The following is a 115664-nucleotide window of genomic DNA, read 5'->3' on the forward strand; positions in this document are numbered from 1 at the left end:
AGGATGAGCCTGGTGACACCGACGGAGAGCACAGCTGCCAAAGCTGTTCAGAGAGCAGCCAAACGTGTCCCCAGCATTTTGTGTCACTTGGGCAATTGATGGTTGGGGAAAGCAAAATTTTACCAGGTGATTTTGAAACTCTTCCCTTCCATGGAATAGAGAGTCTGATATTGCAAGTCATGGAATTGCTGAGGTTGGAAAAGCCCCCCAGGATCATCGACTCCAACCTGTGATCAATCCTCACCTTGTCAACCTGATAAGTTTTGCCACTATAATAATATAATAAAATATCAAAATATAATATAATAAATATAATATAATGTAATATAATGTAATATAATGTAATATATGATATAATATAATGTAATATAATATAATGTAATATAATATATATAATATAATATCATACTATATGATATATGATATGATGTAATATATGTAGTATAATAATATATTTACTTTGAGTAATCTATAGTACAGATTATATAAAATGTAAGAGAATAATGATAAATTTTCATTCTATTTGATTATAAATGTCATTATTTATGACTTTAATTTAAATTTATTATTTTACCACGATTAATTATAATTCTAGAATTATATCATGATAGTACTAGATGAGCTATTATTCATGTTATTAATGTCATATATTACACAACATATATTACATATAGAGCTCACTGACAGCAGGCAATGCTGCTCACGTGTGCATGTATTCACCCCGCTCTCTCTGACAGACGCCTGCTGTTGCATACATTATAGCACACATTTGCATATGCAAATTGCCCAGTAGCCGCCCGTCCCGGCTCAGTGGCGCCGTCCCGTGGCCAGCCCGTGGCTCCGCCCTCCGAGCCGGCCCCGCCCCACCCGTTTCCGCCCGCACCGGAAGCACCACCCCCGCGCTGCCGCTCGTGGCCGCCGGGCGGCGCCACTTCCCGGAAGCGGCGTCCCGGAAGCGGCGGCGGCAGGGGCGGGGCGGGCGGAAGTGACGCGCATGCGGAGCCGCGGCGGGGCCGCCCCGCCATGTCGCGGAGCCCGGGGCGGCGGCCGCAGTTGTGAGTACGGGCGGGCCCGGGGCTCCGCCTCGCAGGGACGCCCCGCCAGGTACGGTCCCGCCCCTCCCCGCCCGCCGGGACCCGTGGGCGGAGAGGGGAGGGCGGGGGCGGCGGCGGCCCCGGCGGGACTGGCGGGAGGCGGCGGGGAGCGCGTCGTCCTGTTCGTTCCGTTCCCCTCCATTCCTTTATTATCCTTCTTTTCCCGTCTCTTTCTTATCCCGGTCTAGCCCGTCCTTTTCTTGTCCTTTTCCCTCTTCCCTTCCTTTCTCCTTTCGTTTTCCCGTTCCCGTTCCAGGCGGAGCGGAGCGGCCGGGGGCAGTTCCAGCTCCTCCCGCGTGCGGTGTCGTCTCCGGCTTGACGCCACTTGAGTTTTGGTTGAGTTTTGGTTGAGTTTTGGTTGTGTTTTGGGTGTGTTTTGGTTGTGTTTTGGTTGAGTTTTGGTTGAGTTTTGTTCTGGTTGTGTTTTGCTCTCGGGGGCTCTTGGTATTTGTTGTCACTGCTGCCACATCGCGGTGAGGGTGGGGTGTGCTGGAGGTAGCCGGGAAAGGGGGAGTGGGGATGGGAGAGGAACTGAACCTTTCACAGTCACGGAATTATTTCCGTTGGAAAAGCTCTTAAAGGTCAATGAGTCCAACTATCCCCCCAGCAATGCCGCATTCACCACAAACCCATGTCCCCAAGTCCTTCATCTATGCATTTTTTTAAACACTTCCACGGATGGTGACTCCACCTCTGCCTTGAGAAGCCTTTTATGATGCTTGGCCACCCTTTCCTTGAAGAAATTTTCTCCAGTATCCAACCTGAACCTCCCCTAGCAAAACTTGCGGCTCCCAGGGAACACAGCCCAACATCATCCGGCTGCCCTCTCCTGTCAGGAGTTGTGCAGAGCCAGAAGGTCGCCCCTGAGCCTCCTTCTCTCCAGGCTGAGCCCCTTTCCCAGCTCCCTCAGCCGCTCCTGGTGCTGCAGCCCCTTCCCGGCCCTGTTCTCTTCCCTGGACTCTCTGGGTTAGTTTCACTGATCCCTCACTGTGATCAAACCCCGAAGAGGTGGCTGTGCTGGGCTGTCCTGGCTGGAGTTGTGCCCAGGGAGTCTCGGGCTGCCCAGCTCTCTGTGCCTCCGTTCTTGCTGCGGAGCTCCACCGGCCCAGCCGTGCTTTGGCTCTGCTACCTTCCCTTGTCTCTCAGGGTTCTCAGGATGCTTTGTGTGTTCTGGGATGAGTTCTGGGTGGTTTGTGAATCCCGGGGCTGCCGTGGGATCCACGCTGGGTGTTGGTGATGGTCACAGATTCTTCCCGAGCTTTTGTGGTGGAGGAGGATTTGGTCATGGATGCAGAGAGCTGTGGTTGATAGTAGAGCTCAGGGGCTGTTTCCTGGCAGTTTGCACATCCACAGTTGTCTCTACTCCAGGGAATATTACACAGTGGATGAAAAGAGTTCCAAGAAACAATTACTGTCAAACAGAAAGTGTTTTCTCTGCCATTATGGAAAGCTTCTGGTTTAGGATAAAACCTCAGATCATGAGATAGCTTGCGCTGAAATTCTGGTCAGGATTCCTCCAAATTCAACATCAATTTTTTGATTTCCTTTAGATGATGATGGTAATGATGGTTATTGTATATTATCTAGATTATATGTTACTATGTATTTATTATTATCATTACTATTCTTTTATTACAATTTTAAAATAATCCATGGAATGAATGCAGCTGTGTAAAATAAATATGTATCAACTACAATCAATTAATTTTACTTTGTCCCTGGGTGCACATTTCCAATTGACAATAAACAGTTACTTTGCCACTTCCTGGATCCAACTGAACCCATTAAAAGAAATTCTTTTGGTTCTCTGGAATGGCCGATAGTCCCTGGTTATTTATTCACATTTGTAGATTAAAGTTGTGCCTAAAGGAACAGTTGGGAGTGAAGGCAGATGGAAAAGTAGCTCATTGTTCCTTCTGAGACTTTGCAGGAAAATTGAGCCAGTCTCTGGTCTCTGCTGATGCATTTTTTAGTGGCACTGTCAGGATATCTGTGGGAATCATGTGCTGGTGTTTGCACTGGATTTGGTGAATGAATTTATTTGGCAGAAATAAATATTCCTATTTCTTGAAAATATTCCGTGGGTGTTTTTGTTAATGGAAGCATAAAGGGTAGAAAGCAAATGTTTGAATACTCAATATTTTGTGTTATGTGCTGCTTACTGAGAGTAATGAACAGAAAGAGAAGTTTGGACAGTAAAACTGGTGTGTCTGGTCAAGAAAACAGGAATTCTGGTGAACTGGAGGAAATGTAGATTTTTTTTTAAATTTTTGTTTTGAAATAAGTAAAGAAATAAATCTCCCAGTTTCTTTCTGTTCTCTCGGCTTTCCTGCCTTCCTTAATGCCACATCCATAGGGAGGTGTCAGTGTTGCCACACACAGACTGTTCACCAAAAGAAATCTCCTTTTTGGGTCAAAAAAAATTAATCTGGTTGACAGATTCCTCTGTGAATGTCACAGAATTTTATTCTATTGTTTTTATTGAATTTGGTAATTTCTTTGGTGATGTTAAATAAGATTTCTTCCAGTCCACCATTTTTTTGGTCTTCCATGAGCTTATTTCCCTCAAGGTTTGTTTATCGATCTGCCTTAGGCCTTTCTAAAGTATCATGACAACACAATTATTTCTGAGTGTTTGTGTATGAGACTTGAGGAGGTTTATTCTTACGGGGTTGGAAGCGAAGGAGGATGAAGAGGAGAAAGAAAACTCTACTTCAGTAACTATGGGAGAAGTCCCCATGGACAACCTGGCATGATACAGATTTCCTTTTTTTTTTCTTCTCTTTTTGGTTAGGAAAAGAAATTAACCTGTTCTTTAACCAAATTAATCTGACACCCTAAAAAGGGAATACTGAGGGAGTTTTTTTCATTCTGCTTAAGACATTTGTAAAGATTCATTAATTCAAGGAAGCAGTAACCTTGAAGACTGAAGCAAAACAATTTCTAACTCTTCATCACTCATAAATGTATGGGCACAGTGCGACAGTGCTTTATTTTATTCTGGTAACATGAAACTTCCTTGTGGTTGTTTTTATGTATCACCTGGGAAAAGCTTTATGATGTGAAATTATTGCAATGAAGCCTTTTCAACTTAAGAGAGCTAAAAAGATTTGCTGGGATTCTTTCCTCTGTTGTTGGAGTAAATATGTGTGAATTCCACTTCTTGGTATCTTGTTGGACTTTTCATTCTCTCCTGCCTATCCTTGAGCCTTTTGTCATTCTCCAAACATGTAATTACCTGATATTTGTTTCAAATTAAAGAATGCTATTGCCCAGACAATTATGATTTTGGAGCGTCTTGCTCTTCTTCATGGAGATAAAAAGCTACAGTTGCGTTCTGTAACCATTAAAAGTAGAATGATCTGAAATTCAGGCAAATGAGATTTTTTTTACTGGTGCTTTTCCCCCCAGCCTACTTTTAAAGTTCCTGTTTGTAGCAAGTCAAAACCAGTTTTTGAGTTCGTTGAGCTGGAGGTGAGTGGTGATTCCAGGTGGAATGAGGAGGTGAGCACTGCAAACTGGCAGAGGAACATATTGATGCAAATATATCATCAGCTCATCTCTCCCTGTTTTTCTTGCTTCCTCTCCCTCTGGTCTGTTCCCCCTCCTCTTGCCCAAAAGTTAGAAATGTCCCCTTGCTTTGACAGGTGGAGGAACAAGCCTCTTTGGAGGTTTCTTCTTGGTGCCAGTTTGCAGCCCTAGTTAGTTGGGGGCGCAGGTAAGTGCCTGTTTCACTGTTCAGCACTTCCACATTTGTGTGACTTGCTGAAAAAATCCTTCTGAATTTGCCTTTACTTCTTATATATAGAAGCACAGTTGAGGTTGTAGATCATGAAGTTGTGGAAGAAGTGTTGAGAGATTCAAAGCACAGAACAAAGTGTTGTCCAGGAGCTGGTGCTGTGCCTCATTTGCATTGTCAGTAGTGCTAGAAGATTTAAAGTTCTTCAAAAGTCTTTTTTCTCTGCTTTAATTATGTTCAAACACACAAATTTTTCTACTTCCTCTTCATTTAAGTAAAACTGTTTTCTGTCAGATTGTTGCCTGTCAGTGCTAGTCCATCTCAACTTTCATTTCTGATTCCAAAGCATCCAATGCCATTTTGCTCCTAAGCCCTTTAATGACAGCTTCCATTAGGAACTGTGTGATATATTGCCCATATTTTAATTTTCAGTACCTTAAAAACAAAAGTACTGCAGAATTTCCTGCCCGCTGCTCTGTTACCTTATGTAAAAATCTCGGTGTTCACACATTGTGACAGGAAATGAGGCATTGTACTAACATACTAGGTATGGGAGTTAATTCCAAGGTCACAGCAAGGAAAGCTCTGTGTCCTTGATGCCTCTGTGTGTTGGGCAGTCAGCAGTGGGGTGTTTGTGTCAGTCCCCAGGGGAATGGGACCCATAGCAGCAACTGCCCAGCTTTGGGAGTGAAGAGCATTCCTGTGACTTCTCACTTGATGGGAAAAGGCAAAAAGGTGAAGATTGGTTGACTCCTGAGCAGACACAGTGGTAGGAGGCAGGACTGAGCTCTCCCAGACACTACTCCAAGCTGAGTCAGAAGCCCAAAAAAACAGAAAAAATGCTGGTTTCAAAACTACGTGACAGAAAGCAGAACACAGCACTGATGTCTTTGGGATGGGACTGGGAACATTCCCATGTTTGTCTTCCCAAGGCATTTACTGATGTATGAGGTCGATGGGATGGAGCTGGTGCTCTTGGTGACTCCAGGTGGAGTTGGCAGCTCTGCCTGTTAATCACTCTGGATCTGCTGTCAGGAAACAACTTCCAGAGATTTGGTCTCTTCATTCCAGTGAGGGCAGCTCTGTTTACCCACACATGTCTCTGCAGTGCTTTGGCCAGTAGATTGTTCTGCTCAGAGTCCAGGAGCTCTTTGCAGAAGAGCTTGCTTTGGGCAAACTCCACCAGAGTGGAAAAGGTTCTTTGTCTTGCCATGGACTCAGAAAATCTTGGCATTTGGAAGAGTCACAACTAACTTGTGTTTTGACAAGATCTGTTGGTCTCTTGATGAGTTCTTACCTTCACCTACAAGAAATCTTTGTTTTCTCTTTGAGATGTCCCTAGTGTTTCCATGTGTTCTTCCTTGGTTTTGAAGCCTTTTCCTTCCCAGACTTAGACTTCTGTTCTCAAAAATGTTTATAACCCAGTAGTATTTGAGGGTTTTCCATCTCTTTGAGGACAAACCACCTCTGTGGTCTGTATCTGCCTCAAGAATGGCCAGGCAGGTGCAATGGAGGGACAGGAGCCACCTGTTCCACAAGATAAACACATCCTGCTTCCAAATTCCTTTGTTGTGTCTGAAGTAATTTCTGCTTCCATCTTGCCTTGCAACTACTCTGCCTGTATTTTCCTGAAGTGTTCCTGAAATTCATGGTTCATAGCACTCAGGAAGGATATAAGTAGTAACAGGGAGGTGGGAAAGGGAAGAATATGGCTTCTCTGGGAAATCGGGAGGTAGTGGTTTCATTTTCAAAATGAAAGGCCCCGTGAGGGGAGGCGGAGGTAATGTGAGGTGTTTCCTGGCATCTTTTAACTTATTTTTAATCTGAAAAAGATGCCATTTCTTGTTACTCTGGGGTGTTGAAGTTGGACACTATTTTCAGTCTGAGGTGGTCTGAAATGAAAACCCGGGTAGGTCAGTAGGAAGCTCCTGAAGATTAGCTCAGTCATTTTCCGGAGTTAATATGCTTCAGCCCTGGGTGTAGAGTTCACTGATGCTCATGAATTAAAGTACCTATGCTTATTCACTTACACTGCCTTTCATTTTTCTCTCTTTTCCCTTTTCTTTGTTAAGCATTGCAGGCTGTATGTACCGAGTCATTCAGACAACGGGACCAGATGGAAAAAACCTTCTGAAATTGCTTCCCATTTCTAAAACTTCCAGAAGCTTTGTGCCAATAGTTCAGTCTCCAGCCATGCCAAATAATTCTAACGCAAATGTTTCTAGCCCAGTCCATCTTACTTTTAAGACACAGATTGGCAATACTGCTGCACCTTCATCTGTTAAGATACCGGTTTTTCAGCCACCTAATCCTGGAAAGATTATTCTTACGAGGACGTTAGACAAGCAGGAAAGTGCTAGGGCAGGTTCTGAAAAGGAAAGCTTGATTCCAAACGCAGCTGCCAATGCCCAGAGCAGCTCTGTGCCCATGGATGGAGTGTCCTTGCAGAACATGGCCATCACGAGCTCCTCTCACCAGAGCAGCCCAACCTACACGGTGGTGAGCACCAAACCCCTCCCAGTGACTGTTAAGTCTCCAATGCTGCCCTCCGGACACCACCTCCAGATTCCAGCTGATGCAGAAGTGAAATCTGTCCCAGCGTCTCTTTTGCCACCTGCAATACAGCAAAAAATCCTGGCAGCTGCAGCCACCAATGTGTCTGGAGGGGCTGACAGTACAAAAGCACCAACAGTGATTTACGTGTCACCCGTAAACACAGTGAAAACCTCCCAAGTCCTGCCCAAGCACTTGCAGAGCTTTTGCCCTCAACCTGCCACAGAAGTTTCAAAGACACTGATAGTGACAGCTGCCCAGAAGGGATCTGGTTCTTCTCCTGAGCCAGTCACATCCGAGGGGCAGCAGTGCCAGCAAACTCCCATGAAATGGATTGTGCAAGAAACTGCCCCATTCTCAGCAGCTTGTCGTATCCCTGTAAAGTCTTCAAGTAATGTGGCTTCCAAGATCCTGAAAACTTTGTCAGACACGAAGAATGTAGAAGTTAACCCTGCAAATATTTTGCCACTCTGTTCTAATGGTCCTGGTGGAAGCCAAACCAAAATCACACGTTTAAAAGATAATGCTCTGGTCATGTACAATGGGAAAGTCTATTTATTGACCAAAAAAGGCTCTGATGTTCTGTCAGCCCAGGCTGACAAACAGACATCTCCCTCTTCTGATGCTTTACTTAAAAAGGAGACACCCGAGCAAATTGATTCTACTGAAGTCAATAAAATAACCAGTAAAGTGGTGAATCTGGTATTGTCAAAAAGCAAAGGAGTGGTGCTGTCTCAGAAAGACCCAAAACCATGTACAGTTTCCAAAAATTCATCCCACATTAGCTTAAGAAATGACTTAAAATCCACATCTGCAGCTCTGCTGACACCAAGTGCTAACCAGCAGGATCCCACTGTAATCCAGAGACAGAGTTTGCCCTTCACCAAGAGCATTTCTTGCAGTGAAGTGATCCCAGTTCCAGCAGTAGGGATGCAGGAGAGTGTGTGGCAAAATGGCAAAGACATGAGTCATTCCACAAGAGCAGCAGGGGCTGTGTTACCTCAGGCTAAGCAGGAATGTGCTGTCAGTGAAGACTGGCCAAAGGTAATAAATCATAAACATGCTGCTCAGTGGTTCTGTGGTCCTGGTTTTAGGTGGATGAAATTACTCTTGATGAGTTCACACATTTTTGTGACCAGGTATCCTGGAAATGCTGCTCTAAGATTGGTTCTAGTCAATAAATGGCCTTTTTCCCAATAATTTTGCATTGTGTGAGTGAGAAATGCATAGAAAAGAAAGGGACAGAGGAAAGATGGCTATTGATTTCCTCCCAAGATAAATGGTCAGCAATAACTGGACTCCAGGGAGGCAGTTCATGGTTTGAGCTCTTAGATGTTGATGCCACATGCTTACAGCACAACCTTAGGGCTGTAGGGGTGATGTAGGGTAGAGAAGGACAAGTTTGTGGCTTCACAAGAGGAAAATAAGTTGGAAGAGCAGAGTTTGTCCTCCAGAGGCAAGCTCTGGGGTAGCACTGTCAGCTCCAGGCTCTGACAGCCATGGGCAGGAGCTGTGTTTCCTTCCTCCCCTGCCCTGGTGAGGAGGGTCCACCTCCTTCGCTCCTGGGTCCATGCCAGGCAGAAGGAACTCTTGAGATCCTTAATGGCTGAATTGACATATTCTTTTAAGGTCATAATGTTGAAAATATGTTAAAAGTTGTAAGCCTCCATTCCTCAAACTCCCCACACAGGATTGGGGATCATGTTTTTAGTAGCTCCAGAGGCCAGAATGAATTTGTCTCCAAAGAAAAAAAAATCTGAAATTTGTTTATGTTGTCCAGGAAGAACAGAAATGTCAGCTGAGTGTTTTTTTGCAGATTGTAGACATTTAATTGTTGCAACAGACTGTAATACCTAGTTTTTGATTGTTTGTCAACTGAAAAATGGTTGAAATACCGTTTATTTTCTTCAGTGCTGTGTGATGCTGAGTCTCAGCATTTGCTTTAACCTTGGTGAGAAATAGCTCAGCAAATTTGGTGTTCTTGTCCCTAAATTTGCAAAGCCCTGGATTGCAGAGTAAAGACACTACTTGCTCTTCCCTCCTCTTTCTTTGGTACTTTGAAAGGGTAGAACAAGTGATTCTCTTGTTGCTTCTTTTATTTCTGTGGGTTTTGGTTGGCCTGGACATTTTTGGGATGTTCCACAATGTACTAAAGGTATTAAATAACGAGTGTTAGACCTATAATAATTTGCATATAATTTATGAAAATCAGTTTATCTGTGTCAAATGTTACCTGTGTTAAATGTAGCTCTTGGGGAATGGCAGAGAAAATAAACGTTCACCTGTCTTTCTAGTACTTACTTTTTGTATATTAATATATGTTATCTATTTATAGATATATATAGTGAGAGAGTGATTGATGGCTCTCTCACCGTTTCTGTATTTCAGATGCAATGTGTAAAGATGGATTCACCGGGAAAGGTTATTCAAATCAATCACCAAGAGCACTCACACTGGAGACAATATTTGGAATTAAGGAAAAAATTTGGTCTCTTTAAGGAGGAAAGAGTTTACCTTACGAGAATACCATTAAGGGCCTTCTGTGAGAATCCAGAAGAAGGGGTTTGTTCCAGTGACAGCTTGGAAAGGAAAAATGAGTCTTGCAGTTCATCCTCATTGGATGTGGAAGTAATGAGTCATCATCAGGAATGTGTTAAAGAAAAGGTACCTGAGATTTTTCAGTGCTAAACACACTCAGAAAGCAGTGTATGTTTAGTCAGTAAGAGATGGGGGTGTTTGGAGCCTCCCACCTCTGGAATCACCAGGAGAGTTGGAGTTGTGGGGATCTTTATGAGAATTGTTCCTAGAACTTGTTTGAAATTTCTGCATGACTCAAGCACCCTCTAGGAATTTTTATTCTCAATTTTGGGTTCTGCTGGAGGAAACTTGAGCAACAAATGCTTTTGAGAAGACTGTCTCTACTACTATGGTAATGGTCCTTGTTGGAATAGGGACCTGACCTCAGGATCCTGATTTATATTTAAGCCTCTGCAGATAGTTATGTTTGTCTAGCAGTCCAGTGGGTACAGGAAGAGGAATGGGTTTACTTGAAATTAAAAGAAATTTACTTGTGGATCTATCCAGCCTCTAGAATTACAAATGTTGTTACAAACTTTGTCATTGTTTGGGTACTTCTGGATGGAAGAACTTCCATGTTAATGCATGGAAAGGATTTTATCCATCTAAGTATTTCTGTTCAGCTACGTTTTCTTCTGTGTGATTCTACTCAACTCAAAGACTTTCTCAGGTTTACTAATTTTGTGCTAATAGTTGAGCAGATCCATGGCTGCTCTTAACATTAGCATTAACCCATCCCTTAGAAGTGTGCAAGACCAGGTTGGATGGAGCTTGGAGCGGCCTGGTATCATGGAAGGTGTCCTTGCCCATGGCAAGGGGTAGGATGGAATGGGATTTAAGGTCTCTTCCCACTCAAACCAGGATGTGATTCCATGATTCAAATAATAAAACATCTGTGAGGAATTTAGTCTGATAATGGACATTACTCCTCAGATTGAGGTTTTGGAAATGTAGACATGAAGAATTTATCTACACTGAACTTTCCCATCAAATTAGAAAGTTTTTGTTTTGCAGTACTGTTAACTTAAACAGCAACAGGAGATGATGGATGAGGCCAGGAAAGGCAGACATGCAGCATTGACTAAAGAAGGAATTGTTAACTGGAAATCTTTGCTAGAAAACCATCAAACACAAAAATATGTTTGTTCCTTTGCTGAAAGAAACTTCTTCCAGGCAGTAATTTTAAAAAGCTTGCAACAAATAACTTATAATTTGCGCTTAGAGAACTTGGTGTTATAATGTAACTGATACCAACTTTAACAGAAGTGCATTTTGTCTGTTTCTAACTGCAGATAATTGTGGGTCTGGAAGAAGATTTGATTAGGAAAAGGAAAATAAAATCCTCACCTTTGTCAGACAGTGGCAAGAGGAGGAGAACTTCAATCAAATCAGCCACAAGTCCCAGTTTAGAAATCACCAGCTCAAGTTCCAGTGCACATAACAGGAGTGTTTCACCTGCACCAGCCCCAGCACAGCCAAGTGTTCCCACTGGCTTTGTTGGAGTGTCCCAAGAGAGGGACTTGGAGCAGGACGCGTTCCCCTGGTACAGTGGCACTACCCACCCAGGGATTTCAGTTTTAGTGACTTCTGAAGAGGATACTTCCATTCTGGAAGGTTCTTTCCGAGATGATGCTTTCCCTATGGCTCCCCCGGACCTGGAGGAGACGATACGGGAAGAAAGAATCAAGCGACTGAAGCAGACCCTGCGGCAGCAGAACGCGGCGCTGGAGGAACTGCGCCGGGAAAGGCAGCAGAGCTGAGACCCCTGCCTGGGGATCCCAACCTTGTGCATCACCTCTTCAGTGACTTCAAGAGGAAGTCCCTTGCTTAAATGAATATTTCTGGTAGACGGAAGAACTAGATGAATTTTAAGTATGTGTGTATTTAGAGAACTGTAGGTTTTTGTTAAATGCCAGAAATAAGAGAGTTGACCATTAAATTCTACTTCTAGGACATGATCCAAGAGCACAGACAAAGGGCATTTTTACCAGCATATTCCCCATATTTTGAATAGTGGGGGTTCTGTATTAGCCTCAGCAAATAAACTTTCCCCTTTTGAATTCCATGACCTGGCTTTTAGAACCCCAATGAAAATTGCAAACCCTAGTTGTAGATACTTTTTTGTTTGTTTTTCTTATGTGCATGAGAACTTTGATAACTCTTGAGAACTGTTAATTTTCAGAAGAGGTCAAAAGTCAGTGGTTAATAAATGCTATTTAAATTATCTGGGAATTGGACTTTAGACAGTAACAGTGCAGATATCTATACAAAACCTCTTGCAGATGTGAAGACAGAGGCAGGAGGAACCCTGTGACAGTTGTTTGGATTCATGGTTCTCTCTGTCATTATTGTGAGCCTTTATAAGGCCATGGCCAGCTGTGCAATGTGGAAATTTGGTTGTGGGGTTGTTTTGGAAGAGTGGGATGTATTTTTTTTAATCAGAATTCTGTTAATAATAATTTCTTGAAGCTAAAAGACTTCTTTATCCCTGGGTGGTATCTTTAACAATCCTCAATGAGTGTCTTTTAATTTGTTGTTGTTTGAACATGTCTCTTGCCACCTTCAGTTGTGGTACCTTAGTTTACCTTGTAGGAGGGGATGTGCCCTCAGACTGTCTTTACATCCTAATTTTTGGAGAACTTTGTGTGTAATTCACCACCGTGCTCTGTTGTATGTGTAGGGACACCTTTCCTTGTCCTCTGTTGTCCATGTCCTTGATCATTGCAGGTTTCTTCTGCAGTTTTTCAGTTTCCCTTTCACCAAATAATAACTTTTTTTGCCAGCAGAGTTTGTTATTGCTTTGTTCCTGTCTGTTTATATTTATGTTAAACATCACCAATCCTGGCAAAGCTCTGCTGCAGATTTGTGTTCATGGAAGGCTTTTTTTTTACTGTCCTTACTTTTGTTTTTATTCTTATTTTGTTTAATTTTAATCAGATTCTCATCTGCAGGGTTTTCATTTATTATCCCATGAATGCTCAGTTTATCTATAGGGTTTTGGTGGAGGATGGATGTTTCTTGGAGAGCTTAGTCCTGTATTCCTTATTTATTTAAGTTTTCACAGTGGGAAAAATTCCAATGGATTGGAGAGGCAGAAGTGGTTTTTACAAGGGAAGAAAAATGAAGTTCCTGCTCTGAAGAATCACAGAATCAGAGAAGGGTTTGGTGTGTAATGGTTCTTAAAGCTCATCTCAGTCTACCCCCTGCCATGGGCAGGGACACCTTCCACTATCCCGGGTTGCTCCAAGCCCCGTCCAGCCTGGCCTTGGACACTTCCAGGAATGGGAAGATCTTAAGCTAGACCAAGGTGATGAACCAAATGCACAGTGGTGGGTGAATAAGGATGGTGAATAATGGAAATAAACTCTGCAGTGATTGAGATTACTTGATAGGAGGGAAGTGTGGTGGAACAAGCAAGTCAGGATGGTAGTGTGGTATCCATGGGCTCACTGTGTATGGAATGGGTGTTTTGGGACAGAATTTACTTTGGCCAACCCCAAACACTCACCTGCTCCACTTGCTCCGTTGCTGCGGGATGTGGGAAAATGGAAGAATGGAATTGTGGGTGGAGATAAAGGGGTTTAACGGGTCAAGCAAAAGCCGCTTGCACAAAAAGTAATATCAGGAATTCAGTCACCACATCCTGTCAGCAGGCAGAAGATCAGCCATTTCTGGGGTCTCCGTCTGCACAGTATTCACTTGGAAGACAAATACTGTGACCAGAAATGTCCTTCCATCCTCCTGCTTTCATAAAGCTTTTATTTGCTGTGCATGGCCTCCTGTGGTATGGAATATCCCTTTGATCAGTCTGGGAAGACTGTCCAGAGTCTTGTCCATCCCCAAATTCCCGTCCATCCTAAGCCTGCTGGGGGTGCACAGCAAGAGAAGGAAAAAATCTGGATGTCATGGGAGCTCTCCTCAAAACATGGGTGTGTGATCAGCAGTCTCCTCAAAATCCCAAACATGGCATGATGTGGGGCTACCGCAAAGGACATCGACTCCAACCCACCTGAAAGGATGAAATGGGACTTGGGAAGGAGATGGAGGCAGCCTTGTGTCGTGTGTCTGGTGCTGCAGTCACCTGGTAGATGCTCTTCCAACAGACTTTGCTCACTGTTCTCTGACAAATGTCTTTATTTTCCAATGATCTCAAAAAAAAATTAATGAAGCCGAGTTCTCTTATTCTCTTGTTTCACTTGAGGATTCCAGCATTGACATTCTACAATGCACCATGTTTCTCCCAGAGCCTCTTTTACCCTAACAAAGTAGTCCATTTGCTTGAGTTTTCTGTAGAGACAATAAAGTACTCAAAGTTTGGAGAAGAATCCTCACTGCAAAATTTTGAAGAAATGTGACCAGGATTTGATGGAAGAAAATGAATGGGCTATGTCCAGTATAGTGATGGAAAACACCTGGTGGAGTTCAGAAACCGAGTATGGAAGAGAGAGATCTTCCTTGGAACAGCACCAGTGCAAGTTTGCAGGGATCACTGAGAGCCAAGAGAAGCCTCTTGATGTGTCAATGGGGGAAAGTTGTGCCAAGAGGAGCAAAAGGGCTTCTGACAACCAAGGACCTTGAGGCTGTTGGAGCTGCTCCTCATCCAGACTCACCATCTGCAGCATGGATTGGATTTTGCTGCCCCGTTAATCCATGAACTCCCGCGATTTATGAAGACTCTGTGACAAGAACAAGAGTTCTGGAAATGCTGGCTGTCACCCCAGGAGTGAAGGTGACTGGTGGCCATCCCTGAGTGCAGCCCAGCCTGGCAGGAAAGTGTTACACAGTGTGATTGCTGTGCTAAGTACATACAAAATCTATGGATTTAGGATATAAATTACAACTCCAAGCAAATTCCTGGCAAGAATCAGTGGAAGACCGTTTAGGAATTTCAGAGTCCAAAGAGCAGAAGTGGCAGTGAGTGCTGGACAGAACTGATCAGGAAGTGAAGATGGTGCTAGGCAAGTTGCCAAGATCAGCCAAACCTGGTGCCTTGGAGTCCCTGGACAGAACTGTCCTTGTGCCTGTCTCCTGTACTGGCGACCCACCACAGCCCCAGAATTTCTGTGTGAGGCACAAACCTTCACGGAGGTCTGTCCTAGACATAGAATCATTGGATCATTTAGATTGGAAAAGGCCCTCAAGATCATCAAGTCCGACCATAAATGTGAGGTAGCAAAGCCCAGCACTGACCCAGATCTGGGCATTGCCAGGTGCAGCCCAGGAAGCCAACTGGGGGTGGCTTTTAGGGGGCTGTACCAGGAACACCCAGCAGATGAAGCTCTGGACAGACAATAGCAGTGTCACATTCACAACACAGCAGAGCATAATTGATCCAGGAGGTTCAGGAATGCTGAGGATAAACTCCAGGTGAGAGAGGAGCCAGCACGGAGAGGAGCTGTGCTGGACCTTATGCTCACCACCAAGGACGACCTGGTAGGGAATGAGAAGCTCAAGGGCAGCCTGGGCTGAGCGAACATGGAATGGTGGATTCAGGATCCTCAGGGCAACAAGGAGGGCACAGTGAGCCCTGGGACTCAGGATGCCTCTTCAGGGACCTCCTTCATTGAGTCTTATGGGATAAAGCCCTGGAGGGAAGAGGGGCCCAGGAGAGCTTGTTCGTATTTAAGGATCATGTCCAAGCTCAGGAGTGACACATCCCAAGCACGAGGAATTTGGACAAAAACTCCAGGAGGCCTGTGAGGATGAACAAGGAGCTCCTGGACAAACTCAAAGAGTCTGGAAGCAAAGACAGGCAGTCTAGGAAGAATACAGAGGGATTGTCTGAGCAGCCAGGATCAGGTTAGGAAATCTGAAGCCCTGGTAGAGTTAAGTCTGGCCAGGGACATCAAGGGCAACAGAAAAGCTTCTATAGGTACATTGGTGATAAAAGGAAGACTGGGGAAAATGTGGGCCCTCTCCAGAAGGAAACAGGACACCTGCTTTCCCAGGACATGGAGAAGTCTGAGGTTCTCAGTGTTTGTGCCCCAGTCTTCACTGGGAAGTGACTCAGTCACGCCGCCAGAGTTGCAGGGGCAAAGGCAGGGACTGGGAGAAGGAAGAACCACCCACACTAGGAGAACCACAGAATTCCAGAACCTTTAAGGTTGGAAAAGCCCTCCAAGGTCATCAAGTCCAACCTGTGACCAATACCTACCTTGCCACTCAGCCCACAGCACTGAGTGCCACGTTCAGGCATTCCTTGGACACCTCCAGGCGTGGCAACTGCTTCATCTCCCTGGGAAAACCCTTCAATGCTTGATCACCCCTTCCAGGAAGAAATTGCTCCTGATGTCCAACCTGAGACTTTCCTGGTACAACTTGAAGCCGTTTCTTCTTGTCCTGTCCTTTGTTCCCTGGGAGCAGAGCCTGACCTCCTCTGGCTGCCCCCTCCTGTCAGGAGTTGTGCAGAGCCACAAGGTCCCCCCTGAGCCTCCTTTTCTCCAGGCTGAGCCCCCCAGCTCCCTCATCCATTCCTAAGAGGACTTATGCTCCATACTCTTCACCAGCTCTGTTCCTTTCTCTGGGCTTGAGAAGATAAAGTATCTTCTACTGGAGTATCTAAAATACTCCAGTAAAGGAATATTTAAGGAATATGAAGGTGCACAGGTCTGTGGGACCTAAAGAGATGCATCTATGGATCTTGGGGGAACTGGCAGAGGAAGTTCCTAAGCCACTCTCCATCACAGTTGAGAAGTTGTGGCAGTTGAGTGAAGTTCCCACTGACTGGAAAATGGAAAATTTGACCCTGTTTTTCAAAAGAGAAGGCAGATGCAATATGCTACAGGCCAGTCAGTCACACTGGTGTCCAGCAAGATCATGGAGAAGATCCATCTGGAAACTGTGCTAAGGCATATGGAAAATAAAAGGTGATTGGTGACAACCAACATGGCTTCTCTGAAGACAAATTGTGCCTGACAAATTTGGTGGCCTTCTATGACAAGGTGACAGTGCTGATAGGTGAGGGCAGAGCAACAGACATCAACTACCTGGAGTGTGCAAAGCATTTGACACTGTCCTGTAGGACAGCCTTGTCTCAAAACTGGAGAGACATGGATCTGATGGGTGGAACACTCACTGGATAAGGAATTGGCTGGATGGTGGCACTCAAAGCATTGTGGTCTGCAGCTGTAGACAAGTATGTCTGAGTGGAGACCAGTGACAAGTGGTGTCCCAAGGGTCTGTGTTGGGACCAGTGCTGTCTTTGTCAGTGACATGGACAAGTGGGATTGAGATACCCTCAGCATGATGCTGACAGTGAGATGTTTGGTGGGGTCACACACTGGAGGAAAGGGATGGGGCATCCAGAGGGAGCTGGATGGTTGGAGAGGTGGGATTGTGTGAACCTCATGAAATTCAGCAAGGCCAAGGATGAGATCCTGCCCCTGGGTTGGGGTGACCCCCAGCACAACTCCAGGCTGGGGGATGAATGGACCAGCCCTGAACAGAAGGACCTGGGGTATTGGTGGATGAGAAGCTCAACAGCAGTGACTCCATCAGTGATGAGGGAAAGCTGACAGATGTCATTTATCTAGACTTCTGTAATCATTTGATGTGGTTCTCCCCCAGTATCCTCTATATTGGAGAGATGGATTTAACAGGTGGATTACCAGGTGGATAAGGAACTGGTTGATGGTCACATCCAGGTGGTTTTGGTCAATGGCTCAGAGTCCCAGTGGACATTAGTGACAGTGGTGTCCTTAATGGATCTGTGCTGGGATCAGTAGTGTCCCTCAGGGGTCTGTACTGGGACCAGCATTATGTAATATCTTCATTAATGACAAATAAAGGGACCTAGGGCACCCCGAGCAGGTTTGTAGGTGACACTGAGCTGAGGGGGCAGGGACACCCCTGAGGGAGAGAGTCATTGTGAGGGACCTGGACAAGCTCAGAAGTGGCCCATGGGAAGCTCAAGAGGTTTAATACGGCCAAATTCCAGATGCTGCGGCTGGATCAGGGTGACCCTGGGATGGGTCCAGGCTGGGGGTGAGCAGATGGAGCAGCCCTGGGAGAATGACTTGGGGGTGTCGGTGGGTGAGACCTGGATATGCCTCAGCCCAGAAACTCCCCAAGCCCTGGGCTGATCCCCTAGTGTGGGCAGCAGGCGAGGGGGGTTCTGCCCCTCTGCCCTGCCATGTGAGACCCCACTGCAGAGCTGCCTCCAGCCCTGGGACCCAACAGCAGCAGAAGGATGTGGAGCTTCTGGAGCAAGTTCAGAGGAGGCCATGGAGATGCTCAGAGGGCTGGAGTTCCTCTGCTCTGGAGCCAGGCTGGGAGAGCTGGGGTGTTCACCTGGAGAGGGATGCTCCAGGGGAAGAGAAGGTTCCAGGGAGACCTTAGAGCCCCTTCCAGGGCCTAAAGGGGCTCCAGGAGAGCTGGAGAGGGACTTGGGACAAGGCATGGAGGGAGAGGACAAGGGGAATGGCTTCCCACTGCCAGAGGGCAGGGTTAGTTGGGATATTGGGAAGGAATTTTTCCCTGTGAAGGTGGGGAGGCCCTGACCCAGGCTGCTCTGAGACGCTGTGGCTGCCCCATGCCTGAAAGCATCCAAGGCCAGGTTGGACAGGGCTTGGAGCAACCTGGAATAGTGGAAGGTGCCCTGCCCATGACACAGTGGTGGAATGAGATGATCTTTAATGTCCCTTCTCACCCAAACCATCTTGGGCTTCTATTAATAAAGATCTGAGGACTGTCCACAGAATGAATCCCTGGGCAGAGCTGAACCAGGGCCACCCACAACAGCCCAGGCCAGGGCTGGATGCTCAGGCTTGGGCTCATGTGGAGCTCATGGGCCATGAGTGTGTGAGGAGGTCCCAGGGGGCTGGTCAGGGCAATTCAAGTGTACTAATGGACCCTATCAGTCTGTTCAGTGCTGGGCTGGTCAGGCACTGGAAGGGACTGCCCAGGGAGTTGGTGGAGGCACCATCCCTGGAGTTGTTTAAAGGGTGTCTGGATCTTGCTGGGTGATGTGATTTAGGTGTTATGGGGCTACAGTGGCAGTATGGGATGGACTTGGATGGATGATCTTGAAGGTCTTTTTCAACCATGATGATTCTCTGGGAGGTGGGACCCAACCTAGACCCTGGGTCATGACTGTGTTGCTGGGACTGCAGAGAAAGGGAAAAAGGCAGGGATTCACTGGGAGTGTGTAACTCTGGAGCAGCTGGGAGCAGGGAGCCTGCTCCTCGTTGCTGCTCATTCGTCTCTTGGCAAAGGGTGAGACAGCAGGAAAAGGGTTTTGCTGGCATTGAGGAGGCCCCTCAATGTTGTTGTTGTTAAACAGAGAGGAGTTGGATGCTCTGAGGCTGAATTTCTGTGAGTCTGCAGCTGAGCAGGAATCCCAGCACGTAGTGCTGGGCTGATATGGGAGCAGTGAGGGAGGTTTGGGGGCTTTAGCTGTAAACCCAGGAATGTACTGGTTTGGGCAGTAAAATCATAATCTTTGAGGTTGAAAAAGCCCTCTGAGATAATGGAGTCAAATTTTCCCCAGCACTGCCAAGGCCACCATTAATCAAGTGCCACATGCACATGGTTTTTTTAAATCCCTCCAGGACTGGTGACTCCACCACTGTCATGGGCAGCTGTGCCAGGACTGGACAACCATTTTGGGGATGAAATTTTTTGTATTGTCCAACCTAAACCTCAGTTTGCCCTGGCTGGAGAAATTCCTGCTCTCTGGGGCAGGAATTGCTGCTGGGATGTCTGTTGTCAGGATCGACCTCTCCGCGTTTCACAGGGATCCATGGAGAAAGCAGTAAAGGGAAGGTGAGGAAAGCCCTGTGAGCAGGCAGATGCCTTCTAGAGCCTCCTTGAGAGCTACATGAATGCATCAATTGGGGTTTTTTTCTTCTCTTCCCATCATATCAGGCAAAGAGCTCTCTCTCTCCTTCTCCACAGGGATCCCATCACTGTTGGCACCATCTCTTGCTTAAACCATTTGTCTAATGAGCCTTGGCGGAGGCAAAGGATTCTCTCAGCTGAAACATCACATTTCTACATTGGAGCAGTTAATCAGGAACTGGGCTTTGCCTATTCCCTGCTTAGGAAGTGTGTGGCCAAGTGTGCAGCTCTCCAGGGTGGCTGGGATCCCTAAGGATTCATCAGCAGGTAAAATGTAATACTTGAGAAACCTTCCCAGGCCATTGAGCCCAGGGTTCTCTGTGACTCCATGAGAATCACATCCCCCTGTCCTCTTACCCCACTTCCCTCAGTAGTATGGCATCTTTTGGCCCCAAATGTTTCCACTCTGTGGATTTTCTGAACTCTGGTTGAACCAGGCTGGAGGTACAGTAACAGGGATGGAGACATCCCATTTAAATCTGGAAGAAAAAAGCTACTCAGGGAAAACTGGGGTTTCCAGGAGGCCTCCAGCTTAGATTAATTTCTCTCCATGTGCCTTGTCTGCTTCTCCAGGAAGGGATGATGCTAAAGTAAGGGATTCTGGAGTGGGAGGGAATGTCCTGGAACTCATGTACAAGCCTTGAGCAGTAACTCGGGAAGGGAACTGAGCTATTCCTGCCAAGCAGGGCTCAGAGGCAGCTGTGGAGGTACTTGGTAGGTCGGTGTGCAATCAAATATCCCCTCAATCTGCTGTACTTTGGTAGAATTAGAGATATTTGTTTTTAAGGCTTCTGACTTGGCCCTGGACATGAATGTGGGAGGTTGTCCCTATGGATTGACCCTAGAAGCAGCTGGTGTGTCTGGCACTTAGAGGCTCATGGAGCTCAACCTCTGGAGCACACAGACACTCCACAGGGCTGGGATAAGGACTGTCAGCACCCTGGGAGCTGCTGGAAGCAGCTGGAGGAAGGAGCAGCTGGCTTAGGTTGGAGGCTCTCAGGGAGCACCAGGGATGTCGAGAACATGAGGACAGGGGTCGCACTCTGGGGTGTTTAAGGGACAGCTCTTGGCTCAGTGGGAACAGGACATGGGCTGCCTTGGCCAACTCTTCCACCTGTGTAACAGGGATGCTTGGCATGAGAATTCCTGGGTCAACCTGCCTGTAAGCTCCAACAGCTGCCAGGAAGAGGGAGGGAAGGAAGGCCAGGTTGGACAGGACCTGGAACAAGCTGGTCCAGTAGAAGGTGTCCTTGCGTGTGGCAGGGGATGGAATGGGATGGGCTTTAAAGTCCCTTCTGAGCCAAACCCTTCTGGGATTCCATGGCTGTGTGGTTCCTGCTGCTCCCTGTCACTCCTCTTCAGAGCCAGCACAGGGCTGCCCTTCCAGCAGGAGGGAGCTGCTCAGCTGCCTCTTGACCTCCAGAGCAGGCTGTGCTGTGAAGAGGTTTTTCCCTATGGGCTGCTCAAAGGATGGGGTGGCTTTGGGGTCCATTCTATCTGGCCCAAACTACAGGGCATGGATCAGTCCCCTGGCCCCAAGGGGAGCAAAGGTGAGGGTGGAGGCATCCAAAAGGATTTGGCCTGAGGAGCACTGGAGACAGGAGGGTGAGGGAGGTCAAACTGGGTGTGGAGGAAGAGACGAAGAGACACAACTCATTAATAACCTTCATTTAATCCTTCATGACATTGGAAAATGTAGAAATGTCACAGACTCATTCACAGTACTGGTAACATTTGCAAAGCTGTGCAAAGCCCTTGATGTCAAGTACAAGACAATCGCTTCATACATTTTTTTATATAAAATAAATGTTTAGAAATAACAGCTGTTATTGCTATTAAATTCCTGAGTTCTCTCCATCCATCAGATACTCCCTGCTATGAGCAGTGCCTGCTCTTCTGCCCTGAAGCTCCCTGGGCTCTCGTGCAGGGTCTGGCCCTGCAGGCTGACCACGCCTCGCAGAGAGATTTTCTGTGGAGGAAAAGCAAAGGGGGTCCCTGTGAGTGGCTCCCTCACTTCCTTGGCACAGGGAAGTTCAGTGGCCAGAGGAAACACCAAAGATTTTTGTAAACACCAACAGATCAGCTCAGAACTGTGTGCCTGGCTCCTAGCTGTGCTCTGGACTGGCTCCATCATTTGCCTTGTCCTGGAGGAAAAGGCCCCTGTGGCTGTGACAGGCCTGGAAGTGAAGTCAAGCAGGGCCAGTTAAAGCCAGCCTGATGCTGGAGCTGTGGTAACACAGCAGGGACAGACTCTATGGGGGTCACTTAGAGCTGCTCATGGGTCTCCAGCCCTGGTGACTGATCCATGCCAGGTTAATGGCTGGACTCCATCACCTAAAAGGTCTTCTCCGTGATCCCATAAAATCTAAGGTTGCCCTGCAGCACCACACTGGGTTATTCAGAAACAGAGAATGTTAACTTCATTTTACCTGGAAGTCACGGATGTAGGTGAGGAAGAAGCTGAGGAAGGAGAATGCCAGTGACCACTCGGAGACGGTGCTGATGATGTGGGGGGTGTAGCCCTACGTTACAGAGGGGAAAAAATCCATGTGAAAACTGCTCTGGAACCTGCAGTGGCACAAGGATGGCTTGTGACTTGTGACATCCCACGTGAGATCCTGCATCCAGAACTATTCCCACTGGACACCAAAATCCCTTATTGTATCTGGAATCTCCAAGAATTAAGTACTGAAGAATGAAAATGACCAGGAAAACACCTGCTCCAACTGGGATGATGCGCACTTTTAATACGCACCTGCAAAACCTGAAGGCTCAATCCAGAGCTCAACTAACAAAGAGCAGGGAGGTTCAAGGCCCTCCTCAAGATGCAGGAGGGATTAATTTAGAGTTATACTTGAAGATCCAACAGTTTTGTGCAATCAGAACTTCAACAAGTGCTGGCACAGGTTGCCCAGAGCAGCTGGGGATGCTCCATCCTTGGAAGTCCAAGGCCAGGTGGGACAGGGCTTGGAGCAACCTGGGATAGTGGGAGATGTCCCTGCCTATGGCAGGGGGTGGAACTGGATGGGCTGTAAAGTCCCTCCCAACCCACCCCAGTCTGGGATCCCACAATTCCAAGGAGCTGCTGGCTGGCTCTGCTGGCACAGCTCTCTCCTCTCCCACCCCAGTCTGTGTTGTGAACTGCAGGAAGTTCCCATCTGTCCCTCCAAATCCAGCTGGATTTGGTCTCCATTTCCCCCCCAATCACTTACTCTTTCCTGGGGGTCCCAGTGCAGCTTCTGCACCAGGTTCTGTCCATACAAGCCACTGTACAACACAACCGAGGACACAAACACTGAGGGAAGAGGTTAAGGAAGATTCAAGGCCAAGAATGAGGAACATGGGACTTGCAGACTGTGTTGAGCTGAGGTTATGAGATCTCAGCCTGAGGAGCAGTAATGGTGCCAAGGACTGTTCATATTGTGCCCTTCAACCTGTAGCTTGTCCCAACCCACTGGTTATTGTCACGTGAAAAGGTTAATTTGACCCTAAACCCATTATTTCTGTTCTCTGTGTGCTGCCTCTCATTATTCCTCTGATCAAACACAGCACTCTCACGGAAGTGTTTAAGCTATGATCAGATGTGCACACTTACTGAGCATTTTACTGGTATTTCCCACTCTAACAAGAGTCTAGATCTCTTCCTCTGATGGCTTGTCAACATCTCAACTACCTTGCATTCTTGCTGTGGGCCACAGGTCGGAATTCTGTGCTGTATCACCTGCAGCAAAGAGGATTTTTGGCTTTTCTGTTTCCCTCTTAGTCAAGGATTGAGAAGTGCTTTGGATTTCACCCCATGTGACAATGATTCCCCATTTAATCCAAGATCTGGATCTTTCTGGAGTGTTTGATGTCACTTCTTCAACATCTTAGAGAGGGAAGGTATCCAAAAAAGTGCTCTTGCTACACAACAAATAAAACTCAGATCATTAATTTATAGACAACCTGATTTTCATAGGATTAAGATATTAAATTCTTCAGTGGTTAATGAGATTAAACATGAAGAGCCTCCTGATGTTAAAAATTCATTTTGGTGGTGAACAAGGCTGGACTTCCTAGCACAAACATGGCTTTAAGAACACAGACTTCCAAAGCTTGTTTAAAAATGGATGTGAGTGGTTTAGGAGCTCTGGTTACTGATTGGACCAAAGACACACAATTTTCTGCTTAATTGAACTGGGCAGCTCTAGGAGCTGTTTGTTATCTGCCTGAGTTCCTGCTGCAGTGGGAAGAATTTAATCACTGTGATATAAAAATAACTGGTTCCCATTCCCCCCCTGCCCCCCAGTACAGTGGGTCATCAACTGCCTTACTCTGGGCTGGAAGTTCTGCTGTTACACTCCACCACAGGACCAGGAGTATTTTCATAGGTTCAGAAAATTGTTTAGGTTGGAAAACACGTCTGAGGTTGAATCCAATTGTTCCCCAAGGCCAAGGCCACCACAAACCCATGTCCCCAAGTGCCACATCCACATGCCTTTTAAATCCCTGCAGGGATGGTGACTCCACCTCTGCCTTGGACAGCCTGTGCCAGTGCTGGACAACACATTCCAGGAAGAAATTTTTCCCAGTATCCAACCTGAACTTCCCTGGCCCAGCTTGAAGCCATTTCCTCTTGTCCTTGCCCTTGTTGCCTGGCAGCAGAGCCCGACCTCCCCTGGCTGCACCCTCCTGTCAGGGAGTTGTGCAGAGCCAGAACTTTCCTCCAGGCTGAGCCCCCCAGCTCCCTCAGCTGCTGCCAGTGCTCCAGACCCTTCCCCAGCTCAGCTCCCTTCCCTGGACACACCCCAGCACCTCAGTGTCTCTCCTGTCAGGAGGGGCCCAGAGCTGCCCCAGGGCTGGAGCTGCCCCAGCAGTGCCAGCACAGGGGATGGGCACTGCTGTGACCCCAGAGCTGACACAAAATACATTTCCTTCTGTCTTCCAGTACCTGATACAATCATTTAATCCAAGGCTGCAGACTCCTCCCTTTCCCTGTCTTTCCCTTATTACATTATGAGCTGTTAATTTAAAACCATAATTTCCCTTTTCTTCCTCTTTCATTGTTATCTATGTAAACATTATTACTTCTACAACTTCCCTATAATTTTGGTTAGACTACATTGGCACAAAAACCTCTATAAATCTGAGGTTTGTGGGCTTTTGGCATCTGTAAGAGGAACATAACTTGCAGCAGATCATATTGTTCATAGAACATACTTTAGTTTCACCCATTTGGTTCCTCCTTATTCAAAGCTGAAAATCTTGTTTGCTAATACCAAAAATTTCTGTTAAATACAACAATTCTCAAAGTTTCTTGAATGATTTCCTTGCTGTCTGCCAAGGCCCCTCAGCACATGAAGGTTCATCATGATGGATAACAAGCCTGTGCCCCACTGTCCCTGCTCCTCTGACTCCTACAGATTCTATAATCCTGCAGCAGCAGGGATGGGAGCCCAGTGAGATGCTCCAACCTTGGGAAATGGGACACAGGGTTTAGTGTTGGTATTGGCCGCCAGCCTGGAAATACGTGGGATTGGTGGGGATTAAATCAGTGGCCTGGCTACAGCTGCAGAGAGACAGTGTCTAAGCAATGGGTTTTGCAACTTGTCTCTGGAACTCAGGAAGTTTGGTGTTGTTGTCCTGTTTGACACAAAAACTGAGTTTAATTTTTAAATCCCATTTCCAAGTCCATTGTGGTGAGCAGGAGAACTGTTCTGGTGGAGTTTCCTGACTGTTTCAATGATTGGGGAGAGGAAAAGGCCTCTATTTCTGAGTGAGTTTGCTCATATTTGTTATATAAATATATGGCTAAATGGGAATGGATCCCCACTGAGAGAGGGTAGCCTTAGAAGGTCCCTTCAACACAGACCATTCTGTGTTTCTCTCTTTGTCTAAACCCCACAGCTGCTTCCAGCACTTGGAATTCAGAGCTAAAGGGGGTGATGGAGTCTGATGCTGAGGGAAGGTGGTAGGGAATGCCAGTCAGAAATATCTTGTCTTTTGAACTACAGGACGGGCAAGGAGGAGATCAGAGGTCAAAGTCCCTCCCTGACTCATCCTTGAAATGTGCTCCAGACTTGTCTCCCTGGCAAGTGCCAGCACATCATCCCTGTTCCAGAGCCAGCTGGCACAGCCAGCCCTGCTCCACATGGTCTGTTTTCCTCTTGTGCTACATTCTGGGCTTCTTTTTCAGTTGTATCCAACTCTAACACTCTGCACCATTTTTGTCCTCAGGAACACACTTTTATTTCTTACCTGTTTTTTCCCCCCATTGAAACCACCCATCCTTTAAGCACACTTCCCTTTGGCCCCATATTTCTTAATTTAGTCAGACCTCTTGGGGATAAACTCCTATTTTTCCTGTTTTCAGTCTCTGGTGTGCAGTAGGAAAGGGAAGGAGAAAGGGTAGTAACTGTCCCTCTTACCTTTTTTTTTTTTTAACATCCAGGGGGGAATATTAAAAGTATTAAAGGGATTAAGCATTTTCCCTGAAATTCCCAGGCTGGAATACAGAACAGGGCACACTATGGAGTGTACAATCAAGGACTCTTGTGGCATGTGGTGGTGGTTCAGCTCAAGTCGGTGTAAATCCTGTGGAGACTACTGGGTTTTCGTGCCAGTGCCCAGGCAAAGGATACTGCTCAGGATGCTGGAACAGCTCCACAGGAATACGGCCAGGCGGGCCCAGAAGATGTCTTTACTGTGAAGTTCTGGCTGCATCAGGTAGGACAGGATGGTCTGAACCAGCATGTAAATGGACCCCACCCCGAAGGTCAGGCAGGCTCCCAGCACATGGATGTAGTACAGGATGCATTTCTACGGAAAGAAAGTGCTGCCTGTGAAAACCTGGTTTCATCTTCTTTTGTAAACCTCTGGCATGCACCCCTCAGCGACCTCCTCCCATTCTGAGCTAAGCAGTTCTGCACTGTGCCAGTCCTCAGGAGACTTTTTTTGGAAGCACCATTGTAAGATGTCTGGAAGCCAGAACCTGCCAGCCTTTGGAATTTCTGCTTTTGTTACGTTTTTGTGGTGAAGTTACAGGTCACAGCTCTACCTTCAGTACAGGAATTTGTGAGGGCTCTTCTCATAAATGGACAATATCACAGGAATTGGGTGAGAGAATCCCTGCAGGTGGGTAGGGAGTGGGATTGACAACGTTTCTACCCCAGGAACCTGTGCATCTATGAAAGATTATATAATACAGGACAGACACAACACGATTCTAGCACCCAATTTTGGATTAAAAATAATGAGGTTTTGCATTTCTCTGAATGAACTCTGGTTTAAATAAAGATTGATTGTCAATTTAGTACCTTGGAATACTCTGAAGGAACAAGGTTCAATCAAGCAGCAATACTTAAAAACACCACCAGGAGGACCAAATGTCAAATAGCAAAAATAACTAAAACCAGAAGATATTCTAAAAAATCCAACCCAACTAAAAATTTATTATTAAAATATATGTGTGTGAAAACCCAGGTGTGCTCATCCCTTTACTCTCATGCCCAGCTCAGCACACGAGCCAGAGACAGGGAACAAAAAGTGTCATCTGACTTGTTGCACAAGGCAAGGCCTGGTAGCCTCCTGCACCCCAATCATGCAGATGTTTCCTGCCCTAAAACATGAGGTTCTCTGTGTATCTTACTGAGTAACTCTTAAGATCAAGCTTTTCCTTGCGCACTTTCTGTGCACAAATGAATTTTAAGTGCTGCATCTACAGTGAGAATTTCTATTTAAGAAATAAGCAGGTTGCAAAGGTGTGTGCTCCAAAATCATGTACTGTGTAGGAAAGTGTCAGCAGAGAGAAATTCTCTATTTTCACACTTTGGGGTCTTCAATCACCAGTGGATTTCAGGGCAATATGCAAGTGCATCACTTCCAACTTTTGTTTTGCTCAAGATTAAACAAGACACGAACTGTTACCAGATTAACATGCACCTACTGGGTTTTGACTGTTGTGAAATACAAATAAAGTAGAAAAACCCTTTCTTGAGGGCAGTGGAGGGAAATAATGGAGTTGAGCAGACCCTGGAGGATTCTTCTTGTGTGGAAGTGTGGAATGGGAGGCTGGGACCTCTGAGGGCTCTAGGAAATAGTAAATACATTAAGAAAGAAAAAGAAAAAATGCCTAAATGAGAGTGCTGAGGTTTCTAAGATAGGGGGTGCTAAAGCACTTGAGGAGCTGTGTTAGGGAAAAGGTGGAGCTTCCCAAGAGCTTTTCCTCTTTTGTTTTCCCTGTCCCTAATCCAGCAGGAGCCTGAGGTGACACTATAGCCTGTGGTGGCTACAGGCACCACAACAGAGCCCTAAAATCCATCAGGTAATTAATGTGATAAGGCTGGCAACTATACAATCACCTGGCAAATAAAGCCAACAAAGGGGAGCTGCTCATGGTGTGATGAGTGAGAATATCAGATTTGGTTTTTTTTGGAGTGGAAAGTATTGGGTAGAAAAAAAAATAGAGACCTGGGATGGAGAAAATCAGAAAAATTAGTGTTGCAGAATTTTCAAGAATTTGAGAAGGTTTGAAGGAAGATCTACCCAAGAGGGCAGTTTTTCCAGAGCTGGGCTTGTGGGGTTGGGTGGTTTTGTTGGCTTTACTTCTAGTTGTAACAAGTTTTTGATACCTTTTATACTATTTGATACCTGATTTTCCTGAGCCACAGTTGTGGGCTTTCAATCTGGATCTCAGGCTTTCAACCTGCCTGGAAGGAGATCCAAGTGTGGCTTCTGCAATGCTTGGTGGTTATGAATGTTTTGAAATGTCATGAACAGCTGCTCACAAGTCCCAAAGCAAATAAGGAATAAATAACAAATTAAAAGTCAAACCTTATATTTTTTAACTGTTCTCTGTCGAGAATGTCACAAAGAAGCAGTTTGCCACGGAAAGTTGCTTTCTGTAACTTTGCAGTTTATCAGGTGTGACATTGGGTATTTCAGAACTCTGGCAGGGGCAGAGCAGTGCAGGCAGAGCACAAACCTGGAAATTTGCAATAATGCAGAGTCCAAAGCAGCTCATCCATCCCAGTGTGAGGCCCAGCTTATTCAGCCTGAGGATCTTGGGTTTTTCTGGGCTCAGGGCAGACACTTGTTTGTACCGGACGTACATGGTGGCCATCCCTGCCAAAGACAGCCACAGGCAGTAAGATTCCTGCAGGGGACCAGTGTCCCTGTTTACCTGGGAAGATGCTGAGTGTCAGAGGCAACTTTTAAAATACAGGAATTTTTTTAGGGCACAGTGAAATAGGAAAGGTGAAAGGCTGGAAATGAAAATTGAAATAATGGCAAACTAGTTAAATTAATAGATTTTTTTGCTCTATTTCATTTAAAAGCCATATTAAGTTATTTTCCCTACCTCCATTGTTGCAGCACAGGTAAGGTGACTGCCTTGAATTTGCATTTTTATTGCTTTACTTTTCTGTTTGTTTTTTTGAATGCATTTTTTGTCCTTCCGGAATCTGCAATTGCCATACCGGCAATTCATGGATAACATCCCTGATACACACTTTGAATTGCTTCAGAGAAGTGAGATTTATTGCTCAGTATTTAGTTTTTGAGTGAGAATTCTGGGCTGTTTAATGATCTTGCGAAGGAAGTGAACTTTTTTAAAGCTGATGCATTCCAGAACTGCCTGCAGCTCACCAAGGACAGTTTTCTGTACTCACCCAAGAAGGTTGAAACATTTAACATGATCCCAAATAAGCATCTTTCAGGTGGTATTGTCCCTGTATCACTGGAAAAGATAAATGGAGTGATAACATATCCTATACTATTTATATTAGAAATACTTCCAACACAACTTTACTTATTTCACTCTACAAAGGACATGTAAAAAAAGTGCCTCCCAGATGATTTTCACTGAATTTTTCATTACTCAAACTATGCTGCGCTGGTTTTAGAGCTGTAGAAATCACCATGGTAAAGACAAGCTCTCCCTGGTGCAGGGAATGATCATGCTCAGAGTAACTGTTCCTTTCATATTGATCTTGATAAAAGGTGAATAAAAAGGATTAAAACTGGAAAAATGAAGAACATGGAAAACTGAAAGAGCAAAGCTTGAGTTATATATATCAGCCTTGACAGAATAAATTTGGCAATGTAGATTTTAGTATGGATTTTCTGGTGCAACAAACCTGGTGGCAGCAAGTGGCTTCACTCTGAGCAGGGATGTGGTGAGGTACCCCCAGTTCATCATCATTATTTTAAGGGTATGCTCACAGAGCCAAAGCTTAAGAGTTTTGCACTAAAACAGACACCTTTAAGTAGAGTAACATATAAATCCCAGAATGGGTTGGGTTGGGTTGGGAAGGACCTTAAAGCTCATCTCAACCACCTCATTCCAACCAGGGACATCTTCCACTATCCCAGGTTGCTCCAAGCCCCGTCCAACCTGGCCTTGGACACTTCCAGGCATGGGACAGCAACAGTATCTCTGGGCAAAGTGTGCCAGGGTTCACCACCCACACAGGGAAGGAATTTCTTCCTAACATTTAACCTGAATTTCCCCTCTGTCAGTTTAATATCACCTGTAACTATATCTATAATGGCTCTAAAGAGTAACTTTAGAACTGGAGCTGCTGGGTAAAAACTGCTATTTAAGTCTGGAGTTGGGAAGAATTCACAGGAGTGGGGTCATTTCAGTGCTCTGTCACAGGGGGGACATCACTGACCTGATGTAGGGCACCAAAGGGTCAACATGGTGCAGGACAATTGCAGTAATGTAGGAAAACACAAACGATGCTGCTGACCACACAACCAGTGCCACGGGCAGGAACGAGAGGCCTTGCTGGAACCACCACATTTCAGGGCTGACTTCTGCCTCCAGACACTGGGAAGAACCAAACGCAAAGTTTTACTAAGAGTTCTCAAACATTTACTGAGATTCTCAAATTTACTGAGTTCTCAAGGGTTTACTGAGAGTTCTCAAAGGTTTACTGAGATTCTCAAAGGTTATCTAGGATTTTACTATGAGGACTCTGAAGTTTTGCTTTCCTTGAGGCAGGCTGCTTCCCATACAGCAGTTTGATATATCTCAGTCCTCTCCTGCAAACCCAAAGTGAACACTGACTTCACAGAAGAAATCAAAAAAAAACAGAATTAAATCTGGAAATGTTAATTCTGAAATTCTTAAGAGTATCATTAGAAACCAGTACTGTCATTTTACTATGTGGCTTGGATTTTTTACTGCCAGAAAAGGGTCAAGTGGGTCACTGTGAATAAGTGACTCCATTTTCTTAGCCTTGTGTCACAACACCAGGTCAATAGAGTGAGCTGACAGAGAACGGGTGTCTGCATTGACACTGCAACTGATGGTGGCCATGGTGGAGCCTCCAGATTCTATTAATACTTAGCTGGGTAGATGTGGAGGAAATGACCCACAATTACTTTAATACCTGCCCTCAATTATTCCCTGTCAGACTCTGTGACTCGACATCTGTTATAGAGTCCTAGGACTGGAAGGGATTTTAAACTCCATCTTGTTCAACCCTCTGCCATGGCAAGGACACCTTCCACTATCCCAGGTTGCTCCAAGCCCTGCCCAACCTGGCCTTGGACCCTTCCAAGGATGGGGCAGCCCCAGCTTCTCTGGGGAACCTGTGCTAGAGCCTCACCACCCTCACAGGGAGGAAAATCCCAAAATCCCACTAACCCTGCCATTAGTTGCACACACATATGTTTTATTTTCTACTCTGAGTCCTCTTTGTTTCACAGTCTTATTTTGTTGTCCCTCCACAATATGCTGATGGGCTCTCTCAAAGCACTGGGGGAGTTTCCTGGGCTCACTGTGTTAATGTTGAGCAAACAGCTCAATTACCCCACATCTCCCATCCTGTATAGATTTGGGTATTGCCAAGGAGAAGACTGTACTGAGGTACCTGTACTGAGGTACCTCATAGAGTGGGACAGAAAATGACTTTGCCATTCAGCAACAATTTTTCAAAATTAGTTTGCTTTTTAAATTTCTCAATGTTTAGGATGAAATATCAGTGAAAATATAAAAACCCTTCATAGTTTAGATTAGAAAAATCAAGAAATGTTTAGATCTATTTATTCTATGCTGTGAAGTTAACTTTTGAAAGATATCACTGACGGAGGTTTGAGAACATAAACCCAATTCTTTTGTGGAGAGTGAATCAGAACTTTCCCATGGATTGTAATATCAATGATAACAAGATGATATTAACAGGGCAGGGGCACCTTTCACTAGAGCAGGTTGCTGAGCTCCATCGAGCCTGGGTTCACCGACTCTCAGCTATCTGAGTTCACTGCTACCAACCACAACCCTCACACTCAAGGGTTGCCCACAGCAGTTGCTATTTTACAGGTGAGAGGAAAAGATCCACGTGCAGTGCAGTGAAATTATGACTCTGTACTCACTCTGTCCAGTTCCCTAAATCTCAGCCTGAGAGCAAATCTGTGTCTCAACCCAGTTCTCTTAAGAGCAAGAAGGGTATCTTAGGTTGGAAATGGGGGGGTGTATTCTATTTCTATCTGATGGGGGAGTTATCTTCTGTTAATTGGGCAGTTTTTCTTCATCTCTTCCACAACCCGTCCTCCCTCAAGGAGGTATCTGCTGTTAACGAGCCCATTGAGTGCCCCAGCATGACTGATAAAATTCCATCATCCCACTGGGAGAAGCTCTGCCCAGAGGGAGGAGCCAAGCATTCCTACCTGGATAGAATCAGAGATCTGGAAGGCCACAGGCAGCCTTTTCCACTGCATTCCCAGAGGAGCAGCCTTTTCCCCACTGCATTCCCAGAGGAAGACCAGGCCCATCTACACTACCCCTGGATCTTCAGAGGAAGACTTACACCCTTCTACAGGATCCCTGCTTCAACAGAACCACAGCTAGCACTGCAGGAGGGCTGAGCCACCAATGAATGGGGCTGCTGCCACCTCCCTGACCCACGGGGTGTCAGCTCCTGTTCTGACTCTGTCCGTGTTGTTTTGTATTACTGCATTGTTAATTCTATTTTTATTTTCTTCCCTAATAAAGAACTGTTATTCCTGCTCCCATATCTTTGCCTGAGAGCCCCCTTAATTTCAAAATTATAATTTGGAGGGAGGGGGTTTACATTTTCCATTCAGGGGAGGCTTCTGCCTTCCTTAGCAGACACCTGTCTTTTCAAACCAAGACAAAGGGCCACCCTAGTGTGCTCACACAGAGAGAACTGTGACTCGTCCCTACTCTCGCTGCAAAAGCAAAGTAATTTGCTACTAGCTTCAAACACAACCAGAGCTATTTCAGCCTCCCAGAATGGCTGAGGCGGGGAAGGAGCTCTGGGAGTCACCTGGGCCATCCCCCTGCTCAAGCAGGGCCACCAGAGCCAGTAGTGCAGGATGACACCCCAAGGATGGAGATATCACAACCTTTCTGGGGAGCCTGGGATGACCAGTGCCAGTCACCCTCACAGGGAAAAAGTGTTTCCTGATGGTCACTGGAGAGAAGAGGAGAAAAAGTGTTTCAACATGGTTAAAACTGGAGACTGTAAATGGAAAGATGAAAAAGGATAAAGGTGAAGGGCAAATAATGGAGAGTGCACATCCAGGGGCATCCAGGCAAAGATCTGTATGCGAGAAAAGCAAAATAATGTTAAAAGAAATTAGAAGGAAGTATTGAGAGATTTTAGAAGGGCGTGGCCTGGGGTGGAGAGGCTGAAAAAAAAGAGGAAGAGAAAGGAAGAAAGAGGAAGCACCAAGACTAGAAAGTCTCATGGCCAGAAAAAAGTTGAAACAAAAGTGGGTGAATCTTGCAAGAGATCAGAGCTGGTCAACCTTCACAACCCTTGCATAGAATAGACAACTACAGCCTTGTAAAGGTGAAGGTTCAGCTGCTTGTGAGAAAGCTGGTTGGTGACAGGTAAAGGTGTCTAACAGGATATGTAGTGAATAAGAACAGATTGACAGAATTCAAGTTGTCTGATCTCTTGCCCATTTTTAAGCTAAATATAAAGTTTGCCATCTGATCATGATTTTAAGACTGTAAGCAGTAATGACTGTAACCTCACAATCCCACCTCTAGTATGAGTAAATTGGGAATTTGAAAGAGAAATGAGGATTTTGCATGACATTCTCTGTTATAAATGTTATGTTCCTGGGTATGTAATTCCCAGTTCCAACCAGTCAGTCTGAATATACTTTTCATTTCACATTTAAATATTCATAGTGCCAACCAACCAACCAACCAACCAACCAACCAACCAACCAACCAACCACATTCCACATACCTGAGAAAAAGGGCATCAGAGGACATGTCACTTAAGGGGAATCCAAGGTCATTTTTCTGCTGAAGCTCAACGTTCATGTCATTTTTCTCACTCTGAGATATAAAGGGAGAAAAGCAAGTTGTGAGGTTCTTCTGTACCTCTTGCCATGTTTATTCTTCTTAGCACATCCTGTTAGTCCCTGCTGCTGACTGGACACAGGTTAGACTGTTGGCTTGCCCCACGGTGTTTTTCCTGCATTCCAAGCAGGTTAAGGAGTGAAGCTTGTGTGTGGTGGGGAGGTAGAAATGAAGAAAAACTGGTGTTTAAGGCTCTTTGATTTTAGGAGTTGTCTACACAACCATTTAATTTGAACTGAAGAGCTTTCAAGAGATGAAGTGAATGCAACTAAAACCAGTGCCTAAAGACCATGGTTTTCACCTAAGAAAGGGAACAGAACGTGGAGACTTCCCATTTCATTGTGGACACACATCCCAATGTCCTGCTGGTGCAACGCTAAATACATGGCTGGAGAGGGGCTGAAGCAACCTGAGTATCATTGGACCATTTAAGCTGGAAAAGGCCTCTAAGATCATCAAGTCTAACTATTCCTCTGGCACTGCCAAGGCCACCACTAAAGTACATCCTCAGGTGCCACATCCACAGCTTTTTAAATCCCTGCAGGGATGGTGACTCCACCTCTGCCTTGGACAGCCTGTGCCAGTGCTGGACAACACATTCCAGGAAGAAATTTTTCCCAGTATCCAACCTGAACTTCCCCTGGCCCAGCTTGAAGCCATTTCCTCTTGTCCTTGCCCTTGTTGCCTGGCAGCAGAGCCCGACCTCCCCTGGCTGCACCCTCCTGTCAGGGAGTTGTGCAGAGACAGAAGGTCTTCCCCGAGCCTCCTTTCCTCCAGGCTGAGCCCCCCAGCTCCCTCAGCTGCTGCCAGTGCTCCAGACCCTTCCCCAGCCCAGCTCCCTTCCCTGGACACACCCCAGCACCTCAGTGTCTCTCCTGTCAGGAGGGGCCCAGAGCTGCCCCAGGGCTGGAGCTGCTCCAGCAGTGCCAGCACAGGGAACCACGCTGGGCCCCCTGGACACATAATGGCTGTGACAGCCCAGATTCCAATGGCCAACTTGCCCACCTGGGCTCATGTCCAGCTACTGTTAGCAGCATTCCCAGATCATTTCCCAGCTTTCCAGCCACTCCTTCCCCAGCTTGGAGCATTCCATGGGATTGCTGTGACCCAAGGGCAGAACATGGCATTGGTCTTGTTGACTCTCCCACTGCTGGCCTCAGCCATGGATCCAGCCTGTCCATTTAATCAGACATTCCATAACTCCTGACTTCTCCTCCCAAAGGTTTGAGGCACTGCCTTGGGGATGCAGAGGGGCTGAAGCTCTGTGGGGATGAAGCTCACAGACAATACAGATTCTCTACCTGCTGATGGTATTTATGTGCTTGTACAGACTGATTTACGGGGGCTAGGACAAGCTTAGTAAAGCAGAACAGCTATTCCCAACTTCTCCCTGCATACTGCCCTTCATACAAAATAAAGGCAGCTCATCAGCACTGTCTGCTCCAAAGCAAGCTGGGCAGCAGAGAAGCCCTCACTCTGTTAGGACTGGGAATCTCTGTGCCCTGAGCTGTCACTGAGCCCAGAGCTGAGCCCTGCACATGACTTATCACCATTTTCATGTGATCTGGCACAAAGAGCACCTTCAATCACATCACAGAGCACTGCTGAGGCACAGCTTCTTACTGAGAGTGTGCAGGCTGGTGGAATCGTGGAATGTCCTGAGCTGGAAGGGACCCACAAAGATCATCCAGTCTGTCACAGACATCTTTTATGAAAAATCTTTTCATTTGGATATTTCCTCTTGAAAAGCTGAGAGGCCTCAGGAACAAAATGTAAACAATGATTATCTGATGCTGTGGAATGCAACAGGTGCATCTGTGATTGGTCTCATGCAGTTGTTTCTAATTAATGGCCAATCACAGTCCAGCTGGCTCGGACTCTGTGTCCGAGACACAAGCCTTTGTTATTCATTCCTTCTTTTTCAATTCTTAGCTAGCCTTCTGTTGAAATCCTTTCTTCTATTCTTTTAGTGTAGTTTTAATATAATATATATCATAAAATAATAAATCAAGCCTTCTGAAACATGGAGTCAAAATCTTCGTCTCTTCCCTCATCCTCAGACCCCTGTGAACACGGTCACACCAGTCCAAGCCCTGCCCTACACAGACACCCCAACAATCCCACCCTGGGCATCCCTGGCAGTGCTGCCCAAACACTCCTGGAGCTCTGGCAGCCTCAGGGCTGTGGCCATTCCCTGGGGAGCCTGGGCAGTGCCAGCACCCTCTGGGGGAAGAGCCTGTTCTCATCTCCAGTCTGACCCTCCCCTGGCACAGCTCCAGCCCGTCCCTGAGGTCCTGTCCCTGCTCACAGAGAGCGGAGGTCAGAGCTGTCCCTCAGGAGGAAGCTGCAGCCCCTCAGAAGGATCATCCTGATGGCACCAATTGGGCTCTGTCCCTCTTGCCTTCCCCAGCAGAAACCCTCTCACTAACTCTCCTTACACTAAAAAGAGTTTTATAATTTTCTCCTCCTTTAAATTCTCTTATGTCAGTCAAGATCTACCCTGAGTTCTTTTCTCCCTTCATCTCTCTCCTCATTAAATATTTTACAGTGGAATCAAGTCAGTTTTCCCACTGTTCTGGTGGCAGACTGCACATCTCCAACACAGGCTTCACTCTGCAAATCCCTGGGCACAGTCAGGGCAGGGTGTACTCAGGCTGTCCCAGCTTCCTGCTGTGCAGCTGCCCTGCATCCCTGCCAGCTCCCAAGCTCCGTCTGGGCACAGAAAGAGGCACCTCCAAACACCAGGAGGCAGAAAGGAATTGCCATGTGCCAGATGCAAGGTCCTGAGATAAATTATTATCAACACCTTGTCCTATCCCATTGTTTTCAACAGGGAGAAGGAAAACACACACTCAAACTCATTTTTTCATTAGCTCCTTTGCAAGCAGATTACACAACAGCAATGGCCAGCCTCAATTTTCCATATAACTATGATTTTCTTAAACATCTATCCTGATCCTCAGGCACTTTAAGGTTCTAAGCGTTTTTTTTTTTAAGCTCCAGTTTGAGTATCACAGATTGTTTCCAATATCAAGGGCAAGTGAAGAAAGTGTTTCAAAAGCAAAGGAGATTTTAACCCTCTCGAAGGGTTACACACCCTACCCAGGCTGGAGCATGTGGAACAGAATCTCCAAAGGAAAATGAAAGGTGGGCAAGACCATCAAGGGCAGGAAGTTCATGTTACCTGGAATGACAAAGCTGCAAAGATGGTTGAATTACATGGGGAAAAGGGAAATTCCTGAATTATGGATGATCCCTGGGTTGTCAACCTGCCTCTTCTCTGCTCTGCAGCCAGACAGGCAGAGATAAAGCACTGCCTAGGGACACTTCCTTTTGTCTCCAGCAAATTGTCCAGTGGACAGTGCTGAGGGGAGGACAGAGGAATTTGTCTATGCCTTCCTAAACAAACAGAGGCTGGATGGGGCTGTGTCTGAACAGCCTGCACAGGTTAGGTTCTACTGATAAGCCACAGGTAAAGGTCACTGATCCTCAAAGCACTGACGTCAGGAAGTAGGAAATGTGTCACCTCTGCTGTCCCTGCTGCAGGGTAATGACAGGTGACTCATTTTGGGTGTTTTCTCAGTACAGACACCAAAAAAGTTGCCATGAAATCTTTCAGTCCTGGAGGGCAGCTTCCAGGGAGTCTCCCATGTTCTGGCCCTGCTCCTGTTCCCTGGCTGGGAAGACACAGCAAGGTCTGGAGCCAACCCAAACAGTGCCAGGACACTGTGACACAAGATGTCCCCAAGCCTGCTTGGGACACCTGGCACTCGGTGACAGTGGCTGGGTGCCCCGGCTGATCCAGGAGCTCTGTGTCAACACCGGCCAATCCCACTTGCCTGAGCTGAGTCCTCGGGGCAGAGCCACCGGGAGATTCCCAGGGGACAGCTGGGACTGGAGTCACTGCAAGGTCACACCGGGAGTGGGGGTGCTGGGGGCAGTCAGAGGGGAAAGGGAAAAGGAACCAGGATGGAGGGAGGTTTAGGAAAGGAGGAAAAGGGACTGAAGGGGAGAAATGGGAGGCTGAAGGAAGAGAGATGAAGGGGCAGAGGGGCTCAGTGGGGTCCTCAGGGCCCAGGAGTTACTGGAAGTGATGGGAGATCACTGGGGATGTGGTGGTGGTGGTGGGGGGGGGCACTGGGGCTGACAGGGTGGCACAAAGGGGATGAGGGGGATTTGTCAGGAGAGGGAGAGAGGACAGCCGAGGTTTCTGGGGATCCCGAAGGGCAGTGGGGACTGTAGGGCACCCGGTGGGGGCTGCAGTGGGGTGGAGGTGACATGGAGGGGGTCAGCGGACACCGGGGAGTCACTGAGGCGGTGATGACAGAGAGGCCATGGCGTCACTGAGGATGGGGGATCTCTGAGGGGATGACAAGGGGTTGCCAAGAGGGTTTCTGACGTGGTGACAGCGACATGGGAAGGTCGCTGAGGGGGATGAAGAGGGGTCCCTGAGGGGGTGACAGAGGATCTCGGAGGGGGTAACAGGGAGTGACAGGAACATCGGGCGATCGCTAAGAGGTGTGACAGGAAGACCGGGGGATGGTCGCTGGGGGGGAGTCAAAGGTGGCTGAGGAGGGTGAAGGGAGGTTGCGGGTTCTCTGGGGGGTGGCAGGGGTGACAGCGACGCGCGTTCGATGTTTGGGTCCCTCCGCCCCCCCCCTCACCTCAGCCGCTCCCGCGCCGTCCTCGCACTGCCCCGGCCCCGCCCCCGGCGCGCGCTGCCACCGCCTCCTTTCCGGCCGTCGCAAAAGGGGCGTAAAAGCAGCGCCGCCCGGTGCGGGGAGCGGAGGTAGCGCTGGGGGTGCCCCGGTGGCAGCAGCGGGGTCTGCGCGGGCCCCGGCCGGGTGGGGAATGAGGGCGTGTGGGGGAGCGGGGAGGGCCCCAATGTGGGGCTAGGCCCAGGCTGGGCTGGACCGGGGCCCGGGGGGAGCCGGGGCTGCGCCGTGGGCGGGGGCGAAGAGCCGGCGAGGCCGGGGGTGCCCTGGGCCCCTCCCCGGCCGGGTGTGTGCCAGGCCCGGGGGGAGTCCCGCGGCAGCCGGGCCGGGCGTTTGTTCTGGAGAACGAGGCGGTCCTGGGTTGTTTTTCCCCCGCTCGTCCCCTCAGGATGAGGGAAAAGCCCAGTTTAATGCACTGGGAGTAATTTTTCTGGTCATCCAGGGCAACGCCCACAGGGACCTCCGCGGTGACTAATTCTGGTCTCCTGGCATTGGAGAGGTGCAGCTCGGCTTCCTCCCGAGCTTATCGAACACAGCGAAGGCCCTGCCACTTTCTCTTCTCCTCCCTCTGACGGGGCTGCCTGAGGTGGCTTTTCACTGCTGGAATTTGCCTTGCTGAGGGAGTGTGGAGTGGAGCTCAGATCACTTGTTCTTAGGCCAGTGATGACCTTTGATTTGCACAGTTTTCTCTACCCGTGCAGTGCAGATGGCTTTGGAGCTCTCTGTCTTCTTCCTTTCTCGGCTTTATTTGCTGGCCTTCAACTGGGTTTTCTTTTTTTTTTTTTTCCCCATGGTTGTCTCCTACAGATAAACAGCAAACTCTTATTTTGAGTCTCCTTTCTGTACTGCTTCTCTACTTCTTGTGGAGAGTTACATGTCCCTGGTCATCTGCTTTCAAGGGAGATGGAACATTGTGAGGGTTCTTGTTTGTACTAGAAAAGTTGCTCCTGACCCTGTATTTTCTTTTCACAGCTGCTTCATGCTGTCTCTGGCCAGCTAAAGCTCTCCAGCTCCTGCATGTTTTGTATCTCTTGAAAGTTGAACAGACAGTGAGCTGGGTTAAATTTAGAGAAGAAAAAAGCTATAGCAAAACTGAAATAAGGAACAGAAATCTGAAAAAAATATGCATAACTGTTTTTAAGTGGTTGTCCAGCATCACTGCAGAGACAAAGCTGCTCCAAACCAATTTAACTTAAGACTTTTCAGTCTTAGTACAGTTTTTGGTGCTGTCAGTTGATAACCTGAATGGTGTCACCTGCTCTCCTGGGAGAGGTATGAGGGGTCTGGCTGTGCCCCAGTCTGTAACACAACTCACTGCTGGGGTTAGGAGTTTCTGCTGCTGCTGGAATTTCAACTGGTGGCTGCAGGGTTTTCCTGCTGCATTTGGAGCACTTGTTTCTTGTCGTTCTGTCAGCAATTTTCCAAATAACTTTCTCTTTCAAAGGACTAGTCCTATGAAATCATCTTGCTTTGCTGATGGCAATTGAAATGCTCTTTAGGGCAGCAACTGGGAACTTTTGATGTCCTAAAATCTCATTTGTGTACTCAGGCGTGTCTTGCCCCTCTGTGTTGCAGGATCTTATGGTTCTCCAGCCCAGCTGCTGCCTGCCCAAGACAATTCCTCGGCCACCCAACCCATGAGTGGGCACCGGAGCCTCAAGAGACGATGTGGGGAGTCGCACCTGGAGGGCCCCGCGGGCTGCGGCCATGGCCCCAGCGCTGCCTGCGTGCTCAGCAAGCTGGTGCAGCTGCCCACGCCGCCGCTGTCCAAGCACCAGCTCAAACGGTTAGAGGAGCACAAGTACCAGAGTGCCGGACGCTCCCTGCTTGAGCCCCTCATGCAGGGCTACTGGGAATGGTTAGTTGGAAGAGTTCCAGCCTGGATTGCCCCCAACCTGATCACCATCATCGGACTGTTAATAAATATATTTACAACTTTGCTATTAGTATGTTACTGCCCAACAGCTACAGAACAGGTGAGTTATGGACTCCTCGCACTCTTTTGTTTTGGTTGCTGTCACTGGTTTTGGATGGGTTGTTGCTTTGGGGAGAGCTGGTTCTTGCTGTTCAGCCCACAGTCCTCGTCCTTGTAACCTGTTCTCTGTAAATGTTTGTGCCCCTCTGTGATGCTGACATGCAGGAGAGAGCATGTGTGGATGCTGGAGTGAGCCAGCAGTTCCTAGGGCCAGCACACCCATATGGAGCAGGATCTGACACTGAAGCAGCCATGAGGGACCTGCTGCACAAAGCTCAGCCCTGCCAGGAGTTGGAGCAGTGGCTCTGCAGCTGCCTGGCCTGTGTGGCAGGAGGAGTTTAGTTGGTACCTGTTTACTTTCTGTGACCAGAGCAGGGCAACTCCCCCTCAGCTCAGGGATCAGAGTTGCCACATGAGCTGGGTGGGTTGGACATGCTGAGGCTGCACCAGAACCAAGGCACTGAGCTTTAGAGTAGTGCCGCTTAAGATATCAAAGCTGGTGTGACCAAACCCAGCTTAGTGAGCCGCAGGGACACCTTCCTGGGCCCCACAGGTTCTGTGTCCTGGCAGCTCAGTTAGGACTTTGGCACAGCGTGGTGGAGTTGTGTTCCTGAGCTGTGGCTGTGCTGTGAGAAGGTCAGATAAAAGTCAGTGGTTTTATTCTTTGTTCTGAATGCTCTAAAAGCTCCTCACCTGCCCTGAGCAGAACTGTCTTAACCTGATTTCAGGGGTACAAAAGTCTTTTTGAGGCATTTCAACTTCTCTCTGTCACCACTTACCTCATAAGGCACTTGAAGACTCATTTTTGTGCACGGGAAGAGTTTTCACTTGAATGTTGAATCTTGAAAGCTGCTTTTATGTGTATGTACTGAGAAAGGGAGTTAGTTGGTATAGAAATGTGTTACCACATGGCTGGGAATGTCTAAAGAGTTCCAGCTTTTAAAACATCTGAACTCCTTCCTAACCAAGTCTCCTAGCTGAGGTTGGGAATCCAGCGGGGCACAGTTTGTTCCCCACCAGTCTCCAAATCTCACGTAGGTTGGCACAGTCAGCATGGCATCCCTGCTCCACGTATGACTTGGGAAAGAGATGTTTGCCTCTCCTAGAAATCTGTTGAAATAGATTGTTTCACAATAATCTGTGGAATTTGGCAGGTGTAAAATAAACAGTGACTATTCAGTTTGAGCAGGGAATACTTGGAGCAGCTCCTTCCTTTTCCAGGCTGTGGCATTGTGGTGGGTGTTGGTTTAACTTGTGTTTACTTCTGAGCAGGGTTACGTGGGGGCTCAGACTCTGAAATCTGGTCTGATAGAGAGACTTCAGCTCTCAGGAACCCAGAGCTGGTTTGGGTCACTAAACCAGAGCAGAATTTAGAATTTGGAGAACAGTTGTATCTTGTTTGGTAACTAAACTTCTGAAGTGCCCAGGAAGCTGCACTCAGTGCATCAGAAATTCAGTGTTAGCTGAAGGCTGCTGTATGAAAGCACTGTTTGGTGTTTTAACAGTTTGAGAAGTACTTTGTGTGAGGTGAATGAGATTTTTTTTCCTCACTTGAACTGAAAAATAACTTAGTGCTGAGGCAGCTTTGGCCTGATCTGATTTGTGACATGGCACATCAGCATGACCAGGGAGGTGCTTTTTAAGTGTCAGGGAGCTCTGTGGGGAAGAAAATGGGGCTCTGAAACTCCAGGAGCAGAATTTCTCCTCCTCCCCCCAAACCACTCTTGATTTCTGATGTAAATTTTCTCCTCCGTGTAGCTCAGCCTTAGTTCTGCTTTTTTTTCAAGAGTGACTCCTCCCTTCCTGTTGCTGAAAGGTGCCGCCAGGGCAGTTGGCTGTCACGCAGGGCCTCGTGCAACCAGAGAATAAAGGAGATGCAAATACTTCCTGCTTAGCTGGGAGGACCCAGCTGGAAAAGTGCTGACTGATGGAATGGTACCTGAGTTTAAAAAAAGAAAAAAAAGGAAAAAATACCTGGATAAGGAGAGAGCTGTGAAATCTTACTTGGATATAAATAGGTCTAAGTGGAAACACCTACACTGCTCATGAAAGGAGCTTTTAAGAAAGGAGAGCCAGCAGATTGATTTTTAAGTTTATAGAGAAACCTTCAGGGTGATGCCATTTAACTTAAATGTGGCAGATAAGATCTGTACATGAGGGATAAAAATGAGAGGGAGTTGTGTGGCATCAGAACCTTGGCTAAATGTGGTGCTCTGCTCTTGGGTGACACATTTCCCCTTTCTCACCTTGTGCTGTTTGTACAGACAGTACTGAAAGCACATCACAGTGGCAGCTTTTGGGGCAGAACAAACTGTTTTGGTAAATGGCAGGAGCAATGCAAATTGTAGAAGGAAATACATTTAAGTTGATGTGCTACAAATTGGTCATGGTTGTGTTGGCCAAAACCAGCTGGACTTCAGGGCTTTGTGAGAGGCAGGTCAGCTTGATTAAGCTGTATTTGTTTTTTCTTGGTGTGGTCTGTAAAATAAAGGTGCTTGTAAATGCTCACTTCTGTAAAGTGTGTCAAATGTGAAGACTGCAAAATAGCCAATAATATCTGATTTATGGATGTGTAAATGAAGTTGGAGTAATGGCAACTCCCTGGCTTTTGTGTTCTTAATAGTTTATGCTTCAGAATGCATCAAAAAGCCTGGATTGTAATCTTTGCTCCAGCAGGGTTTGGCATTGTTGTTGTTTCTGTCAGAGTAGAAATCATTTTCATGGATGTGACCATTAAAGGTTCTTAATGTAGATTTGGCAAAGCTGCTGGTGCCTCGTACTGGAGGGGACACTTGGTGGTGGAGGGGCTGTGCTGCAGAGCTCCAGAAATGTTCTTGGACTCAAAGTCTGGGCACTGGCAGTGACACAGCTCTCAACTGGTGGTGGACTGGTGAAGATGAACACTGTTGAAGTGTTTGTGACAAAGCTGGGGACTAAAAGTTCCCAAGTTTCTGAAATCACAGCGACAACTTGCATATATTTAACAAGAACTTTGTTATGCACCACTTTGCAAATGTAATATTACAATTTTTCCAGCTGTACAGTGCAACTTCCTACTTCAGACCAGGGGCGGTAGCTATTAATCTGTCACTACTTTATTTACATTCCACATGTAACAACCATTCTGTCTGACCTTGCAAGGACCAGATGCTGAAAGGCCTCTGGGTGAGGAGGATGTATGTGCAAAGGGAAAACTGTTTTGTCAGGCTGTGGGACAGCTGCAGGCTTTCTCTTTCTTAAAGGGAATTTTATCTATTTTAAAACTTATTGTGATTGCCTTTCTCTCTTAGGCACCTCCCTGGGCATACATTGCTTGTGCTTGTGGCCTTTTCATCTACCAGTCCCTGGATGCTATAGATGGAAAACAAGCAAGAAGGACAAATAGCAGCACTCCGTTAGGAGAGCTTTTTGATCATGGCTGTGATTCATTGTCCACAGGTATTGTTGTCATTTTTAATTGAAGTAGGAGGATTAAATTGCTCTGTTTCAGGGATCAAATCTGCAATTCAATAAAAAAAGCTTCTTTACTGAAGAAAGGACAACTGATAGTGTTGAGTGTATCAATTTCAACCAAGAAAGTCACCTTTCTTTCCATAGAACAGTGCTCTGGATCAGCTGAATGTCTTCTCTTGTATTACATTGAAAACAAAACTAAGCACGTGACTAATTCAACCTGAGTCAGCAGTTCTGTATGATGCTTTAGCAGAGTTTTGGTTCTGAAGTATTTTCTGTAAGAAATTGTCATAATACTCTGCTATATTATTTCATATTAACTTGATACAGAGTGATACCATGACAGGTCTAAGCCTAAGCAGTGGGACTCTACAAGTCAGAGTTTAGGATTTGAATTGTCTAGGTAATTTCCTGGGTAGGTGGAGTTCATTGAGCCTGTCTGAAGTTTAACCCCATTGCAAAAAAATTGTAAAATCATAGAATATCTTGAGTTGGAAGGATCCCACAAGATTGAGTCCAACTCCTGATCAGATGTTTTGGGTTCCTTAAATTCTAAAGGTCTTAGGCTTTAAATTTTATGAATTCTTTATCAGAGTTGTATATGGAAAGGGTGGAGGGGAAAGCTTAGATATGTTACTCATCCTGAATGTATCTAGACCTTTGATTTTCTTAATGCCATCAGAGAAATTCAGAAGACAGGGAAAAATGTCGGGCAAACACAGGAGAAAACCCCAAAACTTGTTGCAGGCTGCAGCTGCAAAAATTACTCAAGTCTCTTAATGACATTAGGCATCATGGGGAAGAAAAATGTAGGAGGCTTAGAAACCCTTAATATTGATGACTTCTGATAACTGATATGGATTGAAATCTGTGTTGTGCAGCCTGTATCTTTTTAAGTGGAAGCATTAATCTCTTATGCCTGTGAGATAACCGTGCCAGGATAACCTTCCCTCTGTCCCTCCTCTGGGCCCTGTTGTTAGCTTTGCTTCTGGTGAGGATGCTTACACACATCCACCCTTTTCACTCTGTGACTGATTTTCTCCTGCAGTCTTTGTGGTTTTGGGAACTTGTATTGCTGTGCAGCTGGGCACCAACCCTGACTGGATGTTCTTTTGTTGTTTTGCTGGGACGTTCATGTTTTACTGCGCGCACTGGCAGACGTACGTCTCGGGGACGCTACGCTTTGGCATGTAAGTACCTGGCTGAGAGAAAGGGAAAGGCACCCTGTTCTCCTGAATTGCACCTTGTGTGGCCATAGTGCAGCTTCTCAGAGCAGTAGCAAATTGTTTTTATCCATAGTGACACCCTTAGATCTTCTGGCAGGTGTTGGATCTGTAATTAATAGTAAATGTCCCTTAGCTTGTGTTAGGAGTGGTAGAAATATAATTTTGGCCTGTTAGTTAATTAGAGCTTTTGTTGAGATGTAAAGCTAAATAAGTAATGGAAAGTACCTGCTCTTTTATCCTAAGACTGGAATGCTTTGGTCAGATGGTGGCAGTCTGGCTTTAGCATTCATTAAACTCTGTCTTGATACTGCTTGATTGTGATGTGCAGTTATCCGTTAATATTAACCATAAGCCTTAAAATATACTGTATTAATTGCCCTTGTGCCTCCAATTTAGAGTTCAGAATCCCTTTTAGTTAGTGCAGATCATGGTTCTGTCAATAAATGGAACCAAAATTGCAATGCCAAGAAGGTCAGGAGCAGAAATCCTGTTTTCTACTGGATGAGGCTGGGTGGGAGGTGCAACACAAGGGCTTGGTGAGCTGTGGGATTCTTTAACCTTAATGAGGAAATAAATGTATTCTATGTTGAGAATTTATTCAGTGTTTGCATTCACAGAGTAAACACATTTCAAATAAATGTACTGGAGAATTTTTTGTTTTGCATCTGGAAACGGAAGTTTGCCCTTCGTTTGTGGGATTCTGAAACAATTCTAGAACAACTACATAGAGATGTCTACTAGACTGTTATTTATGGCCTATAATTGCTAGTCTATATGCTAAAACAGTACAAATGCGAGTCTCTTGTATATGACAGCTTTTATTGGCAGGATACTGTTTCAATAATGCAGATGCTCTTGAGAAACTTGTGTTTCTGCTCAAAATTAAGATGTTGGATCAGTTTTAAATGTCTGTTAGAGAAAGAAAAGAAGAATATCTAGGCTTCTGTTCCAACTCTGGCTACGCTAAAGCACATTGACTGAAACTATCCCACTTAAATCTTTAAAATAAGACATGTGGCTCAAATAGTTTCCTGTTTCAGGAGTCTCACTTTCATGCTGTACCAGAAGTCTGAATGCTTTTAGTTCCCTTCAAACTTTACAGGGCCCTGATAATCAAAGATTTCTGGATATTGATCAAAGAACACAAAAGCCTGACCTTGACATCTGCTCCACTTTACAGATAGAAGTATCAGCCTCCCCAAACTGCTGCTGTGCTGCAGAGAAGTGTTTGGGTCAGTGCTGGTGTTGACTGGGACAATCCTTTGTGAGGAGTCTGTATTTTGGAGGCATTTTTCAGCAAATTTGGTTTTTCTGCCTGGCCTTTTAATAATATAAGAATGTGGTGACCATTAATATGTAGCTAATTCATATAAGGCAATAAGCACCTAAATGTGTGTATCATTAATTTAGATAACACAGCACTGTGTAGTAAACATATTTGTTCCTTCTTTTGCCCTCTGTCACAAGGTTAATAGACTGTCATAAGCTGATGTTCATTTTAATGCCTAAACCATGAGACTGTTTATCCAGTTAACAGATTCTCACTGTTTGACACTTTTTTTAATGAAGCTTTCATTTCACTAATCTAAAACTGAAAAAAAAGGTATTTTATCGACCCTTTCAGATTCACTGCAGTGCACACACTTAGGTATCCTTAATCCTGAATGAGTGGGCTCAGAGACAGCTGTTGAATGGAGCCAAAAAGATCCTTGTGCTCAGGAGCTTTTTCCTGTCTGTATCCCATGTTGTGACTCTCAGAGAGAGGGTCTGGTAGTGATGTTTTAGGGAATGTGACAGTGTTTTTGACTTGCCTGAATTCCAAAGCAGCAGGAAAGAGCAGACACTTGGTTATCACTTACTCTACTTGTGATATGTCCAAGAAATTGTATTTCAGTGCAGAGAAAGCTCAATAATGAAATGGCTTGGAGAAGAGCAGATGGTACTAAAGGGAGAGATTGTATTTCCCTCCTTCCACAAAGGCCTAAACTGTTGAGTTATAGAATCAGCCTGTCTTGCTGGAAAAGTCCATCTTAACAAAACCAGGGAAATTAGCGTGTCAAACAAAAATTGTGTGCTTGTGGAACAGTGTGTGGTTGGTGTATAGGGAAGAGACTGCAGCTCCAGGAGCAGCTGAGGGAGCTGGGAAAGGGGCTCAGCCTGGAGAAAAGGAGGCTCAGGGGGAATCTTCTGGCTCTGCACAACTCTGACACGGAGGGGGCAGCCTGGACAGGGTCAGGCTCTGCTCCCAGAAAACAAAGGACAGGATGAGAGAAAACAGCCTCAAGCTGCACCAGGAAAGGGTCAGGTTGGACATCAGGAGGAATTTCTTCCTAGGGAGGGGTGGTCAGGCATTGGAGGGGGCTGCCCAGGGAGGTCTGGAGTCCCCATCCCTGACCAAGAACAACTGGATGTGATGCTCAGTGCTGGTGACAAGGTGCGGATCAGTCAGGCTGGGCTTGTTGATCCTGGAGGGCTTTTCCAACCTTAACAATTCCATGATTCTCTTTGGTGTCACTGCACCAACCTTGGCAAGTCCCTGAAGCTGAGCAGAGCCTGTCAGATTGCAGGGCAGGATCAGTTCCCCTGAGGGAGGAGGAAATAGGATCCATTCTGTGAGGTTCCTACAGATTCTGCAGGTGGAGGAGGAAAACTTCGTTCACTTGGGCCCAATTACTGAATCCATCAGCTGTGCAGTTTCTTTGTCTTCTGCCTGACAGCTGTGGGGGATGTCCCTGTGCTACTCCAGGGTTTAGAATAATCAGTTGAGTCAGTAAAGTTCTATGATCTGTCTCGATCTTCAATTGATCACATAATTCCATTAATTATGATCCTGGCAACCACCACTCTTCAAAAAGCAATTGGTGTTGATTGAACAGCTCAAATAGCTAGAGGTCAGTATTGCTTAAAAATTCCCCAGCAGGAAGCCGGAAGTGTCTCAAGGCAAGTAGGGCAAGCTCCAGGAAAGTCTCTGTAACAATATCAGCAGTGCAAAGGCAGCAGGGAACAGCAGGGATAGAGTTAAATGCAGAAGTTTTAATTAAAACACCTGATCTGGGAATGATCTTACAGAAAAACAGGAATACTCAGCACATTTGAAAAAGAAAAAGGTGATTTTGAATGGCAGAGAGACTTAGTATTGAAGCAGCCCAAATAATGACTTTGTTCTCCTGACCTGCTTTCCAGCACAGGAACTGGTTTGTCTGGGTTGTGGATTTGCTGTGCTGCAGCATAGGATGAGCTGAGTCATGTATTGGGGCAGCTGTGCCATCACTGGGACTCCTCTGCTTTGGAAACAGAGAATTTTTTCCTGCATATCCCAAAAATCAAACTGACAAGCTGCAATGGACTTCCATGTGTCCTTGTAGAAGCAGATGTGAGGTGCTTCAGGAACACACTGCAGAAAACATCATTAGGGAGTACAAATCCTGAAAGGATTTTTCTGCTGTTATCTGGAGCCCAGGTGTGATCACCTGGTTCATCCCCAATCCAGAGTTATCTCACTTGGATTCAGTAGTGGTCCTGGTCCCTGCAGGAAGTGCAGGAGGAGAAGCAAGTGTGTGCAGGCTCAAGATGTTCCAGCTGCTCAAGGTCAGAGCACAGCCTGACTGCAGGGGCTGTCCCACATGCAGAGGCTATCTATCCCTGTCAGAGCTGGATTCTGCAGCACAGCTCAGAATCACAGAACCATGGAATTGGTTTGAATGGGAAGGGACATTAAATTCATCCAGTTCCGTCCCCTGCCATGGGCAGGGACACCTTCCACTATCCTAGGTTGCTCTAAGCCTTGTCCATCCTGGCCTCAGACACTTCCAGGGATGGAGCAGCTGCAGCTTCTCTGGGCATTCTGTGCCAGGGCCTCACCACCCTCACAGGGAAGAATTTCTTCTCAATATCCCATCTAACCCTGCCCTTTGGCAGTGGGAAGCCATTCCCCCTTGTCCAGCCTGGATGTACTCTTGAGAGACATGAGACACAAACTGCTTAGGTAAAGTCCTGGTGCATTTGTTCATGATGGAAGTGCTGGAGGTGCTGAATCATATTGGAAAAACCCAGTGGGCACTGAGCACTCAAGTGTCCATCCAGAGACATGAGGGCTGTACCATGGTCTCCAGCATTTCTCCTACAAGTTACTGCATTTTCTGGTTTATTACAACCTTTTTTAATGAAAATACCATAAGTTTTGATGGTAGGAATTATAGCTGTGTATATATGTGGGTAAATATAGACACAATGAGATGGAAATTAGTTTCCAAGGAGGCTTCGCAAAGGAATATCATAAATATGAGAGGAAGAAGCAGTTTTTACCACCTTTCATATAACTGAAAAGTTAAACATGGTTACACTGCTGTTTGAATAATAATCCCCAGAGAAAGCAGAGTAATTCAGGCTGCGGAACAAAACAGCCTTTCTTGATGAGAGTTGGAGAATTTGGGGAGACATTCCTGTTCAGTGACTCTGGAGCAGCCGTCTAGGCCCAAGAGCCTATGGGATAATGGGTTGGTTCACCTGAGTCCTATCACCACTGCTGCCACTAAGGTCCAAAGGAGGGGTGAGGAAATGGGGGATTTCAGAAAGCTAAGCCAACCTTCCTCTTCAGCCTCAGCAGAGGAGGAGTTGATGTTCTATCTTGCATAGACAACACACACCAAATACTGACATACAGGGATGGAAGCCTTCCAAGTCAGACTGTAGCACATTGAGTTCTTGCTCCTGGGAACAGCTTCAGCATCTCCACTCTGAGATAAGGCAGTCATTCCTATGATTGTAGAGCTTAAAACTTTCCAACACTTCTTGGAGAACTTTTACAGCCAGGTTGTTTACAGAGGAGAGTCTGAGGCTAAGTAGAGCCTCTGTTGATGTCAGGGGATGTTGGGTTCTCTGTACTTGCAAGCAGGATGTGTTGAAGTGTCTTTGTGGTGGGTGTGAAGTTTGGTCTTGGTAACCTGCACCTCCTGCTCCCTCAGTCACACTGGCAGCGTCACAGAAACTTGTGCAGCTGGTGAGGGCTCACAGAAAAGGTGGGGGTGGTTTCCACATCCTCCTCCTCTTCCTCCCACAAGTCCTTCAACAGCATTTTCAGTCACAATCCCATTGGTCATGTGTGGAGATGCTGCTCCTGATTGTTCTGATAAATCCTTGGAGTTCTCACTGCTCTGTGAAATAATGAATTGCAACATAACAACCATATGGCTATTGCCTACCCGTGCAACTTCTATGTACCTCTGTGAGCAGCAGATGGAAAAACTTACATACTGGATGTGCATAATAACAAGGAAGGGGGCTTATTTTAAATTATTTTTCCCTTAATTTTTAATATTATTTTCCCCTTAACATGAATTTCCTGGTGCTGGAAATAATTCTAATTCATGTTCTCATTTTTTCTATACAGTTTGCTTTATTCACACTGTTGTATTTCATGGCATCAAGTGAAACTGCTGGATTGGAATGAGTTAGGATAAAACTCTAATGACTTTATAACCAAGTGTTTGCACTTCTGGCATGTGACTCTCAGCCTTTCTTTCTCTTGTGTTCTGATGTTGAACATTCTTTTCTTGCTGCTGTGGTTCCCCTGAGAAAACAGTCCTTTGTCTCCTGCTCAGATTCCCAGTTCATTGCTCAGCCTTAGTAATCCCACTTGCACGCTCAGTTGATAGGACAAGACAGATGGAAGAATCATCATATTTTTCCAGACCAGAGCATTAACTGGTAGATGGATCTCTGTAAGTTTTCCAGCCCCATAACCTCTGTTTTCTGTTGAGGCAGGAGTGTTTTTCTTCTCTGCTGTGATCTGGGACTTTTTCATGGAGTTTTGTGTGTTGGGAGAGGAAGAGGAGGATGATGCATAAACCTCCACTGTAGTTTTACACAGCCTTAAAAAGCTGTATTAGATCAGCTGTGTTGCTAGAGATTGACTTGATTTCAGGGCCATCTCCAGTATAAGTGTCTGTTTCCTGTTGTCATTGGCTCATTTTCTCAGGGCATTTCTCCATTTGAATTCAGTTTGGGTTCCCTGTTAGCACAAGGAAGGGACTGACTGCAGCTGTCTCTGAGCCCTGAGCCTGTGGTGGCTCTTGAATTGTCTAATGATTTGTTTAGTCAAACAGAGCATTTTAAGAATTGCCCATGGAATATACTCAATAAATTAGCACTGACAAGGGAATATTCTGGATGCAGCACTAATCCCCTGTGTGTTAATTGGCTCCAGACTCAGGAGCCTGACAGGGTTCCCAGCAGAGCAGGCCCAGGGATTGTCAGTGCCAGTATCATCGTGGAGTGAAGCACATGCCAAGGTCAATGCCCCTTCTTAAACTTGCCAGATGATGTTTGAAAAATGGATCCGTGTCTGAATTACAAATATCACCTAAAATAACATAGGAAAAAAGGAATAGAAACTGCAGCTGTTGTGAAGCACCGAAGTAGCTGTGGGGTTTGGGCATGGGGCTTTCCCTTCCTGTATTCCCTAAAATACCAACTATTACCTCTCCTAGCTATTTATGTGTTATGTGCTGTGATAATTAAACTGAAAATGCTTATCAGGCTGGACTTCAGTGGCCCCTCTCCTCAGGCCTGCTGTCTGCATATCATCACTGCACCTGAGCCCTGCAATGGGGCCACAATGACCTTTCTGTGCTGCCCATTTGAAATCCCTTGGCATGGTAGGTGTCTGTTCCAGCACACTCTGATAAGCACAGCCATAAACAGGAGCTGTGTTCTGGCTGACCCTGCTGCTGCTGAGTTATTTTCTTTTTAAACTAGATGGTTTGATTTTTTTAATTTGATCCCATTTAAAAATGTTTTTGTTATGGTAAAATGTAGATTTATGGCACTGTATTAGGAGAAAGGGTGGTTTCTGTGGTTCTGTTGGCTCCAGTATATTTTTTCATCCCTTTCTGTCAGGAGTGAGAAATAAATAGATAAAGAATGGAGTGTGATTACCCCTGAACAGGGGTCCAGAGCTCACTTCTTGGAGCATTATTTGTCAAGAAGCTACATGAGGAGGGAGGTGAAACTTCTTCCGTTCCCTCAGAGGTGTCAAACTGAAATACAATCTGCATTTCTGCTCCACTGAAACATGCAGGAACCTCTTCAGCTAAAGAATTCATATATTCAGTGTTGTTTGCAGACATGAGCATGGGGTCAGGAGATGAGAGTTGTGGATTGTGCTTGGTTATGGCTTTTATTCACCATGACTCAGAGCAAGGAATTTCATTTACTCCCTCATGCACACACAGAATGATTGTTTTTTCTCATGTGTTGGAGTGATATGGTAAAACTGTAAACTGCAGAAGTTCTGAATGAAGATTTAAATGTGTAAAATACTATGTGGATTAGAATGGTTTTGTTAATTCATTAATACTCCTGGGTTTTGTGATTGTTAATCCCTACCCTGAATTGCCCTTTGAATCATCCCGATCCTGGATTCTGTCCTTTAGCCTGACTGAAGATGTTTAATGGTTCCTTCCCCTTCAGAGGAGTGCTCTGAACTGTTTCTCTCCCTCACATGTAGATTTGATGTGACAGAGTCCATGCTCTGCACAGTGGCCATCCAGCTCCTCACGGGCACGCTGGGGCCCTCGTTCTGGAATTACACGGTAAAGCCCTCGCTGGGCAGCGCCTGCACTGGGCAGGGCAGCACCTTTGTCATGCACTGCTCTGTGCAATGCAGCTTCTACAGTGTGTTCATGTTTCACACAAGGAGGAAAAATATTTGAATGAGTAGGAAAAATTTGATTTAACTGGAAACAAATTTTTTTGAAAGCATCTCATTGTTTTTAAAACCAAAGCAAAACCTGCCTGTTCAACAAAAGTTTAAATCTAGCTTTTCTTTTTATCATGGTTTTGGCTTCACCTAAAAGCCAAGCAGGGCTGTGGAAGCAGCTCTAAGTGTGGGTGTAGAATGTTGTTGGAACTACTTTTTAAAAAAGCTTATTTTGTTGCTGCCATTTCAATACCTTTCCACCAAAAAAAAGGAGAATTTCTTGGCTCTTTCAGGGAACTGTGTCTTGTGTAATAACTTAAAAAGTCTGGTTAAAAATGTCTGGTTTAAGCTGTGCAGCTTGATCCCTGTGCTTGTAGCTTCGTGAAGAAGTAACTTCCTTTCCAGCTTGTCTTTATTTTTAAAATGCTTTTCCGTATGTCTGTGCTAAGTAGGTCCTTCTCCCCTCTAGTTTGCTAGCCTTAAAAAAGACTTTCTCTTCCTTATTTCACCTCTTTTTCTCTTTTTTTTTTGCTAATACATTGTATGTGGTGAGGTCCCCTCTCAATAAAATGTTATTAAAAGTGAATTCCTTGAAATATATCATAGATTATGATTATTGTTGATACATTTTTATTCTAGACTTTTCCTTGAAATATTTGAGGATATAAGAATAGGTTTTTGATCTCTTTCTTAGAACTGCATCAGATGTTAAACAAAAGTGAGGTTATTTTTTTGATGGTTGGTTTGCACAGCCTTTGTTAAACCTGTGTGGATGCTAATTATTTTCTAATAGTTCTTTTGTTGTTTCATGTAGTAGCTCAGCAAAATCTCTGCTTCCAGGAGGTTATTTAGGAAGATGAATTACTGGCTCTGCTTTAAATGCAGCACCATCAGCAATCTGGTAAATCCTGATGTGTCTCCAGCTGACCTTGAGAGCTGGGTGGCTCTAAAGGGAGTCAGGTGACAGCAGCGACTTAATTTTTAAAATACTTTGTTCATTATCTATGAAAGGCTGGAAATAGTGTCAGGAAATGGTAATTTAGCAAGCAGTAATGCAAAGGAAGGGAGAACTTAAATCAAGATTTTAGCCTGTAATATCAACTGACCAAGGAGTCACTTAGGGCAGAAAAAATCATAAAATCACATAGTTCTGAAACACTCAGAGAATCTGAGTGTCTGAAATCATTCCCTGGTGTGATGGTTGTGGGGTGGAAATAACTCAGATTGGGTGATGAAAGGAAATTGTTTGAACTGGAGTAGGACAATTTACCATGGGGTGGAAGAGAGAGGAAGGGCAGGTGCAGAGGACTTGGAGGTGCTGAAGATGTCCATCTGCAGCCCCCCTGCAAAGGAGGCCTTTGTCATTCCAGGAGATGCTGGTGATACTGGTTTTACAGCCAGCTGGGGAGTAGGCTGTGAGGGGATGGGCCAGGCAGGGCTTTTTCACTGAATCCCAGACTGGTTTGGTTTAGAGGGTCCTTAAAGCTCATCCCTTCCCACCCCTGCCATGGGCAGGGACACCTTCCACTAGCCCAGGTGGCTCCAAGCCCTGTCCAGCCTGGCCTTGGACACTTCCAGGCATGGGGCAGCCACAGCTGCTCTGGGCAACCTGGGCCAGAGCCTCACCACCTGCCCAAGGAGGAACTTCTTCCCAATGTCTCATCTGTCCCTGCCCTCTGGAACTGGGAAAGCACTTCCCCCTTTTCCTGTCCCTCAGGCTCCTGTCACTGGCTCCTGAGACAGAACCCCAGGTGTTGCCTGTGACAGGTCTCCTCATGCACTTATTTTAACCCAGTTTTAGGCCCTGAGTTGCAGGATAGACTTTTAAATTTATTTAAATTATTTTATGAGTAATTTCAGATGCCTTCTGGCATCTTTAGTTTTAGTCGTAACTCATAACTAAAGATGCTGCTGCTTCCAAGTGGTTTACTCAGACACACCAAGCTTCACTGACTTATTTACACACTCAGATGTCAGGCAAAACAGATTTTTAAGTCAGTATTGTGCATCTCAGATGGGTAAGCTACAGAAAATGTGTATTCATACTCTGGCTGTTTCATGTGACAAACATTTGTACTGAGAAAATATAAGAATATAACTTTGTCTTGAAAATTATACAGGAGCTGGGACAGGATGAAGTGAGTAGCTTCAAATTCTTGCAGCACAGCTAAACCTTGTACTAGGCTGGGCAGGAAAGTTTTCACCAAGGAGGGGAAAATATCATAAATTGTTAATGAAGCTTACTTATCCCTGTAACCAATGGGAAATTAATTAGAATAACCTGAAGGCTTAAAAAGCTGGAAAATAAAAATATTTTGGGAATCAAAATAGGTTTAGTCCATTATTCCCCGCATTCACAATTGAAGTGCCAGAGTTTCAGCCCTGCCTCCCCTCTCCCTGCAGCTCTGCAGTGTCACCCAGCAGTTGTTGTACTGATGGAATGTGACTTTGGAACATTTTGCCTTGGTGATTTTTCAAAGACCAGAACTGGGCTGTTTTAATACAGTTTAGCACAACAACATAGAGGAAATTAGAGGAAACAATATAGAGGAATTGCAAATAAAGGTCTTGAGGATGATTCAATCTGGAGACTGCTCATCATTTTGTAGAAAACAAAATGTTAAAATAATAATGTTCCTAACAATATTTGGTCACAGAAGTGATTAGAGGGATGGAAACCTCCTAAGAGGAAAGGATGGGGGAGCTGGGGATGTTCAACCTGTAAAAGGGAAGAATCCAGGGAGACCTTTGAGCCTCTTCTTGTGCCTGAAGAGCTGGAAAGGGACTTTGGACAGGGGATGGAGTGCCAGGACAAGGCAGAATGGCTTCAAACTGCCAGAGAGCAAGGATAAATGGGATAGTGGGAAGGAATTCCTCCCTGTGAGGCCCTGGCCCAGGCTGCCATGCATTTAAAAACTCACAACTTCTATGTTTCTCTGACTTATTTGAATTAAATCATTGGGTGTTCTAGTTTTCAGGCTGTTGTTACCCCAGTGCAGTGCTAACATTGTCTGACCCTGTCCCTGCCTTCTACAGTGCTGCTGGCTATTATTCTTCCCTAACATCACTTTACTGCAGAATCAGTACTTCTCAGCATTATTGTGAGTGTTCTCCCCAGCCTTGCCACTGGATGTTCTGTCTGGGCATTTTAGTTTGTCAAATATTGAGTCTGGGCTCTTTGCTCTGTTTTCAGCATTGGCTCTTTGTTCTTGTTCTTTGCCTGGATGTTCCTGCTGATCTTAAACCTCAATACAGGGTCTTCTGTTTATTTTATAGAAGATGAAAAAGCCCCTGGTTTATTTGAAGAAGAGATTTTTGGAACGTGATTCTTTGTGTCCTCTGAACTTGTACAATAACTTTCCGTCCATCTGTTGTAGTGTGGGAATGTCTTGGGAAAAGGATTTGTTTCATTTTCTTCATTTTGTGGGCCTTAATGACCTTCCACACAATGTGCACAGTGTCAGGGCAGTGCTGACATGACTCAGTTGTCAGGAAACATCAGGCAGCAAAGCTGTCAGGTTGGGGGGAAGTGTGGCTCCAGTGATGCCTGAAAATAACCCACATAATAAAAATATCCCAGTTCAGAGGCTTTAAGAACCTCTTGCAGAATTCATGCTGCTTGCTCTTCCCATTTGTTTTTTCTTAGGATTTCCACTGTAATATTTAAATGAGTAAATAAATACAAACACAAGTTGAAAATAGAATCTTTGAACTGGCTGATTTTCTTCTTGCTTTGAAATGGTTTTGCTTTCTTACAGCTCTGTGTGTGGTACCTGCTTCTATGTAATTAAATATGATTATAGTAATTAAATGAGGCAGTCTGCAGGAACAAAGGCCTTTCCCTATTTTCTGCCTTTTTTCCCTTATTTTTTTACTATAATTTGACACATGATCCATTGTTCCAAAATTATGTTTTCTCTAATGTTTACCATGGGAGAGTCACTTGAATATGCAATGGAACTTGATGCAGAATAAAATACAGTGCTGATGATATCATACCTAAGCAGGAACATTATCACCCTGCTTTGTGAATAAATTCCCCATCCACTAAAGCAAGTTGGATGTGTTTTCCCTCAAAAAGAAGGGCATTGGTCAGTCTCCCTCTGTAGAAACCTCCCTTGTGGGGCCCCCTGATGGGGAGACCCCTAAAAAGTTCTGTGCTAGCAGTGAGACACAGATGGAACTCTTGGTTTTTTGGTCTTCAGGTTGTTGTTTATTTTTCTCTTATCAGAAGTTCTGCATGCTGTCTACATCTCAGACTTAGCATACAAAGAGAAGGCACCAAAAGGCACAAGACACACAGATTCAAGGCCTTTTAACGCTATTTTGTCCAATTAACTCTTAGAATGTACTTTATTTCTACCTTTCTACCAATAAGTAATTATTTTTCTGTCTACACAACATCTGCGTTGTGGGTTTTTTTTAACCAATCACTCTGTGCTCCCAACACTGTAGAAAATGGAGTAGATGAAGAACAAGAAGGAGATCAGACAGTGCCCAAAATCTTCTATCTTGTCTCCTATCTACCTCCGTACTAAAAGCCTAAAACTCTTTAAGTTTTTCTCCCTGTGATAAACTCTACTACTGTCTGTTTCACACACTCATAGATTCCAATTAATCCCAAAGTCTTGGAAGCTTTCTCCAAGGTTAAAAGGACAAAGGTTAAAAGCAGTGTTTTCCTGAGGATCAGGACATCTCAGGACAGGCAGAGAAATATTCCCTGATATTCCCTGTGCCCTGGGTTCCAACGTCCCTGCAAGTGGAGCAAGTGCTTTCCTGCAGCCCTGCTTTTGCCTTCCCATTTATTGGGTAACTTCCCAGCTCTACCAGAGTTTAAAAGCACCATGGTCACCTAGGCAATTTATGGGTTTCTCTGATTGCTGGCTCATTTTACCTGGATACACTGCATAAATTGAAGTTAACAATTTAGGTGTAAGAATGTCCCCTGGATCACCTGATGTGTTAATGTTTTCCAGGCAGTGCAGATATTGCTTTGCTCACGTCTGTCTTGACAAAACCATTGTTGCTTTGGTTTATAATGGTATTTTTTCACTTCTTTTTGATTTTAGGGGGTTGTTTAGGACTTTTATGAAGGCTGGTAGAAATTCACTTGTCTGTCTTTTCCATTTATTCCTCCCCTCTGGAGCTGCCAAGTCCCACTGGCTCCGTGCTGGGTTGGGTGGCTGAACAGACCTTCCCTGCTGCCTCCTCAGGACTCCCAGCATTCCCAAGGTCACAAAAAAACACCAGGAAAGCTGATGGGCTGGGAATTGGGACAGGAATTTCTTCTTTTTTGGTTGGACTGTTTTAGCCAAGCCAATGTCCTGACCCTACTGATGGCAGGAGATGGTGCTGGCACCGCGGAGAAAATGGGGCTGAGCAGGTGTTTTGGGGGGAAGAAAGTGGTCAGATTTTAAGGAACTTGGGATGACTGCTGCATGTAGCAGCATCATAGATGTATCTGGTTCATGCTGTGGTTGCACAGTTATCTTGAATTCAAGTTAAACCCAGAGAGTAACAATGTGCCCCTTTCACACTTTGTGCTTCCAGATGTTGTTGCCTTCTGTGTTCCAGCTTTGAGGAGCTGCCTGTGAATGTCTGGATTCTTAGATTTCTGTCCAGAGGCTACTTGACATCCTGCAAAAAAAAAATTCACTGAATAATTCCAACATCAGGCATGTGCTTTACTGATATCAAGCTTATCATTTTAAGTCATCTGACAGTGGTTTTAATGAGCATGGGATGTTCCCAGGCCGTTTTCCTCCTTGGGATTAAGAATTTGTGCTTTCTTTAGGGGATAGTTTGGTGTTTAGTTTCTCCTCAGTAGGTCTTAATGCTTTTGTCTTCTGTTTTAAGGAGCCATTTGGTATTAAAAATATAGAATATTAAGGTGGAACTGAAGTTAAGACTCATATTTGTTCTACAGTAGGAGATTCTTACTATAAGTCAGGGTTAAGTTTTTAACAAATACCCTTGGCTGCCTGATACTGTTTCTGTTTGAGTTGGAAGGGCAGAGCCCTGGGCAGGGGAGTAAAGGTTGTGCCATGGCTGTGTAAAGATAGAACTGTTTCCCTAACCTCAATCCAGGCACTGCTCCCTGTGTATTTTTTGGGCTCTCAGTCTTGTGCAAAGGTTTGTCTGGCAGAATAACTTGGTTTTCCATACATGACTTTTACTTTATTGTGCATAAGATTTCTGCCAAAAGGAACCTGGTTTCCTATCCCAGGAAAGCTGTAAGTTACCTCCATGACTTATTAGTCACTGTTTCTGTGAACTATCTCAGTTTCTTTCTGTTCTTTAGGAGATAGACAGAAGTAGTGAAACGGGTTAAAACACATTCCTGCACTCCTGGAATGGAGTTGCTCCAGTCCTTCTTTGGCTGGACACACTGAGAACACGTTTCCATGCTGACTCCAAGGGCTGGGAGGAAGTAATTTGCATTAAATCAGTTGGTTTGTGTATCTCTGCTGAGCATTTTTATTTTTTTCTTGCAAGGTATCTCAATGGCTCTATTTGTTTGTATCAGGACTGAAAACTGAGATATTTTAGAACATTCTTTCCTCAGTGGAAGTCAGTTTTTCCCCCAGCCAGTTGTGATCGCCTTGCAGGATTGTTATTGAGCAAATTGAATATAGGAGGACTCCAAAAGTTGCTTCCTGGATGTTCTATCTCCAGGCTTGTGTAGTGGAAAGCAAATTGGCAAAGCAATCATGGAATGGAGTGGTGTGGGAAGGACCTTAAAACTCATCTCATTCCAACCCTGCCATGGAGATATCCACCATGGGATTTAGGTGCAGCCTTGGAATGATTCCTTGTGCATGTGGCTCTGCTGCTGACCAGACTGGAGATCCTCAAATGAGAGGATCCACTCCCAAACTAAAACAAAGTCTATGGAGAAACCCTGAGCTGATACTAAAATCAATTCCATGGTCTTGTAGCTCATTTAAGGCAGACAGAGGAAATCCCACCCCATAATGCTTCTTCCTTGTGCAGGTGATATCAGCAGGGTTTTGTCACAGCAAAGCTTGTGTGTGCAGGAAGGGATTTGGAGTCTTTTAGGTAGAGCTATCTAATTGGAAATATGGATAAGCCAGAAATGTTTCAAACTGACTTGAAGGATTATTTTGATGTAGCACTTCAGGGCAAGATACTATTATGTGGCTATAATATATATGTTATATATAACATACATCTATATGCATATATATAGATGTATAGAATGTGTGTCCCTATTTATATCATCTATAGTGTATATACACCCCAATATATATATATATATATATATATATATATATATATATATATATATATATATATCACACCAGCAAGTCCATCCTCTTCATTTCACTTGTATTTTTATATACTCCTATTTCTGGCATTCATTTGTACATCCATTTTCCCCTCTTTCTGCTCCTTAAAACAAAGCCATACATTTTCTGTTTTCTCCCATTCTTCCTGCAGCACATCCTGGCTCTGCTGGAACCAGAAGTGGTTTCTCTTCTTGCTGCCTCTGCACCATTTCCATCAACCCTTTAGGGATTAAAGCTTGATGCTATTTAGAGGATATTCATGTTAAGATAGGATAGGGAATATAATAGGGGTTAAAAATACATTTTTAGAATTTATCATCTGTACTAAATTCTTTTTTTTTTTGGTGGACAAGGTTAAAACTATTTATTTCTGCAGCTGCCACTGGGCAGTGAAGAGTTCCAATGTTTCTGGTTGATAAAATGGATTTCTGTTATTGCACTGTGAAGTAAAACAAAATTATAGTACAACATTGCTCTTAGTTTGAACAATAAAGCTAAATACATTTTTGCCTTCTAAATTATTGGTGAGTTTTTCCTCTTTTCCTCAGCCTTTATACTGTGCATGACAGAGCTGTGCTGCTGAGCTTGCAAATAACTGACTTGAAATTGCTTTGAATAATTTTGCTTTTTTTTTGGCTTTTTATACCTAATCAGAATTGATGTGACTGAAGTACAAATCTTCATAATAATCATGCATTTACTGGCAGTGATTGGAGGACCACCTTTTTGGCAATCTCTGGTAATTTTGCTTGTGTTCTTATTTTATCCTTTTTAATAATCCAGTGATCACTGAAGGACTCCTGCACATCTTGAGACAGTTTCCCTTCTGCAGGAAGGTTTCACTTTTCCTTATAAATGGAAACAGATTTTTGAATTCAGATCCCATGAAATTAACTGTGGGTTCTGTCTGTACCAGAGTCATTAAAGCAAGGTTATTTTATACCCTGTGCATGCTGGTAAAAAGCTATCAAACATTTCATGAACTTAAACCTTTGGTGAAATCCTGGCCAAAACCTGAATGAATTTCATGCAATAAACAGTGGAGGAATATTAAACTGGGATGAGGATTTGGGGGAACTCTTGGAGAGCAGTTGGGAGCCATCAGTAGATAATTAGGCCTGAATGTGGCTGATGACTCTTGATTTGTGTAGGGGGACAACCCCCACTTGTCAGGTTTTTCCTTTTAAACTAAGATGATCCTGATAAAATGAGCTGTTAGCACAGCCTGGCTGCAGAACTTTTATTTATATCTATGTCTATGTATTTTTCTACAATATAGACATGTTGATATAGGCTTGCCAGGCCATGTCAGCTGACAGTTTAACAATAATGATAATTATAATAATAGTAATACAATAGTAAGTATTACTGAAGCCACATTGAGCTATCAAAATGGCATTGTCCACAGAAAAGCATGTATGTGCATACATAAATTAAATAAGTTTACTGGAAATAAAATCCAAAGCATTGATTTCCTGAAAGGTTTTCCTAGTTTTCCTTCCTGGTTATTGATCTTCTCTCTGTATTTGATAAATGCAATTCTTAAGGAGAAAGAAATCTTGATTTCAGTAACACCAAGAGATGGTCAAAAGTCCCTGAAAAGCTTCACCCCAAATGGATGAATTTCTAATGTGCTCTGTGTAATGGGAGTAGTGAACCCACAGTATGTGGAGAGGATCCCAAATGAACTAATCGTGGCCATCCTGATTTTGCTGCTTATGCTTTCAGGCTTAAAACCCTAAAGCCCTTAATTAATTCTATAAACTGCAAAGTAAATACTATCTATAGGGAATGAGGGTGGGAAGGAATGATTACAGAATAAAATTAGGCTACATGTAACCTTATTGGTGACATTAATATCTAGAAATATTAATGTGGCCAACATCCCGATGCAGCTATAATTTAATATTCTGTGTTATCAAGAGAATTTATCAATTCCTGTTCTCAGTTTCCTTTAAAAAAAAAGTGTGTGGGGGAGAATGCTGCTACAGCAACCTCTGGCATAGTTCAGTAATATTTGTGTGAGCTTAGAAATGGATCTCTTGTTATTAAATAGCTTAAATAACTCCAAAATGGCCTTTTAAATAACCCTTTTCAGCAAAATCTTGAAATCTATCAGAAGTTCTGGGTTGGAGCAGCATTTACCTAAGGCAGCTCCCAAAAATATTAAATTATTTTGGTTAGTTTAACGGCGCATTTCTCCAGAGAACAACATTAATCAGGTCTCCCACGACAATCCTGTTTAATTCAATGAGTGATATTTTGTGTTCATTTAGAGATAAATCTTACTTACTGCTTGCAGAGCAAAATAAATCACACAACCCCTTCTCACCCAGCCCTCTCTAATCCTTTAATACTTGATGTGACTGCAAAGTTGGTGGTTTGGTATTTTCTGTTTGCTTCTGTTTGGGGGAAATGGGGAGTAGATGTGTTTGTGTACTCAAACATTCCACTTTTCATGGGAAAAGCAAAACACTCTGAACAGGCAAAATGCAGAGTTGTGAATTTTGGAAATTGTTGCTTTCATTACCTTTCTTTTAATTCCATGAAACTGTGTGTGCCTGTCTTGGCTCCCTCCTTTCTGGTGGTGTAAATTCTCTTCAAAGCCTGTTAAATGCTGCTCCCCATGCTCCTGGAGCTGGGTAATTCCTGTGGGATGCTGAGTGTGGCTCAGCTTGGATCATTTGGGACATGTGAGTAAAGCAAGGAAGCTTAGGGTAATTTGTTTAATAGATTGTATATTTGGAGTTGATTTTCCTGCTTGAAGCAAGAAAAGTGATGCAATTGTTGGAGTTTTCTCCCATAGGGTCTGGAATATGAAAAAGCACAAACACTTTGGGAATATGAAGCTGGAATTCAGCCGTCTGGAAGTTGTTCCTTGGGCAGATGTGACTGCAGTTTATCTGGACAGCTCCAAACTCCAGCTGGGACCCAGCCCTGTGAGAAGGACTCCTGGGTCTGAGTTGCCCAGCTGGCTGTGGTATTTGTGGGATTGCTGACAGGAGGAGTTCCTGGAGGAAGCGGAACTCTTACATGCTCCCTCCCTGCTGCTTCCATGAGCCCTTAGCTGGGCTCTGCTCTGGCCTATTCCCTCATAATTTTATTTTTTAAATCCCAATTCATTCTGCACAAAACTGATGAAATGTACTCTGGAATCCTGGGAGTAATTTTCTGGCAAAATGTTCCAGACTTGATTTAATGCTGGCTGTGGCAGCCGCTCCCAACTCCGTCCGTTGCCTGCTGCCACTTGGTTACTGCCATGCCTAGGCTCTTCCCAAACCAAATCTGGAATCATGGAATGGTTTGGTTTGGAATGGACTTTAAAGCTCATTCAGTCCCACCCCCTGCCGTGGGCAGAGACACCTTCCACTAGACCAGGTTGCTCCAAGCCCTGCCCAACCTGGAATGCTTCTTTCCCAGGGTTTACCTGGATTCTGCAGCTCTCTGGGCAATGCAGCTTTCCGTCTGTGATCAGTCTCAGAGGGTTTAAAAGAGAAAAATCTTTTACATTTGCCTGTAAAAGATGTGACTAGTCATGCTTCCCTGCATTGCTGCCATGGTTTTGGGAAGTTTCTCCTGCATGTGGCTTTGGATGAAGCCCCTGGAATCACCAGGAAGGGCAGAAAAATTGCAGGAACTATAGTGATACATGGAATACCAGGCAGGGAAGCCTTGCAGCTGTCTTCCAGTGTCCTCTGAGTTAAAATTCAGGGGCTGCGATGCCACTTCGTTGGAACATTTCCCTCTCTCCCTCCAGTCAGAGGGAAGAAATAAAAGTAACCTGATATTTACGTGATTTTGCTGTTTCCCACTTTTGGCTTTGTTGATCCCATTTTGTACACAGAGAAATTCAGCAGGTGCTGACTTTTTAATCCACTCCTGGCTTTCCTCTGCCAAATTTCTCTATGTGGCTGTTTCTCAATATTTTTTTCTTCAGACATGTTTTGCACTGATGCAGCTGCTGTGGAGGCCAAAGGGAGGGTGTTAAGAACCTAAAATTGGTCAAACTGGGTGTTACAACAGTGTGGCCTTATCTTCTCCTTCCCTGAGCATCCTTCTCCAGTGTTCGAGTGGTAGCTGGGAGTTCATGGGGTGTTTTTCCCAGCCAATTCCCTTTGTCTTGGGGACATGTCAACCTTAATGTCTTTTGACTCCTGTAATGGAGTTTGCTACTGTTTCCTTTTGCTTGTAAAAGTCAATCCACCCCATTCTTTAAATACCAAAGTTCTGAGGCAGAGGCCAGCGCAGGTACCTGCTTTTAGAAGAACTTGAGGAGTCCTGAGCCTCCTGACATTAATGAATGATTACAATTAGTGCTCCAGTCTGGGAATTCAAGCCTTCTCTTTATTTGTCTTTGTTCTTTCTGTACAATCTTGTAGGAAATGCTTTTTTTTTTTTTTCCTTAACAGGGTAGCCTTAGAAAGGGAGAAATATATTTGAGTGTCATGAAACTGGATGGGTTTTGGGGAGTAGGCTGACCAAGGCGTGAACAGTTAAAGCCCCTCTGCCTCTTAATCGTGCCGTGGAAAGATGAAGAGATTGAGTTGTTGAATGGAATAGAAAACTTAGGATCTTCAAGAACAATCTTCAAGCTCTAGTAGGGTTTGGACAGCGCTCTCAGGCACAGGGCTGGATTGTTGGGCTGTCTGTATAGGAACAGGGGTTGAACTGGATGCTCCTGATGGGTCCCTTCCAACTCATAATACTTCATTGTTTACCTGCTGAAAGCTACTCTGAGAGTGTAATTAAAGAAAAAGAGAAGCAATTTGACCTCCTTTGGCCTTCTGTTCCTGGCTGGACTCTTTGGGGAGCCAAGCATTTATTCAGTTGAGTGCCATGACTTCAGTTCCTGAATAAAGAGCTTTTAGTAGTTGAATAGATACAGTTGGGAGGTTTTGGGAAATTATCTCTAAATACTTGCTCCCATAACATATTTCCTGTGGTTTACTTTGGACTATTCTTCATTTCTAGTTTTTCCTGTTCTGCTTGAAACATGACTGTTAAAAAACGAAGGAAACTTTCGAAACTGCCTGCGCTTGTTCTCCCCTTCTTTAGCAACCTTATCCTTCCTCTCCTGGGTCACTGGCTCTGATCTGACTTGTCTGATCTCTTTGCTTGCCTTGCCTTGCACAAAAGTTTGGATCCAGTGCTTGATAGGGTTTATCTGACCATCCCCAAGTGGCTGTTCTTCTGCCCAGTTTGATCTTGACTGCAGCTTCAGGAAAGGTGATGATTCTCTCCTCTGGCATGGTTTAGAGCAAGTTCTTGGTTTCTGTCCATTTCTCTGCTTTTGATCTCTTCTCTGGTAATTGAACATAAGTCTGGCTTTCTGGGAAGCTTCATGGAAGCTTTTCGAAAATAAATTTTTCTCTGTAGAAATGTCAATCTCTGTAGAGCAGAGAGAGAAGAGCAAATTTGTTGAAAAGTGGAGTGTTTGAGTGCACCTGAAATATTAACCCAAATTTGCGTTTGTACATACTGTAACTTCTTGTCTCTCTTCCATTAAGATTCCAATACTGAATATTCAGGTGAAAATATTCCCAGCTCTTTGTACTGTGGCAGGAACCATATTCTCCTGTACAAACTACTTTGGTGTGATCTTCACGGGTGGAGTTGGCAAAAATGGATCCACTATAGCAGTGAGTACCTTGGGCTGTCAGTTCCTCCTCAGCACAGAGGCTCTTCAGCCACAGTTTCTATTTAACATAATCCCCCCTCCATGGAAAATATCTTCCCTTTAGCTCCTTGCTGGCTTGGGAAAAACAAGTTAATATGGCGTGTGTAAGAATAGTAGATTTAGGAGTCAAAGTTTTAAATTTTTTTATTAAAAGTACTCATTGTACTTAGATATTTGTTTTTGAATTAATGAGATAAACAAAGTTATACAAATACACCCCTCCCTGAAGAGGTCATAGAAAAATCCTGTGCAAAAATCCGTTCAGAAAGAAATTTTTCAAGATTCTGGGTTTCATCCTTCGGAAAGATCTATGTTATTTATATTACCAATGTAAAAGAATGAGTGGATGTGTCTGCAGAAGCACCTTCTGTTGCAGTGTTCTTGCTGCCTAAAATCTGATTTTTTTCCCCAGAACCAGAAAGTTTCCACCACATTCACAGCTGCTGCATGCTCAAGTTTCACTACTTTTTGTTCCTTTTACCACCAGCATTCAGAAAGATGTTTATAATGGGATTTTATTTTTAACCGCTCATTGCACACCACGTGAGGGACTCTTTGAGGTTTCTTTGCAATGTGCACGTTTTATTAACCTCATGCTTTAATCTCACCATAGGGAACAAGTGTCCTCTCACCTTTTCTCCATATTGGCTCAGTGATCGCCTTGGCTGCAATGATCTACAAGAAATCTGCTGTGCAGCTCTTTGAGAGGCACCCCTGCCTCTACATCCTGACTTTTGGCTTTGTGTCTGCCAAGATCACAAATAAACTGGTGGTGAGTGTGCCAGAACCTTCCCCAGTCTTGTAGCAGGGGAACTTTTTGTAGATTATGGAGCTCTCTGGGTATTCCACTGAGTAACTGGCACTTGTTTGTGCACTGAAGAGATACTTGTGCTTTGCTTTAAGTAGCCTGGAGGTGCAGCAGAGTCTTTTTGTGTTTGAAAGGGCAGTGGAAACGTGGAGTTGATGCTGTGGTTGCACAGGCAGCAGCAGACAGCTCAGAGCTGTTTCTCCCTCTTCCCCAGCTGTTAATTCACACATTTGCAATGTATTTGTGCACGTGTGAAGAGTTGGGCTGGAACAGAGGGGGCTGGAATCCCCCTCAGACACAGAAGGGAGGAAGGTTTGACAGAAGGAGAGGAGGTGATGGAGCTGCTGAGGTTTGGAACACTTCCTGAGGGTTTAACTTGAAGAATTGGAGGAAAATAGGGGTTAAAATAGTTAACAGGTTTATACAAGGGCAGAGGTGTCATTGAATGAGGGTTAAACAGCTCCTGCCTCAAAGGCCATCCCAGTTCTGCAGGCCTCTGTTGGGCTATTGTGATCTGGGTCAATGCTGGACTTAAATCACAGTGAAAGAGTTTAAGTTCATAGTGGAGGAAGAGTTTAAGCTCACAGTGGAAGAAGAGTTTCTTTCTTACCAGGCCTGCTTTGGTGCTCAGTCCCATCCCTGCTGTGCTGTGCAGTGAGGATGGAGTGTGGGATGGGTTCTGTGCACCTATGGAAGTGAGAAGGGCACACATGAACACCAAAAATGTTTATCAAATTGTAACCAGAGAGAGGTGGTGATCTTTATGGAATGGGAGAAAAAGTGGAGGGAGAGGAACACCAAGTGTCCTTGACTTTTTGAGCTCCAGCAGCTGTGAGTTTTTGTTTCCAGGCTCAACTTTAAAAGTTACCAGTCTGCTTCCATTTCACTGTTTGGTTTCTGGGAGGAGGAAGAGGTGAGCTGGAAAACTTGTTAGATTTTTTTTTCCTGTGCTACATTCTCTGCTCTAATAAAAGATGCCTCTCTGCAAACCTTGCATCTCTGTAGCTGTGGAGCAGGATGGTTCAAACAATATTGTTGCTGCCACTTGAGTATTTGGTATTTTGCAGTAATGTGGCTTGAACTGTATAGTTTTGGCTTTGTGTGTTCTGAAATAACTCTGCCCTTGCTGGCATATATTTATTTCTATTTTTTTTAATGCAGGTTGCCCACATGACCAAGAGTGAGATGTATCTGTATGACACAGCATTCATAGGCCCAGCATTGCTGTTCCTTGACCAGTATTTTAACAGCTTTATTGATGAGTATATTGTCCTCTGGATTGCCCTGGTGAGTCCAAGCTCATTTTATTAATTAGCTCTGCCACTAATTCATTGTGTTGGCTGTGCCCAGCTGAATCCCCTGGAGTGGGGGTGGATTTGAAGCTGGTGCAGAGCTGAACAGTGTCCCTGGTTTGGTGTTGGGACAGTCCTGGGCACTGTCTTTAGGGATGGTCTGGGTGAGGGGATCGAGGCACTCCCAATCAGTTTGCAGGGGACACCAATTTGGGTGGGATGTAGATCTTCTGGAGGAATCTGGACAGGTTGGATCCATGGCTGAGGCCAGCTGTGGGAAGGTCAGCCAGGCCAAGTGCCAGGTCCTGTCCTCGGGTCACAACAGCCCCATGAAATGCTCCAGGCTGGGAGAAGAGTGGCTGGAAAGCTGGGAAAGGATCTGGTAGCTCTGGTGACAGCAGCTGGACATGAGCCCAGATGGGCAACAGCACCTGGGCTGTCACAGCCATGGTGTGTCCAGGGGGCCCAGCGTGGTTCCCTGTGCTGGCACTGCTGGAGCAGCTCCAGCCCTGGGGACAGCTCTGGGCCCCTCCTGACAGGAGAGACACTGAGGTGCTGGGGTGTGTCCAGGGAAGGGAACTGAGCTGGGAAAGGGTCTGGAGCACTGGCAGCAGCTGAGGGAGCTGGGGGGCTCAGCCTGGAGGAAAGTTCTGGCTCTGCACAACTCCCTGACAGGAGGGTGCAGCCAGGGGAGGTCGGGCTCTGCTGCCAGGCAGCAAGGGCAAGGACAAGAGGAAATGGCTTCAAGCTGGGCCAGGGAAGTTCAGGTTGGATATTTGAAAAAAAAAAGCTTAAAGAATTAATCAGGCATTGGAATAAATTGCCCAGGGCATGATGGAGTTACCATAGCTGGAAGAGTTCAAGAGGTGTCTGAATGTGGCACCTGGTGACATGGGTTAAGGATGATTATAGTGGCTCTGGGGTGATGGTAGGACTCAACGATCTTGAAGGTCACTTCCAGCCTTGATGACTGTGATAGTTTAAAATTTCAAAGCACTGTTGCAAATATTCAAAGCTTAGATTAGAATATTTTGCAGATGAGTGTTGCTGCCTCATTAGCAGGGTCTCTGTGATGGGCAATGCTGGGGTGCTCTGGCTGTGGCTTAAGATCTGGAATGTCTGTCATGACTCCAGCACCCATTGGGATAAACATCCTAAATTCAGCTTATCTGGGCTTATCAAATGCACAAGTTTAATGTACAAAAACAGTGTTAACCTTTTGGTAAAATTGTGTTGATGTGATGGGAGAAGATATTGTGTGTGTGGCTATCACCATTCTGAGTTAATGGGGCATTTCACAGTATCTCTGTAGCTGCTGTAACTCTTTTCCACTTTCTGATTGTAGAATTAAGAGTCTGTCTTGTCTTAGGCTGGAAGAAAGCCCACAATTCCCAGAAACTCCTTAGGGAGTGACGCCCCATCCCTGGAAGTGTCCAAGGCCAGGTTGGACAGAGCTTGGAGCAACCTGGTGTAGTGGAAGGTGTCTCTGCCCATGGCAGGGCTGGAGCTGGATGGGCTCTAAGGTCTCTTCCATCCCAAGCCAGTCTGGGATTCTGTGGTTATTCCTGGAGTTGGAGATTCAGCTCAATGGACCACACTGTCCATTGTTTGTGGTGTGTTTGTGGAGTGTGGGCTGTTACACACATAACAGCACGTAAGGAACATGTGGGTATAACTGTGGGTGATTTTTTCCTGTGCAGATCCTGTCCCTGTTCGACCTGCTCCGATACTGCGTCAGTGTGTGCAACCAGATCGCTGCCCACCTGCACATCCACGTGTTCCGCATCAAGGGCTGCCCCACGCACTCGAACCACCACTAGGGATGGGAGCTGCCACAGGGGAATGGAGAGGGGGTTGGGTTTCTACAGGAGTGGATGAAGACTTGTAGGAGACTAAGGCTAAAAGCAGATAAGAACAAAGTAATTTATAATAATCAATGTTGTATAACTTTTCTTCTTTGTTATCAGTAACACTCCTTAACTAGTCTCCTGCCTGAGAGAGTGAATTCCAAGTACACCCTAGTCAACTTTCCATGTAGTCAACTCTGTTGGTTCCAAGCCCGGGAAAGCATGCAGGAAGAAAATGCTCTGTCTTTGTAATTACCTTGATTACAAATTAATCTCTCTATGGTGAATGGATCCCCACCAACTGAAGTTTCTAATGTAGTATAATTACAGCTGCAATCTGACTTGCTTTTAATTTTAATATTTCATCATCTCTTAGTGAAATACTTGTTTAGTGTCCACTTGGAATTTATTTACTAAAGACCTGAGCTGGTAAAAACCCAGAGATATCTCACTAAGTTGTGTGGCTGCAGCAGCTGCCAGGTGGGAGCCAGGCTGGGATGGTTTTTGCTCGTGCATTGCTGACAAAGCGGTTTCATGCTGAACAGGGTCCTGCGAGCCAAGGGGTGCCCGGCATGCAAAATAGTGTGGTATCTTTGTCAATTAATTTTATTTTTTTAAATAAACATTATCTAAAAAGACAACTTATTTCTCAATTTTCTTCAGTGGAAAAGACTATAAGAAAAAAAAATTACTGTTTACTTTTTTATGTATAAAACTTAAGCAAAATTTCCTTTCTGCTCTTAATAAATAAGAATTCTGAGAGCAGCAGTTGTCTTGAGATGTATATGTTGCTCTGTCATGCTTAGACTTGTGAATGACAAACCTGCCTGTGGTTTAGAGAGTAGTTTTCCAGTGCTTTTATGTGGATCATGTCATTCCAGGATCTCTGAGAGCTTTGCTTGCTATATAGTGCAGTAAGTTTGGGTTTCTTTTCTCTGTCATTGTTTTCATACAGTTTTAACTGTCATGAACTGCATGAGGGACACTAAGATTAATGGAGGGTTTAATTGCATGTCAGTGGAGTTCATGTGGTGCCACAGGCCCTGGCACTGAGGGGAACTTCAGCCTTGAGCAAAGGGGCTGAAGTACCAAGCAGAGAGTGACTCCGAGCAGGATCTGCCTTGGCTGTGGGGAAGCTGCTAGGGGGCAGCTGTAATGCTGGGATCTCATGTCTGAAATCCCAGCCCTCTAACCATGGAGCATCCCTCTGAAGGTGGGAAGGAAATCCTCTGTGCTGGGAGCTCAGGCCAAGGCAGTGCCTGTGGACAATCACATGGTTCTGAAGGAATTAAACACAGCTCATGGTCAGGTAAAAAAACCAAACCAAAAAACTTCACGCCTCAGTAAGAGTAAATCAAAACCTCACTCAGATCCTGTAAGTGCTCACGTGGATTTCCTGTGATACCCCAGTGATTAGAAAATGTGCTCAGGAAGTGGTGAGAAAACTCAGTTCCTGCAGTGCTTGGAGGTGTTTCAAACCCTTGTGCCCTCTCCCTGGGCAGTGCTCAGTGTCCGGCTGCTGTGGACTGAGAGACTGAGCTTGTTTGTGTCCTGGCAGGGACAGGACTGGAGGGAGCATGAAGGAAGGTGGCTCTGCTTTAGTGGTTGCAGTGTTTGTGGGGAGAGCCCAGGCTGGCCCTGCTGGGCTGTGCTAGCAAGTGGAGCAGAGATGCCAAGTCCTTCGGCTCAGCCTTGGCACTGGGAAGTGCCCAGTCTTGTGGCTTCTGTGCTTGGAAGGGTCTTGGTTCCTTCCCATGGAGTGGCACCGTGTCAGCAGGTGAGGTGGAGGTCATGTGTCAGCCTGGGGGCACTGGAGGAATCAGGAACATGCTTGGGATGAGGAGGAGATTCCTGTAAGGCTTCCCCACTCCACCCTTGCCTTCCCACTTTGAATCTGGTGAGCAGCAGTTTTATGGCAAGAGCAGCTGAGGGTTCTTAAGGGACCTGGCTCTGTGTTGGGGGTCCCATCAGGGTCCCTGCCAGGCTGGAGATAGAGAGGGGGTTGCATTCCTGCATCCTGATACACCTGGGGCAGCTCCCAAGTGTCCTGGAGCTCTGCTCCAAGTACCTTGGTGCCAGGAGCATCTCCATGCATGAGGTGACAGCTCTAGAATGACATTTTTAGATATAAGTGGAATTCAGGGAACTCATTGAGTTTTAACAGCGGTGAGCTGGGGAAAGGGTTGATCTGGACAATGTAGCCTCTGCTACTGTCCTTCAAGGGCAGCAGGTAAGTCTGCAAGGGAAGAGAGTAGAAGGGTTTGAACATGCCCTTTACAAATCACGTGTTTCCTTTCATCAGCATAAAGTGGGTGCAGAACAGTTGCTTGGAAAGTCCCTCCCTGGAGTGTGAGTGGTTTCCTCGAATCAGAATCAGTCTGGTGGTTCATCAAGTCCAACCTTTAACCAAACACCTCCGTGCTCACTTACCCATGTAAACGAGGAGATTCCTGCTCTCGGTCCTCAGGGGTTTAAGATTAGGCCACTCCAAATAATTTGTTACTAATACTTGAGACTGGAGAAGAACCAAAGTCTTTAAAAGTCTGTGCAGGACCAGACTTCCATGTGCAAACCTAAAGCCTGTTGCTGTTCAAGAAATGCAATAGAGCACCTTTTTCTGAGCTTTTCACTCCCTGGAAGTTTGGATGCCTCCAGCCAAGAAAAAATTCCATGTCTCTGCTGATGTAGTTTCAGTGATATCAGGGAACAGTCACTGCTAGCAATCCAAGCCCTCTAAAGTGCTGCTATGGCCCTGGGTTTGGTGACAGATAATGGAATAAATGACCTTTCCACCTGCCTTGTTTGTGGCCATGGTCACCTCAGATGTGCTTGTGGGGTTGAGAATGGGGACAGGGGATTTGTGGGCTCAGCCTGATCTCATGATGGGGCCCTTTCTGTTGTGTTGAGAAGACACTCAAGAGGGAGAACTTCTGCAGCAGCAGCACCTGGGAATGAGAACACACCCTGCTAAAACAATAAAGTTCTGCTCTTCAGGTTTTCCTCTCAGTTTGTAAAGAGAAGCTGGAAATTTCCACTGGGTGTTGTGTTGGCTCTTTAAGAACTGCTGAAAGAGTTCCCTTGCTCTGATAAGGAGTTTAACACAGGAAAGGGGCAGGTCAGGACACCTCAGGGCCTCTTTCTGTGTCACCAGCTTTGTTTCAAAGCACTATTTTCCTTCTCCCTCCTACCCAGCTTGCCCCAGGTACCTCCAGTGCTGCTGTGACCTAGCTGTGAGTGTGAAATGGAGCTGCAGAGGAGTTTAATCATTTCCAGAGGGTGAGGACTACAGCAGTTCAGAGGTTACGGCCAGGTGGGCTGGGAGTAGGGTGGGAGCAGGGGCTGTTCCTGCCCTGGAGCAGTGGGAAGCACTGGGCTGTCACCCTTGTGCTGGCTCCAGCAGGATGAACCCTCCCAGGACTGTTTGCTGGCACCGAGGCCACTGGCAGAGGGTGACACATGCCAGAGCATGAAATTATCTTCCCCAGAGCAGCTGCATAGCAGGGATTGAGTCCCAAATCAGCAGTGGGGGCTGAGCTGCCTGCTGGCCGGGCCCCAAGTTGTTTGGATGGTGTGAGTTGGCCAGTGCTCTGCTGGGAACTATGTTAACAATTTAGCAGAATAAACGAGCTCTTTCCAATTCAGGGAAACATTTCTTGGCGCTGTTTTATTTACTATTGTAGGCTTGGATCAAGTGTTGGGCAAATCTCGAGCAGGAAGAAGGATTTAAAAATACATGGTGTGTTATGCTGATGTGCTGCAATGTGACCCAGCCCCAGTGTCCCTGCTCCCAGCAGCCCTAGCTGAGCCTTGCCAGAGTGTCCCCAGCAAACAGTCTGTCCACCCTTTGGGCATTAAAGGGAGGGTATTAAAGCCAGAACTCAACAAATACCTATAAAAAAAGGAGAGTGACTTTTTACACAAGGAAACAGTAATACAACAAGGAGGAATTGATTTAAACTAAAATAGGAGATTTTTAGATGGCATGTTAGGAAGAAGCTCCTCTCTGTCAGGGTGGTGAGGCCCCAGCACAGGTTGCCCAGATAAGCTGTGGCTGCCCCTGGATGCCTGGAATTATCCAAGGCCAGGTTGGATGGGGCTTGGAGCAACCTGGGAGGGCAGAAGATGTCCCTGCCATGGGACTGCGTGATCATTAACATCCCTTCCAACCCAAACCATTCTGGGACTTGATGATTCTAAGGCAGCTCCTGCCCTTCTGAAGCTGAAGTAAATCCTAGCCTAGCAGCTGGAGCACTGACTGCATTTGAAAATTTATATATTTTTTGATTTAAGGATGTATTTTTGTGTATCTGTTTTCAGCAGTTGAGGAATAAATAACTTTCTGTCAGTTTTTTCTCCAGAAGGAATTAAGCAATCACACAGTCCAGTCCCTTGGGTGATTTGTAATTGTTTCCAAAAGAACTACTCCCAAAACTATGACAACTTCCCCATTTCTCAATGAGATGGTGTTTGGCTTCACAACCAAAAGGTTTGACACCTCCTCACAACATAATGAACAAGCAGGAGAAGAGAGAGGCGAGTGGCCTTTTCCAAAGGGATTGTTTGTGATATGTGCCCTTGATTTTCCACACCGTTTTCTGCTGTCAGTTGAACTTTGAAAACTAAATATGATAAAAATCCCCCAGAAAAATACCACTAACATTTAATTTCCTGTAGTTAACCCTGTACTCTCTCTACCCATGATGGGGAACTTATGGAGCCAGAGAAGACACCTCCAGTGCCAAAAATCCCCTTTTTTCCTAACAAATAATTCCTGTTCCCCCTCCAAACACATGTGAGGCTGAACAACAAATTGACAATTTTCTTTCAGCAGGCCTGGAGATTTTCACTGCTGTTTGTGCCCTATGTCCAGCTGTGTTTCTGTCACATTTGTGCCTGACTGGACAAAGGGTTCAAAAGTAAATATCCTTTATCTCTCTTGTTTGGGTGGATGTTGCCCAGCTCTGAGAGTAAAAGCCAACTGGCAGCCTGGTGGATTTCAGTTCTTGTGCTAAATCCCCCACTGGGGCTTCCAGTAGCACTGCAGAAGTTGTATTAAACTGATTTGGAGCCAGGGGAGGAGGCATCAAGGTGCTCAGAGGGATGAAGCAGCTCTGCTGTGAGGACAGGCTGAGAATTGGTATTGTTCAGTCTGGAGAAGAGAACCTCTGAGGTGACCTAATTGTGTGCTTTCAGTACCTGAAGGAACCACAAGAAGGAGGGAGACAGACTGTGGACAAGGCCTGGAGTGGCAGGACAAGGGGAATGGATTCCCACTGGCAGAGGGCAGGCTTACATGGGATATTGGGGAGAAATTGTTCCCTGTGAGGGTGGGGAGGTCCTGACACAACAGAGCAGCTGTGGCTGCCCCTGGATCCCTGGAAGTGTCCAAGGCCAGGTTGGATGGGGCTTGGAGCAACCTGGGATAGTGAAAGGTGTGGAAGGTGTGCTCATGGCAGGAGGTGGAACTGGGTGATCATGAACATCCATCCCAAAACAGTCTGAGATTCCATGATTCCAGGATATTTTTGATATTTTGATGCCTGGTGGGTACCAAGTGATATGACAGCCTGGCTGTAACATCCCAGAGAGGAGAAGAATGAAGCTCTGCCTTCATTCCCAACCTTTGCTGGGAGAAGTACCTGGGTTGGGTTTCTGTGGATGGCACCAGTCAGATCTGCAGCCCCAGCCCAGCCTCCCTGCTGCAATATTTATTTCCTGGGGGAGTGTGTTCAGAAAGGAGAACTGTCATTTAGCTTTAATCTGCTGCTGGCCTCACATTTCAGAGAGGAATTGCGAGGTTTTAAGAGAAGTTGGCACCAAAATCAGACCCAAGGAGGATGGTGACACGTTTTACTCTGGGATGGAACAAATCCTTCCTCCCTCCCTGAAGCTGTTGATCAGCTGTTTCCCCTTGACACCCCACAGCCATGTGGCCTTCACAGTTTGCTCCAGCACAAATAAATAACCTGCTGGAAATGAGTATTTTTGTTTCCTTGGAAAGCCAAACTTGGCTCTATGTGGCACCAGTGATGCAGCAGCTGTGAGAGAGGAAACCACAAACACCACCCCCCCCGCCACCTGCTCCTGCTGATGTTCAACAATGGCTTAATAAAACAATATAAATTAAAACAATATAAACCAGTTGTTAATAACAAACCCTCAGGAACTGTGCAGTGGGATGTTCCTTATTTGCAAAGCCCTGGTTTGTTTTAATGAGAAGTAACACTATTTCCTACTCATCCTTTTTTTTTTTCTCCCTTCTAATAATTACCCCAAACCCCTGCTGTCCTGCAACCAGCCCTGGCTGCCCTCGCTCTGTGTGAGGTGTTGGCAGGACAAGAACTGTGCAGGGCCAAGCACTGGGAGTCACAGTCTGTCCCTGGAGTGACCAAGAGTGGGAAGGAAATCCCAGCCTGGCACTGGTTCTGTGCAAAGAGTTTTCCAGTGCAACGATGCCCTGAGAAAGAAAGGGTGCTCAGTGCTGCCCAGGCAGCTCAGGAGTCCCAGGTGGGCAGGAACAGAGTCCAGTATGGTGCTGCTGGCAGGGATGTGTCAATCCCAGTCCTGCTCCCCTTCTCCCACTCGGGACTTCAGGAGTCCCTTCTGTGCTTCTTCTGTTCATGGTACTCTATTATTTTCTGCTGGAAATATGCTGTGGAGGAAAAAAAGGTCATGGGTGAGGTGCTGGTGTTTGGAATGGGGGATACTGGGCTGCCCAGCCTGAATCCTGGGAAGTGTTTGTGTCCCAAGCCATCCTGGGTTACAGAGGACCTGGGGCAAATGTGGAAATGAAGTGTCCAAGGCAGGTTGGACGGGGCTTGGAGCAACCTGGGATTGTGGAAGGTGTGCCTGCCATGGCAGGGGGTGGAACCAGATGCCCTTTGTCCTGGGTTGACTATATGATGCTTTTATCCCCAAATCGTCTCATTGGTTTATGCTGAATAATAATAAGTTTTGCACCTTTAAGACTTGTTGCAGAGAGTGAAAGGGGGGAGAGAAGAATCGCACAGTTTTTTTTCCTCAGACATTGCACGTACTCCCCCGCATTCCTGCTCCAGGACTGTGTTGTCTGCGGACAGACAGACGGCAGGACAGAGAGCTCTCCTTTTGCTTTTAGTTAGTTTTAGCTGGCTGAGGCAAAGAAGAGTCCCTGGACTGTGGTTTTTCTTTTCCTTTTCTTTGGACCTCTTGGAACCTGCTCTGGACTGAACACCCAGGGGAGCACCGGCAGCTCACACCTGTGGCCACCGGGCCAGGCCGGGCCTGGCCTGCGACAATTCCAGCACCAGAAGGACTGATAAGAGACTGAGTGAGCTGGGCTGCAACCCGGGGGGTTTTCTCAGTTGGTCATCTCTTTTAGAGCTGCAAGGGGTTTTATTGTTTTAATATTGTTAGGTTCTATTGTTTAATAAACAGCTTTTTTCCACTTTTCTCCAAGGAGGTATTTTCTCCCGGACTGGTTGTGGGGGGGAGGGGCCGATTGAATTTATCTTCCTACTAGAGCCCCTCTGGGGACTCTCTCTCCCAAAATTTTGCTCTAAACCAAGACACCCTTTAAAGGTCCCTCCAACCCAGTTTGCTGTAATTTTGGGATTCTGTAAGTCTGTGAAATGGGGATGGTTGCTATCCCTCTCTTTCTCCCCAGGTTTGCCCCATAAGGTCTCACATAAAAGGGCAGAGAAGCAGCACCTGAGGCAGTCCCCCAGGTGGGGTGGCAGATCCCAGCCCAGGATGTCTCCATCCAGAAATACAGTTTTTGGGTGGTTTCCTCCACCTCCACTGCCCATTTGTGTGTGTGCCAGGCTGGGAGGAGGCTCAGCTCTGCGCTGTAAATCCCCGGGAAGGGGGAAGGACCAGCCCGGCTGCCACGGAGTTAGGGGCTGAGCTGAGTTGGGCTCCTGGCAGTTGCTGCTGTGCCCAAGCCAAATATTGGTGCTGCTGCCACTTGCTTGCCTCAACACAGAGCTCCCAGTGAGCTGGCCCCAGCTCCAGGCAAGTGACAAGATCTAAAATGAATCATAGAGTCCAGAATCCCACGCTGGTTTGAGTTGGAAGGGAACTTTAAGCTAATCCAGTTTCAAACTCTGCCCTGGCAGAGACAACTTCCACTAGGCGAGTTTGCTTCAAGCCCCATCCAAAGTGGCCTTAGACACTTCCCGGGATGGGGAGTCACAAATGAGGATTTTTTCTTTTTGCTTGACAGGTATGGAGAAATGAGGCCATTGAGAGCAAACAGAATCTGCTCAGCACCCTGAGCACCCTCAGCTCAGGCTGCATCCCACCCCTCACCAGGCACGAGGCATCTCTGCCCCTAAACCAACCAGCCCAGGGTTCCACAGAGCCCACTCCACAGAGGGGGGATGAGAAATGCGACCATTACCTTCCTGGGGGATCCTGCTCTTCTCCGCTTCCTCAATAAATAGGGAGAACATGTTTGTCTTCACAAACTTCTTCAGGAGCCGGCGGCAGCTCTTGGAGGCGATGGCCTTGCAAAAGTTTCGTTCCTGGAAGCTGCCAGAGCCACTCCTGCCCCACTTGATGTGGGAGCCATAGTGCCCCACCAGGCGCACAAAGAACTGCACGAAGGCCTCTGACACCAGGGCATTCACCTGCTCCGAGGCTGGAGGGGACACAGAGCACGAGAGGTGGGCATGAGACCTCTGAACACACAGCATGGGCTTCTGCTAACCTGGCCTGTGTTTGCATCCCCAGGAGTTACTTGCTTAGAGCCTTCTTCTGCCACTAATCAAGGATCAGACTAATTTTGCTGAGGGAACCCTGGCTTTCCAGGGTGTTGCTTTCCAGGGTGGCACCATCTTAATGTTCTAAATATTAGCAAAAATTCATTTTTCCAGCAGAATTATCTGTTCCTGCTCTCGTGTTTAAAAGGATGGAGGAAAACCCAACGGATCACCCCTGCAAATAGGGGCAGAAACATCCCAGACCAGGTAACTTTAGGAAACTCCCTTGGCTGAAGTTTCTAGCCATGGAGAGGGCAGATCAGGGCTCTTTTACCATCACAGACATCCTTACTGTGCACGTTGTTGTTGTTGTTGTGCCTGTTCAGAGATATCAGCATCTCATTCTGCAGCTTTCCAGGCAGGATCTCCTCCTCATCCCCCACCTGGAAGGCAATGGGGCCGTGAAGCACTGGAGAGAATCCAGCTCAGGGGGCCAGGGGTTGGTGCAGCCCATCAGTGGGGCTGTCAAAGTTCATTAATTAATCATCATCACAATGTCCTGCAGAGATGTGGGTGTGGGATATCCAGTGCATGGACCCTGTTGTTCTGGTCAAAAGCCAGGAGCAGTGGCTGTAGACATCCCCACTTGGGATGTTCCCCCTGGGAGGGTGCCACTGGAGATGGCTCTGCCCCCAAAATCATAGAACCACAAAATCCCAGAGAGGTTTGGGTTAGAAGAGACCTTAAAGCTCATCCCATTCCACCCTCTGCCATGGGCAGGGACATTTTCCACTAGACTACATTGCTCCAAGCTCCATCCAGCTTAGCCCTGGACACTTTCAGGGATCCAGGGGCAGCCACAGCTTCTGTGGGCAATCTGGGCCAGGGCTTCACCACCCTCACAGGGAAGAATTCCTTCCCAAAATCCCATCTAACCCTGCCCTCTGGCAGTTTGAAGCCATTTAAAAATGTGGAAGCTGCCAGGTAGCTGACACAAAGGAGAAAAGGCCCTTCTGGGGTTATCCAGGCCACCCCCAGCCCCACACCCACCCAGGGAGGACCTACCGCCCGGATGATCTTCCCTTCACAGAGATCAACTATCAGAGCCTGAAAGAGAGAAGGGAGGGAGCAGGTTTAGCCCTGCCAGGGCACCTGGGCTTCCTCCCACCCATTCTGGGATGGGTCTGGTGTGTCACCAGCCCGTGAGGGGGGCAGGAGAGGGATCAGCCCCTCTCTGCAGGAGGGACCTGGGCAGGGGGACCAGGGCATTTCCCACAAGGACAATTTTTGCTGCAGGTTTGGTGGCTTGTCCCCACACAGCTTTCCTCTGCTTCAAGACCGGGATGACCCCAAAAGCAGCTCCTGGAGCACAGGGGCAGGGCAGCTCCCAGGGGAATGTGGAGGTAACAAACACCCCAGGTGCCAACAGGAGGGGACATAGAGGACACCCTAATTTCCAGCCTCCCTGGATAGAAAAAGGGCACAGAGCCCCAGGGCCAAGCCAGACCTGGGGACACAGATGAACTGATGGCTCCACCCAGCTGCCCTCCCCTCCAGATGAAATACCTCCTCCATTGGCTGCTCCAGGACCCGCTGCAGGTGCCGCATCTGGATGCCGACCATGAAGGGTGTGGGGCAGCACACGGTGTCCAGCAGGCACTCGGGGAGCACGGGGATGTAGGTGTGAGCCCAGGTGAAGGGGTACAGGAGAGCAGCCACAGCGTGGATACACTGGGACAGGACACTGTGGGACAGGCAGCCAGCAGTGATATCATGGAAGGAGGAGGGAACACCCCACCTCCAGCTCTGCTGTGTCCTGTGCCACTTCAAGGGCATTTTTTATGGGCATTTTTATAACCAAGAGATCAGGACCCACCTCAGCTCCTCAGCCAGGAAGATGAGCCGTCTCTCCAACATGGCAGAGGCGAAGATGTGCAGGATGAGGTGCGGGCTGAGTCGCTGGAGCAGAGCCTGGAACTCCACGTGCTCCAGGTGGGCATCCACAGGCCGTGTGAGCTCGATGAGCTGCCAAGGAAGAGCCATGGAACCCCAGCTTAGGAGGGGCAACACTCCCCCCGTCCTGCCCTGGCCTCCTGAGAAGGTGATTTGGAAGCAATTCATGACCCAGTGTTGCAGCATCTGCACTGTGTCCATGTAGAAGGGACAAGCTCCATTTCATCCTGCCAGGAGATTCAGCCTGTGCAGCACTGAGAGCTCGGGGAAACCATCAGTGATGAGCACTGTGGGGCTCTTTATTGGGGCACTGGATTTTTAACCCAAATGCCTCTTTTCTCCAGTGCTCCCACGTCCCTGGAGAGGGGGGCAGGGACATGTCCCATCTCAGTGTCTGAGAGGTCATCTGTGAGCTGCCAGGAAAGAGAGCAGTGGGGAGGGCACGGCTCCTACAAATGCCACAAACCCTTCCTCTAAAGTCTCTCTGGCAGGGTCAGCCTGGCAATTCCCGGCTAAGATGCCCCAAAAGTGAGGGACCTAATAGATGCTTGCAGGCAGGCTGGCTACTCAGCTGCATTTGCCCACAAGCCTCCCAATTCCATCAATCCCCATGGCAGCCAGACCTGGTGAGTACTGAAGGGTTAACAGGACTGTGCAGCTCATGACACAGTCCTGGCCCTTCTCCCCATCCTTCAGGATGAAAATTCCCTTCTCCACATGCTTTTCCACCAAAGCAGCATCTTCCAGCCAGCAGCATCAGGCTTGGCTGGGCTTCACAGCCCCTTTCCAGCACAAATCCTGCCCCATCCCCACCTCAGCCCATGCAGTACCCAGAATTTATTTCCCCTCCTTTCCTGGTCTCAGTGATTTCCTTGCTCCAGACCCTGCCCAGAGCCCCAGAGTGCAGCTCTTTTGAAGAACATCCCCATTCCTCCTCCCTCTGGCAGCCCAGGCTGTGCTTCCAACCATGGCCCTGGGACAGAGCATTGAGCAACCTGCAAAGTCTTGCACAAGCTCCCTGGATTAAGAAATGGCTTAGATCACCAGCTGCTAAATTGCTCTAGAGAGAAGGGATCCTGCTTTCAGGCCCTCCCTGGCACATCCACGGGATGCTCAGCATTGAGGGTATTTTGCCCAGTGCCAGAGTGGATTTTACCTATTTTTCCAGCTTGGCTTTGCCACATGAAAAGAAAAAGCAAATTAAAAAGCTCTTCCCGTGCAAGTCTGGGCTGTGTGTGGGCGCAATGAGATCATCTCATCCATGCCTGGATCAGATCTTTTCTCTACATGAGAAGACTGGGCTTGTCACACACCTGCACCTGCCTGGGGGCTGAACCAGGCAGGAATTAAGACTGGGAGTTGAGTACAGTGGTATGGAGAAAAGTATAATCATGCAATCATGGAATCATGAGGGCTGGAAAAGCCTTCTAAGAGCCCTCTAAGATTATGAACTCCATGTTCACCCCCAACCCCATCCCCAAGTGCCACATTCACGTGTGTTTTGAACACTTCTAGGGATGGTGATTCCACCACTGCACTGGACAGGCGGTGCCAGTGCCTGACCACCTCTTCTGGGAAGGAATTTGCAGCGCAAACCAGCCCTGGCACCACTGTGCTTCCCAACCTGCCAGAGGAGCGGGCGCTGGCTCAGGAGCAGCTCCCAGCCCCTGGGGCGCAACATCCTGCTCTGGCAACAGGGCCAGGCAGGTCCCAACATAGAATATGGAGAGGTTTTTGTGCAGCAGTTCCAGCTTCAGCCTGGGGGAGCTGCAGAGGTTGCAAAGATGGAGCAGCATCTCCTGGGGATGGGCTCCATCCTCATCCTCACTGCTCGCCTCCTGGATCAGGAGAGAGGTAACTCCCATCTCCCCAAGCAATGAGGCCTCTGGCAGCCTCACCCACCCTGCCCTGCTATGGTCAGCACCCCTGGGTGCTGCAGGGGTGGAGGATGCTCCCAGGTGTAGACCAGGAGGTGCCCCCTGGGTCCCCTACCAACCTCTGTGCCGGACTCGGGGATGAAGCTTTTGATGGTGACAGTTTTCCCTGGGGCGGGGAAGGGCGACTCCCGCAGGCCCTGCATGAAGGGGTAGATCACTGCCATGGAGATCTGGCGCCTCTTCTCCACCTCGTCCAGGATCTGGGTGAGAAAGATGTGAGCTGGGAATCCCCAGCAGATAAAGCAGCAGTTGCCAGGGCCACCACTGGGCCAGAGCCACCACGTCCCTACCTTAGAGAAGAGCCCAAAGCAGCCCAGGCAGCTGATGATGCAGAAAACCTCGGGGAGTCGGACACCACGCCCGGATGGCTGGAAGAGTGTGGGAAAAGGATCTGAGCATCTCCCAGCCCCCTGCACCAGCTCCACTCTCCAAAGGGATCCTCACTTGCTCCCCTCAAATTCCCAGTCACTCACTGGGAGATTTTCAAAGCTAGGGCCAAGGCCAATGATGCAGCTGATGCTGGAAAAGCAGAGGGTGCCCAGAGAAGGTGATTTGGGTGCCTAAGTTGTTAATTATTTCGGTGCAAAGTCCTTTGGCATATTTGCAAACTGTCCTCCCATCCAGGCACACATTCTCCAAGACACCCTGCCCCACCATCCTTGGGGTTAATCCTGCCTCCTGCTGCAACAGGGGCCACTGGGATGAGTTCTTTGCCTTTTTTTCCCTTTTCAAGTGGACTATCCTGGGTCTGTTTGCTCTTTTCAGCCCTCCAGACATCCAGTTCCAACAGCCTGAGCTCATCCCTGGATGCTGAAATGGGAAGGTGCACCAGGATGAAGGGGTGGTGGATCCAGCTGTGGCACAGGGATGTCCTCCTGGATTTATGTCCCTGTTCAAAGCAGCAGCCAGGGGAGACCATTGCATCTCAGAGACCCTGAGCTGGTCAAACCCATGAGTTGAGAAACAGCCACTGCTCAGATGCAGCTTTTGGGGATGGGGCTGAGGGCTCCTAGCTCCTTGGTACCTGGATGGCTGCACTGACATTCCCATCCTGATCCCAAGTGGGATTTGCAGCCATCCTGACCACTGCAGACATGGGAAAGGAGCCAGGGAAGCTGTGGAAGCCAGTGGGGAATCACAGAACTGTTAAGTTTGGAAAAGCCCTCCACGATCTCGAAGTCCAAAAGCAGCCCAGCACCACCATATGCACCCCTAAACCATATCCCCAGGTGCCACATCCACAGGCTTTGTGAACACTCATTGTTTCCTCCATCCGAGTTATGCCTCAGCAGAGAGCTTTAAAAACCCCTCTGGGTCCCCTCTTGCTGCTCCTCATCACTGTGGTCAAGGCCAGTGGCTTTCTGAGGAGCTGAACTCTGGGCCTGGCAGGAGGTGACATGTCCCCCCGTGGGGAGGGGGTGACAGTGACACCCCCAGTGGGTGTGGGGAGGGGAGGGCTCACCAGCAGCCGCCTGCAGTAGCCAATCTTCCTGCTGCCATCCACGTTTGTCAGGACAAAGGAAAAGGTTTCGCTGCAAGGAGAGAAAACATGGGGCTGGGATGAGCTGGGCTGGGCTGGGCTGCTCCTTCCAGCCCTCGGGAGTCCAGCAGGGGTGGGGACCCCAGCCCAGACCCTGCAGTGGAGCAGGTACCTGATGAACTCAGTGATAGGTGCCCAGTTGTTGCCGTCGGGGAAGCAGAAGAGGGGGATGGCTTGAAGGAGACGTTCCTCCTCCTCCTTCTGGCCCTTCAGCAAGTTCTCACGCTGGGTGGAAGTGATGCCAAGAGTCAGGGACATGGAGGGTCCCCATTGTCACCAGGAATGGGGTGGGATTCAGTGGAATGAGGTCTGCCCCAAAGAGACCCCTGCCTCTGAATGATGCAGAAGGGACCTGCACATGTCTGGACAAGCACCTCCCAAAAATCCCATGGACAGTGAGGCAAAGCAGAAGGACCCTCTGCAAATGTGATCTCTTCCTGTGCCACCTCCCTGAGATGTGATTTCCCCACTGTGGTCTCCCTTTTTGGGACAGGAGGCCAGGGAGAGCCCCTGGAGTTTTCTCCTGGGGTGTGTGGCCCTGGGCTGGGATCATGGGGAGGGACAGATGGTCCCAGCAACCCCAAGCCGGGGCAGGCAAAGCCCTGGGGTCTGGGACGGTGACTCAAGAGCATGGGGCACTTTTCTCCTTCCATAGTTTTAATGATGGGAAAGGAACAACATCCCTTTCTCCTCTAAATGCGGAAAACTAATCTTATCAGAAACACAGGACTAAATACCTTTGGGAATTGGTAGGTTATCTTGGGTTCATAATGTCCATCTGGCATCTTCTTCAGTGACACCACCACCAGGTACTCAAAGAAGAACTGTCCGGCAGAGTAGAAGACTGAGCTCCGCTCCCCCTGCTTCCCCTGTGGTACCTGTGGGGGGGTGTTTTCCGCAGCAGAGGCCCCATCTTTTCCTTCTGTAGCCAAAAAGATCCCAAAAAAATCTGATCAGAGTGCAATGAAAGGTCTGAGGGTAAGGGAGGAGTTGCAGAGTTACATGTGAACTGGCTGAAGGGAACCAGGTCCTGGTGCCCAGAACTTTTGGCCCCAAAAATGGGGACACGAAAAGGAAAGAGAAATGGCTTTTATGAGTCTTTTAGGGAAAATCCTGACACCCCCAGCCTTCCTTTGCCCCAGCCCAGTGAGGGCAGAAGGATGCTCAGAGCAAAGCAGACACAAGGAATGAGGAGAGCAGATGGGCTCTGCATTAAACATGGGCAGGGAGGTGTGGGAATGTGTTTATAGCAGTTCATTTTACTCTCTTAGGAGAAGTAAACAGCAACAAGTAAACAGCCCAGATCTTGTTTGAGCACCTCCTAAAGCTCCAGTCAGATGAATCCCAGCCTCTCCCTGCCAGGGAACTGCTGATTGCAAATGAGCTACTGGAGGGTTTTCCCTAAACCAAAGCAGTTCCTGGAGATTACAGCCCAGTTCTTGTTGGGCTGGTTGGGGAGGGCAGCTGGGAAGCATCAGCAGGCACACCCTGAACAACCAGGAATAGGAGGGAAAAGAGCCCCATCCAGCATCTCCAAGGGCCCTGGCATGGCCACAGTGGGACAGTGAGATCCGAGGGCTGGAAAGGAGAGGAGTTAAATGCTGGACAGAGGCTGCAGCCAGGCCAGGCCACAGCTCTTCCCTCTGCCAGAGGCCACTTCTGCCTCCCTTTATACCTTGTTCCCTTGTTCTTGATACAGAAACTGCCCCATCTCTGATTACGGTGGGGAGCAGAAAAGTTGAGCTGCTCTTTTCGGAACAGCAAGGAAAATAAATATGTGGCTGGATGAGATTACTGGCTCTTGCAGTTTGTCCCCAGACCCGAGAGTTTGTCCCTGAGCTCTTCTAGTTGTGCCACAGCTGGTTAGGGCAAGGCATGGCTGTGATCAGCTATTCCCATTATCCTTCTCCATGTATGGCAGTGCTCCAAAAGCAGCGCTGGTGGACACCCTGCCCACATGTCCCTCCAGCTCCAGAGATGCCTCCTTTAGTCTGGAATCACCTCTCCAGCCTTTGGTTCCAGGTCACTGGGAGCTGATGGGAACAGAAGGCTCATAGGAGGAGGTGACACTCATGGTCCCATCACAGGATGCTCCTTCCCAGGGACCAGGAATTCCTTTCCCAGCCTGGGGTGGGGGGATGCTCAAAGCCACCCCTTTGTGCACCCTGGGGCTGCCTCACCTCCACTTACAAAGTCCTTCCTCTTTGGCAAGGTGAAATTCATCCCAAAGGGGCCCCTTTGCAGCAGGTGAAGGATGAGACCTGGCTGAGGATACCTCTGGTTTATCCTCATTGGGGATCATCCTGGACCTGCCCAAGGAGGGGCCCCAGGCCAGGAAAAAGGTTCACAAGATGTGCATTGCTTCTCCTGCTCTTCCTTGGGATGCTCCAGCAATGGCTTTGGTCTGCTCCCAGCTGTGGCCCAGGCAGGGGGTTCTTGTTGGGGGACGCCAGGGAAGAAGGCTGGTGTCATGGCAGGGCTGCTGGTGTCCCCCATCCACGCTGGACACTTGGACACTGGCACTGGCTGTTTTCCCATCACCAGGACAAGATTAAAGTGCAGTTAACTCCCGCCAATCCAGTCTCATTCTGCATTTCATAGAAGGACAGATCTGCTCTTCAGCAAGGACTGCATTTGCATTTTGTCCATGGGGTTTAGAAGCAAACAAGCCAAACCTGCTGCTCTGGAGAGCCTGGCCTTGCCAGGCTCCAACTCTGCCTCTCCCACGTGGAAGTGTGGATCCCCCAGCAGCACCAGGTCTGGCTGCAAAGCCCTCACTGGTGGAGCCGAAATCCCTTCAAGACCACAACTCCCATCCCTGGGCTGGAAGATGAGCTCCAGAGATGTAAGGAGTGAACTGCCAGGCAGGCTGAATGTGGCATCAGAGATCCCAGCACTGTCCCAGACCGGCAGGGCTCACAGTGTCTCCCGGGAACGTAAGCCAGGGTCACAAGAGCCAATGACTCTCCCATAGCCCATGTCAGGAAGATTCAGGGAGCGCCCCCGCCCCCAGCACTGAGTGAGAGCACCCCCTGCGAGGAGGGGAAGGAGGCGGTGGCCGGGGTGCTCTCGCAGCTCCCGGATGGAAAGTGGCTGCCGGTGACGTGGATCTTCACCCTTCCATCCACCGGGCACGGAGAGGGCAAAGGCTGCCGCGAGCTTTTCTTATCGCCGAGGGCTGCGCTCAGCCCCGCTCTGCCTGTGGCACAACCGGTTTCTTTCCTCCCGGAAAACTCCCGACCTCTGGTGTGCCAAGGTTTCCCGACCTGGTCTGCGGGGGAGCTCAGCCTCCCGTGCCGCCCAGCGGCCCACCTGCCCCAGCGGAGAGGAAACGGCTTTGGCTTTATCGAACCTCGGGCAACACCGAGCTCTTGCGGAGCCAGAGCCAGCACAAAACAGACGGGGAGGGGAGCGCAGTAAGCCTCCCCAGTCCATAGATTGCTCCAACCTGCTTTGTTCTGCTTTGAGATACGGCAGCCAGAAAACTCTGATGATCCTTTCGGTATCTCGGAAAAGATCACAAATCCCAAAGGACCAATTTCTGCAGCGCCTTCTGAAGGCTCTGCAACACCCGGCTGTCCTGAGGGGCACCGTCTCCCTCGCGGGTCCCCCACGGACCCTCACGGCTGTCCCAGATGCCACGGCATGCCCTGCGATCCCCGTTCAGCGGGCATGTGGGGAGACAGGGCATCTGTGGGGCCGGGGATCCCTGCGGCTGGCTGGGGTGGGCTCAGCAGGGAAGGGGTAGGTTCCCGGGAGATGGGGTGCAGCTCTCGGGATGGGTTGAACCCCCGAGAACGGAGCAAGAGATGCGGCGAGTCCCGGGGCAGCCGGCCCGAGCTGGGTTCCGTGGGGTGCGGTGAGAACAGGGCTGGAGGGACCGAGCCGCTGCCGCCGTTCCCCCGGCGCGGTCGCGCTGCGCTGCCCGGGACCATCCCCGCTCCGCCGGCAGCCGCGGCACCGGGGATGGACCTGTCCTAACAGCGAAACTGACACCGACACCGGCACCGGCACCTCCCGGAGCCCCTCCCGCCCCTCACCTCTGCGGCCGGCGCGCCGCAGGCTCCGTCGCAAGAAGTTGCCGATGGAAGCCATGGTGGTCCCGGTGCGGCCCCGGCCCGGCCCGGCCCGGCGGGGAGAGCTCGGCTTCCGCCCGCCGCGCTTTCGCTTTGCCGGGGGAGGAGGGGCGGAGAGGAGGAGGAGCGGGGAACCGGGCAACACCTGGCACCGGCCGGGCACGGGAGACTCGTCCGGGGAGAGCGGGCACTGGGGACGGGGTAGTCCGGGAAACCGGGAGAAACGGGCATGGGGGGCCCGGGAGCATCGGGAATGAGGGGAGCGGGGAGCTGAGGATGCCAGGAGGAACTGGGGATGGGGGATACGGGAGTACAGGAATGGGGTACGGGAGGAACTGAGAATGAGAGTCCCTGGGGAGGAGGAGTCGGGAGCGCCTGGCACGGAAGTTCTGGAAACTGGATGGGGTCCTGGGGCTCGGGAATGAGAGGGGAAAGACCTGGGTGCAGAAGAGACAGAGTGGTACAGGGAGCACTGGGATCTGGGTCTGAGAGGGCACGATGGTCGTGGAGGCAGCGGGAATGGGGGAGCTGGGAACACCCCAGTTATAAGGATGCCAGGAGGAGCCAGACATGGGACATCCAGGAGAATCGGGCATCGGGACACCCGGAGCACCGGACACAGAGGGAGCTGAGCATCCCCTCAAACGGGGCTGGGCATCCTAGTGGGGAGCCGGCCTAGGCTGGGGCACAGAGTGGGAATCGGGGCATGGACACCTGGAACAAGGTTTGCCCTGCATCACAGGGGACAGAACACTCATTCCCCAGTGCTACAGCATTCCCTGCTCCAGCCTCCCGGCCTCCTCCAAGCCCTTTTTTCCCTGGGACCCCACCAGTGCCAGGACCAGTGCCCAGTGCAGCCTCTGCAGGGTCGGAGATGGCGCTGACCCGTCCCCTCCAGGGTACAGATGTGTCTCAGATGTGTCTCCAGGGTACAGATGTTTTGGTCTCTCACTCTGCAGCCAGCCCATCACTCGCTCCGGTGACTCCACCGTGCTTCAATCCCCTGTCGTGGGCTGCGAGCTCCTGCTGACCACTCAGGCACGCCAGCTTGGGGAGTGCTTCACCTCGGGCTGGCGTTTCCTCACCGGTCAGAGATTTATCCTCCCTCCCAGAGGTACTGAGAGGTGCTGTGTCCAGGTCTGGGGCTGGAGGCTGGTTGCCCTCTGCCTTCATTGCAGGAAGGAAGAGCAGTGTCCTGGTGCTGTGATCCGGGGGTTTCCCTGCCTTGGGCATGCCAGGACACTGTGGAGCTGCTCGGCTTTGCTGGGTGGTTTCACTGCTCTGCACACACCAACAGGGAAAGTCCCTTAAAAAACAATGATATCTTTAAAAGAAAAATCCCGGTTTCCCATTCTCAGCCTATCCACCAGTATTTCCTCTGCTGTTTTTCGGTAGTGCTTATGCAGTAACTAAGATCCATTCCAAACCAAACAATTCTCTGATCCAAAAACTGAAGTAATGAGTATCTTCTATGATCCTAATTAAACATGCAGAGGGACCTTGGGCACAGCTATGGGTTACCAGACTGCAGGTGTGATGAGCTGTGCACAGTTCTCAGCCCCAGTGCCGGTGTGAGGCTCTGTAGAACACCCTACACCAAATGTCCTCATCTCTTTTATTTTGCAACATCTCCCCTTCCTCTCCCTTTCCCAAGTGTGGGCTGGAGCCTGAGGATGGGTTTGGAGCCGGCAGGAATGGCCTTTGCCAGCTTGCAGAGGTGGTGGATGCTTCCAAAATTCATCCCCACTGGGACACGTGCCTCTGATTCAACCAGGAGGCTGCCTCCTCATTGGGCTTATCAGGGAATTGCTGGTCCAGGAGTCATTTTTCTGGCTAATTTTGAGTGGGTGGGAAAGCATTTGTGCTTCTCGGAGAAGAGGACAGTGTGTTTGTTTGTGCACAGGGCTTGTTCCCAGGACAAATTTCCTCTTGGCACAAAGGGAAAAGAAAAAGATAGGGGGTTTCCCCTCGATTTTGGAGAAATACGCCTGCTTCCTGGAAACTGGCGCCACCTTAGGAAAACAGCTGCTGCTTTCAGCCAGAAGAAAACCCCCGAAATGCTTTCATTTTATACCCATAAACAGAATTTTTTTTCCTGCTTTCTCCCTTTAAGGCAAGTCTCTGACTGCGATCCCGCCTCGATAACGCGGCCGTTCCGCTCAGGCGGGAGTAAAAGCCGCGTTCCAGCCGCAGAACCTCCCGCTCCTGAGGAAACACTGTCCCTTTGTGCCATTGCACAATCCAGCAAACCTTGCGTTGCTGAGAGAGGTTGAACTTTTGCATATTCCCACTGAAAGCTCCTTTCTGCGGGAATCCGGCCGCCCCTGGGACAACAAACGAGCGCATTGTGGGACCCTGGGGCCGCCGCGCTTCCCCCGCTCGCCGTCGCGCTGCTCTGCGGCCGCTGCCAAAGTCATTTCGCTTCCCTGATCAACCGCAGGGAGTTTTGTGTTTGGCTGCTTTTGCCTCCTTGAAGTCCCGGTGCTGCTGAATAGGCGCTGGAATGCGGCTTTCGGCAGGCACTGTGTGCTCAGACTGCAAATACCCCGCGGGACGGCACGGGACGGGACGGGAGGTGCCCGCACCGCCCTGGGGCGGCCTCATCGCTGCAGGGACCCTGCTTGCACCTCGGCTTCCTCCTCCTCCTCTGGGCTTGCAGCCCGAGCCCGAGCCCAGTGCACCTTCCCTGCTTCCCCATCCCCTCGCCGGGTGCCGGAGGAGCTCCGGTTCCCACTTTGCACCCAGGCTGGCATCGGGGCTTAGACACGGAGGGTGGAGTGCAGCCGCAGCATCCCTGGCAGGGAGGCCACCGAGGGCAGCCCGAGGATGGTGGGGAACCCAATGCCTTCTTTTCCAGCCTTTCCCATGCCAGGGAATTTCTCCCACTGGATGGCGGCATTAGAGCAAAGAAATCTCCCTGGGAGAGGTGACCTTCACTGGAGGGACCTCCCCCCCGGTTTTCTGGCTCCGGGGACGTTTGTGCTCAGGCTGAGGACGTGTGGGTTCAGGACTCTCTTGTTTGCACTGTTCCTACCATTGATGCTTAGCTCTCTGCCCTGTTCCATGCTCCATGGCCTCTTCCAGAACCCCTAAACAGGAAGCCATGGAGCATCCTCTGCCAGCTCCTCTTCCCTGTGGGTGCAGAGGGACCAGCTGGGGGCTCAGCTGGGACACTTTGAGCCACAACCAGGAGCATATCAGACCCAGACTGGGCAAGGAAAAGAGATGTCAGCCCTCATGGTACACCAAAATCACAATTTCTTAGTAAGGCACATCCCTTATCTGCCCAAAGCCCTCCATGTTCCAATTGCTGGGGTGCAGAGACCCCCATATGAAAGTCTCACACCCAAAAATGGCCCATTTTTGCATGGAAAAAGATTTGGGCCCAATTTTTCCATGGTGGTTGCAGTGGAGCCTCCAAAGCTCCCAGGCACTGGAAAACAAAGGCAGTCTGGGCACTTTTCCTTGCACCTCATGGTTTTAAACCCAAATATTTCAATCCACCTTTGGGATTTCATGGACGTGGTGATGGGCAGACGGGCTTGTGCAGTGCTGGGTGGGCAGGGAAGGTTCATGCTGGGCTGCAGTCCCTCTGCAAATACAGTGCAGGGCAAGTGCTCCAAGGCTGTTTTCTGGCCAGGGGACATCTCAGCTTACAGGCTTCCAGCTGGGCTGGCATTGCTGTTGGCATATGGGCAACCACAGATCACAGAATCACAGGAATCCCTGACTTGGGAGGCACTCTCAGGGACCATCCAGTCCAACCCCTGCCCTGCACAGACACCCCAACAATCCTACCCTGGGCATCCCTGGCAGGCGCTGTCCAAACGCTCCTGGAGCTCTGGCAGCCTCGGGGCTGTGCCCATTCCCTGGGGAGCCTGGGCAGTGCCAGCACCCTCTGGGGGAAGAACCTTTCCTGAGATCCAGCCTGAGCTGCCCTGACACAGCTCTGTGCTGCTTTTGCTGAATTATTTTCCCTGCACTCTGAGGACAGTTCCATACAGCATCACAGGTGGGAGCTCTCCCACTGTGCCAATAAGCAGGAACATTATTTTTAATATCAGCCTATGTTCCTGTTGCACTTGACCTTGGCAGCTTTTTATTCTGTAATGTTTCCACAAGGAATGGGAGCTCAGCTACACTGACAATGTCCTTCTGACAAGCAACTTTTTCTGCTCTCCCTGATACAAACAGGAATGACCTGTGGCCAGCACAAATCTTTTTTGAGAACTCAGTGACAGGAGCTCTAAACCTGAAATAAATCAGGGTGTTCACTCAAACAGCATGGATGGAAGAAAGCAGCAGTTGGGGTTTCAGTCCCCCATTCCTCCAGAACTTTGATGAAATGCTGCTCTGGATTGAAGTGGTTTCCTCTGTGGCATTCTCAACACAGACAGCTGCATCCAAACTACAAAACGGCCTGGAAAGGGTCGAGCCACAGAACTCTCATGTGTAGCCTGAGATTTCCCTAGGACTTCCTGTGATGACCCAGTGATTTATCCTGGGTTAAAATGCCATCTCCAAGATATTTTGTCCTTGGGAAGGTGTTTCAGGGGTCAATCTCCTGCAGGATGCAGAGTCTGTGGTGATCTTCCATTGGAATGCACCTGGTTGTGGCTCCCAGGTACTTGATGCCCCTTTTCCTGCTCAGTTCCAAGGGCTTCTCCCTTCTTTTTGTCTCACAGGCTGAATGAGCCCTCAGCTGAGCTTGGACAATTTGTGGCATGTCTGGGAGCACCAGGGTCCCACCTCCTGGGTGTTTTTAAATCCTGGGCATTCTTACCCTGAAGCACTGTGGGAAGCCCAGTGCTGGGGGCTCTGGGGACACTGGGGAGGGAGGAGGAGGGTGATGGGGCTGGAGGTCACAGTGATTTGTCCCAGGGAACGCAGGATGATGCTGGAAAGGGTTGGGGCAACTGGTGGGAGCTGAGTTTGTTTGATAAAATAAGAGAGGAAATTGGGGATTTTCCAAAGTAGTCTGGAAAGGAAAAGGCAAAGAAATCAGAGGGTCAGTCCTGCTCCTTGGGAGCAAAGGGTGAGAATCCACAGGAGTGGACTGCAGGACCCCACATCCACTGCTGACCCTGGACTTTATCCCATCTTCTTCAAAACGCAAGGATTTGCATCTTGGTGCAATCCCTGGGAGCTGGAGGGTGTGAGGTGAGGGAGACCCCCCCAGTTACACTGGCAGGGCTCCAACCCACGACCCTAAAGCGAGCTTTAAGATTTGCTAATCTCAAGATATTGTTGGCACTCAGAGCAGTGATTTACTGCGTGTTTTGCCATAGCAGGTATTTTCCAAAAGGCCATGCTAAGTTTACACTGGAGCTGCTGGGATCAGATAACTACTCCTGGCAGCTCCCTCCTGTCCCCCCCTCCTGGTTGCCGTGCTGGGGTGCAAAAGGACAGCACAGCTTCTCCTGCACCCCACAAGAAGAGCTAACCATGGTCACAAGCAGCATTAAAAAAGGGACCAGCAAAGGTGCTTTTCCTTGTGCAGGTGGTGGGATGGGACTGGGTCGTGTCCTGGCTTGCAGGAAGATGTGAACTTTTGGAGTCCCAACGCTTTACTTTGAAGTCACAGTGCCAGGGACAGAAAAGAGCCAAGCCTGGTGCATGGCCTGGCCATGTCCACCTCCCCAGGGCTTTGCAGGTTGTGAAAATAAATCAGCTTCTCGCCTTCAGTGCCAGCAGGGGCGGGGGACAGCCCTGCACATCGTTTGGCATTCCTGCAACGTTAAAGCACCCCAAGAGATCCCAAGGGCTTTACAGGTGCTGAGCAGGAATGATTCCTCCAGCCACCACTGCCCGGGGGATCCTGGGGCATTTCCAGCCTGCAGAAAGGATGGAAATGCCCCAGGATGGCTGCCTTGGCATGTCTGCTGTGTGACAGAGCAGGGGCTGGGGCCCTGCACCCAGCTCCCTGTGCCACGGAATCCCAGACTGGTTTGCGTTGGAAGGCACCTCAAAGCTCATCCCATTCCCACCCCCTGCCATGGCAGGGACACCTTCCACTAACCCAGGCTGCTCCAAGCCCTGCCCAACCTGGCCCTGAACATTTCCAGGGATGGAACAAGTTCTCTGGGAAATCTGGGCAAGGGCCTCACCATCCTTACAGGTGGAATCCCTGTTCCTTCTCAACAGCCCATCCATCCCTGTCCCCTGGCAGTGGGAAGCCATTCCCCCTTGTCCTGTCCCTCCATCCCTTGTCCCAAGTCCCTCTCCAGCCCTCCTGGAGCCCCTTTAGGCACTGGAGGGGGCTCTTGGGTTCTTCCCAGAGCCTTCTTTTCTCCAGGATGAACATCCCCAGCTCTCCCAGAGGGGCTCCAGGCCTCAGAGCAGCTCTGTGGCCTCCTCTGGGCTCTCTCCAGCAGCTCCAGGTCCTTCCTGTGCTGGGCCCCAGGGCTGGGGCAGCTCTGCAGGTGGGGTCTCACCTGAGCAGGGCACAGGGGCAGAATCCCCCCCTGCCCTGCTGCCCCCCTGGGGGATCAGCCCAGCACAGGGGGGTTTGTGAGACCCAGAGCACACGGCTGGGGCACATTGAGCGCCAACACCCCAAGCCCTTCTCCCAGGGCTGCTCTCAGATTTTGTGTGACTGAGAATTTCTCCTCCTTCTTAAGAGTCAACACTTGGGAGGCCAAAGATCCCTCATCTCTTCCTCTTGTCTCTGAATCCCTTGAGATCTCTGCCAGGAGATGGGTAAGAGCCAAAGCCACCTCCAGCCTCATCCCTGGCTCTCACTGTCCTTGGTCACGTCCAGCTGGAGGTTTTGGCCTTTCCCTGCAACTATCCAAGTGTCCTTTTGGCATTGCCTTGCTCATGGATGAGGAGGATGAGATTGGAGCATCTTCCATGGCTGTTTCTTTGCAGGTTACTGGATCAACAGATCAACCCCCCACTGTTCTCTGAGCACCATGTCTTGGCCCAGCTGCTCTGGAGGTGTTTTGGGGAAATGCTTCCCCCAGGGATGGCACGGGGCTGTCACACTCTGCTGAACAGGGCAGGGAGCAGCTTCTGGGTGCAAGGCCCTGCATCTCGAACAGGGCTGGGCCACAGCTGGCTCTGGGTACACCAGGGGCTCCAAGGACCAGGCATTTCCAAAGCCTGGCTGGGAGGATTTCACCATCTGCAGGATTTTGGCGGCACCCAGCCCAGGGACAGCTGGATCGAACGTCCCCACGATGCTCCCTGGTGGCAGCAGGGAAAGGATGCAGCTGGGCCCTTTGGACAACCCAAACTGGTGTGCATTCCCAGTTTATTGGGACCTGGTGGAAGTCACTGGGATTTGGGCATGCTCCAAACCCTCTCATAGCCCCTCCAACCCAGGAAACCTTCCCAGGAGGGGGAAACAGTAGGGAAGTTCTCAAATAAAGGTCATTGGGTTAGGGAGGGTTGTGGGATGGGCCAGGACATGCTGTCCCAACAAGGGAGCAGATCCCATTTGCTTCCAAGAATCCTGGGAAGGGACAGCCCTTCCCAAACACCCTGGAGACAGCAAGGTGCAGGCAGCCCTTGTGGCCACCACCACACTGGCCTCAAGGACTGCGTTGGGATATCAGTGCCCCATCTGAAACATGGCTAGTCCCAGTAGCTCCAGTGTCCCCAGGGCTGGGGCAGGTCTGGCTGCAGCCCATCCTGCTGGTCCTACCTGCTCTCAGCTGAACAGGGATGCTCAGGATGGAGCTTGGCAGAGTCCTGCAGGGACCAGGAGTGAGTTGAAGGGAGCAGCGGGGAGGAGGAGATGGGGACAGCACAGGGAAGGTGAGGGTGCCAGTGAAAGCAAGGAAAGGAGGTGTTGGATGTGAGGAAATATGGGAAGAGCTGGGAGGGGAAGTGGAAACACCAGTGTTGGTCCTACAGGAGGGACTATGTAGGAGCAGTGGCCTTGAAGACACTCAAGGTGGCCTGAAGTCCTTGATGGAGGAGCAGGGACCTGATGAAGGGGATGCTGAAGGTCAAATGAGTGTTTGACTCTGGGCTGTTTGTGGCCAATGTCACCGGGCACCCTGGCAGGGGTTTCAGTCTCTCACAGTCCTTAGGGCAGGGCTGGACACCCTCCTGGGGAGCAGCAGTGCCTGGTCCTGCCTGGGACTGCAGCGAGGAGAGGAGCAAAGCAGGCTCTGAGAAGTGGTGCCTGTCCTTGTGCAGAGCAAACACTGAGCTCCCTGCTGGTACTAATCCATACTGAAATTCGCCCTTGGTGCTGGGGGAGCCTGGGCCTGAGCTGCTCCCTCCCCCTTCTCCTGCAGAGCCTCCCAGCTCTTTGCTCAGGGGAGAGAAGCAGCTGGTGTGGCTCTGGTCCCTGGGTGCAAATGCTCAGAATAAACGAGCAAAGGGGCTTTGAAACAACTCAGGCCTTCCTGAGCTCCTAGTTTTGATGAAGAAGGAAAACCTGAGCTGCTAATTGCAGTTTCTCCATGACACGGGGCAGGGCCAGCCCAGACAGGTGGTGACAGAGCCTTATTGGCATCTCCAGCTGCCGTCCCCAAGCCTTGGTAGAGGTGACTCTGCACAGACTGAAGAGACAGGGGCTGACACAGCCCTGTCCTTGCCGGCTCTCTGTGCTAGGTGAGCTCCTGCTGGCAGCTCCAGAAGTAAGGCAGGGCTGGAAAAAACCCACCCCAGGCAGAGCAGTGCCCCAGGGCTGGCACAGCTCCTGGGAGCACTGCAGGTGACAGCTGTGGTGCCAAGGTGCCTGAGGGCTCCTGCCGGCCCGGCACGCTCAGGCCCAGCTGGCCCTGGGTGCAGCTGCTGCAGCTCCTGCCCTGCAGCTCCTGCTTGGGCTCTGCTGTCCTTCACATGGTGACTGTAATTGTGGTGGCCCCACAGGTGGCCTGGGGAAACCATTTTGGCTGTGGGCAGCAGCTGATGCCTCTCTGTGATGGTTTTTCCACTGCAGTGCTGTCTCAGGCTGGAGGGAACACAGAGCTCCCTGGCTCAGCTCCCAGCGAGTCACGGGGCAAAATCAGGACATCTCTGCATGAGTTTTCCTATTTTTCTACCTCATCCATCTTGGAGGAGAATGATCCCATTACAGCCCCAAAATAGCAGCCCCAAAGCTGGTTTTGGGTGTTTGCATCCCCTGCCTGCATCTGGCAGCTCCTGATCCCAGCAGGGACAGTGCAGGTCTGGGCACCCACCCTGCTGCTCCATGAGCTGATGTTGGGGACCTGGAGGTGAGTGAACCCTGACTGATCATGGAATTAGACAATCAGTTAGGTTGGAAAAGACCCGTAAGGTCATCGAGTCCAACCCTTAACCCAGCACTGCCAAGGCCACCACTAACCCCTGTCTTCATCTGCCACATCCACATGGCTTTTGGACTCTTTCAGGGCTGGGGACTCCACCACTGCCCTGGGCAGCTTGTGTCAGGGCTGAACAACTTTTTCCCTGAAATAAGGGTTACTGGAGAGTCAGTGAATCAAACTGGTGCTGCTGAGTGCTGCTGGGGTGAGCTGGGCTGCACCCAGTGACAGGGACAGCTCTGGAGCCAGTGGCTGCTAGAGCCCTGTGCCCACCAAGGGATGTCCACCAGGCAAGAAACGCCCCTCAGCACCTCAGAGATGCTCCTGTTGATGTCTCTATTACCTGGTTGATTTTTCTGGACCAGACAAGAATATTTCAAAGCAATACTTGCTTAAAATTATTTTCCCAGAGTGACACCGAGAGAGGCCCTTTCCTGGGGGGCTTTGGGAGGGGAACTGGGGCCGTGTACCCACCTCAGGGCTGAAGCCCCTGCCTGCAGTCATTGCTTTGGGATGAAGTAATGTCCACTTGTGTGTGACAGACAAATGGAAATCTAGCCTGGTCCCAGCCCACCTGCTGCCTGCCCCGACTGCTTGACTCAGTGCTCTGTGAATATCACAGTGACAGCAAGGCTGGAAATGCTGAGCAGGGATGTGGGATTTGGGAGGCGGTAGGTAGGGCACTGAGCCTGCCTACCTAAACAACCTGCTGGCATTTGTGGTTGACCACTGTGTGCTTTCCAGATGAGCTCCTTAATTTTCTGGAGATATGAATTAACCCTGGAAAGGAGACAGGCAAAGGCAGGTACAGCAGTTGAAGCGAGGGCACAGACCCACACAGGAATCAGCTCCAGTAACCACCAGCAATAGCCTCCCTGACGGGACTTGGACACCTCCTTTCTGCTGAAATTCAGGAGACTTGGGCATTTTTCTGGCCTTCTGTGATGTCTCCCATGGACTCACAGTCCACACGATGTGTGCAGGGGTGGATGTGGCCAAAGGGAGGTGGGCATGGTTCTTCTCTGTCCTGTTGGGTGACTTTGAATTTATCTCACTGGGGTTGGCAGTGGGGGCCCTGTCAGTCCCAGGTATCCCCTGATCCAGGCTGTGGGTGGCTCTCCTTGGTGACACCCATGCTGATGCCCTGGTGTTCTGTCCTCTGCCCTGGCCAAACCCATGGCTGTGCCAAGGACCCCATGGCGCCATGCCCAGAACCTGAGGTGGCCCAGGTGTGACATCCACTGCTGCTTTCACAGTCTTGCTGGGGTGCAAAGAGCCCACCAGAATCTCCAGAGGTGTTCATGGGGACAGGGACAGGAGGAGATGAGCACAGAAGATGTGACAGTTTCAGGGAGCTCCTTGTTTATTCCAGGCCTTTGGCATCTTCCCTTTGCTTTACGATGTGCAAGTGGGAAGGTCTCACCACCTCCTCCCTAATCCTGGAGCCCTGTTTAGGGGATGGTCCTAATGTCTGGAAGCCTCCATGATTTGCCCCAGCTGTCAGAGGCATCTTCTCTCTCCCTGCACCAACACATCAGCTGTTGTGGTGGGGAAGGAGCTCCCGAAGCCTCCCCCATCGCATCTGCAATGGAATTCTGTTTTCCTGAGCTGGGAGTCTGGCTGGATGGGCTGATCAGATGCTTTGGGGGAACAAATTCACCTCTTTGCAATGGGATCCTGTCGAACAAACACAGCTGGAAAATGATCGACCACTGTGCTGCATCATCAGAGGGATTTGGAATAACAGTGGCATGAGGGGGATCTGATCCTTTCTGGCATTAATGATATTTCCTATATTTAGACCTATACTCACTCGGAAAATAAGTAAGGAAATGTATCAGTGACTCGGTGGGCTGGAAATGTGGGTCAAAGCCAATTTATAAAAGTACCAGATTTTGTAGGAAGAGATTTTTTTTCTCACTGGAAAACATGGATAACCTGTATTTCAGCTAAATCCTGAAATACTTTGAGTTTCCGGCAAAAATGTGCTGATATTTAAATTATCACTATATTTTTAATATTCAACCCTCCTGGCTGCCTGCAGGAACAGCCCCCTCCATGTGATTTTCATTTCCACCACCAGACTGATTTGAGCTTCCTCACTGAATACTGGGGCCTGGGACAGCCCACTCCTGTCCTGAGGGGAAATCACCTCCTGGCAGCAGTTTCTCCATCCTCATTGGGAATCCACAAGTGAAGCCATCGTGGTGGGCAAGGAAAGGTCAACTCCCCACCTCTGGAGCCTGTGGGAAACCCTTTGACTTGGAACTGGGATAACCTCCTGTGGTGCCTTTGCCACCAACAGCAGCAGCTCCTCGGTGTTTCCCTGCTGGGGTTTGCTCAGCACCCAGCACTTGCCCAACATGTGAATAAACAAGATGCCAATAAACTCTAGTAACGTGGCCCAGATAAGAGTGGGTGATAAACCATGTTGATTCATCTGCTCATAACCTATTAGTCACCCGCTGAGTCAACAGAGAAAAAGCATCCAAACATCATGGAGCAGGTTGATAGACCCAAGTTTCTTTCAAATCAAGAACTTCAAGTGAAATTATTGCATTGATGTTCTTTATTTTTCCTGGGGGAAGTATTTAATTTTCAGCTGCACTCCCCCAAACTGAAATCAGAGAGAAATCTGAGTGCTCATTTCCTTATGAATTGGAGTTTTGGTATTGATTTATTTTTCTTTCTGAGCTCTTTAAATTACTTCTCTTAACATAGAATCAAAATAAGCCCTTTTTTTTTTTTCAATGAAGTGGGGTTTTTTGTTCAGATTAGATTAGATTCTCAATCTCATGATTGAGAAAGACACAGGGAAGATGCCTGAGCAGATGTTTGTGGGAGTCTGGAATTGGCCACCTGTGAGCTGATGGAAAGAGTCATCAAGGCATGGCCCATGTGGAGGGGTCAAGCAGAGGAGTCAAGGAGGGGGCCAAGGTCATCCAAGGCACGATGAAATCCTGGTGGGCCAAGGTATGGAGAAACCAGAGCTTCTCCACTTGGCCCCTGGGAGCCAAAGACAGCTGGAGCAGGATGGATGGATGATCCTCTGCAGCCCTTCCTTGCCCTGCTGGGCAGCAAGACTTGTCCTCTCTCTGGCTAGAGCAGCTGCAGGAACTTTTCTGGTTCATGACCCTCTTGGCAATTTTGAGCCACTCCGAGGTGCTCTGAGCAGAAAAGGAACTGCCAGGATCCATTCATGCAGGCAGCAGAAATGCCTGGGAGCCCCATATCACTCTCTCCTGCCTCAAGGATCTCATCCCTCAGGCATTCCAAGGGAACTTTGGGTAATGCAGAATTTTATTACTCATATTCCTCCTCACTGGGGAAATAATCAAGGAACATCTGGGTTATCACACAGTTTGGGGCAAACAGACCCTCCCTGAGGCACCAACATTATCTCGTGGTATCCTGGCTTTGTCCTGCTGCCAAATAACTAGGAGACAAGAACAATATCCCTCCTGAAGCACGAGGATCATGCTGCTCCAGCTGGGGTGCACCCCTCAGGCTCTTCTTTGGGATGCCACCATGCATTTAAACACCAGCCTGGCCTATGGGGCTTTGCTCTTGTTTCTCTCCCTCCCTTTCCTGGGTGACCACAGCTCCCCCCACTTGGAAAGCCAGCCCCTTGTTAGCAAAGCTGGGATTATCTGGCCCTGGCAGAGAACGTGCCTCATGCTTTGGCTGTCTTGGAGATGCCTCTTGACCCTCATGTCCACGTCTGGAGATGTTTCCTGGGGACCACAGAACTGTGAGCCTGTGGACCAGCACCCAGGAGAGCCAGGCTTGCTTGGCTACTTCAGAGCAGCATCCCTGGAGACGGGAATTAGCTGGAAAATGGGGAAAACACTCTCTCAACCCTAATTGCAGGAAGGTTAGGGTTACAGAGACACTTCTAGTAGTGTCAGGCACAGCATGAGGACAAATAAGGGAACAGGAGCAAGGAGAGGGTGAGTGGTTTATGACCCATAGAATTAATGGGGCTTTCCTGGGTCATTGGGGGGATTTGGGGTGAATCTGAGTTTGGGGGTAACAGTAGGGTGGCTGGTCACGAGTTCTGGGGTGACATAATGAACCTTGTCTCCATGCTCCGTGGACAAGGATGGCTGATTGAGCAGAACGAAGGCTGGAGAACATGGCATGGGGCTGGTGAGGGATTTATCTTCCCCAGAAATGTGGGTTAGGAGTATGGGCAACTGGGTTGGTCCAGGTGACTTAAAGGTTGTCTTCCAACATCTTCCAACACAGCGGGATTGGGGATGAGGCTGAAGAAGGGCAGAGGAACCAGAGGGGTCTGGGGCTACAGGGGCTGTGGGAGATTGTGAGGGGGAGCAGGTGGGTGGGGGAGGGTCAATGCAGGATTAACAGGGAGGGCTTGGGGGGTGGTTCTGATGTTAATGCAGGGGCTAAGGCAGGCAAGGGGGGTGAGGGGGTCCAGGGAGAGTCTGTGGGGACTGGGAGCCAGTAGGTGACTGAGGAGGTGGGGGAGGGTGGGGAAGCCCTCAGCCAGAGGGGTGCTGACACTGGGGACAGGAGCCATGTCCCTAAAGAAAGGTGACCTGGCCGTGGCCTACCCGGTCTGAGTGAGCCCAAGGGGGCCGCTGGGGGGGCCGGGCCCATGTGCTGCCATCCCATAGGAGGGGGCAGCTGGGGCTGCTGAATGTGCAGGTCCCGGGTGGCTATTCCTGGCAGCCCCGCCTGCGCAGGCAGATTGGTTTGCAGGGAGGTGACAAGTGCCAGCCAAAGCCTATAAAAGTCACCCAGCCCCTGTTCTGGCTCAGTGACCTGGTTCCCCCCTCCCAGCACAGCCAGAGCAGAGACCATTGGCCCAGAGTGGAGACACCTGGTCCTGAGCCGGGACCCCAACCTCGGAGTCCAGACCCCAGATCCGGAGGAGAGATCTTTTGTCTTGAGCAGGAACCCCAGAACAGAGCAGACACCCCGGAGCAGAGACCCCAGAACATTTCCTTGCCCAGCCCCTTCGCTCTGCAGCCATGACCGGCAAAACTGCACCGGCAGCCAAAAAACCGGCACCGGCAGCGGCCAAGAAAAAGGCAGCGCCAGCCCCCAAGGAAGGAGCAGCCCCGAAGGAAGGAGCAGCCCCAAAGGAAGAAGAAACTCCGAAGGAAGAAGCAGCCCCAAAGGAAGGAGCAGCCCCAGCCCCAGCAGCAGCTACTGAAGAGCCCCCAGCCCCCGAGCATCCCCCAGAGCAGCCCCCAGCTCCCACAGACGAATCTGCTCCCATCCCCATGGAAGCTGGAGCAGAAGCGGCTCCAGCGCCTGCAGAAGCTCCCCCAGCTGAACCCCCAGCACCTGAACCTAAACTGGAGAAACCAAAGGAAGGTGAGTGGGGAACACTGGAGTGGGGAGGGGACATAAGCAAGGCTTGGAGGGGGCATGTGCCGGGGAGAAGGGATGGGGGCATGAAGTCATCAAGGATATTTTTGCAGTGGGAGAGGGCTGCGGATTAGGTGGACTGAAGACAGACCTGGAGGTTGAGTGATTGCCCTCCAAGAGCCCCGGTACTCAAGCCCTGCTGTCACCACTGTGGGTTTGTTACAGAGCCACCCAGCTGCCCCTTGTCCTTGGCTGTGGAAGAAGTGAGTGAAAACTCATTCACGCTGACCTGGAAAGCCCCGGAGCAGATGGGCCGGGCAGGCCTGGATGGATATGTGGTGGAGATCTGCAAAGATGGAAGTAGGTTTGATCTTTCCTGCCTCATGAGCATGGAGAGGTGGTGCATGGTTGTGCGATGGGATGGAGCTGGGTACATCCCAGCAGAGTATTTCCCCCAGCAACAATTCCCTTTCTTTGCCCAAATGGATCCATTTTGAATGGTTATTTCTTTTCCATGAAGGAACAGGGAATCCCATTGCCTTCAGACAGTAGTGATGGCTTTGGCAGGGGCTTGCAGCAGGTTTAGTCACCGCTGTGTCCAGCTCTAGCGGGGAGCAGAGGCCAACACACCCTCTGGGGATGGTCTCTGATGAACTCCAGAGCTGCAGAGACCCAGGGCTGGGATGGCATTTCAAGAAAACGGGAGGAAAAAGTTCAACCCTCCCATGTTTGCCCAAAATGAAGCAGGGAAGGAATGGGGATAAAATGGGAGGATGAGGAAGGGAAGGGTCCTGGGCATGTATCAGCAGACTTGATGATGTCTGGAAGGAGAGTGGCTGTGGTGGAGGGAGGTGGGCTGGGAGGTGGCAGCAGGTGTCCAGCAATTGTCCATGGTTCTCCAGTTGTACTGCTGAGAGGCGGAACAAGGTAAGTGGATAAGATTTGTGTTTTGGGCACTCTCTTGAAGCCCTGCTGGGCTTTGGGGTGAGAGTGAAGGGTCTGTGTGGATGGGGGGATCTGCAAGGGGAGGCTGGGCTGGAGTGGTTTGGGAGGCCCAGGTGGCCCATGGACCTCAGGGAATTTGATCCTCAGCTGTTTAGCTTGTGGCACACATGATGGACACATTCTTGGCTGTGGGAGGCTCCCACTGTGTGGCTGCAAATGGAGAGGTTACCACGACTGGGTGGGATGCATGAGGATGTCCTTGCATGGGACAAGGAAAGATGCAGCCATTCCTGGAGGGATCTGTCTGACAGCCACCCAAAGGGCCCAGTCTGGATGCTCTCCTGGCTTGTTTTGGGTCTGCTGCAGGACAGAACTCCAGTACCTCTGTCATCACCCAGGGGCCACAGGACTGCTGTATTTGGGGTACAAGACTCTGGTTGGCTAAAATATGGTGAGATTTGAGTGAGGGCTGATTTGGGCAATGCCAGTGGTGAAGGGAAAGAGGATCTGATGGGATTTGGCTGCTCCAGTGGCATTGACAAGAAAACTTTCCTGTTCTGAAGGTGCACATGGGGGCTTGGCACAGCCTGGCATATGTGGGTCACTCTCATTGCCCACCTGGGACACCCACTCCCTGGGAAACTGGGGCAATTTATTTTCTAAGTGAGAAACATCTTGAGAGGTTTGGCACATGGCAAAGTCGGGTTAGCTGGGGCTGGGGGAGGGCTGGACTCTGGGTTGAGTTTGAGACGTCCCTTACAAGCGGGAAGAACACTTGGAGAGGTCCATCTGGCCAGGGACAGGTCCTTAGCAGACCTTGCTCAGTGTGGAGGGGTTTGTGGAGGCCATGGTGAGTCCTAGTGTTGTCCTGGGGCAGTGAGAGGAGCAGAGTGGCTGGCAGGGAGCTCCAAGGATCTTTCGTTTCAGAAATGCACCTGGTCAGCAGGGACGTGTTTGCTGGCCCGATGCCTTTTCTTGCTTGCAAATGTCCTCGTGCTCCAGTGCTGAGCTCCTGCCAGCACTTCATACCCCACACTCCTTGGCAGGGGTGGCCAACCTCCCTGCCAAAGCTCCTTTTTCTGCTGGTGCCCCAAACCCTTCCCCATTTCCAAGGAAAGGATTCTTTGCCTCTGGGTCTCGCCTTCTGGGCCTTGATCCTGCTGTTCAGGGTGTGTCTGTCTATCCATGGCAGTGCTGTGCTGGGTCTGTTGCAGGTTCAGACTGGAAAGCTGTGAACCAGGAGCCTTTTCTTTCCACCCGCTGCACAGTCCCAGACCTCAGCTCTGGGGACAAGATCCACGTGCGGGTGGTGGCCGTCAGTGCCAGCGGGACCAGCGCGCCGGCCACGCTGGAGCAGCCCGTGCTCATCAGGGAGATCCTCCGTGAGTACTGATCCTGAGGGCACAACTTCTGTGCCAAAGCTCTGTCCATCCCTGGAGCCAGCATGAGCAGCCTCTCAGGGGTCCCATCCAGCCTTTGACAGATGTTATTCCCAGTGACTGTTTGCTGACCTCTCCAGTCCTGCTGATGTTGAAATTTTGGGGGTGAAGGACTTAAAAGGCAGAGCCACATTTTCTCATTTAATGGCAAGAGCTCAGAATCCACCTCCCCTGAGCATGTCTCCTCCCCTTGGCAGTGTCACATCCCGAATATGCCACGGCACACATTGGACAGCTTTGTTTATTTAGCTCAGGGAAGTCAAGAGCTGGTTGTCTGGAGCATGGGAACTTTAATCACGCTGAACTTGCTAATGAATGAGTTGCTCCCATGCTTAGCAAGACTCACATTCCTCTCAGGGTGCTGCCAATGTGCAGAGGCTGATGCAGGAGGGCAGGGCCTGTTTGCACTCAGCAAACACCAAATACAGAGTCATTTTCCCTCTAGAAGGAATTATTAATGCTCATATTCAGCACATCAGATTTTTCAGCTGCTTAAAAATAGTAATACTAAGAAAAGTTATTCCTGGAACCACCAGCTTTTCATAAGAAAAGGCTTGGAGAAGACTATCAGCCCATGGAAAGGGTCCTGCAGGGTCCATCTTCTCAGTGTGCTTGGAGGAGGTGAATTTGGCTTCGGGGTGGTGGCTGTGCCTGCTCCCCTCTGATCTCAAAACCATCCCACCAGACCTCATAGGACTGGGAAAACTGGGGTGTGAGGGACTGGCATGGGATGGTCAATGTACAGCTCATGCTTTCCACACCCTGTACCTGCTGCCTGAGCTTTGTCCCAGGCACATGTACAGGTGTAAAACCCAAAGAGCTGAGAGACCCCCCACACAACTTGATCTACTGGGCCCTTCCCTTCCCTTCCCTTCCCTTCCCTTCCCTTCCCTTCCCTTCCCTTCCCTTCCCTTCCCTTCCCTTCCCTTCCCTTCCCTTCCTTCCCTTCCCTTCCCTTCCCTTCCCTTCCTTCCCTTCCCTTCCCTTCCCTTCCCTTCCCTTCCCTTCCCTTCCCTTCCCTTCCCTTCCCTTCCCTTCCCTTCCCTTCCCTTCCCTTCCCTTCCCTTCCCTTCCCTTCCCATCCCTTCCCATCTGTTGCCTCCTGGCCCTCACATTTTCTCTCAGCCTGCATTTTGTACATCTCACCAGTTCATTTATAGCACCCCAGGGGATTTTAAATAGCAGCAATGGGACAGCACGGAGCTTAACAACAGGTGGGATGAGTGGGCTTGGGAGGTGGAGAGAGACAAGGAGAAACCAGATGAAGGATCAGTATGGGAGTCACATTTTCCTGGGAACAAGGGCAGGAAAGAAGGCCTTCCCACCATGGCACTTTGTCACTGTGGCCACTGACCTTGGCCAGCCCAGTCCCTCTGAGGGAGGCACTGGGGATCTGGGGAAAATATCCATGAATTAACATTCCTCCCTGAGATCATGTTTCCGTCCCCTGCAGAGACTGATGAGCCCAAGTGGCAGCAGGGGGATGGATCCCTGCAGAAATGGCAGCACGAGCAGAGCAGGGACGGTCTCAGCTGTCAGGGAGGGCCTGTCCCTGCTCCCCAGCCCTCACAGCTGTTTGGCTCAGGCCTGGTTTACTCTGCCTGGGCCCCCTCCCCAGGGTGCAGCTCGTGCACATTTAACCCGGGCAGAGACTCCCAGCTCCTTCTGAGGGGCTCCAGAGAGATCCCTGGCTATCACTGAGCCAGCAGAGTTGTTCAGCTTCTGTTCCACCCTGGGAAGGGGACACGCTCCATGAGCATTCTCCAGTGGGCATTTTGCTTGTCTTTGTTATGTTTCCTTGGAGATGTTTGCCTTTCACAAGTCTGGTATGACCAGGCACCTCCTTGGTGTTTCAGAGGCCTGGATTGCACAGGGAAGGTGGAGGTTGAGCCTTGTCCTTGCTGAAGGTTGGGCTGTATGCCTCTGGAAAGTCAGGGGGAGAAATATTTCCCAACGGGGAGATGCTGTTCCCTGCCTTGTTACAATATAAGTTGTGTTGTGGCTCTTCTGGTTGAGGCCAGGCTGCCTCCATGGCCAGGAAGTCATGAAGAGGGGTGAATGGTCCATCAGAACGCTGCCCTTGGGTTGGTGACCGGGATCTCAGGGACGGCTGTCACTCTGGGGACAGGCAGTGGGATGGCGAGCACAGCCCTGCAGGGGAGCAGAGCTATCCAGGAGATGAGAGGGAGACGGTGGCCGTGTTGGGGTGGATTTTCTTGGTTGCCAGGCAGGGGTGTGTATGGAGAGGGCCAGCTGCTGTGTTCCATGGGTTTCTGGGCTTATATGAATCCAATCCGGCCAGCACGAATCCAAGCCCAGCACGGAACCAGCATAGACGAAGGACAAAAGACGAGGAGCGCTCTTCCTCCACGTGGGTGTAGGTATCCGTTTATTAGCTTGAGACAGCACATCAGGCAGTGCAGCCACCCAGGTAAAGGAAGAGAGCGCATTCAGCCTGCTGCGGGGTTTTGTCCAGGGGAGAGGGGGCGGGGAAAGGGGACCGCAATGGGATGCCAATGGGGAGGGACCACCCGTGGGACAGCCACCGAACCAGGTATGGGAGGGAACACCAGATGCAATACAACAGCCAGCCAGCTGGAATGGGAGGAATGGGAGTTCCTTGTCTCACAATGTGAATTCTGTCCCCAGAGCTCCCGAAGATCCGCATGCCTCGGCACCTGCGGGAGACTTACATCAGGCGTGTGGGGGATGCTGTGAACATCATGATCCCCTTTCAGGTACGTGGGCGGTTTGGGCTTTAATCTGCTGGGCATTTCATTCCAGATTAGCTCCTGCAGGTTAGTTTCTGGGTCCAACTGTGCTCTGGCTTGGCCTGGTTGCTGTGTCTTACAGGCCAAGGGTGGGTGATGGGCTGGGAATCTCTCTCCTCTTCGTGCCCAGATTCCATTTTTCCCCTGCTATATCTTTGTTGATGATGCTGCAGTGGGACAGCCCCAAACACATCTGGACATGGACTGGCTGTTGCTGCTGTCTCAGCCAATAAGTCCAGTTCAGCTTGTGCTCCTGGCCAGGATCTGGCCACATGCCTTGGGACCCCACAGCACAGCACTGGGCTCCCTGGAGGGGGACCAGCTGCCTTTGGAGGAAAGCAGGCCCAGGGCTGTGTGATGGTGGAGCAATGCTGACACTGGTGGGCCAGGCTGGAGGTTGTCTCCTCAGCTATCTCTCTCATCATGTGTGGGACATCACCAGAGCACCTCCACCATGGCAGCTGGCTCTGAAACATGTTGGGCAAGCAGAAGGAGTGAGAGGCCCCTGAACTGAGGGGCTTGTCCATGCCATGTCTCACAGACAGTTTGGACTCTGTGCTAGCCATGCTCCAGACATGAATTTTCCCTGCATGCTGAGTTCAAGCCCTGGTGCTAAGCTGGAGCCTGTGCTCAGCACCTGGGCCCTGGGAGAGCACAGCTGTGCCCTGGCAAGTACAGCTGGGCTTGCTCCATGAGGACCTTGGGGAGCCAGCATGTTCCCACCTCATCCCTGGAGCCTGATGGTTTCTCCTTAGTGAGTCTGACAGGAATCAGCTGTATCTTCTTTCCTGCTGGATGGGAGAGGTGGCACTCGGGCTGCTGCTGCCTGGACACAGCGGGGTGGCTCTGCCACCCGTCCTCCCCAGCAGGACCTGCTGGGACCATGCCCGAGTGGCTGCTGACCTGCCTGTGTCTGCAGGGAAAGCCGCAGCCCGAGGTGAGCTGGAGCAAGGGTGGGCAGCCCCTGGACAGCAGCCGCATCAACATCCGCACCACGGCCCGGGACACCATCTTCTACATCCGCCAGGCCCAGCGCGCCGACTCGGGCCAGTACGAGCTCACCGTGCGCATCAATGGCGCCGAGGACAAGGCTACCCTGGACATTCAGGTGGTTGGTAAGCTGAGGATGGGACCCTGCAGGACCACTCTGGAACTCTTTTCTCCTCCTTAGCTGGGTAGGTCTTGTTCTGGGTGGGATGTGATGCGATAGCAACAAGGCAAAGGACTCTGGAGTCCCTGTTCCAGTGGGATCCTCAACAGGTTCATGCATGTGAACTTCTCTGGTTGGAGATGCAGAGTTTCTGCCAGCCTTGCCCCTCACAGCTTCTCATCCCTTGTGTGCTGCGCCAGGGTGAAAAGAGATTAAAAGCAAGGTCAAGGGATGGCCAAGGTACAGAATGTGGGAGGAGCAAACTGGGATGTCACCCTGAGGGTGTTTTGTGTTTGCAGAGCCACCTGGCCCTCCCCAGAACCTGAAGCTGGTGGATGTGTGGGGCTTTAATGTGGCCCTGGAGTGGACCCCCCCTGCGGACAATGGGAATGCTGAGATCAAGGGCTACAGGGTGCAGAAATCAGACAAGAAGAGTGGGGTGAGCCTGGGCACTCCTGCTGCTGGTGATGCCCTGATGGGAGAGGGACTGCTGCACTCCCTGCCCCACCCCACACCTTCTCCATCCTTGTCACAGCCTGTCTTTCCTCACTGCTCTCTTTTTTCCTCCTTTTTTCCTTCCAGAAATGGTTCACGGTGCTGGAGCGCTGCACCCGCACCAGCTGCACCATCTCCGACCTCATCATTGGCAACACCTACTCCTTCCGAGTGTTCTCCGAGAACATCTGTGGGCTCAGCGACAGTGCTGCTGTGGCGTCTGGAGTGGCCCACATCGAGAAGACAAGTGGGGACATGTGCCTGGCTGAGGGGCTGGGGAGGGTGCTATCCAAGAGTGGTCCTGGCCAATGGGCCCATGAGGCTTCCTTGGAGTTGTGTTGATGCTGCTGGGCTGGTCCCCAGGACAGGACCAGCAGGGGTGAGGCTGAGCGCCCCCAAGGTCCAGAGGCACCCTGCCCCCCCTCTGCACCTAATTTCTCCTCTGGGGAAAGCTTGTGCCATGCTCAGCCCTCTGGAAGAACCAAGGCATGGACATCCCTGGGATGAGATGGAAGCAGGAGCTGGGAAGAGTCAGAGCAGCCCTGGCTTCTTGTCCACAGCTCAGGGCCAAATCTCCAACCAGCCCTGCTCTCCTTCCATCTGTTTCCATCTTGCTCCCTGGTAGCACACAGTGACCTAGGGTCTCTGCCATCTGCAGAGCTTCCCTCCAACTCTTATTTCTGTGGATGAGATTTGTGGATGGAGTGGGAGATTCAGAGTGTGCCCAGCCTGGGCCTCACCTGCTGCACACAGGATGTGCCACAGTGGGGTTGGCATCCCCCCTGTTCCTTGCAGGGCCTGGGCACGGCCATGTCATGATTGGATGAGGAAACGGGGCTGCTCTGAGCTGAGGGCCAGGTCCTTGGGTCAGGCCAGGTGACATCTGGCTTCTTACGAGAGCGAACAGAAGTGGGTTTGGGTACCTTGTGCTGAATTCCTGTGTTGGTCAGCCTGGGAGCCTGAGGTCTCAGCTAGAATTAATTATTTCCTTAGAAACCACTTACCAGCCAGAGAAGATCACCCAGCGGGACATGATGGAGCCTCCAAAGTTCACACAGCCCCTGACAGACCGAACGACCACGCGGGGCTACAGCACCCACCTCTTCTGCTCCGTGCGGGGCTTCCCCCAGGTCGGTGCCTCCCCCAGGGACACTATAACCTGTCCTGGGGACACCTGGGGGGGTTTTGCAACGTGGCTGGAGGTGGGAGACTGTCTGGGGGATGGTTGGTGCTGTTGGATTAGGGTTGCGTGAGGTTAAGGAGCTGAAGCTGCCCTCTGAGTCAAACTGGGGCACGTTTGGGGTGTTTCTGCATGGAAATGGGAGACTGGTCTTAAATCAAGCCATGTCCTGTTTCCTCTGTGCTGGGGGAGGAAGGGTGGAGCAGTGGTTAGGGCTCACAAGTGGGAGATTTGGATCTTCAAAATACTTCTGACTTTGAATCCCACCATGGCCACAAGCTTCAGGCAGGGCCAAGGCAAAGGCAGAGAGAGGTGGCTGTATTTTGGGGACAATTAGATTTCTCATTTCTCTCCCGGCTTTAAACTTTCAGCCCAAAATCATCTGGTTGAAAAATCAGATGGAGATCCGGGAAGATCCCAAATACATCGCACTGATTGATCAGGGTGTGTGCTCCCTGGAGATCCGCAAGCCTGGCCCTTTTGATGGGGGTGTCTACACCTGCAAGGCTGTGAACCCCCTGGGGGAAGCCTCAGTAGACTGCAGACTGGATGTGAAAGGTGAGAGTGCCTTAGGGAAGGAGGAGCAGGAACCCTTGCCTGCTTTTTCCAGGTCTCACTTTCCCAGGGCTGTGGTTTGTCCCTGTTTTGGGTTGATCCTGGTTGTGAGGGAGTCTAAGGACACTGGGCAGCCCTGGGGAGCTGCACCTTTGGGCTGCTTGGGTTTATGATCTTGAAGCATCTTGAAATCACCTTTCCTTATTCATGGGGAAAAAAATGGGGAGGAGATCAGAAATGGCAGAGCCAGAGGAGCTGCTGGAGGCCAAGCCCAGCACTGGCTGCCCCTGCTCCTGTCCCGAGAGTGGGGAGGGGGTGTGAGGTGTGAACCTCCTCCCCTGCATCTGGGCTGCTCTGATTTATGCCTTGGCACCCTGCCCACATTTCCCACTCACATTTCCCTGCCTCAGCAGAGCATCCAGAACAGGCCTGCCCCATGTTTCTCCCCACAGCCCCTGCTTGGCCCATGGGAGGTTCACTGCTCACACACCCTCTGTGTGTTCCTGTGCTGGCCAGGTGTCCTTAAACACTTATATTTCCTCTCCTGTGGCTTCCAAGCACACTCTTTCCCCCAGACACACTCTGCCCCACTTCCCACACAGGCAGAGTTCCAATCTGGCAACCCCAGCACCCCAGTCCCTGTGGAAGCTCCAGGGCTGTTGGTCTGGCACAGGGTGTGGGGCACAGGCTCAGTGCTCAGCTCTGTGGGAGCTGCTCTGGACCCTCCAGGAGCACTGACCCAGCACATCCTGAGTGCAGCTGAGCAGGGGCTCTCAACAGAGCAATGATCTGGGTGGGAAGGGACCTCAAAGCTCACCCAGTCCCACCCCCTGCCATGGGCAGGGACACCTTCCACTGTCCCAGATTGCTCCAAGCCTTGTCCAACCTGGCCCTGAACATTTCCAGGGATCCAGGGGCAGCCACAGCTTCTCTGGGTAACCTGGGCAAGGGCCTCCCCACCCTGACAGGGAGCAATTCCTTCCCCACTCTCCCATCCATCCCAGCCCTCTGGCAGTGAAAAGCCATTCCCCCTTGCCCTGTCCCTCCATGCCTTGTCCACAGTCCCTCTCCAGCTTTCCTGGAGCCCCTTTAGGCACTGGAAAGGGCTCTGAGTTCTCCCCAGAGCCTTCCCTTCTCCAGGTACCCCCATGGCACCCCCATCTCTCCCAGCCTGGCTCCAGAGCAGAGGAGCTCCAGGCCTTGGAGCAGCTCCGTGGCCTCCTCTGGGCTCTCTCCAGCAGCTCCAGGTCCTTCCTGTGCTGGAAGCCCAGGGCTGGGGCAGCTCTGCAGGTGGGGTCTCACCTGAGTGGGGCACTGGGGCAGAATCCCCCTTCCCCTGCTGGCCACACTGGGGGAGCAGCCCAGCTGGCCAAGGAGGATGAGCTGGGCACTGTGCTGGGGACACAGAGCACCTGGGAGTCACCCTGGCTGGGACCTCGGGGACACTGGCCAGGAGCAGGCAGTGATGGTGGAGTGTGGGATTGCTTGGAGTAGGTGTGTGCAGGGTTGAGATGTGCTGGTGCACACTGGGGTGAGCACCCAGCACTTTTGGGAGTCAAAACGGGAGTAAGACAAGGGAAGTTCAAGGGGTTTTTGCCTCCTGTGCTCTCCTACAGTGCCCAAGTGAGGACAGATTGGAGGACAAGACAAAGAGCAAGGTAGGTCTGAATTGAGGCACCAGGATGGAGGGAAGGTGGATCACATCAGGGGGCTGGAGTGGGCTGAATGTCCTGGATTAGCCCTTGTCACCCGATGATGGAGTCCCAGCTCAGATCTTCCTTGTCCCATGGCTGGAGATGCATGGGTGGGATGGGGTGATGAACCTGAGGGAAAGCTGTCCCTTGGTGAGGGGGAGGGAGGGCTGTAAATGTGGCTGGGTTTGTCTTGCATTAGAGCTGTGGCAGGGACATGTTTCCCACCCATCCCTGACCAGGGCTCTCTTGGTGCCCTTGCAGGACTCGGATCTCGTTCCTTTTCCCAGGTGGATCCTGCAGGTGCCAGGCGTGGTGGGGCCGGTGCTGTGCCCCTGGCCATGATCTCTGCTGCCTGCTGCACTGCCCCTTCCCGGCAGTGCTTTGGGGGCTGCACCTCAGCCTGCCGTGGCATGGCCCTCTCTGAACCTGTCATTAGCTGTGACAATAAAACAAACCCAGCTGAGGAGCTTTAGTCCTAATAAAAGCCACCAAACACCTCTGTCCTGCTTATTGTGGGGCTGGCTTGGGTGGGGAGATGTGGAGAAGTGCCAGGGCTGCTGTTGGAGTCATGTAGGATCCCACCCAACCAAGGGTAGAGGAGATGGGTTTTGAGCTTGGAAAGGAAGGACCAGCACATAGAGAGATTACTGAACCAGAAGGAGCCCAACAAAGAGAAAGAGAATGCGGAAAGATTTCCTTCTGGAGCAGGGGAATGATTCTGGCTGGGGAAAAACAAATGCCACATCAATGTTGCGGCATCTTAATGCTTCTTTATTGAAGCACAATTTTTTTATCCACACCAGCCAGGCAATGATCCAGCCAGGAGCTGTCGCCTCCCCAGGGTGACAGGACACGTTGATGTTTTACCCAGAGGAGGGACTCATCCCTGTGAGCTGGTGGCTCGTGTGCAGGGTGAGTTATCACTTGAGCTCTGGGCCAGCTCGGGGCAGACACTGGGGGTCACCAGAGCCCGGAGGGACCCATGGAACACAAGGTTACCTGGGGCCAGCAGCGTGGGGTGATCTCTCCACCAGCACTGCCTCCCCCCTCAGTCTGGGGGCACGAGGGTAGGAGCTCTCCCAGCTGTGTGGCAGCTCTGTCATGAGGCCAGACTCGTATCCTGCCTGTGTCCTGGCTGGCCCTGGAATTGCCAGTGTAGATGCAAATCCAGCCTGGTACCCACAGATTGGAGCCCATCCCACCCTTGGTGCCATGGAGAGCAAAGCTGGGCAGTGCCTGTGGTTAATCAAACCCCTCTCTGCACCACCTCTCCTGCAGCCCCTCTGCTTTGTCCCCATCTGTTCCCAGGCACCTACAGCCCAAGATGAAGTCCGCGGGGTGCTGCTGGTCCCGTGAGGCTCAGTAATGCCAGGTGCACTGTTCACACCAGGGTTGTTTGTTTCCACCATCAGAGGGCATTGTTGGATTAATTTTATCCCACTGCTTCTCAGGATGGAATTTCGAGGTGGTCAGTACTGGTGGTAATGTGCCGGAGCAGAGGCTGCAGTTCCAGCTGGCAAGTGCAGAGCCTGTTTTCCCCAGCATGCTCATACCCAGCCCAGACACTGCTGAGGGTGTCCCTGGTACCTGGGCACGTGGCCTTGGCCAGAGGGATTCTTTCAGGGACAGGGTGTGGAAGCAGGCTGTGAGCTGATCTCCAGGACTCTGTCATGCTGCATGCTGTGCCCTTTCCAGGCCCTTATTTCAGTCCTACAGAGCACAGACGGCATTTGTAACCCACAGGGGATGGAAGTGGGTGACAACATCCACTTTTAGTGAGGGCTCCCCCTCAGGGACAGGTCTGGAGAGCACAGAGTGGAAAAATACACTTTATGCTATTTTTAATGTAGCAATTATTCATATGCCCTTTAATTTATGAGCATCCCAGTTGCCAGGTTCCTGGTTACCTTAGCAAGGATCAGGCCAAAGGGTCAGTTCCAGAAAAGCAGCAGAAATAAGATGCAAGTGGGAGTCAGAGCTGAGCAAACAGTAGCACTGATCTGAAGGCAAGGTGCTGCAGAGCCAGGGGACCACGGCCTCAGCCTGGGGTCCTCTCTCATCCTCACTAACCTGGGGTTGCAGCATCCTCAGGTACCACTGATACTGGTGCTCCACGAGACCTGAGGCTCTTCCCTCTGCCCTCTCCAGGAGATGCTGGCTCTGGCCAGAGCTGGCACAGGACATGGCAAAGTGGGAGCACAGGAGTCACTGCACTGGGCAGAGGAGCATTGGGCAGATATGGGGTGAGCCAAAGCCTCATCCTCATGTGAGAGGTTCAGCCCTGGCCCCAGGGCACCTGGCGATGCCTGGGAGGGGGGTGTGGGCTGAAGTCTGTGGGGAATTGCTGTTCCCAAGGGCTCAGCACCAGCACAGCACCATCTACACCATGGGAAGGTTGGGAGGGTGTTCAGGACCCCTCTACTGTGATGAGGACTAAGGGAAGGATTTTCTCCTGTCCTTGCCATTGTTTTTCTGCTTTAGTCTGGTTGTTCCCAGTGCTCTCTGAGCCAGGAGCCTGGAAATACATCAAGGCCCCCG

General features: G+C 49.0%; 5 protein-coding genes across 12 annotated transcripts; 3 read left to right on the forward strand and 2 right to left on the reverse strand.

The window, feature by feature from the left end:
* The first annotated feature begins 984 nt into the window (after window positions 1-984).
* Window positions 985-20325, forward strand: LRIF1 (ligand dependent nuclear receptor interacting factor 1). 5 transcript variants are annotated; one of them, XR_004061406.1, is made up of 6 exons: window positions 985-1104; window positions 4742-4812; window positions 6906-8430; window positions 9775-10050; window positions 11256-11835; window positions 19858-20325. XR_004061406.1 is itself a non-coding variant. In XM_030965904.1 (5 exons), exons 3-5 carry the CDS (start codon window positions 6919-6921, stop codon window positions 11721-11723), a joined length of 2256 nt encoding a protein of 751 aa, XP_030821764.1. In that variant the 5' UTR covers window positions 985-1104; window positions 4742-4812; window positions 6906-6918; the 3' UTR covers window positions 11724-12438. The 5 variants fall into 5 exon arrangements, 4 of the variants coding, with proteins under 4 accessions (XP_030821764.1, XP_030821767.1, XP_030821765.1 ...); XM_030965904.1 differs by lacking the exon at window positions 19858-20325 and having other exon boundaries at window positions 11256-12438; XM_030965907.1 differs by lacking the exon at window positions 19858-20325 and having other exon boundaries at window positions 6914-8430; window positions 11256-12438.
* A 1128-nt stretch (window positions 20326-21453) lies between these two features.
* On the reverse strand, window positions 21454-38843 carry DRAM2 (DNA damage regulated autophagy modulator 2). Its single transcript, XM_030965712.1, has 9 exons — window positions 38791-38843; window positions 34011-34102; window positions 30453-30610; window positions 29448-29515; window positions 28763-28902; window positions 26421-26598; window positions 23013-23095; window positions 22230-22322; window positions 21454-21769 (listed from the first exon to the last, which is right to left on the reverse strand). Exons 3-9 carry the CDS (start codon window positions 30581-30583, stop codon window positions 21662-21664), a joined length of 801 nt encoding a protein of 266 aa, XP_030821572.1. The 5' UTR covers window positions 30584-30610; window positions 34011-34102; window positions 38791-38843; the 3' UTR covers window positions 21454-21661.
* A 24-nt stretch (window positions 38844-38867) lies between these two features.
* CEPT1 (choline/ethanolamine phosphotransferase 1) lies at window positions 38868-70791 on the forward strand. Of its 3 annotated transcripts, XM_030965713.1 has the most exons (10): window positions 38931-38970; window positions 39649-39740; window positions 40417-40817; window positions 44107-44254; window positions 45318-45459; window positions 61159-61243; window positions 66012-66143; window positions 66795-66953; window positions 68151-68276; window positions 69982-70791. In XM_030965713.1, exons 2-10 carry the CDS (start codon window positions 39716-39718, stop codon window positions 70099-70101), a joined length of 1338 nt encoding a protein of 445 aa, XP_030821573.1. In that variant the 5' UTR covers window positions 38931-38970; window positions 39649-39715; the 3' UTR covers window positions 70102-70791. The 3 variants fall into 3 exon arrangements, with proteins under 3 accessions (XP_030821574.1, XP_030821575.1, XP_030821573.1); XM_030965714.1 differs by lacking the exons at window positions 38931-38970; window positions 39649-39740 and adding an exon at window positions 38868-38915; XM_030965715.1 differs by lacking the exon at window positions 39649-39740 and having other exon boundaries at window positions 38928-38970.
* A 5469-nt stretch (window positions 70792-76260) lies between these two features.
* On the reverse strand, window positions 76261-88639 carry DENND2D (DENN domain containing 2D). Its single transcript, XM_030965769.1, is given in 13 exon segments — window positions 76261-76780; window positions 78509-78748; window positions 79162-79252; window positions 79875-79916; window positions 80376-80553; window positions 80686-80834; window positions 82759-82899; window positions 82990-83067; window positions 84162-84231; window positions 84352-84464; window positions 84977-85161; window positions 88280-88376; window positions 88379-88639. Coding segments are annotated over 13 exon segments (1614 nt in total). The 5' UTR covers window positions 88547-88639; the 3' UTR covers window positions 76261-76718.
* A 13714-nt stretch (window positions 88640-102353) lies between these two features.
* MYBPH (myosin binding protein H) lies at window positions 102354-113611 on the forward strand. 2 transcript variants are annotated; one of them, XM_030965804.1, is made up of 11 exons: window positions 102354-102903; window positions 103123-103257; window positions 105057-105224; window positions 107931-108019; window positions 108972-109167; window positions 109502-109641; window positions 109785-109944; window positions 110691-110827; window positions 111249-111435; window positions 113049-113090; window positions 113366-113611. In XM_030965804.1, exons 1-10 carry the CDS (start codon window positions 102555-102557, stop codon window positions 113057-113059), a joined length of 1572 nt encoding a protein of 523 aa, XP_030821664.1. In that variant the 5' UTR covers window positions 102354-102554; the 3' UTR covers window positions 113060-113090; window positions 113366-113611. The 2 variants fall into 2 exon arrangements, with proteins under 2 accessions (XP_030821664.1, XP_030821663.1); XM_030965803.1 differs by having other exon boundaries at window positions 113388-113611.
* Window positions 113612-115664: the final 2053 nt, after the last annotated feature.

Source organism: Camarhynchus parvulus, chromosome 26, assembly GCF_901933205.1.
Source record: "Camarhynchus parvulus chromosome 26, STF_HiC, whole genome shotgun sequence".
Classification (NCBI taxonomy): Eukaryota; Metazoa; Chordata; class Aves; order Passeriformes; family Thraupidae; genus Camarhynchus; species Camarhynchus parvulus.

Coding starts and splice junctions, on each gene's coding strand:
- LRIF1 (XM_030965904.1), top strand. CDS start 6,919: ATGTACCGAGTCATTCAGACAACGGGACCAGATGGAAAAAACCTTCTG. Junction 8,431..9,774: donor TCAGTGAAGACTGGCCAAAG/GTAATAAATCAT, acceptor TCTGTATTTCAG/ATGCAATGTGTAAAGATGGA. Junction 10,051..11,255: donor AGGAATGTGTTAAAGAAAAG/GTACCTGAGATT, acceptor TTCTAACTGCAG/ATAATTGTGGGTCTGGAAGA.
- DRAM2 (XM_030965712.1), bottom strand. CDS start 30,583: ATGTGGTGGTTCCAGCAAGGCCTCTCGTTCCTGCCCGTGGCACTGGTT. Junction 28,903..29,447: donor AAATGTTTCAACCTTCTTGG/GTGAGTACAGAA, acceptor TGTCTTTGGCAG/GGATGGCCACCATGTACGTC. Junction 21,770..22,229: donor CCTACATCCGTGACTTCCAG/GTAAAATGAAGT, acceptor TTTCCTCCACAG/AAAATCTCTCTGCGAGGCGT.
- CEPT1 (XM_030965713.1), top strand. CDS start 39,716: ATGTCCCTGGTCATCTGCTTTCAAG. Junction 39,741..40,416: donor CCTGGTCATCTGCTTTCAAG/GGAGATGGAACA, acceptor TCTGTGTTGCAG/GATCTTATGGTTCTCCAGCC. Junction 66,954..68,150: donor AGATCACAAATAAACTGGTG/GTGAGTGTGCCA, acceptor TTTTTAATGCAG/GTTGCCCACATGACCAAGAG.
- MYBPH (XM_030965804.1), top strand. CDS start 102,555: ATGACCGGCAAAACTGCACCGGCAGCCAAAAAACCGGCACCGGCAGCG. Junction 102,904..103,122: donor ACTGGAGAAACCAAAGGAAG/GTGAGTGGGGAA, acceptor GGTTTGTTACAG/AGCCACCCAGCTGCCCCTTG. Junction 109,945..110,690: donor GGCCCACATCGAGAAGACAA/GTGGGGACATGT, acceptor TTATTTCCTTAG/AAACCACTTACCAGCCAGAG.